Source organism: Lytechinus variegatus, chromosome 11 (assembly GCF_018143015.1).
Source record: "Lytechinus variegatus isolate NC3 chromosome 11, Lvar_3.0, whole genome shotgun sequence".
Taxonomy (NCBI): Eukaryota; Metazoa; Echinodermata; class Echinoidea; order Temnopleuroida; family Toxopneustidae; genus Lytechinus; species Lytechinus variegatus.
Window position 1 is genome coordinate 9,643,073 of NC_054750.1, and position 130,953 is coordinate 9,774,025.

The 130,953-nt window shown below is 37.2% G+C and overlaps 3 protein-coding genes across 6 annotated transcripts; 1 reads left to right on the forward strand and 2 right to left on the reverse strand.

Moving 5' to 3' along the window:
• Nucleotides 1-21,382: 21,382 nt before the first annotated feature.
• On the reverse strand, nucleotides 21,383-31,975 carry LOC121424473. 2 transcript variants are annotated; one of them, XM_041620168.1, is made up of 8 exons: nucleotides 31,786-31,975; nucleotides 29,365-29,501; nucleotides 28,164-28,737; nucleotides 27,580-27,655; nucleotides 26,464-27,126; nucleotides 25,698-25,790; nucleotides 24,637-24,800; nucleotides 21,383-22,533 (listed from the first exon to the last, which is right to left on the reverse strand). In XM_041620168.1, the coding sequence occupies exons 1-8, from the start codon at nucleotides 31,942-31,944 to the stop codon at nucleotides 22,456-22,458; spliced, it is 1,944 nt and encodes a 647-aa protein (XP_041476102.1). In that variant the 5' UTR covers nucleotides 31,945-31,975; the 3' UTR covers nucleotides 21,383-22,455. The 2 variants fall into 2 exon arrangements, with proteins under 2 accessions (XP_041476102.1, XP_041476101.1); XM_041620167.1 differs by having other exon boundaries at nucleotides 28,164-28,740.
• Nucleotides 31,976-38,548: 6,573 nt separating this feature from the next.
• LOC121424358 (GTP:AMP phosphotransferase AK3, mitochondrial-like) lies at nucleotides 38,549-46,768 on the forward strand. The gene is made up of 5 exons (XM_041620016.1): nucleotides 38,549-38,745; nucleotides 41,083-41,199; nucleotides 41,953-42,125; nucleotides 42,586-42,704; nucleotides 46,614-46,768. Exons 1-5 carry the CDS (start codon nucleotides 38,604-38,606, stop codon nucleotides 46,726-46,728), a joined length of 666 nt encoding a protein of 221 aa, XP_041475950.1. The 5' UTR covers nucleotides 38,549-38,603; the 3' UTR covers nucleotides 46,729-46,768.
• Nucleotides 46,769-56,073: 9,305 nt separating this feature from the next.
• On the reverse strand, nucleotides 56,074-121,250 carry LOC121423468 (dedicator of cytokinesis protein 7-like). 3 transcript variants are annotated; one of them, XM_041618815.1, is made up of 42 exons: nucleotides 121,164-121,250; nucleotides 111,639-111,732; nucleotides 111,026-111,201; nucleotides 109,523-109,718; nucleotides 108,500-108,718; nucleotides 107,690-107,775; nucleotides 105,082-105,148; nucleotides 103,691-103,915; nucleotides 98,475-98,619; nucleotides 97,708-97,922; nucleotides 96,851-96,944; nucleotides 96,465-96,627; nucleotides 95,820-95,937; nucleotides 94,666-94,878; nucleotides 93,755-93,856; nucleotides 89,815-89,838; nucleotides 79,340-79,426; nucleotides 78,481-78,697; nucleotides 77,440-77,622; nucleotides 76,304-76,578; nucleotides 75,711-75,806; nucleotides 75,068-75,208; nucleotides 74,326-74,439; nucleotides 73,344-73,669; nucleotides 72,214-72,538; nucleotides 71,421-71,606; nucleotides 70,732-70,873; nucleotides 69,295-69,391; nucleotides 68,771-68,867; nucleotides 67,698-67,832; nucleotides 66,628-66,780; nucleotides 65,769-65,927; nucleotides 64,744-64,856; nucleotides 63,863-64,043; nucleotides 62,514-62,657; nucleotides 61,745-61,876; nucleotides 60,415-60,549; nucleotides 59,695-59,875; nucleotides 58,880-59,025; nucleotides 57,700-57,843; nucleotides 56,842-56,939; nucleotides 56,074-56,398 (listed from the first exon to the last, which is right to left on the reverse strand). In XM_041618815.1, the coding sequence occupies exons 1-42, from the start codon at nucleotides 121,199-121,201 to the stop codon at nucleotides 56,167-56,169; spliced, it is 6,414 nt and encodes a 2,137-aa protein (XP_041474749.1). In that variant the 5' UTR covers nucleotides 121,202-121,250; the 3' UTR covers nucleotides 56,074-56,166. The 3 variants fall into 3 exon arrangements, with proteins under 3 accessions (XP_041474749.1, XP_041474750.1, XP_041474751.1); XM_041618816.1 differs by lacking the exon at nucleotides 89,815-89,838; XM_041618817.1 differs by lacking the exons at nucleotides 111,026-111,201; nucleotides 111,639-111,732; nucleotides 121,164-121,250 and adding an exon at nucleotides 109,791-109,826 and having other exon boundaries at nucleotides 109,523-109,676.
• Between the last annotated feature and the right edge of the window lie 9,703 nt (nucleotides 121,251-130,953).

Consider the following 130,953-nt stretch of genomic DNA (forward strand, 5'->3'; position numbering starts at 1 on the left):
CAGTTAAAAAAAGAGCTGATATGTTTCATTATTATTACTTTGAGTTTTGACATAGGACCGGGACATTCTATAAAGACATTATGTCATAATATGAAAATGATGACAATCTTCCTATTTCGCTTCCAAAGCATGAGAGCGCGAAACTATACCTGAAAACTGGACATTTAAAGCAATTTGTAATTATGAATATGATGCATGAGTTAATATCTTTCAAAAATCAATGCGAGCAGAAATTTTTGATAAACTGTCATCAAATGGGGATTTTAAGTAGTTTGTTTTAGAATTGATATTGAGATATACATAACTCACCAATGAAACATGAAAATGCGAACGTGCAGCGCTAGCTGATACGTTTTGGCAATCAGACCTGAAAAGGGACATATTTTGATAACTATGGAATACACGAAAATAAAAGGTTCCTGACAAACAAATATTGCGAGCGTGCAGCGCAAGCAGAAATTGTTAAAGGGGAAGTTCACCCTGACAAAAAGTTTATTGTAAAAATAGCAGAAAAAATAATAAAAAATATTGCCGAAGGTTTGAGAAAAATTCATCAAATAATTAAAAAGTTATTAGAATTTCAATTATTTGATTTGTGACGTCATATGCGAGCAGCATTTCTACATAGCGAATGGTAAAAAATCAATGAAATGTCATTTTCTCAGAAAATTGAAAATGGTTTTCACTGTACCTTTTGTATATCAATAGACAAATCATCTTACACCCGATTATGAATAGAAAACAAAATTAAGTCATCAGGAACCATACAAAATTTGAAACTCATGCATTTTATATTACATAACACATGGGGCAGCTGCTCGTTTATGACGTCACATATCCAAAACTTTGAACTCTAATAACTTTTTTACTCTTTAACGGATTTTGCTCAAACCTTCACCAAATTTTTTACTATTTTTTCTGTTATTTTTGCAACAAAGTTTTCTTCAGGGTGAACTTCCCCTTTAATATTCAGACCACAGTAAAACATACATTTTTCCCGGGGGGGCCACTTCCATTCACGAGTGGATACCATGCGCGACCATGGGGTCTCGAAAAGCACCCTAAAAACGTAATTTCCATATTCTGAAAATGCACCCCTTAACAAGTATTGGCGTGTCAAACCCTACCCTTAACAAGTATTGGAAACAAATCGATACTCTTGGCAAATATTCCCTGAAATGAACCCCTAAACAAGTACAGGAATGTTTTATTGTTACGGGTCCTTTGGTTGTCGGCTTTACCTTATTTGGTTTAGTACGACCCCACCTTCTACACCTAGCGCAAATAGGACTCTAAACACGTAGTGTTGGGGCAAAAAGGACATCCTTCATAAAACATTTTAATTTTGTTTTATCATCCCCGCAAATTCGATCCTAAACACGTAATTTTCCTAGCGAAATAGATACCCTTTTTTCATTATTTTTGTGTTTTTGACACCCTTTTCACGTTACGTACGTAACGTGCCCTATCGTGAAAAGGACATCCTTTTTACGTGTTTTTTTGGTCGCGCATGGTATCCACTCGTCAATGTAAGTGGCCCCCCCGGGACATTTTTACAGAGCACTTTCGATCTTAAATTCAATTTGTAAATCAAAAAAAATAATGAATTTGTGTATATTGACTTAAAAATTTGATTTTCTAAGCTCAATATTTAGCTAAAAGGCAATGCGAGCGCGTAGCGCGAGCGAAAATTTTACATCCCATCATGAAGGATTTTTAAAAATTATTTTCCAAGTCTTCCCCCATCTTATTTTATTCACTCGTCTTCCTCCTCTTACGTTTCCCCTTCTTTTTTTCCTCTCTTTTCCTTTTTTTTTCTTTCCCCTTTTTTCTTTCTTTTTGCTCCGCTAATGGCCCCCCCCCCTGGATCCGCCTATGCCATCTTTTGGTAGCCATTATGCTTTTCTCCAATCCAAACTCACGTTTATGTTCATTGTACCAATTGTGATTGTACTGTATACTGTGCCCACAGGACATGCCCTCGCCCTGCGAGGTCAATGCGCTAGCTTGCGTTCAAACAACTTGAATATTCATGTGCTCCTTGCGCAATATCTGCGAGGGGCGGTCGTAACCTCTGGGTCAGACAAAGGTCACAACTTCATTATCTTCCCTCTCTCTGCCGAGATGGCCTGGACGATTTTTTTTTCGGGGAAAGTGAATCAGTGGGTAAGGTGAATCACTGGGGGTAAGTGAATCAGTGGAGGGCGCGGGCCCGGGCGTGTGTGTGTTGGTTATGGTTTGCCCAATCAGTAAAAATCGTCCAGGACGTGGACTAGGAGAGGGGGCGGTATTGATGTTTTACCTGCAGTTGCCAAGTCAATGTGCGACCCAGGGTGGCGCCGAATTGACGTTTGACCTAGGGGGGCCGAATTGATGTTTGACATAGGGGGAGGTGCTGAATTGATGTTTGCCATAGGGAGGTGGCGAATTGATGTTAGAAAAAGGGGGACTGAAATGGTGTTCTACCTGGGGGGGAGAGGGGGCGGTATTGATGTTTTACCTGCGGTTGCTAAGTCAATTTTCGACCCAGGGTGGCGCCGAATTGACGTTTGACCTAGGGGCGCCAAATAGCTGTTCGACATAGGGAGGTGCTGAATTGATGTTTGACAAAGGGTGGCGCCGAATTGACGTTTGACCTAGGGGCGCCGAATTGATCTTCGACATAGGGGCGCCTAATTGTTATTTAACCTAGTAGGTGCCGAATTAATGTTCGACCTAGGGTGGGGCTGAATTGATTGTAGACCTAGGGGACGCCGAATTGATGTTTTACCTATGGGCGCCGGATTGATGGTCGACGTTTGGAGGGGCACCAATTTGATATTCAACCTGAATAGGCGAACGCCAAATTGAAGTTCTACGAAGGGGCGCCGAATTGATGTTTAACCTTGGGGGTGCCGAATCATTTTTTAACCTTGGGGGTGCCGAATCAATGTTCGACCCAGGATGGTGGCGAATTGATGTTTGACCTAGGGGCGCCGAATTGCTGTTCGACATAAGTGGCACCAAATTGATGTTTTAGCTAGGGTTGCCGAATTGATCTTAACATAGGGGCGCCTAATTGATGCTTTACCTAAGGGCGCCGATTGATGTTCAACGTTTGGAGGGGCACCAATTTGATGTTCAACCTGTATAGGGGAACTCCGAATTGATGTTCTACGAAGGGGCGCCGAATTGATGTTTGACATGGGGAGGTGCCGAATTGATGTTCGACCTAGGGAGGGGTGCAAATTAAAATTCAACCTAGGGGAGCGCTGGATTGATGTTCTCCTGAGGGGCAACAAATTGATGTTTGCCCTAAGGAGGGGGTGCTGTATTGATGTTTAACCTTGGGGGCACCAAATCAATGTTCGACCCAGGGTGGCGCTGAATTAATGTTTGACCTAGGGAGGTGCCGAATCGATGTTCGACAAAGGGGGGCTGAAATGATGTTCTACCTGGGGGGAGAGGGGGCGGTATTGATGTTTTACCTGCGGTTGCCAAGTCAATGTTCAACCAAGGGTGGCGCCGAATCGACGCTTGACCTAGGGGCGCCAAATAGCTGTTTGACATTGGGAGGTGCTGAATTGCTGTTCAACATAGGGAGGTGATGAATTGATGTTCAACGCACATAGGGCCGCAGAATTTGCGTTCAACCTATATAGGGGGCACTGAATTGATGTTCTACCAAGGGGCACTGAATTGATGTTTGACATAGGGAGGGGGACGTATTTATTTTTTACCTGCGGTTGCCAAGTCGATGTTCAACCTAGGGGACGCCAAATTAATATTAGACCTAGGGTGGCACTGAACTGATGTTTGACCTAGGAGCACCGAATTGCTGTTCGACATAGGAGGCACCAAATTGATGTTTGAGCTAGGGTTGCCGAATCGATCTTCAACATAGGGGCGCCTAATTGATGTTTTACCTAGGGGCGCTGAATCGATGTTCGACAGATGGAGGGGCACCAATTTAATGTGCAACCTCTATAGGGGAACTCCGAATTGATGTTTGACAAGGGGAGCGCCGGACTGATGTTCTCCTGAGGGGCAACAAATTGGTGTTTGCCCTAAGGAGGAGGCGCTGAATTAATGTTTAACCTTGGGGGCGCCAAATCAATGTTCGACCCAGGGTGGCGCCGAATTGACGTTTGACCTAGGGGGCCGAATTGATGTTTGACATAGGGGGAGGTGCTGAATTGATGTTTGACATAGAGAGGTGGCGCATTGATGTTCGAAAAAGGGGGACTGAAATGATGTTCTACCATGGGGGGAGAGGGGCCGTATTGATGTTTTACCTGCGGTTGCCAAATCAATGTTCAACCAAGGGTGGCGCCGAATCGACGCTTGACCTAGGGGCGCCAAATAGCTGTTTGACATTGGGAGGTGCTGAATTGCTGTTCAACATAGAGAGGTGATGAATTGATGTTCAACGCACATAGGGCCGCAGAATTTGCATTCAGTATAGGGGGCACTGAATTGATGTTCTACCAAGGGGAACTGAATTGATGTTTGACATAGGGAGGGGGATGTATTTATTTTTTACCTGCGGTTGCCAAGTCGATGTTCAACCTAGGGGACGCCAAATTAATATTAGACCTAGGGTGGCACTGAACTGATGTTTGACCTAGGAGCACCGAATTGCTGTTCGACATAGGAGGCACCATATTGGTGTTTGAGCTAGGGTTGCCGAATCGATCTTCAACATAGGGGCGCCTAATTGATGTTTTACCTAGGGGGGCTGAATCGATGTTCGACAGATGGAGGGGCACCAATTTAATGTGCAACCTCTATAGGGGAACTCCGTATTGATGTTTGACATGGGGAGCGCCGGACTGATGTTCTCCTGAGGGGCAACAAATTGGTGTTTGCGCTGAGGAGGCGCTGAATTAATGTTTAACCTTGGGGGCGCCAAATCAATGTTCGACCCAGGGTGGCGCCAAATAGATGTTTGACCTAGGGGAGCCAAATTGACATAGGGAGGTGCTGAATTGCTGTTCGACATAGGGAGGTGCTGAATGAAAGTTCAACCTTGGGAGCGCCAGATTGATGTTCTCCCGAGGGGCAACAAATTGATGTTTGCCCTAGGGAGGGGGCAGAGAATTGATGGTCAAACTATAAAGGGGGCGAAAAGTGATGAGTGACATAGGGGGCGCTGAATTAATGTTTAACCTTGGGGGTGCCGAATCAATGTTCGACCCAGGGTGGTGCCGAATTGATGTTTGACCTAGGGGCGCCGAATTGCTGTTCGACATAGGAGGCACCATATTGATGTTTTAGCTAGGGTTGGCGATTTGATCTTCAACATAGGGGCGCCGATTTGATGTTCAACGTTTGGAGAGGCACCAATTTGATGTTTAACCTGTATGGGGGAACTCTGAATCGATGTTCTACGAAGGGGCACCGAATTGATGTTCGACATGGGGAGGTGCCGAACTGATGTTCGACATAGAGAGGTGCTGAACTGATGTTCGACCTAGGGAGGGGTGCCAAATTAAAGTTCAACCTCACGAGCGCCAGAATGATGTTCTCCCGAGGGGCAACAAATTGATGTTTGCCCTAGGGAGGGGGCAGAGAATTGATGTTCAAACTATAAAGGGAGCGAAAAGTGATGAGTGACATAGGGGGCGCTGAATTGATGTTTAACCTTGGGGGTGCCGAATCAATGTTCGACCCAGGATGGTGGCGAATTGATGTTTGACCTATGGGCGCCGAATTGCTGTTCAACATAGGAGGCACCAAATTGATGTTTTAGCTAGGGTTGCCGAATTGATCTTCAACATAGTTGCGCCTAATTGATGTTTACCTAAGGGTGCCAAATTGATGTTCACCGTTTGGAGGGGCACCAATTTGATGTTCAACCTGTATAGGGGATTGCCGGATTGATGTTCTACGAAGGGGCGCCGAATTGATGTTTGACATGGGGAGGTGCCGAATTGATGTTCGACCTAGGGAGGGGTGCAAATTAAAATTCAAAATAGGGGAGTGCCGGACTGATGTTCTCCCGAGGGGCAACAAAATGATGTTTGCCCTAGGGAGGGGGCAGAGAATTGATGTTCAATCTATAAAGGGGGTGAAAAGTGATGAGTGACAGAGGGGGCGCTGAATTGATGTTTAACCTTGCGGGTGCCAAATCAATGTTCGACCCAGGGTGGTGCCGAATTGATGTTTGACCTACATGTAGTGGCTCCGAATTACTGTTTGACATAGGAGGCACCATATTGATGTTTTAGCTAGGGTTGCTGAATTGATCTTCAACATAGGGGCACCTAATTGATGTTTTACCTAGGGGAGCTAAATCGATTTTTGACATATGGAGGGGCACCAATTCGATGTTCAACCTGTATAGGGGAACGCCGGATTGATGTTCTACCAAGGGCCGCCAAATTGATGTTTGACACAGGGATGTGCCGAGTTGCTGTTTTACATAAGAGGCACCATATTGATGTTTTACCTAGGGTTGTTGAATTGATCTTCGACATATGGGCGCCTAATTGACATTTAAACTAGGGGGCGCCGAATTAATGTTCGACCTAGGGTGGCGCTGTATTGATGTTTTACCTAGGGGCGCCGGATTAATGTTCAACATTTTGAGGGGCACCAATTTGATGTTCAACCTGTTTTCCTCATTTTAAGACTGCCCATACGAAAGGCTGTCTACTTGAAAAATTTTAATACCCAATTTAGTATCAGAGAAATTTAACTTAGAACATTTTGCCTGATCACAAATTTGTGATAGCGTTATCCGGACTGTCCTATCTAAATTCCCATTGACATGTGTATCAAAACATGAGATATACAATGTCTGTGACTGTGTACACTAAACTCACAGTCATTCGAACCGTTCTATAGCATTGATTCATGTGTGTGACATCTACACATTTGTCAATGTAACTTTGATTTTGCCCATTGAATTGAAAACAAGTGAATGTTTATGGCAAATTATCGCTTTCTTGGCATATTAAACAATTAAGAATAGTAATAATAATAATAATGAATGCTGACGATTTTACTGGTTATTTATTTCTCTTTAATCAAACTAATGATGTAGTTCTATACAATATTTCTTCACCATAAAATTGACCACATATTTGCATTTCAATATTGGTAACCAGCTTTTATCATGGTAACTGACATTACATGTCAGTAACTGACATTAAATTTTCCACTTGGTAACTGACATTACATATATTTAATGGTACCCTATGGCTTCATTGCTAATTGGTAATCTTTAATTTTGGTGCAGAAGGGAGGGGGGTTACCTAGAGAGGAAATCTACCAAGTTTCATATAATATATCCTCTTTTCCAGCAAATGAGAAAAAAAAGTTCATGTTTTCGGTAACTGACATTACATACCATATCACAAATTTCATTAATGTTTTTTTATCAGATGAATAAATTACTGGTGTTTCTTTCTGTGGGATTTTAAATTTAAAAAGTGTTATAATAGCAAGCTAAATCACAGGCGAAAACATCATGATCAAACCTGCTCTTTAAAAATCTGTCAAAACAAAATATGTATCAATCTACTATTTTCAACACTAATTTGTATCCATACTTTGGCAGCCATTTTGAAATAAAAAATGTCTGCCAGAGTCAGAAAAATAGCATGTGTCACTGTTTATTGACAGTTGTGGGGGGGGGGGCAAAACCGCAACAGATTTGTCGCAGCAGCATTACTGCATGCTGTAAGAACAACAGAGATAGAGACAATCAAACACAAGTTTTTTTGGAACCAGGTCACACCCAGATGGAGGTGGACTCCACAGCAAAATTGAGACTGCAAAAAAAATATCCCTGTGTACCATCCAGATCAGTGGGCAACTGTGGTTGCCTTTGCTCGCAGAAAGAAACCGTATCATGTCACACAAATCCAGCACCATGAGTTCTTTGACCTTAAGAAACTCGCTGGAGAAATGCTGCACAATTCACAGAAGGATGTCGCAGGGAACCCGATTTACTGGTCAAAGATGCGACATGTGAAATTTGAGAAGAAATATGCTCACAAAATGCAATTTCGATACTCATTTGATGAAGAAATGAGTGAACTGAGGGTAGCTGCATCGCGCAAGATGCAAAACATCAATCTAGAACCCGTCTACAATGATCTGCTCAAGATCAGTGCCGTGAAGAAGGCCAACCTCCTTGCCCTGTGTGTCCAGAACGTCATTCCTCTGGCACATCAGTCATATTATAGGGCCTTACCTGCAGAGGAGTGCAATGCTGTTGACGCAGAAGACTTTGAGACTGTAACAGAAGAATAATGTGTCAGTCTTGTGAGACTTCAACATGACGTACAGCCTGCGTTAGGAGGGTAATTCTCATGATTTTCTCAACATGCGAGGTCATTATGCCTGGGAATGATGTTTCCCACCAGCTTGATTTGGCCTTGATTTAGGTCACTGTAAAGGATCAAACGATCTAAGAGAGAGAGAGAGAGAGAAAAATTCCCATACAAATAGTTCCAGACCTGCAGTGTGGGTTTTGCTTGTGTGTGTGTGTGTAACTTATGGTCAGAAATGAGGCCCTGCAAAAGTATATAGCCTCAATTTTTTTTTCCTTTCATAAGCTTTCTCACTTTCCTAACATGTTTTTAAAGATCTCATTCTAAATAGTATTTTCATGAAGACAATCCAGTTTGAACAAGCCTCTGGCGGTCTCACCTGCATCACGCGATTCAATACAGCAGCAGTGCCGACTTTGGAAACTAATAGAGCTCGCACAAGATGTTCAATGATCATGATACTTGGTTTATTCTTATTTCCACGTTTTATGAACTAGACCAATACACTTACAGAAATACGATGGTAATTCAACAAATACCCCAAACGTGGCCAAAGTTCATTGACCTTACATGACTTTTGACCTTGATCATGTGACCTGAAATATGCAGGATGTTCAGTGATACTTGATTACTCTTATGTCCAAGTTTCATGAGTCATCTCCATAAACTTTCAAAGTAATGATGGTAATTAAACATATACCTTCATCATAGCCAAAGTTCATTGACCTTTGACCTTGGTCATGTGACCTGAAATGCAAACAGGATGTTCAGTGATACTTGATTACTCTTATGTCCAAGTTTCATAAACTAGGTCCATATATTTATGATGATATTTCAAAAACTTAACCTTAGGTTAAGATTTTGATATCGATTCCCCCAACATGGTCTAAGTTCATTGACCCTAAATGACCTTTGACCTTGGTCATGTGACCTGAAATATGCAGGATGTTCAGTGATACTTGATTACTCTTATGTCCAAGTTTCATGAGTCATCTCCATAAACTTTCAAAGTAATGATGGTAATTAAACATATACCTTCATCATAGCCAAAGTTCATTGACCTTTGACCTTGGTCATGTGACCTGAAATGCAAACAGGATGTTCAGTGATACTTGATTACTCTTATGTCCAAGTTTCATAAACTAGGTCCATATATTTATGATGATATTTCAAAAACTTAACCTTAGGTTAAGATTTTGATATCGATTCCCCCAACATGGTCTAAGTTCATTGACCCTAAATGACCTTTGACCTTGGTCATGTGACATGAAACTGAAGCAGTAGGTTCAGTAATATTTTGATTAACCTTATGGCCACGCTTCATGAACTAGGTCCATATACTTTCTAAGTTATGCTGTCATTTCAAAAACTTAACCATCAGTTAAGATTTGGTGTTGACGCTGCCGCAGTCGGAAAAGCGGCGCCTATAGTCTCACTCTGCTATGCAGGTGACACAGAATTAATAAAACTTCTCGGGCATCGTGCATTATTTATTAAGATACTCTTAAATTAGATACTAATAGACTGAAACACAAGCCAGCAAATTTTCAGGAAGAACCAGTACTTTACCTACAGCTGCCAAATCGATGTTTGACCTAGGGGCGCCAAATTGCTGTTCGAAATAGAGACGCACCTAATTGATATTTAACCTAGGGGGCGCCGAATTAATGTTCAACCTAGGGTGGTGCCGAATTGATGTTTTACCTATGGGCGCCAAATTGATGTTCGACACTTGGAGGGGCACCAATTTGATGTTCAACCAGTATAGGGGAATGCCAAATCGATGTTCAACCTAGGGGGCGCAAAAATTAATGTAAGACCTAGGGTGGCATCGATTTGATGTTTTACCTAGGGGCGCCGGATTGATATTCGACATTTGGAGGGGCACCAATTTGATGTTCAACCTGCATAGGGGAACGCCGAATTGATGTTCTACCAAGGGGCGCCGAATTGATGTTCGACATAGGGAGGTGCCGAATTGATGTTCGACATAGGGAGGTGCCGAATTGATGTTCGACCTAGGGAGGCACCAAATTAATTTTTTACTTAGGGGCGCCGAATTGATGTTCGACGTTTGGAGGGGCACCAATTTGATGTTCAACCTGTATAGGGGAACTCATCTCAATTGATGTTCTACGAAGGGATGCCGAATACAGTAGATGTTCGACAAAGGGAGGTGCCAAATTGATGTTTGACAAAGGGAGGCTGAAATGATGTTCTACCTGTGGGGGAAGGGGAGGGGGCCATATTGATGTTTTACCTGCGGTTGCCAAATCGATGTTCAACCTAGGGGGCGCCAAATTAACTTTAGACCTAGGGCAGCGCATTGGAGCGCGGAACTGATGTTTGAAATTTAAAGGGGTACCAATTCGATGTTCAAGCTGTACAGGGAACGCCGAATTAACGTTCTACCAAGGGGAGCTGAATTGATGTTGGACATAGGGACGTGCCGAATCGATGTTCGACAAAGGGGGGCTGATTTGATGTTCGACCTGGGGGGACGAATAGATACTGTTTGACATAGGGGGTGTCAAATTGATGTTCAACGTACATAGGGGTGCAGAATTTGTGTTCAAGCTACATAGGGGCACTGAATTGATGTTCTACCAAGGGGCAGTGAATTGATGTTTGACATAGGGAGGTGGCGAATGGATGTTTTACCTCGGGTTGCCGAATTGATCTTCGACATAGGGGCGCCTAATTGATGTTTTACCTAGAGGGTGCCAAATTAATTTTAGACCTAGGGTAGCGCCAAATTAATGTTCGAAAATAGGAGCGCAGAATTGATGTTCAACATTTAAAGGGGTACCAATTTGATGTTCAACCTGTAAAGTGGAACGCCGAATTGATGTTCCACCAAGGGGCGCCAAATTTTTGGTAGAAAGAGGGAGGTGCCGAATTGATGTTCGACATTTGGAGGCGCACCGATTTGATGTTCAACCTGTATAGAGGAACTCCGAACTGATGTTGTACGAAGGGGTGCCGAATTGATGTTCGACAAAGGGGGCCGTATTGATGTTTTACTTGCGGTTGCCAAATCTAAGTTCGACCCAGGGTGGCGCTGAATTAATGATTGACCTGGGGCACCGAATTGCTGTTTGACATAGGGAGGTGCTGAATTGATGTTTGACATAGGAGGCACAATATTGATGATTTACCTTGGGTTGCCGAATTGGTCTTCGACATAGGGGGGCCTAATTGATGTTTTACCTAGGGGGCGCCAAATTAATTTCAGACCTAGGGTAGCACCAAATTAATGTTAAAAAATAGGAGCGTGGAATGTTCGACATTTGAAGGGTACCAATTTGATCTTCAGCCTGTAAAGGGGAACGCCGAATTGATGTTCCACCAAGGGGAGCCGAAATGATGTTCGACATAAGGGAGATGCCGATTGATGGTCGACATAGGAGGCACCATATTGATGCTTAATCTAGGGTTGCCGAATTGATACTGTTCGAAATAGGGCGGCCAATTTGACGTTAAACACGGTGGGCCGAATCAATCTTCGACTTAGGGGGTGTCAAATTGATGTTCAACGAAAATAGGGGCACAGAATTTGTGTTCAATCACATGGGGGCACTGAATTGATGTTCTACCAAGGAGCAGTGAATTGATGTTTGACATTGGGAGGTGGCGTATTGATGTTTTACTTTGAGTTGTAGAATTGATCTTTGACATAGGGGCGCCTAATTGATATTTAACCTAGTAGGTGCCTCAACCTAGGGTGGCGCCAAATTGATTGTAGACCTAGGGAGGCGCCGAACTGATGTTTTACCTAGGGGCGCCGAATTGATGTTTGACATTTGGAGGGGCACCAATTTGATGTTCAGCCTGTATAGGGGAACTCCAAATTGATGTTCTACGAAGGGGAGCCGAATTGATGTTCGACATAGGTAGGTGCCGAATTGGTGTTTGACAAAGGGGGGCTGAAATGATGTTCTACCTGGGGGGAGAGGGGGCAGTACTGATGTTTTACCTGCGGTTGCCAAATCAAAGTTCAACCCAGGGTGGCGCTGAATTGATGTTTGACCTAGGGGCGCCGAATCGCTGTTCGACATAGGAAGGTGCTGAATTGATGTTCGACATAGGGAGGTGCCGAATTGCTGTTCGACATAGGAGGCACCATATTTAACCTAGGGGCGCGAAATTAATGTTCGACCTAGGGTGGCACAGAATTGATGTTTGGCATTCGGAGGGGCACCAGTTTTATGTTCAACCTGTATAGGGGAACGAAGAATTGATGTTCTACTAAGGGGGCGACGAATTGATGTTCGTCATAGGGAGGTGCCGAATCGATGTTCGACCTAGGGAGGTGCCAAATTAACGTTTTACCTAGAGGCGCCAAATTGATGTTCGACCTAGGGAGGTGTCCAAATTAATGTTCAACCTAGGGGAGTGCCGGATTGATGTTCTCCCGGTGGGCAGGCAACAAATTGATGTTTGCCCTAAGGAGGGGGCAGAGAATTGATGTTCAAACTATAAAGGGGGAGCCAAGTGATGTGTGACATTGGGGGCGCTGAATAGATGTTTTACCTTGGGGGCGCCAAATCAATTTTCGACCCAGGGTGGCACAAACTGATGTTCAACGTAAATAGGGGCAAAGAATTTGTGTTCAACCTACAAAGGGGGCACTGAATTGATATTCTACCAAAGGGGCAGTGAATTGATGTTCGACATAGGGGGGGCGCCAAAATGATGTTCTACCTCGGGGGGGGGGGTACAGTATTGATGTTTTACCTACGGTTGCCAAATCGATGTTCAACCTAGGGGGTGCCAAATCAATTTTAGACCTAGGGTGGCACCGAATCGATGTTTTAACTACGGGCGCCGGATTGATATTCAACATTTGGAGGGGCACCAATTTGATGTTCAACCTGTATAGGGGAACGCCAAAGTGATGTTCTACCAAGGGGTGCCGAATTGATGTTCGACATAGGGAGGTGCCGAATTGATGATCGATCTATGGAGGGATGCCAAATTAAAGTTCAACCTAGGAGAGCACCAGATTGATGTTCTCCCGAGGGGGACAAATTGAAGTTTGCCCTAGAGAAGGGGTAAAAAATCGATGTTCAACCTAAAAAAGGGGCGCTGAATTGATGTTTAACCTTGGGGGTGCCGAATCTATGTTCGACCTATATGGTGGGGATGCCAAATTGATGTTCGACCAAGGGGCAACAAATAAATATACAAAATGGGGGGATGGTGCTATCTTGATGTTCGACATAAGATGGGCCGTATTGATGTTCAATTTTGGGGGGGTGCCAAATTTATGTTCGCCCTAAGGGGGCTGATTTTAATGTTCTACCTACGAGCGCCGAAGTAGTGTTTGACATCATTTACATGAGTCACCAGACCAGTTTTGAATCCAATTTAAGATTTTGTTATGTAAGGCACAATAGATTTAATATCACGTTCATTCGTGCGCGTTCGGAATCCTCTATTGTCTTGCTATGAATGCGTTTGTAGCGCCCTATGCATACACCCGAACGCAAGGATTACTATAAACAAAGGAGTCACTAGAAGAGCACTCCAAGTACTGCGTTCAGAACTCTGGTAATCCTGTAAGCATGCTAAGAAGAGCTAAAGCCTGGTCTATAGGATTTTACCCAAGCGATGAAGGTGACGAAAATTGCAATATGCCGCGCCGTTGTATGAAAGGCCTTCGATGAGTGCCAATGTGCGAGTGTCTTGGGGGTATGACGGCAATTTCATCCGCGCACTTGCGGTGTGCGTCGTGCCCATGAATTTAGAAATAGATTGCGAACATAATTAAAGGGATTTTGTGAGGGTGTAGAATTATGGAGTACTGCTCTAAAAAGGTTAAACATTATTATACAGGGTGCGACATATTAAAGCGCTTGCCCGATTGCCCGGGGCATGCAAATAAAAGTTAGAGTCAGGCAAGTGTTTTGAAACAAAGACAAAAACTAAATGCCCGAATCGGGCAAGCAAAATTCTCATATAGAAATTATATTTTAGAAAGATTCCCCATATTTCACCATCAAAATTATAGAAAAGAAAAAGAGAAAACAAGTGGAATGCCTCTGGCCGTCTCACCTGCATCACGCAATTCAACATAGCAGCAGTGCTGACTTTGAAAACTACTATAACTCGCACAAGATATTCAGTGATACTTGGTTACTCTTATTTTCATGTTTTATGAACTAGAGCAATACACTTTACAGATATAGGATGGTAATTCAACAAATACCCCCAATGTGGCCAAAGTTCATTGACCTCACATGACCTTTGACCTTGATCATGAGACCTGAAACTTGCACAGGATATTCAGTGATACTTGATTACTCTTATGTCCAAGTTTCAAAAGTCAGATCAATAAACTTGCAAAGTTATAATTTTAATTTAACAGATACCCCCATTATGGCCAAAGTTTGTTGACCTTTGACCTTGGTCATGTGACCTAAAATGAGCACAGGATGTTCAGTGATACTTGATTACTCTTATGTCCAATTTTTATGAACTAGACCAACATACTTTTAAAGTTATGATGGTAATTCAACAAATACCCCCAATTCAGCCAAAATTCATTGACCCTAAATGACCTTCGACCTTGATCATGTGACCTGGAACTTGCACAGGATGTTCAGTGATACTTGATTACTATTATGTCCAAGTTTCATAAATCAGATCCAAAATTTGTTAAAGTTTTGATTGTAATTCAACAGATACCCCCAAATTGGCCAAAGTTCATTGACCCTAAATGACCTTTGACCTTGGTCATGTGACATGAAACTCATGCAGGATGTTTGGTGATACTTGATTAAACTTATGTCCAAGTTTAATGAACTAGGTTCATATATTTTTTAAGTTATGATGACATTTCAAGAAATTAACCTCAGGTTAAGATTTTGATGTTGATTCCCCCAAAATGGTCAAAGTTCATTGACATAAATGACCTTTGACCTTGGTCATGTGACATGAAACTCTAATAGGAATTCAGTAATACTTGATTAACCTTATGGCCAAGTTTCATGAACTAAATCCATATACTTTCTAAGTTATGATGTCATTTAAAAAACTTAACCTCAGGTTAAGATTTGATGTTGACGCCGCTGCCACCGTCGCTGTCGCCGCCACCGTCGGAAAAGCGGCGCCTATAGTCTCACTCTATGCAGGTGAGACAAAAAAATCATATCATTAATTTCTTCTTTAAAAAGGTTTATAAGTCATGATTTGAATTGCAAAATTTGCGCCATTTTCTGCAATTAACACACAGCTCAGACAGCACACACACAGAGAGAAGCAGTCTAGCTATAGCTAGCGCCTAGTCCACGCAGCCCATGGTTTCTACGGTTCTGCACAAACGAAGTTTGCTCTGGAAGAAATCTCCCAAGAATTGTCAAAATTCACATTTCTTACCAATGAAAACTTTTGTAATATCCATATTTTCTTTAAAAAAAAATGGGTAGCTATGTCATTTGTAAGAGGTAAAAGGAGAAATTTTCAATTCTTTTATGCTTCAAAAAGATCGCGTTTCGAATGATTGTCTGTATCACACACGGTTCCACTTGTCATGTTGGTAAACGTGGTTTCTTTCCTATTTTTTTAGCCAAGGAAAATGATAATTTTTTTCTTTATGACTGGATATGAGTTTGGGTTTTCTTCCTCACTGTTTTCTTTCTTTCTGTCTATCTTTCCTTCTTTTCTTTGCAACCTTTTCTTCTTTTGAATCTCTCTTTATTTCTTTAAATTTCCTTCCTTCTTTCATTCATTTTTTCTGTTGATAGCTGTCTTTTTCTGTCATTCTTTTCTTTCTATCATTCTGTCATTCTCTTCTTTCTATCTTTTTCCTTCCTTCATTCTTTCCTTCTTTCTTTCTCTTAATTCCCTTGAGGTTTTATTTCTCTCAATTTTTTTCTTTGTTTATTCTATCCTTCCTTACTTCTTTCCCTTCTTTCTTTCTCTCTTTCTTTTCATCTTTCTCTTCCCTGCAGCCATTCTCTCCCTCTTTTTCTCGTAACTTCGGATGAGGTTTGAGGCGGAGGGAACCAAATCTACCTTCCAACAACGAACGAATATCAACTTTTTTATCCGACCCAATTTAGCCTTTAATACTGTTTCAAATTCTGGAATATTGACCTCAAAAAGGTAGAAACATACTTCGAGCTCCGACCCGCAAAGAAAACCTTGCGTAATTATTATCTATAGGGTCTATGCAACAAACGAGTATCGCTCGATTGTTTTTTCCGACCATTATGGTACATGAATTATGGAATATTACTTGAGAAATGTCCTTGATTGTTTAAGACATAATACTTCGAAAGTGTGCCGAGTCGGAAAGAATCTGGATATTATTTACCTTGCGTAATTAATACATGTATATCTTTCAACAACTTCCGAGTATTGCCTTTGTATCTGACCCTACATAAGATTACCTCATGAAATGATGGAATATTGACCTCTAAAAGGTCCTAGATTGTTAAAAACATATACTTCGTTTAGGGTTTATCCGCACAGAATCATATTATAGCTACCTTGCGTAAATATTATCTTTATTTTCGAAAAACATACGGGTATCACTTTTGTCCGACCAAAAACATTACGGTACAGAATACCTAAAAATGTCCTTGATTCTTCAAAATATAATACTTCAGAAAAGTTTCAAATTGGAAGGAATCTTTATATTATTTACCTTGCATAATTAATATATCTTTCAACAACTTCGAGTATTGCTCTTTTATCTGACCCGACATTAAATAACCTCATGAAATTATTGACCTCTAAAAGGTCCTAGATTGTTAAAAAGCATACTTTGAAAGAGTTCCGAGGCGCAATATTACCTGAAAATACTATTATATCACCTTAAAAAAATCCTACATTGTTAAAAACGTAATACTTCAGAAGAGTTTGGAAAAATATTGCATTGATTCCTTACGTTATTATCTATACGAGTATCGCTTTTTTTATCCTACCCGTCATGACATCACTCCATAATATGAACCTCAAAAAGGTTCTGGATTGTTAAGCATATACTTCGGAAGATAATGTTATCTATATATCTTCCAAATACGAACGAGTTGGCCTATATATCACATTTCTTCTTTTTTTTGGTCTGGCCCAATAAAATTACGGTATGAAAAAAATATCCTACAGATTGTTCAAAACTGTGTGCTTTTTAATTTTTAAACAAAAACGTTATTTTATGATGCCTAATTGTAAATACGTTTAATTGTTGTTATTATTTATATCCCTTTCTTTTCTCAGTTTAACGGTCATCAATAATATACATTGCAGAGAGTTCTATACCGGCTTTTCTGTGGATTTAATACTCGGACCTTTGTTTGGCGCTAACCGCAGGTGAATCTGTTCACCCGTCGGGAGCGGCTGCCTATTTCTATGGTGGTGTGTGGATCGCACGTGTGACTGTTGCTACGTCGGGTGTCTTATGCTTGACGTGCTAGCGGCTTTTGCGTGCAATCTGCATTCTGCCTGGTATGTGCATTGGCTCCCGGCGGGTGGATGGAGACACTATGTCCGGGCGTTGTCCATTGCAAAGCCTGTATACATGTAATAATGATTGTTGTGCGTTTTGGTGCATCCAATTCATCAAGCCTCATTGGCTTTTACGGATGCACCCTTTCCATTATTTTTTATTATACCTTGTACTTTATTATTTGTATGCTATGTATATTACATTTCCTATTTTGTATCGTTTTAATCGATTTGATATTTCCATTTTTACTTGTATATACATATGTATTTTAATGGAAATAAATAATGAATGAATGAACTGAATCTATATCAACTTATGAGTATAGCTTTTTTTATCCGACCCGAAATGAAATTTCTTTATGAAATGATGGAACATGAACCTCAAAAAGCTCCTAGATTGTTAAAGACATACTTCGGAAAAGACACATTGCGTTATTATCTATATCAACTTACGAGTATCGCTTTTTTTTATCCGACCCCAAATAAAATTACTTTATGAAATGATGGAACATGAACCTCAAAAAGGTCCTAGATTGTTAAAGACATACTTTGGAAAAGTTCAGAGTTGCAAAGAATCATAGTGATTGATACTAGCTCCCTATGTTATCTATCAAATACGAACGAGTAGTCCTAGATATCGCATTTATTTCTGGTCCGGCACAATAAAATTACGGTATGAAATGGTGGAATATAGATTGTTGAAAACATACTTCAGAAGATGTTTTCTTTATCTTCCAAATACAAACGGGTAGGCCTATAGTGGCTCGTTGCGAAGTGGAGGGGGATAAGGGAGCCCGTTGTACGGAGCCGAGTGAGGAAAGGGGGATAACTAGCGGAGGGAATGGAGGTGTCTGTTACCTACAAGAGGTGTCATCACAAGGCCCAAGTAAGTATAGGCATATACTTATATCACGTATCGCCCTTTATAGGACTTAAACTTTCTTGAAATTTAAGTACAATTCATTTTTTTATTATTTTTTTTGCAATACATTTCTCATGAGCATGATTAGCCAACTAATTTTCTGTTCTTTCTGCTTTGTTTCATTTTTACAGAGAGACTTCGGCAAGAACGACCTAACGGAAGAGGAACCACAAAGGGGGCGAGGACTACCAGGGTCGCCTCCAAGCCCATACCACTACCAGTACCAAGAGCTGCGTCGCCTCCAACTGCCACGCCTCCAGCTGCCCCGACACCAGCTGCCACGACACCAACGCCTCCGGTAGCCCCATCACCAGCAGCTTCACCACCAACTCCGAGGGCACCAACCCCCTTCAGCGACTTTGAAGATTCTCCTTCAGCGGAGGAATCGTCTTCTGCGCCGGAACAAGTACCAACACCCCCAGACGCGATTCTACCACCAACTTGGCCACCCAGTCATCCACCAGCTCTGCCAGCCCATCCGACCTCACTCCATCCAGTGTACCAGCAGCATCGGCCGTTCGTCCACCAGCCCCAGCCTGTCCACGCCCCCCAGGCCTTCTGTACAACTGAGACACCGGACGTCCTTCAGATGTTTACCTACCTGCAGGCCCAGAATAAACGTCTGGAGAGGGAAATTGCAAGGATGAGGCGAAACTTCGATGAGGCACATGGGACTGCAGATGCTGTAAAGCCGCCGGCTAAGTATGTCGCTCTTGTGGACGGAATTTAGGTGTTGATTGGTTCTTCAAGCGATTCTTGGAGGATTGACAGGACTGTGTACGAAAGATGCTATGCCGCCTGCTCCGAACCTAAGGACTTGATTGTTAAGCTTTTGGATAAAGTGTTTGCTCCAGAGGAACTAGCAAGGAGCAACTTCTACAGAGGAGAAGTATATAATGGTAGACTTGCTACGAAGGAGGCATTGTGTTGTAAGTCTGCATTTCGTGCCTTGATCGCCTAAGCTGAGATACAGTTTCCCGGCACCACTACGAGCTCCAGATTTCAGAGGGAAGTAAGGATTGCGACCAACAACAGATGTCGACGTATTGCACATAGACTGAGCACGGGACGATAAATTGGAACTCTTTAAAATATATTTGTAAGAATATTTATATATTGTTGTAATCCTGTTATAGTCTACAGTATTAAAACTGACACTAGGGGTCTATAAAACTGTTTTTAAAATGTATTTGTTTTTTCATCCCGTTTTAATCCTCACATTAATATCAGTTGTTTGGATTTAATTTAATTAAATGCAAAGTGAAGCCAATTGTTTCCTATAATCTATTAATGCACACACGACATCGCATTTACAAAGTTTGGCGAACCATGATGATCAAGAGTTGAACCCTTACCTACTAGTACTAGTACTTTACACTCGCCGGAGTGTGCACAGTTTGGCGAACCAGTATGATCACATAATGAACCTTACCTAGTTTACTCTCGCCCATACAAGTTCGACAACTACTACTACTATGATCACGTATTGACCCGAACCTATTTTGCGCTCAATTGACATTCAGCCAATGAGCATGAAGTAACCCAGCGCAACTGAGCGTTTATTTACCATGTTACTTTACTACTGTCTAATTTGTGCACATTGTGTGTGTGTATGTGATAAAGCGCATCGGACCTACTACTACCTAGTAATTTCTATTTATATGCAAATTTTCAATCACTATATTCGTACCTGTACTTCATTCATTAGTTTTAAAACTTGGGAATTATTTATGGATAATACAAGTTTCTTCTAGTAATTTAACCCTAAACTTGCCGGGAGGAGGGGGTTGAATCATCCCCCCCTCAACATTTTCTGCGATCATTCCGCCGCGCGAAATTTTTTGACCGCACCACTCACATAGTTTATACTTTCAAGTCTCGCGCATCTTTGGAGACCAAATTTACGACGACGGGTACATGGTTCCGAAATTACGCAACATTTCATAAGTGCATGTCAGACCAAAAATTGTTCCAAAACGTGATTTTGTGTACATAGTCCATGCAAATTGAGTTTTCTCATCTTATTCATAAAGATATAATTATTTTTACTTTAAACAGCTGAAATCAATAGATGTTAGCATAATTATGCTTCAAAAGGTTGTGCAATAAATCTAAAAAACAATGAAAAAACAAAAGGTTGAAAAACAAAGAAATACATAAGAAATTAATAAAACAATAAAATACATAAGAAATTGATTTCCAAACCGAAGTCTTTGTCAATTGCAATTGTTAGGAATGCTACAAAGAACATTTTTACCAAAAATTAGCATTTTAGGAGCTTTATTTAGTGAATTACAGCAAAAAGTATGATTTATGCATAAATAAGCATAATTAATTCATATAAAATAAAATCTCATTATTTTGGAAAAGTTTACCATACAGCCTTGTAGATTACATCGCACACTTCCAGCGTGCACATTTTTGCGGCGGTCGCGCTATCGGCGGTCGAGATCTCAGGGGGGGGTAATTCAACCCCCCCCTGCCACGGAACAGCCAAAAAAGCCCGGCCTGGTTAGGGTTAAGGAATCTTTGCCAGCCAACCTGGATACTATTATTTGGAATAATTATCAGAACTCATACTTCAAGACATGTAAGATGTTTGGTTTTATTTGTTTGTGTATGGTTAATTATTTCCTGTAATAAAAAAAAGGAAATCAAATTTAAAACTATTTCACTGTTTTTTGTTGCAGTATCGTAACACTCGATTCACGAGTGGTACATCATCATCATCTCTATTAAACCCAAAGTCCTGTAGAATCCGTAATTTTATGTTCTGTCATATTTCTTTTCATGAGGGGAAGGTATGATTTTTAAGTTTAACGGTATTTTCCTTTGGAAACATTTTCAGCAAGTTATTTTAGTCTTAGACTTGCGCATAGATATGGGTAACTAAGTTGCAGTACGTGAGAATAATCGTTAATGCTCTGAATGGGTGAGTTACGAGCGTGAAAGTAACAACACGCGAAAAATGATGGGCAGCGATTCGCAAAATATCTGTACGCAAAAATTTCAGCTCGTACAGTCTCCCAAAGTATGTCGACCAAACAAGACGACGGAAACATCCTCCTTTGTCAGAGAAAATGCCTCATAGTTCGAAGATTATCTGTAAGATACCCATCCTTCTACCTTCCCTGGAGTTAAGGGTAATGACGAAATGAACTCTCTGATGCAGAATTGTAGTGCTAAAACAATTACATGTGTACTATGAGAGGGGTCGGGACAACTCGGACCGTGGGCCGAGTTGATAAGAATATGACATCCATGTAAAGCAAATTTGAATTTCGAATGAATAAAACATGAATAAGAGTGGATGTGTGATGTCAGGGGCTCTTTCATTTGCATACACAGACTTCCATATTTGCATTTCATTTTAAGGTAAAACTGGAAAAAAAAGCAACAAATTTCTTCATGAAATGCATATCATATATGATTCTTTGAAGTTTGGCGAAATTTTCAATATAACGCCTGCTTGATTTTTGTGACCTTTGACCTTCTGCTATTATGACCCAACATAAAATTAGATTAATATTAAATGTACTTCATCATGCATAGAAGAGCCAATGAAAAGACTATCCTTTTCCATTGTCTCAAAATCTAATTAGATCATCATAATAATAATTATAATGGTGGGTTCGTCGGGTCTGTTAGGCATGGCGACATGTAAAATAATACAAATTCATGAAATAAAAAAAGTTATGCTAAGTTGAACTTGTAGAAACCAGCAAAATAGTCAAGTTATTGCAAAGAGAATATCTGGAAAACCTGAACATAGTGTCACCGGCATCAACAAGCAGTTCACAGAGGTATATCCAGTAGTTATTAAGTAAGGGTTTCCTCTCCATCAAAAGATGTCTTTCTTTTAACTTTCCTCCTTCTCTTCTTCTGCTTCTTGATGTACTGAGAGATAGAACGAAAAAGACATTACAGGAATGATGAAATAAGAATTTGAAATGATTTGTCTTAACTTTGCACTTCATATGGACAGGTGTAATGCCCCTAAAAATTGGATGGCATGAGTAGGTCATGAAATCAAGTAAAAGTAGAACAAAATGAGTGTCAGACATACAGTAAGGTTGATCATTTTATACAATTGCCCAGGCTTAATTTTCACATCTTGTCCTTTTTAATAATACTTTGCTAATAAAACTGCCTGAAAGCATATGATTGTAAAGACCATAGATACTTGCCAACAACAGAAATGTGAAAAGAGGGACAAATACAGACAGAGGACACTAAATACCCCCAGCTCCAGGGGATTCTTATTTGTCACTCATTTTCCTCAATATCTCAACCGATAGGGGTATCAAGGTGGCCACACCTACATTTAAGCTGAATGCAAAATAGTACTCTGGAAGGCTGTTTCAGCCTTTATAAAATGATACGAAAGCCATCATACTTGCTACAAGCAGAATGAAACACTAAAATGGACTAAACTCTCCAGCTTTTCCAGTCAATTTTCAAATACATTAATGTAAGGAAAAAATCATGATCATGTCCCTCTAAACCTAAACAAAGTTCAGAAAATGCTTTTTATATTCTTTATTAAAATATTGCACTCATTTGCCACTAAATTTCCTTGAAAGAGTTACAGGTCAAAAAAGCAAAGACTATACATACCTGGTCCTTGTATCATAAAGCTTTATGATTGATCATAAGGCTAATTTCTATGTTTGATTGTGTATGATCAATTACAACAAGTGGAATGCCTCTGGCCGTCTCACCTGCACCACACGATTCAACATAGCAGCAGTGCTGATGTTGAAAACTACTATAACTCGCACAAGATGTTCAGTGATACTTGGTTACTCTTATTTCCACGTTTTATGACCTAGACCAATACACTTACAGAGATAGGATGGTAATTCAACAAATACCCCCAATGTGGCCAAAATTCATTGACCTCACTTGACCTTTGAACTTGATCATGTGACCTGAAACTTGCACAGGATATTCAGTGATACTAGATTACTCTTATGTCCAAGTTTCAAAAGTCAGATCAATAAACTTGCAAAAGTCAGATCAATAAACTTGCAAAGTTACGATGATAATTATACAGATACCCAAATTATGGCCAAAGTTCATTGACCTTTGGCCTTGGTCATGTTACCTAAAATGCGTACAGGATGTTCAGTGATACTAGATTACTCTTATGTCCAAGTTCAAGTTTCAAAAGTCAGATCAATAAACTTGCAAAGTTACGATGATAATTATACAGATACCCAAATTATGGCCAAAGTTCATTGACCTTTGGCCTTGGTCATGTGACCTAAAATGCGCACAGGATGTTCAGTGATAATTGATTACTCTTATGTCCAAGTTTTATGAACTAGACCAACATACTTTCAAAGTTATGATGGTAATTCAACAAATACCTCCAATTCGGCCAAAGTTCATTGACCCTAAATGACCTTTGACCTTGATCATGTGACCTGAAACTCATGCAGGATGTTTGGTGATACTTCATGAACCTTATGTCCAAGTTTAATGAACTAGGTCCATATATTTTCTAAGTTATGAGGACATTTAAAAAACTTAACCTCAAGTTAAGATTTTGATGTTGATTTCCCCAACATGGTCTAAGTTCATTGACCCTGGCCTAAATGACCTTTGACCTTGGTCATGTGACATGAAACTCTAATACGATGTTCAGTAATACTTGATTAAACTTATGGCCAAGTTTCATGAACTAGGTCCATATACTTTCTAATTTATGATGTTATTTCAAAAACTTAACCTTAGGTTAAGATTTGATGTTGACGCCGCCGCCGCCCTCAGAAAAGCGACGCCTATAGTCTCACTGTCTCACTCTGCTATGCAGGTGAGACAAAAATCAGTCCACGATCAATCTCTAGCTTAATGATATGGGGACCTGGCCCGGAAATTCAAGACATGTACATAATTCTAGGAAAACCAGGTCTGTGCCTGATCTGGAAGGAATATTGAAGACTTGATGGAATAAACAATTCGTTTCCAAAGCAGATGTATCAATCCACAACTTACTGATTTAGTGTTTTCCAATGTAGTGTAGGAGTAATCTTCTTGTAATGAATCAAGGAAGGCTTGGTGTTGTCTCATGGTATTGGTGATGGCTAGCTGTGTTTGTCTGACTTGAGCTAACAGGTTTGTATGCAGCAACAGTGAAGTTGAGTCAAAGGTGCTCAGCGCTGTGTAACAAAATAATACAGGAAGAAAAAAAAATGATGTGACATAACATACATTGTACTAGTTGTGGTAACGATCTCAAAATTAGTTCGAAGAGAATCCAATAAAACTACCACCCAAGTGTTTGTATAATAAATAAAGAAATATGTGCAAAATGGCTCCGGATGAAAATGCATAATGGCTGAGAAATGAGCAAAATAAGCAAAGAATATCATCCAATGTCTGGTATTTTTTCCAAGCAATATTAATAAACTGTCCCACATATGCTTTTCTGTGTTCATCTGATCATCAGGATAATCAGTTTTGAGCTAAGATTTCATGATAACACTAAGATAAAATGATATTAATGTACCAGTATATATCCGTCGTGTGTGTGATATGGTGACAATCAACCTTGATTGAAAAGATTTTCTCATGAAATAATAGTTTGCAGCATCTACTTTCTTTTACCTTTAACATAGAAATTACAAGAGACTTTCTTCCTCCTGTTACTGCGATTGCATATTGTTAAATAATTCAAATAATGCACAGAGATGTAAGGGCATTCACAACTATAAATGCACTACTGCAAATACACTTGCGTGCAATACATTGTCAAGTTATACCTTGGTCACATTTGCTCTACAGCGGCCGTACCACAAGATGAAAACAGCCGTTTTAACATTATTTGTACCAGCTGCATATAGGTTTTTTAATTAAAATTAATAAAACGGCTGTTTTTGACTCGCCGTACGGCCGCCGTATAGCAAATGTGACCAAGCTATAACTATACTCACTTGTGCATTATTTGTGTGATAATCTCCTGTAGAGTACAAAGTGAATTTTGCAGCATGGTCTATTCTATTAAAAGTGGGGGCAACTTTGCAGTTGTTGAAAAAGTTGATAATCAAAAGACTTACTTTGCAAAACTGATGGATCAACATGATGAGAAACTGTGTCCTTATTGTTGGCACTGAGAAGATTAAAGTAACTTGGTGTCTGGAAATTATAATCTAAAGGGGTGTCAAATCACAAAATAAGACAATAATGAAAAGAGATTAAAAAATGTTCAGAGTACAGTACCTTATAAAATCAGCCCCAAATGAATACATGGATCAAGTTTACATGTAAATTTGTTACTGGATCTATTATTGAGCCATTATTATAGTTGACCTTTGAACCTGCATGAAAATGTCATCAATTCAATGATTCATACTACTACTACTACTACTACTAACGATGGCCTACCACTACCACCACCACCACCACCACCACCACCACCACCACCACCACCACCACCACCACTACTACTACTACTACTACTACTACTACTTCTACTACTACTACTACTAATAATAACAACAATACTAATTACTGCAACAATAATGCAGAGTGTGCAAGGGGTTGTTGTCATTATTACACTGGCATTTGCCCAGCTGCCCCTTTCTTGGTGCACAGGCATTTTAACGAATAAATAATCCTGCAACAGATTGAAAGGAGTTGACACTGGCCTGTCTTCTCGGTTTTGGAATGACATAGGAAGGAGCAGCTGCAGAACGAAGAGAGCATGTAGATCTTTGTTGCTGAAATAATGAAAAAATGTAAGAAGGTAGTGTGGTTGACAGAGATTTATGAAAGAGATTCATACTGTATGAAACTGATATACACTATAAAGAAATTTCATACCATTGAGCCAATGATGGTTGATGGAATGCAAAGAACCTGAAGTTTGAACTCCTACATCCTGTCCACTGATTGGTCGAATCCTTTTGGAATGACTTCTCATAGTGGAAGCACTGGAAAAATCACTAGAAATTGTTTCATCATCAGTTAGAGTTTTATCATCAGATGTAGTTTTATCCTCAGTATTAGATAGGGTGTCAAAGTCATGTGAGTAAGAATCAGACCTGGCCGATGTGATGGTTCTGACGCTGGAATCTGATTTCTTGGATCTTGTGCTGGTACTCCTGCTGCTACTCCTGCTGTAACTATGGCTACTCCTGGAATGAAAAGAATGCGACTTTGTTTCCGAGAGGAAGCTTGCTGAGCTGTACGATGCAACCGAACTGTAAGAATTATCAGCAGTCCTGGAGCGATATGACGCATCATCATGATTCGAAGCTACAGAATCCTCAACCGGTGAAGGACTCCTACTTCTAATGCTCTCAGTGTCTGTGTGATGAGATGGTATATCATGATGACTGGATGAGACTGGGGAATGTATGGCACTTGGTGGTAGTAGGTCATCGATGGTCTGTAGTCCGTCCAGTGTAAGACCTATATCCTCTCCTATCGACTCAACGATAGATTCATCTGCAGAGACAACATCCATATCTCCTTCTAGGTAACCTGTTTGGGCATTGTACGAGTACACAGAATGGATTCAAATTATGAAAAATACTGGGAACAGATCAATTATTAAAGTGGAGGAAAACCCCTGTTAACCTAGCATGCATTAGGCCTTTTGGTACAGCAGAAGTGTTGACTTTGATCAAACATTCCCCCTAAATATACAATGTAATATTCCAAGACCACAGAGAACCAAGCTGTGTATGCCCTGATGCCTGGCCTCAATGCTCCTCTTGTTTGCCTTGGAAATGTTGGTGCCCCTTTAAATTTTCCCAATTTGTACAGGAATAAATATGTTCTGTACTTGGTTCACTTGCTTCTGGTTGTATATAAAATCTGCAGTGGTTTTTTTTCTCAATTGTATATGATTTGCTGTCCATTTTTATTGAGTTTGGGAAATAATTTAAATCAAAATTGAAAAGAAAAAAATATACATATAGTATTTGTACATACCATTATCTGAGATCTTCTGTGCAGATACATCATTGTCTGATACTTGATCAGAAATTCTATCAGAATGCTCCACTTCCTGTACAAGGAAATACAACAGATTTGTCAAATTTTCATCTCACAACATTGCAATAACATAATTAAAGATACAAGTCAAGATGAGAAAAGGTGTAAGAAACTATAGGATACGCATATCTGATTGTGACAATCGCAGTATAATGTCCCAGGCACATGTTTGTATTCCGTCTGACTATTAATTTCTCTAAGGCATTAATATTTTCCAGAAATCATATTGAAAAACCGTTTCAAATTCCCCCCTTTCTACGACGCTTGTTTTTATATGATTTACAAGTAGGCCTAAGTATATGAATCCTTTTTATCTCAGTTTTGGTCTGACAAAAAAAATAATAGAGACAATAGAGACATAATAATAATAATCAAGTAAAAAATAATAATAATATATAATAATGATAATAATGTCAAATAATGATGATAATAATAATTGTAATAATAATGATAATGATACATAGCATAAATCATAAGGTGCTGATAATATATTTTTTCTTTCAAATGATGCTCTATATTACCTTGATCAAAGAAGGGGATAGGTTGGTGTCTCCTAGCAAATAGTCAATACTCTCTTCATCTGTATCAAGCTCAGCCATTATCTTACTGTAAACATTCCGACTACTTGTATTGCTCTTTCGTTGTGTCTTTGTAGCTGGAGTAGATGTCAAGGGCACGGTGGAATTCATCCTAGTATCTCTTGCATTATTAGGAGCATAAAGTTCATCAGAGTCATAGTCAGGAGGATTTGCTTGTTTAGACTCTTTATCCTGTACAGGCTCTTGGGCTTTACTTGGTGGCTTTTTCAAGAATCTAAACTTGTCAGGTTTCGGCTCAGACACAGGAGGGCTTGGGCTATCGCAAGTAAAGTCAAGCTCTTGGTGGTATTTGTCAGATCGGTCTTCCGATGAATCATCGCTGTCTAGATTCATATGCCTAGAGGTTATCTTGGCACTTAGTTTTGAAGCTCGTTGAAGGGCACTAGATGTAAAGCTCTTGGTCTTCTTCCCTGAGATGGTTCCCGACTCCTTCCTCACTGATGGTTGAATACTCTGTGCTCTTTGAGAGGAACCAAATAGTGCTGTGCTCGACGAGCTGCTGCAAGGAAAACAGAATAAATGTGGTTAAATAACAAATCTTTGGAGATTACAAGAAAAAGCCGCATCTTTCAGAACCAAGAGGTTGGATCTTAGAGAGACACTCTGGATTCCCCATGTTTATGTCAATGATGAAATGTAAAGGATTAGAAAGGTAAATAAAAAAGGCTGAACAACTTCCTGCTTGAGAATACAGCCATAAGTGGATCTGACTTCTGGAAGACATTTGAACAAGTAAAGGAGTAAAAAAAACATAACTTCATATCATATCCATTACAGTCACAAGTGTGATGCTATGAAATAAAAGTTTCTCTCTGAATGCCACACCTGTTACACACTGAATTCACCCCTTTTCTATATTTTTGATACAGTTTCAAGGGTAATTGTGCTTAGGAGAATATCTTCATTTAAGTACAAAATGGCTGAGAGAGTTGTCCCTATCACTTGTCACAATCTTCACTCCAGATTTCCAAATTGTGATTAGCGTGTCTTCATTATCTAATTTTTTAACGGCACAATCTTTCTTATTCCTAGACCCATTTCCCCCCCCCACGTTTTTTTTATTTTTCTCCTTTTACAAAATTATTCTGCATTCCAATTCAAGAATGGTCGGATATGTACTTACCTTGACTTTTTCATGAATTTCATTGTATTAGATGTCTTCACTTCATCAGAAAGACTCAAATCACTCAACCCAGAGCTGATGTCATCTACATTTTTCTTTTTCCCTGATGTCTTCTTTGAAAGCTGGGACAAGTAGGCCTATTATATAAACAAAAGGAATGAAAAAATCATAACCTCTATAAAAAAAGCAAATGAAAAATATAAATATCGCAGAAGGTTATGACTGCATGTAAGCATCATTACTCCTCAGAAGGTTATTACTACATAGAAGACATAACAGTACCTTACATAACAGTAGCTTACATCTTCACACCCAAACCCATGAGAATTGGGCAAAAATGAAGTAGTTTGCTCATTGAGGTTTGCTTTAGATTCATTGCCATAATATGTTGTTACCATCGTGAAGGGTAGATAAGAAATAATATTAATTCCAATTATCAGTAACAACACAAATTACGAAGAGGTCTAGAGTGTGTCTGTGTAAGAATGAAATCTCACTAAATGTTTTATTAAAAACATCAGTCTTTTCTTATACACTTGGCTTCCTAGCTCACATCAAAATTGTATCCACAGTAAAATAACAATATGTAAATAACCTAGGAGATTATGCAATGAAGAATGTTCAACAAAAAAGCCAGGTTTGAGGATGGAATGAATGAGCACATCTGAATGAGAAAGTAATGAAGATCTAAGACCAGAGGATTAGGGTTAGGGTTAGGGTTAGAGACTTAGAGTTAGGGTTATAGTAGGACAATGACTGATGTGATGAATAAGAATACAAATATCTATTAAAAGTGTAGGACTGTTATTTTTACATTTGGTTTCCTTTAATAGTTTAGTTATTTATAGTTCAAGCTTTGGTATTTAGTTCAGCTTTGTTTAAATTCTCCATGCTTCTGTTGTCATCCATTTACATTTGACTTTCAACCTGCTTCTCCTGTCATTCCTTTCCTATTCAGATGTGTTCATTCATTACATTCCCACATCTGATTCTTTTGTTCAACATTCTTATTATGTAATCATTCCAACATCTATTCATCTCCATCCTCTATCTCTTATTGGTTATTTTTATGAATTAGACTTTTCCACTTTCAGTTGGCTTCTCCATTCTCTTTATTTTCATTGGTTGATTTTGTGTAATTTAAATATATGCTAATTTTGTATGAGTTTTACTGAGGCAAGGAAGCCCAGCAAATATAGCAGTGTACAACCAGACTCCTTCGGTTTAAGTTCTCTTTATTTGCGTCTCAGTTTTACGATTTAGAACTTCATTTATTTTCTACCTCCAACCAAATAATTTGTCTTCAACCCTACAAAAGTAAACTAAAATGCCAACCAGAACTGAATTGAATATGTCGCTGAACTAAACAGACATAAGAAAGCACACTCAATTGACCTTCCCAAAATAGCATTTCAGTACCCAACATCTTTAACAAAAGTGATTGTGTAGTATTGTGATGCCTGCCTTTGCTCCAACACAAATGTACATGTATCAACCAAACCTCACAAGCATTGAGGAACTTAGGAATTGTGTAAATGCTGCAAGATTTGCAACGGATCGACCACTATAAAACAGAATGCCCAACGATTCGCCAATTCCTACGTGCACCTCCAGACTTTGTTTGGTAGAATTACATGTACATCATTACAAATATAGTAATATTGGTAAATACAAAGAAATGAACATTGTTGGGTATTACAAAATATAGTGTACGTTCAAAGTAGAGCATGTCTGTTGGGCATGATCTAACCAATGTGCTGGTGTGTTTCTACACCATACAACTGCAGACCTTCATTTTTGAGGAGCCCGATTGCGCCGGCGCTCCTACCGCGCTCCTTAAAAAAAACAATCAGAAAAATGAAGAATATTCATCTCTTTCCCGACTCTGATTTTAAGTTAAACTCGGTAAATATTGCAGTCCCAAGTAGTCCCATACGTAGATTTTCATGGCAACACCATGGAAGTCTACATGTGGGACTACAATATTTACTGAGGTAAGTTAAAATCAGAGTCGGGAAAGAGGTGAATATTTTTTTTTTTTAGCAGGAGCATGTACAACATCTTGCAAATGTATTGACGTGACCCAGGCCTAGTTTCACCACAGATTAATTAATAGCTAACACAGCTAATGCATATATACAATGTTAAGAAAAATCTACAATTTATTATACATGTATTGTAATGAATTGATTTGAGCTCCTCACGGAGACCGATTCTGAAGAGCTCAATTGAGCTCCTCAAAAAAATAAGGAGAGCGATCTATTGAGCTCCACGAAATTATAAACGTGAAGGACTGCAACTGTAATTCTTTTAGTGCAATTGTGCACTAAAAAGTGCAATCTTTGCAAAAGTGTAATTTTAAGTCTAAAATAAATCATGTGAAACATCTCCACCCTCCTTCCCGGTTCACACATTACTTACAGCAATGTCTTCATCTTCAGGGTTTCTGCTTGGTTGTTTTTGTTCCTGTTGGGCTTTCTTCAAGTTTCCTCTGCCATCTGATGTAAAATTCTGTCCCCTTGTATAACTCCTTGACTTCTCCAGGAGAGATGCAGCTCCACCCTTAATTGAGTGCTTCATTCTTTATCTTCTATGTTTCATCAACAAACATAGTGTACTGAAATATACAGGAATAAAACAATGTCAGGCATGAACAAAGTGTTTTGTAGCATATGCGCTGCATGGGGTGGGGAAATTCCTTTCTATTGAGCTCTGCACACATGCAAACGCATTTCATGTGCATCTCTACCTGTTTGGCAATTTTGAACGTTTCATTGCACAAAACAGAAAATCTGAGGGACTGTCTGTTTCAGTTTTCAAAGATTTCTCCAAATAAGAAATCAAGGAAAGTTCATTCACCTGTAAAGTGCCAACACCAATCAAGTGCACTAGTCAATGTAAACAAATCAGGTTTCATAACAAGATTACTGAAAGACCACAAGTCATAAAAATTAGACAGAAAACGGGGGGGGGGGAGAATAGAGGTCAAAGTCCACTGAAATGTATCTTTAGCACTCTCAATACCCATAATTGCTGTCTAAGATGGTCGATGTGCTGAGGGGGAGTGTAAAACAATGTCCTCATAAACAATGACAACTTCAATAACTCAAGATACAAGTTGTCTCAGTTTATTGGAATTTCATACATGTAAGTTAGAAGATCCAGTCCAAAATTTGGGATTGTCCGTTTTCTGGGACAATCCCAAATTTTGGACTGGCTCCTCTAACTTACATGTATGAAGAGGGGCACCATGTCTGCGCATCCAAAAATTTGACTTGTGATTAAACATGACCTTTTTTTCACAAAGCTTTCAGCTGAATCTTGGAAGTGTGCTAAAAGTCTCATAAATATTTAAGAGAAATAGATCTAGACTCTATATGACTTTCTTGGAAACAACCTCGGCCAGTCATTTTCAGATTGAACAAAAATATGGTGCCCGATGTCTGCACACCCTTTCAATTTACGCATGATTCAGGGATTTTGATGAGAAAAGGCTGCATTTTTTAGGCCATGCCATCACATGAAATGCCCGAAATTCATTATTTTTCCACCATATTTTTTTTCAAAGAACATCTACGTATTGCATGTGCAAAGTTTGTGGTTGTTGCATATCTTCTTACTTGAATCATGAAAATAAGTGTGTGCGCAGACAAGGGGGACTGCGCAGACTTGAGGGAACTCATTTTTAAAGGTCAAGTCCACCTCAGAAAAATGTTGATTTGAATCAATAGAGAAAAATCAGACAAGTACAATGCTGAAGATTTCATCAAAATCGGATGTAAAATAAGAAAGTTATGACATTTCAAAGTTTTGCTTATTTTTAACAAAATAGTTATATGAATGAGCCAGTTACATCCAAATGAGAGAGTTGATGATGTCAGTCACTATTTCTTTTGTTTTTTATTGTTTGAATTATACAATATTTCAATTTTTACGAATTTGACGATTGGGACCTCCTTGCCTGAAGCACAAAATGCTAAAATAATGGAATTCCACGTGTTCAGGGAGTAATGAAACTTCATTTCACATGACAATGACGAGAAAATCAAAATATTTCATATAATAAAATACAAAAGAAATAGTGAGTGAGTGATGTCATCAACTCTCTCATTTGGATGTAACTGGCTCGTTCATACAACTATTTTGTTGAAAATAAGCGAAACTTTAAAATGCCATAACTTTCTTATTTTACATCCGATTTTGATGAAATTTTCAGTGTTATGCTTGTTGAATTTTTCTCTTTTTATTCAAATCTAGTTTTTTGGGGTGGACTTGTCCTTTAACATTTACTGGAGGAGAAATAAGAAAATTAAAACACCAAGAACAAACATTGATCTATTATTCTATTTCTTGATTTCTTTTCCAAGACCAAGACAAGACTTTCTAAGACTAAATTCTTGTTGTCCTATCCTTGTTAATATTATCTGTATTAACCCAGCTCGGTGATGTAGCTTGCTTTAGCAGTCATTTTCAATGTTCACAACATCAACCGGCACCCACTCAAGGGTTCATTACATGCCGCCGGCGCCAAGCACAGAAAAATCAAGCCATTTAAGTAGGGTAGGAAATGGCACTAGATTTGTGCTGTAGACATGTGTCCAAAAAGTCAATAGGTGAATTGACCTCAAATTTTCCTTCGATATTTTGAGTGAACATTGTAGTTAAAATAGCGACATCTTCACATTTTCTGGCAGCCAAGTTGATTATCAACGTGACATGTTTCCACAGCTCCTCACATAGGCCTAGGCTCAAACAGTCTAGGTCAGCATAAAGACTGTAAAATGCCTATTTTTAGCCACTAGCCCACACAGTATCACATTTGGGGATGGGCCAATATGCTACATGCATTTCCAGGCACATTTTATGGAGTAGACTATTTAAGCCTTTAAATATTTTTCACTATTTAGGAAATTCTGAGGCAAGTTTTGAGCAATGTCTGTGATAATACATTGTAATGCTAATAAAGAATATATTAAAGTAATGATTTTTAGTAGAAATGGTGTTTGGTTTATTTTATTTTTTTTTTGTCCTAACTAAAAATTTTAAGATTTAGTTATTTGGAACTCGTGTGTTGTGGATGCCAGAAGCTTAACTGTTAAAGGGGAATAAACCTTTGGAACACGTAGGCTGTGTCAAAGCAGAAAAATCAAAGAATAAGAACAAAGAAAGTTTGAGAAAAATTGTACAAATAATTAGAAAGTAATGAGCATTTGAATATTGCAATCACTAATGCCATGGAGATCCTTCCATTGGCAATGCGACAAGGATGTGTGATGTAACATGTGAACAACTTTTGCTTTGATGGACTAAATTGTATAAAAAAACCCACCCATGGTTTCAAATCATCTCGTGTGTGAAGGATTCATATGCACCAGGTACACGCAAATCTTTCACACTTTTTTACTAAAATAACTATGACTTTACATCATAGCTAAGAATTCTAATTGTGCTATGACACTTACCGAACCATATTGATCATTTGTTGACTTCTCTTTGCTGTTTTTTTAATAAAATAAGAGCATTTTTCGTGATCTTCACGTTGATACCTCCTGCTCAGCGTGGATATCAATTTTTGCCTAAAGAGGGAGCACGATATCATTCACAAGCCAGTACGTAGGCACTTAAGAACCAAGTTTGAAAGGATACTCGTAAACTTACGTCACTCTCGCCGATGAATATTCATTAGATCGTGGTCGTGCGTGTTCAATACACACTGAGTGCATGCATGCAGAGAGTTTGTATTGAACACGCACGACCAAGATCTAATGAATATTCATCGGCGAGAGTGACGTAAGTTTACGAGTATCCTTTCAAACTTGGTTCTTAAGTGCCTACCGTTTGTTTACGGTTTTGCAACTTGTACTGCTAGCTGCATTCTAGGCGATCAGCATTATTTTCTTGCTCGTTCAATCCACTTTAGTTTTTAGTGTCATTTGATGTCACTAGTTTATTCATAAATATTCCTTTAGATGAGACTATTGAACTAGCTGCTGATACTATTCTGAAGTACAACAATGATGTATGTTTTAGTAAAGATGAACTGATTGAATTGTTCAAATATGCTACCAAACAGACCCATTTCCTATTCAATGGTGCAATGTATGACCAGGTTGATGGAGTTGCTATGTTCCATTCTATCGCAGATATGTAGACGATGTGTTTTGTATTTTAACAATGAAGATGAGGTTCAAACCTTTCATGACTATTTGAACTCCAGGCATCCCAATATAAATTTCACTGTTGAAAAGGAAGAACTGGACAGTTGCCCTTTTTAGATATTTTAATCAACAATAGCACAGATGTTTATACCTTTATACCTTTATACCGCATCTACTGGAAAAATACAGTTGTGTCTGCAGTCAAGTTTCCAGGTCTATCTTGTACTGTACATTGTCTTCCTAGCTTGGATAAATCGCTATCTGTGCTATTTGTCCTTTGCTGTGCCAATGCAGTGACTAGTACTAATCCCATGCATGAGCATAATGCCATGCAGACCAAAACTTGTCTAGTTTTGTTTTGAAGTGATTGACTGTTGATGCTGTGACTACTTCAGCAGGCAAAGAATTCCAGTCGCTCACCGCTCTACTTCAGTCTTTCATTATACTACTTATACTACTTCAGTCTTTCATTAGAAGAATTACACTGGGTTGTATACAAATTTTCTTAGCTTCACTTGTTACAAATACAAAACTGGATTGATTAGAACATTGATAGATAGGGCTTACAAAATTTGCAGTCACTCTCATCTCTTTGATACTTGTATCGAGAATTTGAAAGAAGTGTTGAACAGAAACATGTACCCAGGTTGGTTAATCGAAAGGTCATTGAACCAATACATTCAAAACATCCAAAACCCAAACGATGGTCAGGTGAAAAAGACTACAAGATTTTTTAAGTTTCCATATATTGGTAAAGCATCAAAGGAACTTGAAAAGAGAATCAACATTATGGTTAAACAATATTGCCAAGATCTTCATATTACTCTTTCTTTCTCATCTTTCAAGCTCAGTTCTTTACTTTCTGTGAAAGACTCCATTCCCCAGGAGCTCCGTGCTCGTGTCATATATCAATTTACATGTGCGAGATGTAAAGCTCGCTATATTGGTCAAACCAAGCATCATTATAAGACACGAGTACAGGAGCACCTGGGGAAGGACAAAAACTCCCATGTCTGGAGACACTTCCAATCGTCACCCCAATGCTTGTTAGAATGCAATACCCACTGTTTCAAAATTCTCGATACTGCTCAAACAGATTTTCAACTAAAAATAAAAGGGCTTTTCATCAAATGGAAACAACCTCAACTAAACCAACAGGTGTACAATTACCAAATAATGTTATCCATTTAATTTAAACCCACCCCTATCTGATAAATCCATACACTTTGTATCTTTATACTTCATTTCATTCAACAATTGCATTCCTTGTAATCCTGTGTAACTACATTCTTGAAATTTTTACTTGACATCCCAACTGTATAAATACCAATGACTCTGTTAATAATTTTCAGGCTGAGGATGAGGTGCGACACCTCGAAACATGTTCCGTTTATTAAAATGTAATGTTCTATTCTTTATTTTTGTCTTCAATCCACTTTCATCATCATCTTGTCAAAAGATGGCGTACTTTACCAATAAGTATATACATGAGATGCAATCTGTTGATTTTTGGTACAATTTCCTATTATGCGCTGACGACTTGAATCGAGAATGTTCGATAGGAAAAATTGCTTTTCGATTGTTGTTTGCATACTTTCCACCGCAGTATCAAGGATAATTAAGGACGGATCGAACGGTTGAGACTTGGAGGTAAGCGATAAAAACACTTTTATAAATAATTTCCAATTCCTTTTTAAAACAAACTTAAATCATTCAATAAAAAATACCATAGCAGAGAAATACTGAAAGGTTTGGTGTGCTTCATTCCCTCACATTCGTGTGATGAATGAAAACGTCAAAGTACACTATGAAATCACATGCGTTGTGCGAGGTAGGTATTACTAATCTCGCATGTTGTGTGAGTGAAAAAAACCCCAAAATATCTCTTTTTGCTTTTTCTTATCATGCTTGGTGATACAAACTCTTTATCCATGATGTATTCTTTAAAAATCTGTATTGCATGCCCTCCAATAGAAAGAACACATGATCTACTGGTAGATGTGATAAAAGCTAGAGGCAATTTAAGTGAAATATATACTGAAGTAATGGGGAGAGTTGTTCACAAGTGACATCATACATCTTTGTCACATTGCCAATGACATGTACAAGCGCGACCCAAAAGTTAGTTAGAAATCCACTGCCACATGTGGTTCTGTGTGCGAGGTTATACTAATGATACTAACATCTCACCACTCATTCTATGAACAAGGTTATGCCTCTCACCAGGGTTGGCACGTTTTAAACGGTGTGTTTTAAAACACCTGTTTTTTTAACAAAAAAAAAGTGTAAACACCGCCATAGCAATAAGCTGTGTGCAATAAATTTGCTTGGATGTAATTTTAGATGAATTTTTTTTTCATATTTTATTTCAGATTTTTGTTTTTCTTTTATACAATATCTCATAGATCTTCGATCAACAACCTTATCATTTTCGGGAAGTAATTCCCCTATTGTTTGATATATTATTCCTCAGTTTTTTGTTTCAATTTTTTTTTTAATTAAAATTTAATAAAACAAATGAATATAAAAGAAAATAAATGATAAAAATAATACTACAGAAAATTGTTACCTTACTTTTCATAGTGTGTGCAAAATAGTCAATCATGAATTATTGCCAAATAAAAAAAAAGAAAAGGAATGGATAATCATAAATATAAAATCTGCCCTTTTCATTTTTCCCCCTTTTTGCATACATGACAATCGATAGGTGGGACTGCACACAACATTCTGTAATTCATGAATCCTACTGAGCTGAATCGGACTCCAAAAATTTCCCGGACTAAAAAAGGTCTGCCTTGAAATAGACATGAATAGTATACAGAAATACACTGCCTATACCCTTAACTTACTTCGGTTAAACTGATACTCGTAAAAAAAACTGATAAATTGCTTCTAAAACTTCTGTTCCTCGGGGTTCCTCTTCACGAACAAGACGCAGAAGTTTTTTGAAAATGGCGCCACCACCTGTTGTACCGTATAGTAGGCAATGGTACATGGTGGAAGGTTAATTAAGGGCCTAGGGGCCGGGGGACAAATCGATAACAGTCAAAAACAGTTTAGTATAGATAACCGATCAACAATATGTCTCGTTTAATTAGAGCTCTCATCATGGGTCCACCGGGATCAGGAAAGGGCACGATGTCATCCCGAATAGTCAAAGAATTTAAACTAAATCATCTATCAAGTGGAGACCTTCTTCGAAGTCAGATTCAACGACAGACAGGTGGTTAAGTTTATCCAATTTACGCGGCGGTCGCGATCACGGCTGGGCGCGGGCCCGCGGCGCGGCAGGGCCAGGGCAGGGCCAGCATGGCCAGGGAGCGGTATAGGGTGCGGTGTGATGGTTGCAGTGGATAGAGTGGCTAAGCTTGAGTGGGGTCAATGTACCCGCTAGCCTAACCCAGGGAGCGCCGGCCCGCGTAGCGGTCTGGCGCCCAGGAGCTCATGTATTGACCCATACTCACGGGACAAGGCAGGGCTGCCAACCTTTGAGAAGAGTTTGGAGTGAGACATTGAGAGGGAGCGAAACGACCAAGCCCGAGGGCGCGGAGCGCCCGAGGGGGGGGATGGTGTGGAAGGGGGGTGTCGCCCCTTCCACGGTAGGGAGCTTTTACAATTTTGCAATTTAAATGGTGCAATCTGGCACATTTAACTCTGATTCCATAAATACATAAGGCAGGATTCAAATAGGTTAATTGATTATTTTTAATGAAGTTCACTTACCTTGAAAAAATTTTGTTTGATAACCTTTTTTTTTTGCTTGTAATTTTTTTTGCTGCATCCCTCCCTAAATTTCAAGACCCTCTAAACATTTTGTTAGATGACACAAATATATGGAACAATCGGTACAATGACCTTTTAATTGTTTCCTGCACCCCCCCCCCTAAATTTTGTTGCTTCCGCTGCCACTACTATTCATCATCTGGTCATTATTATTGTCAATTATTCACTAGAATTGAGTTTCAGATACAAATTTACGAAAATATAGGTTCTTGAATTAGAATACACCCAACATGCACAGTCACACAGACTAAATAAAAATCAAAATACTTTAACATCTAACGCAGATCGTCAGCCACACCGTCGATCTAAGTTAGGTCGGCGCTCGTATAGTGGTACAGAGACAGAGAGTGTCACCCTCAATCACACTCGTTTTAGAGAAAAATTTAATCAAAATTTCGTTCTCAATAGAATACACACAACATAGTTCATAGCACTATATCAATTTATACAAGCATCCTTCCAAAGTCATTCTTACTATCATAATAATGGCATATAAAGGATCTGATCAAAACATATTTTCAAGACAAGAGACAACTTACCTACCGGCTGAAATCTGAAGTAGAAGTATACTGAGTTGCGCGGGCGCCGGCGCGGCGCGGCATCTCAGCGCCGTGCCGGGCCGGCGGGCTATCGCATGGCATGGCTGCTGGCATTGCATTGACACTCGATCGCTCGTTGTGCCTCGTGCGCACAAACCCCCGCTTCATAGTAAAATTTCGACGCCACCCGCACTCACACGCGGAATACAGTAAGCCAATCGCAACTCAATATCTTGTCTTTGCGCGGCAAACCGAAACCAATTTGCATTGATGGTATATTAGCTTTGCGCTTGTGTGGTTAAAAACTTTGAAACTTCGCCTGGCCGGGTTGCGTCGCAGCCGGGTTATAGTGTTATTGAATATCCGATATAGGCTAATAAACTTTTTTTCTCTCTATTTTCGGGGTTCAGCGTGAGAATTCCTATGATCAGCGTGAGAGTGTGAGAATCGGGTGAAATGCGTGAGGCTCACGCAGATTGCGTGAGAGTTGGCAGCCCTGGACAAGGGTAGATTATGGTAAAATATCTAGCAAGTGCAAGATAAATTATGAAAACAGAAATTATGCACTTACCACGATTATATGGATGAAGGTCTAATAACGAGTGGCAGTTTTCCTGACATCTGGCCTGGGCACAGACTGGAACCTCAAAAAACGAAAAGTTCTCTCCTACCCCCATTTCGATGGGCCATTTTGTTACAATTCATAACAAAAATGGCCGATCGAGACAGGGGTAGAAGGAGAAAACTTTTCCCTGGGTTACCACTAGCCTAACCCGGGGGAGGAAGGAGTTGCCAGGAGGCTTCTAAAGAGTAAAATCATTTACTAACGTCGGGTTACTCATACGAAGGCAGGTCTTCCTTTTAAATTTAAGTTTCAGTATACATTTGTCATGTTTGTGTGTACTACCACCAAAACCTGAAAATTTCGCCCCCGAGATTTCTACTTTCTCTCTAAAACTAGATCTAGCCCTAAATCATGTACATGGGATACAACATCATTTCCGACATTTCTACGCTATGGATATTATTTTTAGACAAGAATTCATCAAAATATGATAAAAATATGATGAAAAGAAGGAAGAGACTTGCCCGATGTTTACGCCGCCATCTTGTTTTCTATTTTTCTTCACCCATGTTACGCGACGCAAGCGTCCGTATTGTAATAATTCCTATAATTATTCTTGATTGATGTAAACTTTTGATTTGTATACTATTATATTGGATTTGTTCTATTATAGCTGTTGGAGTCCTTGCCAAGCAGTACATTGATAAAGGGAGCCTTGTTCCTGATGATGTCATGGTTAAACTCATCACACATGAACTCAATGGACTACCACCCAACTGGTTATTAGATGGTAATGATAATCATAAAGGCTGTCTCACATATGTACTGTTGTCTAATGATTCTGTATGGGAAAGAAGAGAAGGCCTATATTGTATAACCTTTAAAATCTGCTCAAGGACTTCTTTGGGTCATGTAATGAAAGTTGTCACCACTGGCAAGTTGTCATTCTTTAACAGTTAATAGAGAAACATGTGCTTCTCAGCCAAGCAACGTCACAAATTTTTACTGATGTATTTTCAGATTCGACATCTTGTCATTCATGAAACACTCTCCAGAACCTGAATAGACAGCGCCGGCCACTCTAAACTTCAGACATGTTCAAATTGAATTTTTCGGCCATCTATGACGACTGACAAAAATTGAGTCCAGACGCAGATGGTGGTATCATGAGATAGCAGTTAGGTGAAAGCATTTGTTATCAAGGGAGCTGGGGTGCAGGGCAGTTGCCCCCTTGCAAAGAAGGGAGGCTGGGGTACGACAACATTTTTACCCCTTACCCCCCCACCCCACCCCGTGAAAATAAGAAGTAATGAATAGATAGATGGATGGATGGATCAATAGATAGATAAGATTAGATTAAAAAAATTAAAAAGTGATAAAAGAAAGTAAAAAAAGAATAGATGAGAAAGGAATTGTCTGCTTCCTATCTAGACCTATCAACTATGAAGTACACCTCAAAATGTTACATAGCCAAATTTAGATTTAAACCTGATAGTAAATGGTGTAACACTCCTATTATCTTTTCTTTGCCTGTTCTGATAAGGTTTTCCACGGACTGTCTCGCAGGCGGATTCTCTCTCTAAGAATCAAACACTTGATGCTGTGTTGAACTTGGATGTGCCCTTTGATGTCATAGTACAAAGGTTAGAATGGCGATGGATACACCCCGGAAGTGATCGGGTGTATAACTTAGATTGGAATCCACCCAAAGTACCGGTAAGTTTATATTTTTCTAAACAGCCTTAAAGGAGGTAGTATAGGGATTTGCTCAAAAAAGCTGCTCTTGTGACAAGGTGAATTTCTTGGCTAATACTTAATTCTTGAATTATTCAAAACTTTGCATTGAATTACTTTTTAACAACAAGACTTCTGTCCGTCTAGGTTCGATTGGGGAGTGTTCTATGCAGCGTATTGTCAGTGATTTTCACTGACAGTTTTACTCTAAGCCAATCAGATGCAAGGATTTCAGTAGTTTGTAACAGTTATCAATGAAAATTATTATTTTCATGGATTTCCTTAGGCTTTGTGGGCAGGGCCACAATGGGTGGTTCTTGAATTGATTAAATCGGTTGGTGGGGGAGCAAAGATGAGTTTTAATTTTTAGCATGTCAATATTATTTGAAATCAAAATACATTACAAAAATTAAAATTGATATTTTTTGTATTCCCCTTATAGTTCAAAGACGATGTAACAGGAGAGGATTTAATTCAGAGAGATGATGACAAACCAGAAACAGTTCGAGCAAGGCTTGAAGCATATGAGCAGCTAACTAAACCAGTCTTAGAATTCTATAGGTATGACAAGTGATCTTTTGTTTTTATTTTCATATTATATATCCTCACTGTGCTGTTCTAAAGAATCTTGTATCTCAAAATGATTTTAAAAAAAGAAATATTTTCTTGTATTCAAATTTTGATTCTAGAGTGACATAAGTAGCAACCTTCTTTTGCCATGGTAGAGTTGTCTACAGGAATCAGAAAAAAGTGTTAATCAAAATTCTTTTGAACTTAATTGTATGGAATGAATGTATGATCCTTTATATTCCAGTTGTCTTGATTGATAATTGCTGTTTCTGTGTTAAGGCTGGTGCTCTAAACCCTAAATTATGCCTGCAATTATTGTTTTTATTAAAAGGTGGGAAAATAACATGTATACTGATAGAATGTGAATATACGTTTCTTTGAAAATATTTAAGCCTTTTATACTAACTTTAGGTCTTTTGTTTGACTTAAAACTCATTCCTTGTAACATGGAGCACGAAGAAGCTGCTATGCCTAAGTCTGTATCAATGCTTTATTTTTCTGATACTTCTGTGAAATGAACTGCTATATTCTCTTTTGAACTATAATGACTATAGGTCATTTTCAAACAAAAGTGGACATGGGGGTGAAAATTAAAACTTGCTAGAAATCATTAGGCCTCAATGTTTTTTTAAACTAGACATCTTAAAGTATATTTTTCCATTTCATTTACATAAAATTATTAATTATGTCTTGAGATACAGTGAATTTTATGCAAGGGAAATTAAATGTTACAAAATGTTGATTTTTGCATTAAAATTCACATATTGCCTATCACAATATAAAATTTGTATTAGAAGCACATTTGTTGGCAAGATACAAGCTGTGTATTGTATCTAACTCCTAAAAAGCAAAAAAAAATTCTGTGAAGTGTTTTTCTGAAAAAAATTGGGTTTCGAAGTTTTCAAAACTGGTTGTCGTGTCACTCACGTTTTAAATGCAAAAAGTTTTCTAGAGCTGTGTATTCTGAAAATTAATTTATCCCAGTACTGGAGCAAATACAGTTTATCTGTACCTTATTGTATATAAAGTAACTTGGTCCAATGTGTTAAGGTAAAGCTAAAATTAACTGTCAAAGTTGTGTCATGTCACTCACAATGTCGTGTCACTCACGAAATGTCGTGTCACTCACGGTATCAGATTGTGTATAAAAAAGGACATCCAGTAATTTTTGAAGCGTTTTACCAGGGATACAGTCAAAATGTTGTTCCTGACATCATTTAGGCCTATTTTAGGCTAATAATTTCCTCCATCTTCCTAATTTTACTCCTTTTATGGAAATATTGAATTTGACATTGAGCTCATCTATTTTCTCTCCTCTCTGTGGTTGCTTTGGTTTAAAAAATCCTGACAATTTTCCATTGGTGTGAAGACTCGGATCCTAATTCATATTTTGGTGAATGTACTGTGATTAAGAATATAACAACATAATCAATCAACACAAAATTATGAATGTATCAAGAGAAAAACCACTATACTTAAGCAATGGACATATTTACAATGCATAAAGGGTTGGTGATGGTGATGGTTCAAGTCATACCTAGGTATTACTCGAACATTCTCTGTCTCCATTTACAGAAATAAGCAGAAAGTTCACCTTTCTTTTGAGTAATGTTATTTCTTTGTTATACTCAGCTAGAAAAGTCACGGATCCTTTTTTGAATTTTGCAGAAATTTTAGTGGTAAAATAGTGTACATGAGATATAAGAGATCACCATGAACACCAAACATTTTTTCAAATTCGGAAAAGAAAATATTTTTCTTTTCCTTCTGATTGATTAAATCAACCTTTTCATTTGCCATAAAGCTTGTATTCCAGGACATGAAATAAACAAATTTGCAAGAAAACAAACATTTCAGGTGAGAATGTACTGAGATTTGACAGAACATTTTGGATATTGCTTGAAGCAGCTACATGCCAAGTTCAAAATCATTATTTGTTCGGCCACCATTCATACCGCTAGTGATTAACTACATGTAGGGTCTGAACAGCAAACTACCGTAAGTGGGCCGATGTGTGTTCAGAGCAGATTTGCATTTACACATATTCATTACAACAAAATGATGCATGTTCATGTAGGTCCCAACAAGTCCCAACCGAGACCGCATTTTGATTTGAGCAACTTTCGATGGTTAGATCAATTTTTTTTTTTGGGGGGGGTACCCTGATAAGAACAGAGCTGGACCTCGAGGGGAAAAAGCTATTGAGGTGTAAAGGGAGCCTGGTTGGGATGTTGAATTGGATTTTAGTGTGACATCCAAGGGCTTAGAAAAGGAAAGGCTAATGACTTGTAGTTGTTATGTAATAGTAGCAGACTGCAAGAATCAGGTACTGACTGCTTCTTTCACCTTGTGGCTTTCCCTGGATTCCCGTGGTATGGTATATGATCAAATTAGCAATGAAAAGGCGCTTACAAATTCCAGCAAAAAGCATAGCACCGAATTTTGGTACAGTGCCTACATGTACTGCCTTGGGAAGGTCCACATACAAGCAGTGTTCAGGAGAAAACCAATGCTTGATGAGTTGAACTTGATCCCTATTTAAGTTTCTCAAAAATTTGCTAATGGTCCATCTGAAGTGTGCAGCCAAGTAACCGTGGTTTGATACAGTGTACAAAAAAAGACATTGAAGCTGCCAAGTCCTATTTGGACAATGTCTAAAATATTAAAGGAGGATAATATCCTAATCCAATATTTCAATAAAAGGGAGTCATACATGACATCATTGGCTTCCAGACCATGCCAGAGGATGTGAGTGACTATTGAGAATATCTTTCTTACAAGGAAAAATTATTCCATTTGTTGTGGATGCTGAATTGTATAAACCTGTAAACTTTCATATACAGATAGGGAGAAAGAGTTAAAGTTTTGAATGATATCAGGCCACAAAAATAATGTTTGAGTTGATGTCAATGCCAAGACCTCATAACACCTCCTTCAAGTGCCCCCTCCTCCTCTAAAGAGGAGAGTGGTAGAAGCCCTAGTGTGACAATGTGGTATGGTATAGGGAATGTGAGTTGATGGGCAAATATGACCATAAACCAAGAATAAACATCAGGATGATATATTATGAACTTGAAAGAAAGCAGTTATTATGTAATTAAGCTTGTTTTCTGGTTAATGGTATTTTACTCTTCTACATCATGCAAAAAATACTTTCAATGTTGAGATAAATGATGTATTTTTGCACTTGTCGTGTCACTCACGTTTTGGATGTCGTGTCGTGTCACTCACGGTATATAGGAGGGTACCATTTTCCATAGAGAAGGTTTGATTGATTTTGACTATATGTGTTAGATAGGTACACTATTTATGTCCATTTACTGGTACTCACAGTACTCCATGACAACTACTTGGGCACGAATCCAACCATATGTGATAGTGGTCAGAAACCCATGTCCAAAATTTGTCGTGTCACTCACGCACCGTTTTTTAATCCTATCTACTAAACGAATTGTTGAATTCAAATCAAACTCGTAGTGGCCCATGCCAGTCCTACATTGTATATGATATAGTAGTCATGATTGATTCATAACCTTTAAGTTTAAAGATATGAGCCCTTAAACCTCTCCGATTGTCGTGTCACTCACGTTTGAAAATGACCTATAGAGTACCGAAGCGATGCCATCAGTTGCCATTGTGTCATGGCAGCCTGGTTCGCTCATATCGCTCTATAGCACGTGTTTCTATTGCACATGTTTCTATTGCACATCACCATTTTTGCAAATACAAATGAATATAGACGATCGTCAGCTGCGATTTTGTTTGAAACCTGCCGGTTCATTGTCATGACATCGTGACGTCACACTTTTGTACTCTATAAAACAATAGTTCTCTCTCTTTCTGTCTGTCTCTCTCCATTTCTGACTTTCTCCCTCCCTCTCTCTTTCTTTCTCCCCACAGATCCAAAGGAATATTGACAGAGTTCCATGGAACGGAGACAAACCAGATTTGGCCTCATGTCAATGATTTCTTATCAGATCTCCTTCAGCATCCATCAAAACAAAGTATAGAGTAAAGGTAGCCATTGGAGGTATTTCCTAATATTCAAGTTTAAAGCCTGTCAAAAGTTTTTAGCAATAATGTGAATCATGCTCCGATATTTAATACAAAGACCTGGCTGGGTTTTTTTTCAGCCATCAATTTTTTGTGAAATTTTGATTTCATTTCCAATGTAGAATCTGAAGCAGTTGAGCTTGGGAACTCTTGATGAGTTCCTCAGGGAGTGGAGAAAGTGCATACATTGTGTGCAGTTAAGCCAGAATCAGATGTTTGGTAATAATCAATAAAAATGTAAAGAAAGGGGTGTTTAGAGGGTGTCCCAATTAAGCAATAAGATTGGGGTTATGTTATGTGATGAGCATTACTCTTGAATTGTCCCAACATTTTGCATGTAATCATGACAATGCCAGTAGGCCTAAAGTATTTTGTCATGCCATGTACTGCCAAATATTTGCTATAATAGTCGTGCTGCAAGTCAGGCGGCATGTTCGGGTTCGGTTCGGCAGGGTTCAGCAATTTTTTTCAGAACTTTGGTTCGGTTCGGGGTTCGGCAATAAATGCCAAATTAAATTTCACATATAAAAATTAAAGATCGCGACCCACAAACAAGTAATCTCCAGGATGATCTGTCATATATTTATAATTAAAAAATAGTTATGAAAATTGTTGAACTTTCTTTTGTTTTAATCTTTAAACAAAAAATAACAGTCATTTCTACTTTCATTTTTAAAATGAAAATAAAAAAAATCAGAAGAAAAAAATATTGATAACGAGAGAATCAGGACAGAAACAGAATTATGAAGATCAGAATATTTTTTTTTTCATGATTATTTCATGTAGCTATGATCATGATCGATTACGATGTCATTGCCAACGCAGCTTCTCAAATTGGAAAGTGTTGATCGGGAATGTCGAAATAGTAGACAAACAACCTCCACTCAACTGTTATTATACCGGTAAAATTCACATTCCAAAGAATATGAGTGTTTTAGAAAGTCCCTATTTTCTGAAAAGCGGTAAAATCTAGTCAATGAATTACTTTAAAAAGATACAATATCAGTTCATTCTTGGTCCAGAAAGATCGACGCTACGTGACTTCAAACATATTTCCAACACGAAAATGAGTACATGGGACTGTACTGTGTATTTTAGTGTTGCGAAATCACTCGGCGTTGATCGTCAGAACTAAGACGGAACTGATAATTTATCATTTCATTATCAGTAATTGACCAGATTAAACCAATTTTAAGAAAATATTGACAATGGAAAAACGTTTCAAGTTCGGAATACGAATTCTACCTGTATAATAGCAACCGAGAGCAGGTTGTTTGGACTTCCTGTTTCAACTTTCCTTACCAACCATTTCCGGAACATTGATCAGGGAACATGCGTTGATTTGGTTTGAATTTTTATCTTTTCTGTTTTTTTCACCCTCATTCCTTCATCTCTTATTTATCTTTTATATTAATATGGAAATTTCAGAAGGTGGAATATATATACTTTACCATTACTTTGTCAGTCACAAGGAATTAATTTATGTCTTTTCTTTTTCTTTTTTTAAATACAAAACAATTAAATGTACGTCCGATTACAGCAATACGTAATTAAACTACACTTTTTAACTGAATTAAGCTTAAAATGTCCCCACATTTTATAAGGAAAAAAATATATTCATGTTTATAAAAAAAATGAAAATGATAATCAAACACGAGACTGAAACTGTCATACTTTGTCATTTACGAGGAATGAATTTATGTCTGGTATTTTTTCTTTATTAAATACAAAATGATTAGGTCGATTACGATCACGATCGATTACGGCAATACGTAATTACACCACACTTTTATACCGAGTTTAGCTTCAAAATGTCCCCTCATTTTATCAAGAAAAAATATATTTATGTTAATAAAATATTCTTAAGTTGATAACAGTTCAATCAAAGACGAGATGGGAGCTATCATAGTGGATTTTAGAAATATATTGAGTGGAATTCTCTTTGTACACGATCACTAACCAATTTTTTTTTTTTAATTTTATACTTAAATCTATGTAGTCATCGCACTTACGCATGCATTGCATATTAACAAACTTTTTTTTTTTTACCGAACTTCCGAACCAGGCCTTTGCGTTTGGTTCGGTCCGGTTCAGAAGTGCCAAGTTCAGCGAATTTCGGTTCGGCTGCAGCACTATACAGTGCGTATCAAAAAAAAGTTTACACTTTGAAAAAATCCTGTAAAATTATACATTTGTAATATCCTGAAGATTTTTCCACTTTTTAACATTGGTACAGATCCATTTAAGCAAATGACGATATAAATATCGAAAAATATTTCCGCTTGAGTGAGCACCGCTTACTTTTGAAAAGTTAGTGAAAAATGATTTGCGCAGAACTTTGAAATAGCTATGCGAATAAAACTAAACCATTATCATGAAGAACACGTAGAATTTAGCAAGTAAAATTGATTTGAAGATATCTTTGACCTCTTTTAATTTGTTTCCTTGCCCAATACACTTCGAAGAGTGCATTACGCCTCGCCCCACTCCCCCACACACCAAGGCCATCAAGACGATATTTGATTTTACACTGAGCTGTTATTTACATAAAATGAATTAGGATTGATTTTCAATTCGTTAATGATTGTTAAGCTTTAATTGGGAAAAGTGTGGAGAAACAAGTATTGAATAAAAAAATTAAATGTCAACCCACTTAAAATAATAAAAACTTAGTGAAAAAGTGCTGGAGATGTCTGATGTAAACTTGTGTTCAGATTCAATTATGTCCTCAGATCCAGCTGGCACAAAAAGGGTAAAAGTTGTTCTTACTAAGTGTTGAAATTTCAATTTGGGTGGCAAATTTGTTTTAAAATGCTTGAATGTATCTGTTTTATCTGAATTGACTAAAAGTGCATGGGAAATGTAGGGAAAATTTATCGCAGGGTAAGTTTGATTTCGCCCTTTCCCCTTGACACTGCGTGAAAACGAGCATTTCTGCGCAAACAGATTTCTGCGAGCTTTACAAAAATGGACAGTGCTCACTCAAGTGTAACATTCTGTCAAAAACCTTTACTTTCATTGGATAGATGAGAACCAAACCCAAGATTATATGTGAAAAAATTACTCACATAATGTATATTTTTTAATTCCCAGAGCTTTTTCAAAGTGTAAACTTTTTTTTGATACGCACTGTATAATAGTCCTAATTACTATTTTTATGAGGTAAGATATATCAGTTTAAGACTAAATGAAAGTATATTTTTAGAGACGATTGTGTATTTTATTGAAAGTATAAGTTGTATATATGTTAGAAGATACTTGATGATTAGTGTTGTTTTTAAGACCTTTTTTTTCTTCAAATAATTGAGAACATGCTTTTTTCCATTATTCTCTGATTTTGTTAATTATGCTGTTAATATGGAGATTGTTATATATAGTTTTTTTCACAGGTGCTAATATTCCAATTATTAATTGTGTTCCATTTTGAATTTGATTACTAGTATATTCATTTTAAATAGCAAAATGCTTCATTAAGCAGTAAAGCATGTTACAAGGATTTGCATAATCCATTAGATTTTGATGATTCCAAGATACATTACATGTAGCAATAATATATGCTTGATTCTGATGTTCCTAAGTGCACAATTTATAATATTTTTCTTTTTCCTTGAAATATTTAAACCTTTTTGATTCGTTTATCTTTTTATGAGCCACTGTGTCCTTCAGTTATATTTTATTACAAGAAAGTTTTTTTGTTTGTTTTTTTAAAATCAATTCAGTAAAATGTATTTGTGATGTATGATTGGTTTCCATAATAATGTGTGTTGCAATAATGGAATTCACAAATTTTAGAATAACTTTATGATTTTGACTCTATTGAAATTGTAGGTACATTGTGATCGAATACCATACTACTTTAAAAAAATATAATAAAAAAAGAATTAAAAAAAATCATGAAGTGTGGTAAAAAGGGATACTGATATTCCCTTATGATGTTATGACTAATAGATAGAATATTTAATAATTCCAATGTGCAGCTGACTCTAATAAGTAATATAAGTATTGTGTACTAATCATTGTAAGTATAAAAATACACTGTGCCTTTCCAAACAGTATTGATTAATTTGTGGTGGGTTTTATTTTGTGGAAAATTTATGGAATGTCTAACGTAACAGAACATTGGAGTTATGTTAAGTAAATAATGGTAATTTCTCTAGAAAACAAGAAGAAAAATGTGACATTCCATGATAAGAAACATAATATCCATTACTTTTGAAGTTAAAATAATATTTTGATTGAATTTTTATGAATGAAACATTTATATGCAAAATGCATTATCACAACAACAAAAAATATTGGGTTACTTATTTTCATCTGGTTAAACCATGTGAATGATTTCAAACAATTCCTCAATTCCAACATTTCTGGAAAATACCCATCAGATTAAATATTTTCCATTTGCAAATAAATTGAAAAATAAATATGTTGATGCATGTAACAAATCATTCTTTTAGCATTGCTCAGTTAATTGTCCTTCCCAATTATGTACATGAAAGAGTTCATTCCACATGGGCAGTTCCATGAATAAGTGACACGTGCGAACATGTATGTAGATTTAATAAACAAAGTTTGCAAGATAATCATGGAACTTCATCTCATTTTTGTTCTCTCTTGAAATAAGAGTTCTTTCTTTAAGAAATAAGTTTTGCAGTTGTAAACCATGTATTGATGATATAATTAAAACACTTTTTAGTATTGATGATATTATGTTTATGATGACTGAAATCTGCCAGTCATTGCATGGCCTTTGCTAAGGTTGTATCAAAAGACATTTTATATGGATATATGATAGTAAGTATTAATGCAAGATAACATAGATGACTCTCAATGTGTCCTTATTTCTCTTTGCTGTGAGATATGTTGAGACAATTTATAATTGTGACAGAATCACTTCCCCAAATACATCGGAGTGGCAATAGACCTTATGCATAATAATAATGTAGGGTATTTATATTGCGCAAATATCCACCTTGTTAGGTGCTCAAGGCGCTCCTATATTACCAGCTAAGCTAGGCGTTCATAGCGCACACAGCTTTTTAAGGAATTACTTCCTACCGGTACCCATTTACCTCACCTGGGTTGAGTGCAGCTCATTGTGGATCAGTTTCTTGCTGAAGGAAATTAAACCATGGCTGGGATTCGAACCCACGACCCTCTGTTTCAAAGTCCGAAGACTAATCCACTGGGCCACAATGCTCCAACGCATAGGACATCATTATCTCATAGCGTCCTCCCTTCGAGGATATACCGGTAGATAGGATAAACCGAGTGGTCAGAGGTGCAGAGCTGCCAAGAAGCAGGATTTTGTCATATTTGGTGGGATTATTATGGGGAAAGTTTCACCAAATTGAATGTCCCGGAGAAATAGGATTTTCAAGACTTGTGAGAATTATGATTTTTGGTATGTTTTTCAGTTTTTTGAAGAAAAACAGGATTTTGGCTTGAAAATTGGATAAAACAATCTGAAGAATAATATTCTTTCCCAAATGAGGTCGGCAGCTCTGGAGATGCAGATGGCCAACGCCTGCAAGGCAATTGCTTCAGCCTCAGAGATTGCAGCACGATTACATCAATGCATAAGATTTATAGATATGAGGGTGGGGGAGAGGAGGATGAGGGAACATGGAGGAGGGGAGAGGCAGAGAAAGAGATGTGATTTCTTATGAAGAGAAAGAGCACTTTAGTTTTACAAGTACCGGTAACAAACATTCCTAAAGTCGTATTTAATAGAACCACAGAAATCTAAGCCAAAGTATAACAGGTGTATATTGAAGACGTGTATAAGGCCTGGGCCGACGGACAGGAAACGTATTCATAACGGATACAGCAAACGGGAAAAATTTTGGGGTTGCTCCATCCAATGGGTGAACAATGAAATCACAGTGGACAGATGCTCAATGGATAATACAGCGTATGAAACACGTCTGCAAAGAGTACACAATGGATACATAACTTTTTCCACTGGATGGCACGATTCTTATACGTTTTACATCCTCTCTGCATCCGTAAAGTGCAGTGGGACCAAGCCTTTAACCTGACGGGAGGTGTTTCACAGAGAACTAAGTGTGACTTAGAGCCATGCTTGGTGCAGATACGCTATTTAACATGCAATCTTACGAATACGCAGTAGCATGCATCTTCCTAGCATGATTTGACCAATGCATGGATGCCTTTTCTTTGTCACGCAACTTAACATTTAAGTGCGACAAGAAACTTGCAATTGATCACAAATCAATTTTAGGTTCCAAAGTCAATTGAAAGTCATGCATTCCATTGTAAATTTGGAATTTAAGTGATGGTCTGCTGAAATTTCATGTGATTGCAAATATTTTCTTACTTAACTCTATGTGAAACAACCCCCTAGTCTAAATATTATTTTAACTTATGTGAATATCTGGGCTCCATCTTACAAAGAGTTATGGTTGATCCAATCAATCGTAACTCTATGGAAATACATCTGTGTCATAATTTTTTCAACCTAAAATATTCAAAATGTCCTTTGTAAAACAAAGGCAAACACACCAAATTGTAAGGAAGCAATGAATTTATGTAATTTACGTCATATCTAGAAAACATTTTGAACATTCATGCATTTAAGATGTTGACGTTGCTGGCTGTCCATAATTGTGATTGATCGGATCAATCGCAACTCTCTGTAAGACGGGCCCCTGGTGTATGAAAGGTCAACTTATGCAAGTTGACCTCTATATCAGACATGGAGAGAAGCAAAGAGAAATAAACAATACAAAAGGCAGATGGATAGACTAATGGAATTAAACCAATAAAGTACGTACAGAAGCAAAGTTTTGAGGAAAAAAATGAGCATCAGAATACAACATAGGAGATTTATCTCTTTTATTACTAAGGTGCTGTACATACATTACATGTATATAAATTTTGCATACAATTGCACTTTGTGAAACTCTACATACATGCATTAATACTCAAACGGGACTTTGTTAGTTATTAGCAGACATTTACACAATACAATATTTCCACAGTTTTACTACTCTTAATTCTACTTGAATAGATGATATCAAAATAAATGACATGGATTCCATATAATATTCTTTAGATCTCTAGAATTACGATAGGACTATGGTTCCATAATGAATTCAAATTGGTCGCATTCATTAAACTTTCATAAACAGAACAATAATAACGCCACAAGCTCTGGAAGTTTTACCAGTGCGCTAGATAAGTAGCCACTATTATTATTACTATAAAAATACATCGTTCTGACAATTAGAACAATACATTCTTTCATTTAGTGTCTCAATTCTTTGCATGTGCAAATAGAGATAACGCTTAATACAGATTATGGTGCAGCAATAAATCACCCAAACTGCAAGTTTGAGGCAATGATAAAATGGCAAGTACAGATGGTATCAGATCAAAATTGTGACCATCATATGTAAAACGACAGCATATGTATTATGTATATGGTACACTATCAAATCATATAATACAAAATGTCAACACAGTTATGATGGCTGAACTGTAAAAATGATAGGCTTATTGAGAAGCACACTGGAAGTACTATTTATTCTACCAAAGATGAGTATAGTCGAAATGATATCAATAAATAAACAAAACAGAAATATATACACTATCTATACATCAAATTATATCACTAAGGGTGCACATTAAATCAGTAATAAGTAAAACAATATAACTGGCAATATACAAGGAAAAAACAAGGAGCATTTCAGTATTGATATTGTATTGAACTGAAACTCCAGCTATTAACTTGGCAGCTTTCAACTGATAAATATTAAGTAAAATGTGCTTCTGTAGTGAAATAACAATCAAGAAGGAATAATTTCATTGGAATATCATATTAAGTTTATATGGAATCTTGATGAAATATAGCAAATCACAAAATATTTGCTTTCAAATTTGCTTCAATTTCAATTCATGCTTACAATTTCAATTCGTGCTTAACTTTCTTACATCATACATAGACCAACATTGCAAGGTATTTAAAAAACTAAAATAATATATCAATTATTATTATAACAATTCACATCTAAAACAGATCTTTACAAATGCATAATTAGCGTGGTTACTTTCAGCGGATTATGACCTACGGCAAAATGATCTAAACAAGCAGCCATAATATTGATTACCCTTTCCATATGCATGTGTTTATAATTTACACACTTCTCTAATATTCTGGTCTCTTTAAAAATATTCAGAATATTTAACATAAAATGCATAATTTCACATGCTTTCCTTGCTTTACTTGTACTAAAATATCTTTTGCTATATGAACATGTATATTTCCAATAACACCTATGGCATTCAAGAATTTTCATTTTTTATAAAAACATATTGTTGACCATACTATAATAGTATAATCACAAAATCCTTTCTTGCATAATCGCTAATTTCTTCCATACATAAAAGTCAATACAGAGAGTGAAAATTTAATTTTCTTTTCAACAATAACTTGAGCTTTATTCCTAATGTCAAAGTTAATTTCCATTTTAACAAAGCTTCATTTTTATTTATCAATCAATATATTATAAGCTATCATAAATATAATATAAGCCAAGCTCATGCAGAAAATATTATAATCTCTGTCTGGTCCTAATGGGGAATAATCAATATGATTTTACGTGCACAAGTGTAGATGGCAGAGTAGATTTTTTAAGTAGATAACTGACTCCAGCAAATATGAAAAATTGAATTTACACTGTTGGAAGAGATTAACATTTCAACTTTCTCTGTAATTTATACTTTCTTTTGCATAGATAAAGAATTCTGTAAATTATCAGGACAAACGGGTATACCAACTAAAGTTTCCATATCTATTCTCTACTTCCTAAACAGTCCATGATGGTTTTTTCTAACCTCAGAATGCTCTCATAATATATATAAAAATTACAATTCATTATCATAACAAAATATGCTTTCAGAGTAGTAAACTGAACATGATGATTGATTGAGATATACAGTAAATAATGGGCGATTTCAAGCATGCTATGGTTGATGTTATTGCAACACAGACACCAGGGGCGGATAAAAAAGGTCTTCACTATCAAATCAAGTTCATTTGTTCCATGAAACATTTACAAGCCCCCGCCCCCCACCCAAAAAAAAAAAAATCCTCACTTGCCTTTGCATAACATATTTCCAATAAAAAATATTTTGGTGCCTACGCCACTGACCGACACCAATACTACCTGAAATAACCAAACTATTGACCTTAATTATTGAACTGAATTTAAGACAGACCGAAACAAGGAATTAAAGAAGAGACAGACAGATAGACAGAGAGAAGACAGACATACAAAGAAGTAAAGAGAATTAAGACAGACAGATAGACAAAGAAATCAAGAAAAGATGGACAGAGAAGGAAAACAGACAGAGAGCAATAGTATTAGACTTATTGAATCTACAAGGTCTCACTATTTCTAATGCTATTGCTTGATGCGCTCTTTGGAACCCTAATTCCTTCCCGTCGTCCTCCACTCCTCCTAATAGTCCCAGTCAGATGGTGGTTTCTCTTTGAGATGAGAGGCATAAGACGATCAGTGAAGCGGTGATAGTTACGTTCCAGCTCTCGTTGGTATTCTCTCTGGTCGTGAACAATCAGGCCCTTGTTCTTGCGTAATGCATCCCCACACCTGTACATATACATGGATTGATGAAAATTGAATGTTAACATTAAATAATAACATTCATTGGTTTCTTCCATTCTTTTTTAAAAAATAACAATAGTTATTCATTAAAAATGGTATTTATATAACTACTAGTTGTACTGAGTAAAGATATAAAACACAGCCACAATTTCTCCATTTAACAACATTTTTAATTCCTGTAATTTTCTGTGTTACATGCATGTACATCTGACCACCATCCTAGATCCAGTTAGTAATGAACCAGGAAAATTCACACCAATTTTGGTACTCAATGGATTTTATCTCTCATGCTATTCAACCAACTGAGCTCAGATATGTTTCATATGACGTCAATATCGATGTGTACTCTGTTATATGAAAGTGATTAACTTGTTATGGTTCGGAGAAAAAGAACGGAAATTGTGTCTTTGGCTAGATTTCAAACCTACTTCTTCTGTAGATCTTTGAGGCAGAGACGTAGAGTATTGTGATGCTTGTCCAAGGGTTTGTCACCATCCAGGAAGATCTGAGCGACCTCCATTGGACCCTAGATAATTCACCAATAAAATAAATAAACATTAAAGATATTGTCAACAATCAACTACAGTCATTTGACTATAAGGTCAATGTGCATTATTTTACTTTCACATAAATGATGGAACATCAGGCTATTCATTGTTTGTGTTTATCAAAGATCATCTTGCCATTGCATTTCAAATGTGTTTAGCTCAAGCATGCATTCGGCAAACACATCTGCAATGACTAAACCTAGATTTTGAGATTTGATCCCTCCATTTAGGTGATGATCAGGGGAGCATTTCACAGAAAAAAAATAATCGGTGAATTTCACTATCATTATGAGCTACTGCAAATCCTTGCGCCTGATTGGCTGAGGGCATATTCGTCCATGGAAGTCAAATCACAAATCTCTTCATGAAGCAATGCCTGATGATAATACTGATAGTATCAATCAGGGTCTCGTAACACAAAGCTTAGCAATTGATCGTGAGGCTGACTTTTACCATTGATCATACATGTACATGATACTCAATGCAATCAATCGTAGAAATCAGTCCTACAATCAATCAATAACTGAAGGTTTGTGTCACAGGGTCCAGAGGCATGCTTCATAAAGAGTTGCAACTGTTGTAACTTTACCATTATGGCAATTACCATGGCAACAGGGCTCAGCAGCCAATCAAATTCAAGGTTACCATGGTAGTTGCCATCATGGCAAATTTACAACAGTTGTAACTCTTCATGAAACGGGCCCCGGATCTGGTGAAGCAGTTAAAGCTGACTCTGACCTGGTTAACGGTGGTACCGATGCATCCCTGTAGGACCATCTGAAGCATCTTAGGATCAGGGGGTTCCTGGAGGGTAGCTACTTCTAGCTCCTTGGTCTTCTTCTGGATATCCTCAATGGCTACCTCTACAGGTGAGAGGACAATCTGTAGGGAACACAAAATATTGTATTCACTTTAAATGCGGTGCTGCACCATCCCAAGTTTGCTCAATCTCGAGATTTTAGCCCGATCGGCCCTCTTCGTGATTAATCTCGAGATTCAAGAAACCCCGTCTCCACTATCGCTAGAAGAGCGATTCCTGCTAGAGCAGGGCATATATGCATTATGGTCTGACGCCATGAATAAATAATCCCGAGTGCATCTGCACCTACGAATTAGCGCGATAATTTGTGAAATAGCGAGCTATTTTGCAAATAAACCCAAGTTGACTTGGGATTGCAATCTCGAAATCAATCCTACGAACTAGCGCGATAATTGCGTCTCCATTGCAAATAATCATGAGATTGTTCAGATCGGGATAATTTGCCGGATCAGAAATAGCGCGCTAATTTGAAAACTCAGGATAGCGCAGAACCCTTAACATCACAAGGATGTTTACAATACCAGGTGCTGTGAATCACTCAAAGTAGAATTTAGTTTTATGACCAAAACCATTGTGTAATATTAATGTATATATGCTTTCTTCTGGCTATCCTAAATGGTACTAAGCCTTCATTGTTTACCTTGACAGCCAATCACGGCTTGCCGTATAGCATCCATTGTCTCTTTTTGTTCTATCATAGATTATTTTGCTCTAGCGTTCTAGTCATTCATGTGATTTTACTCCGAAGAGTGAATGTCGAAAAGCTTCAGTATGTCCGTTTATAATGCTGTTTTACGAAACAGTCAAGTCTGAATTAAAAGGTGATATTCAATGCACGATGCAATTGATTAAACACACATTGCACATATCCTTAACATGATATAATCAAAGCAGGGAGGATGTTATACAAGTACCACACTCAATTGGGAATATACTTGCGAGTTTTAACTCGTAACAGAAAAATTTCGTCTGTATTTTCTATTTTTTTAAAACATCAATGTATTTAGTCATTTTCATACAACCTGGCACAGTATTCAAATACTCATATCACCAACTCTCTCAATACTGAATGTAACATTCTGAAGATATTAAACTTACCTCCTCTTTCTGTATAATCCCCACTCTTGTTTTGATGTACGGGAATGTATGTTTAGTGGTTAAGATTGTCTTTCTCTTGCACTGATCCTTCAGCTCTCCATGAGCACGACCTTCCTTGGTGAAGGGAGTCGCAAACATGAAACGTTCTGAAAAAAAAGGATGAGAATATTCATCTTTCCTGGGGAGGTGTGTCACAAACCAGAGAATCTAATATCAAACTCAAGAACACTGGGGTGTGAGTGGTCACAAGTAAAAGGATCTGAAAAGCGCTGAAGAGTGTTGAAAAAGTCTGAAATAGATAGAGCTCCCATACTTTTTGTACAGAGGAAAGTAAAAATAAGCTGAAATTAGATGAAAATTTAAAAAAAAAATCTGAAATCAGCTAAAAATCTCACACCCCTGAGAACAGGGGCAGTTTCCTAAAACTTATTTATAATTACAAACTCACAATAACAGTTACAATCTACTGAAATCCTTCAATCTGATTGGCTAATGGTAATTTTGTTGTAGAAATTGTGCATTTGTTATTGTAATACGTCTTTATGAAATGGGACCCAGGTCATTTGCCATGCTGGTAAAGTTATGACACACAGCGTTGTTCATCTAATCATTCTTGGGTGTTGCAAGAATCTTATTTTCAAATGCAGTCCCAAGATTAAACAAGGGATAAATTTGCAATCGAATGCAAATCACCAACAAATATGTCTTAAATTCAAGGAATTATGCTCGATTTGGCATTGAACATGCATTTCTTGCAGCAAAATGACAATGATGACGATAAAACCAATTACTTAAAGATAAGTACGTAAACTTACTCAGATTATAATTTCTACTGAAGAGAGTAGGCCTCTGAAGGATCTCATAGTAATCAAAGTATGGTTCTACATAGGTAACCTGTATATACGCTTGTAGAGGATCTAATTTAGACTGGTCCACTGTATTAGAATCCTTGATAGTGTGTACCTTACCCTCGCCAAAACGATCAGAGTAGAATTTCTGAAGTGACAAGAAAGATCAATTTTAGATTAAAAGACAGTGATCTTTTCATTTACATCTATACAAGATAAATTTCTAGAATGATGAGAAAGATCAATGCAAGATTGAAATATAGTTCTATCTTAATTTTCTTTTACACATTAGAATTTATTTATTTATTCATTCATTCATTTACTTTTATTTAAGGTGTACATGACATTTAAACATGATGCTTGTAGGCAAGAATTCACTTGTTCTTTTCATGCAACAACTTACTGGCCAGACAGTGAGTTTTACTGGTCTGGAACTGTTGGACCAGTGCTCGTGTCACGCGCTGCGTATAATACATACTCCAAGATCAGAAATTAACAAAAAAAGTAATAAATCATATAAAAAAGTATTGGTGTATTTACTGTAAAAAAGAGGAACAAATACTCTAAAAAGGGAACAGTTGGCATGTCTGAATCAATGATAGTTGCCAATTTGAGGAGGAAAATAAGATTAATCTTGATATTATGAACGATGTGTATCTCTACTCTGATGGTCTATGTAATACCCACCTCTAGTCTCTGTGCTATCTCAGGAAGCTTAGTGATAGCCGGTTCTTTGTAGACAAATTCTTCTCCATTCAAATCGCCAAACTTTGGTCCGTAGAATCCAACTCGGAAGTAGGTCCCAAACAGCCTCTTAGGACCCTGTGGATAGGATGCAAACCATGAATCCATGTTATGATATTTGTAGAAAAATATATGACTTTACATATGACAGTCAATCGGTTGCTGTGCTAAAAGAGATTCTCTCTGTTTTAACATTGTGGTAGAGAATTCCTTATGACCCTTTTACAAATCTGACATAATAAACTAATCCAGATGCTTGTTAAAGGAGAAGTCCACCCCAACAAATACTTGATTTGAATAGAGAAAAATTTAACTAGCATAACACTGAAAATTTCATCAAAATAGGATGTAAAATAAGAAAGTTATAGCATTTTAAAGTTTCGCTTTATTTCACAAAACAGTTATATACACATCTTGGTCAGTATGCAAATGAGGAACTGATGACATCACTCACTCACTATTTCTTTTGCATTTTATTATATGAAATATGAAATATTCTTATTTTCTCGTCATTGTCATGTGAAATGAAGTTTCATTCCTCCCTGAACACGTAGAATTCCATTATTTTAACATTTTGTGCTTCAGGCAAGGAGGTCCTAATCATCAAATTCATAAAAATTGAAATATTGTATAATTCAAACAATAAAAAACAAAAGAAATAGTGAGTGACATCATTGACTCTCTCATTTGGATGTAACTGGCTCGTTCATATAACTATTTTGTTAATAATAAGCAAAACTTTGAAATGTTATAACTTTCTTATTTTACATCCAATTTTAATGAAATTTCAGTATTGTGCTGGTCTGATTTTTCCCTATAGATTCAAATCAAAATTTTTCTGAGGTGGACTTGACCTTTAACAACAAGAATCTATCATTCTGCCTTTGACTTTTGTCAAACCTTTATTAATACGTTTCGTTGATTGGTTGATTTCATTTCTCATGATAAAACAATATATAAAATAAATACATCCTAACAATTAACAATTAAAACTTAAGAATTGAATTAATGAAATAAAAACAAGTATGTGAATGTTAAATTTTAATTATTATAAAGAGAAATTTCGGGGAAAAACAAGGTGCTTTCCCAGGTGGGAAATACAATTGCAGAGCACATCTTTTTGTTCCATCAATTCCAACTTGACAAGGGGGGGGGGCATTCCCTTTTAAAAGAAACTCAATTTGATATTTGAAAAGGAATAAAGATATTAAATTCACCTGATAACCTTGTTCTGACTGGCATGTTTATATTGGAAAATAAATGAAATACTTACCAAAACTGAAATCTTGTTGAATGCCTCCTGTAGTTTGCCATGGACGATGGAGAGTCTCTTATGTTCTCTGTTTGCTTCGTGGATTGGTATGAGAATCTTATAGACTTCATTAACCACCTCAAATAATCCAGCCTTAAAGGTTTAAATCATGTTAAAGTAAAATTAATACAATATAAGTTATTGAGAGTATTATGATACAAATTCTAAACTAGATTGATTCTCGACTGCACGTAGTCAACTTTTTTTTTTGCCTCCACCATTGCCAGACTGTGCATATATTGTACACCAAACTACTAAAATGTTAAAGTAATGAGCTCTGTACCTTGTGACCCCCAAATCTAATCTGATCATCTTCACTCACATATGCAACATGAGCCACACTTATATTGATCCCTTACATGGATCAATTACTGCAGAAAAGAGACCTTACTTATGAAGTTGGGTGTTTGAAAACTTTTACTCTGATCAAATAATTTTCTTTGAGGTAGTTCCCTACAGACAATTCCATACAATATTCAATATCTGATCATTATTTTTCTCCATTCTCTCTTCCCTTCATGAAATGCTCAAGGTATGGTAATTAAAACATTTCCATTTGAATAAGAAAACAGACACAAGCCATATCAGGAAAATCCCACACATGAGGGGTCGGACTTCATACTTTATATATATCTATATTTTTACACCTATATATATATTTCTTTCTTAGCAAATGTCAACTCAGAAATCAGAGTATTACAAGTTTCGATAACAATTTACATAAACATACCTCATTGAAGAGTGTAGCTGCATGTTCTAATAGTCCCACCAAGCCACTTTCAGTGAAGTATTTACCAGTACAGATACCTTCCTCATCAGGGGAGACAACATCGTCAGACACTGCACTCTCTTCAAGGACATTAGGAGAGATTTTCTAAAAGATACACAAGAAAAATTAGGGCATGGACCTATTAAAGAAATTGAGGGACTACGGACTTGAGGGAATATTAACTTCAGAGCATTATAAATTTGACACTATATAAATTTAGATAGATAGAACTGGTTCAATTTGACAACACATCAAACATGCAGCTAGCAGGCCGAAAATGTTCAATTCACAATAAAAAACACATGTAGGGGAAGGCGGGGTAAGTTGTGACACTTTTTGCATTTTGCATGTTAGAATTGATATGACTAGTACTATTGTAGAAATAAGTACCTTGCCTTTAAATTTGATTCTTGGGAAATGTTTTTCACCTACATATAACTTTCTACCCCCACACTGAAAGTCATCGTGACCTTTGAAAAAACCGATGTCAAATGGCTCAACTTGCCCCATATATGGGGTAAGTTGTGCCACCATCTGGGGTAAGTTGAGCCACAAAAACTACGTACAAAATGTATGGGGGGAGAACCAGCATGTCAATTTTTTGTTTGAAGTCTTTTCACTTGCTAATTCTCTATAAATACTAACATCCTTTAAAAGGAAAAGAGCAGTCATGTAAATTTGCTCCTTTCAGCCTGCATTTCAATCGATTTTTATGGTTTGTTTGTTTTTTAAGATACATTACCATAAGAATTACCATGGCTCAACTTGCCCCATGCTGTTTGGCTCAACTTACCCCAGTCCGAACTTAGTGCGATAATTTTGTATCCACACATTTATTATGCATCCATCATATAAAAGACTATGACAAGAATGAAGATCCATACCTGGACTAACAATGTTGTTATCATGTCTTTACTATATTTAAAGACGTGTGTGTGAATAAAGTACTTATCTATTTCACACTCTTTTTTACTTTTTTGGCTGAAATTCATACTTTTCCCTCTAAAAAACTACTTTTTGTTTCAAAGTGGAAAACAATGTGGTGGGGTTAGGGGTTATGCTATGGGTCATCAATACATGACACCACCACAATGTCTGACTCATTCATTATTGGCTTGGGGCTGGTGGCTCAACTTGCCCCTATGCTCAACTTGCCCCTATGCTCAACTTACCCCGCCTTCCCCTACTCTTCCAACCTGCCTAATTTGAGCCATTCCACTGAATTTTAGTAGCTTATAACAATATTCAATGAAAATCACTGAATAGTATTCCATGAAACACTCCCCGGTTCTATCTCATCAATTTCTTACCTCAAATTTGACACATCCAACCGGAAGATGAGGGCGGTCTTCAAGCATGTGAAGATACTCAGCAACGAGGGCGGCAGAATGAATCAGGCACTCAGCAGCCTCAGTCAATTTACCTTGTTCGTGGAGCTTGCCAGCCATGTTCTGAAGCCAAGTCAGTCGAAGGTCGGGAGAGTTCTGGTACCTGTTAATATCAAGATATTCTCAATTGATCTGTGGTTACACTATCTAAAAAATAATTATGCAGCCTAGAGATTCATAAAGAATGGAGATATCAGTTCATCAAATCCTTTGTAAATAATCATGGCCTACAATATGTGATCAGATTATACGCTAGGTTTGGGGTTTATTTTAGTTGCGATTCTATGGTTTGCTTTGTGATATTGGTGACCATCCATCCAAATACCATAAATAAGTCACCAATGAAGAATCTTGTTATATACGGCTATAATAGTAATTTGGCCTTCACAAAAAACCTCAGAAAATAAGCTTGTCTTGTATGTTAATCCAATTCAGAATGCTTTAATGGAATTTAAAAAAGAAACCAATCATTTTGACAAGTGTACAGGATCAATCTCACAACCTTTGAATTTCTTGTCAAGAGCTCAACAATGACACCTGTATTTGAAAGTACCATGTTCTACTGATGCTGACCTTGCAATCAGAAGGTCATTGCTTCAAATCCCAACCTCGGCGTTAGTTTCCTTCAGCAATAAATTCATCCATTTAGTGCTGCACTCGACCCAGGAGAGCAGGGAGCAATTCCTCAAAAACAGCACTGAAATTGGTAGATGAGATTAACCAAGGTAATATAAGATAACCTTGAGTGCCTAGCAAGATGGATATGTGCAGAATAAGTCTTTATTATCAGAATGTAAACTTACCCCTTGGCGATGCGGTTCATCAAATCTACAAGCATCTCATTATCCTGCTTGAATTCTTTCATCTTGACAGTGTCTGATAAGATCATGTGAAGATTGAACACCAACTCACGAACCTGCAGAAAATGTCACGAAACAAAAACAATAATGATAGATATTTATATAACGCCATCTACCTATCTATTCCAAGTGTACATCATAACAATGGAACCTTTGAGCCAAGAGTAAGGACAGTCATATCCAGTATAAAGAGACCACATATTTGCTTTCCCTTAAAAAGTTTTCCCCATCGGAAACATGTATTACAGGAACCTGTCAATAAAAAAACACCTGCTCATAAAAAAACTTTTCTTGCCACCCTTATGTGTATTTGGTATACAGGTTTCAGTGTAGTGAATCTTTAGTCTTAAACCGAGTAATGTCACAGCCGATGTGGTCGGATTTGGTCCGATTGACCTCATACTTACAAGAGTCGCCCTAACTCCTCTCTCCTACTAGTCTGATTCAGTGCATCCTCAACCCATCCACCCCCCTTCCCTCCCTCATCTCCTTCACTCTCTTCTTTCAAGTCTTCCCTGATCATTCCCTCCTCAAACCACCCATCTCCAATCACCTTCAAATATCCACTACTTTTCAAAAACAGGAACTCTGTCAGTTAGAAAGTAGTGCCAAGTTTTGAACCGGTTTTGTCCTCATTTAACGCAAGCAAGATTCATACTCCTCCATTACTTTGTAGTACAATTCACTCTATGCTCAAACCCAAATATCTCTTTAATAACGTTGATATTTAAGGAAATAGGAATACAATTGTAATTTCAAAATGCCCTTTCCTTTTTCTTTTCTGAAAAAAAAAATTCTAAGTAATACCTCGGTCACATTTACTCTACGGCGGCCGTACGTCGAGTCAAAAACCAGTCTTTTTATCAATTTTTATTCAGATCACAATGTATATTAGCTATTAACTCGCCATACGGCCGCCGTAGAACAAATGTGACCAAGGTATAACAGATTTGAGAAAGCTGTTATACCTGTTCAGGGAATGTTGTTTGTTGCAGCTCAGTATCATCCCCAGCATAGGTCATGATGGTCTTCAAGGAGCGTCTCAGGTATTCTTCATTGAAGTTGGTTTCCGTGCCGACCAGTGATGAGAGTGACATGGTCACCTGCATCTTAACCCTGGCAAAGTTCTATCAAGACAGCATAAGGGTCAATATAATAGATTAGATTTCATATACTCTGTGCAAAGTTATACCAAGAAAGCATACAGGGTGAACATAATAGACTAGATTTCATATACTCTTTGCAAAGTTCTACCAAGAGAGCATAGAAAGTGAATATAATGGAAAAGAGTTCATATACAGTGTGTCCCACAAAAAACGAAACCGAGATTTAATGATGATTATCATAACTTAATCACAAATGTAATAGACAAATGACCTACCATTGTAAAGCTTAGAATCTCCTCTTTCATCTGAAATTACTAAGATTATTTCTCATGCACACATGAGTAAGCAAAACACAATTTGAAGAGGGGATACCAAAAAGTCATTTGGCGAGCTGTATGTTCTTAACTGTAGCAAAAGTCTTGTAAATGGTAGGTTACGTACACTAGATCTTTAGAACAATGTGCAGCAGGAACAAGAGGGCCAAGTAATCTACAAAAAGAAGCCCTTTTCTTCCTAATTCAGCAGATAATAATATATTCACATATCTAAGGACAGGCTAAAGAGAACCATCAAAAGGGGGTCGTCAAAGCAGCTTATCCTCGTACAACAAAATAAATGAGTATCTTCCTCCCTCCCCGCCATCATCTTCCATGGTTACCACAGGAATGTTTACGGTATAAAAAAAACTACAAACTTCAATTTTAAATCTGGCATCACTTACATTTCCAATCTCAAAGTTCTGTCTCATAAGCAGATAAAGCGAAGCACTAGCATGAGATCGTACGCTGCCGATGCACGAGCTACAGTGATGTAGAAGACGAAGACATAGGTCAGCACACTGCTCAGTCTGTTCTTCAAATAATAGCTCAGGATACTAATGAAGTGAACATTGATGAAACAGAGAGTAATTAAAACTGTAGGTTAGTGATAACCAACTGTAAATTCATTATAAACACCGATATCATATAGATCCTTATAAAATAATTGGCCGTAATGTTATATGCAATGTTTCCAATGTTAAACTGACTGTGCATTTTTTTTCGGAAAATTGCCAATCCGTCCATTGCCAACTCGTCCAATCACCACATGGTCTACCTTTATTAAGTCTTATGCCATTCCCTCCATCAACATTTTGTCTAACAACCATTTGGTCTAATCATCACTTTGTCTAATTACCAGTCCGTCTATTACCATTTCGTCTAATAACCAGTTGGTCTAATACCCATTTTCTTTTCGTTCATTTTGCACAATTAACACTTTAGTTTGATTAGACCAAATGGTATATGGACTATATGGCTATTGGACCAACTGGTTATTAGACGGAATAGCATTAGACTAAATGAAATTAGACCATGTGGTGAGTGGACGAACTGATGGTAGACCAAACGATAGTAGACGAGTTGGCAATTGACAGATTGGCATTAGATGAATTGTAAATAAACCTTTTTTCCATAAAATCAAGCATGCATTAGAAAAGTAAACTTGCAGACATACTTGAGAGTGTTTCAATTTGATTGCTTACGACAAACTGAACTGTATATGCTGAAAGAAGCAGTGTAGGTATGTGTTTTTCCTGTGCCTGTATTCAAGGGGCATGATAAATAAATGGGAATACACATACATGTACCTACTAATATTTGGCTCACACATTTCAGCTGCTTCTTTTGACATATGTTATACCATCTGAAGAAGAATCATTTCTTTTTATTGAAATCAAAATTAAATGTATTAAATTAAAACATGGGTTACTAGACAGTCTACCAAGAATCAATATGATTGAAATATATTTACCTTGAAGACAAGGGATCGTTGAGTGGCGAGAATACTCTCCATGACGATGGTACTCTGATTACAAGCCAAGGCATGTAGGAGGACAGTCATGACACCGGTCAAACACCCCTGGAGATGGTCAGTCTGAGATACAGTCTGAAAATATACAATGAACATGTAAAGTTAGTTGTAGGAGTGATACAGTGAAACCTGCTTCCCCTTATAGGAGGGCCACCTGTCTGTCATGACCACCAGTTTGGTTTCCCTTGAATAGTTTTCCATATTATGTGGGGGCGTTGTGGTCTAGTGGTTACGACTCTTGTCTTTCAATCTGAGGGACGTGGGTTCGATTCCCAGCCATGGCGTGTTTTTTTTCTTCAGCAAAGGAAATTTGCCCACATTGTGCTGCACTCAACCCAGGTGAGGTGAATGGGTACCCTGTATGAAGAAACTCCTTGAATGCTTCAGCATCTATATGGCAGCACAGTTATTAAAAGCCGGGGAAACAATAGCAGCACTTTGTATCCTTAGGCAAAAAGCACTTTATAAATCCAGCTTTTCTATTGAATCATGTAATACAGGCAAATATCCATAAAGATCACCTGCTCATTTATTTATTTATTTAAAAATCTTTATACGGGATAAGCATGTTCAGATAATATATACACTGTTTTTCAACATGGTCCTGTAGACATAGTAAATATCTAACAATGTACAGAAAAGATGCATTAAACAATTCAAATTCAGGCAGAGTAAATTATAGTAAAACAAAATTGAGTAGCATAGGTATTAACAAACATAGATATATAAAAATAACAAAAGATATCATACATGTGCACTGGGTAATGAATACCAAACTCATGAAGACCACTACTCTTGTATCCATTGCAGTGTTTATAAACCCTGAGGAAGTAAATCTCATAGGGTTGACCCAACATGAGAGAATGCCTATTCCTTCCACGATTTCTTTGAAAACCAGAAAGTGAAATTACAACTGCCATTTTGCATTTTTGACATACCAGAAGCTAGAACACCCTCAGTTTCCTTGCTTGTTTCCCCGCTTAATGCATACAAATTGGGAATAATTAACATACCTGTACTAGAAGTTCCATTGCATCGAGGACAACAAAAGATACCTCATTGGCCAGGAGAGCTTCTAAACGAGCTTCGACTTCCAACTCAGCCTTTGGTCTGGTAAGAAAATAAACATAAAAAGAAGTGAGTAGTTAATATAGATAGACCTTTAATATCAAATAGGGGGAATGAAGGGGTGAACGAAGATCACGACCACAAAAAAATTGATGGAACTGTCCAAAAACACAAAAATCCTTTGGAAAAACATCGAAATAGTAGTCAGTCTCAAGACTAAAAATATTCTATGACCTCGCTAAAATGGCGCTACTAACGAATTGAAGTCAAGACCTCACTGGCGGGTTCTCTCATTGTGACGTAATTCTCAATGTCATTACGTCATAAAATGACAATTAAATCTTTATAATTTCTATTACTATTTAAATTGCCTTCAGAATTAATGTGACAATTGCCTTATCATGTTTTATAAATGTCGCTAGAGATCTTAGAATGTGCAAAAAAAGAGACAACTGGGGACTTCATGTACCTCTCAGGTATCTCAGCATTCTGTCTGAAATGTGTAAGGTCCTTTCTCCATCTTAGTCTCTCTGCTTGACCTAAGGCTGGGCTGAATCCACGATCACCTGCAAGTCAAGGTCAAGAATACTTCATTTATTCAAAATTACATACAGAGCGTCCCCAGAAAGAGACATACTGGAGGAAAAACAATAAAAACATGCGCATCAAACCATGATAAATCATTGCCTCATGCACAGGTTTCCCATTGTTATGCCATCCACTGTGGTATTATCTAATATTACTCTGAACAAATAAAAAACTGATGTAATAAATAATATAGGACTTGTATAGCGCACGTATCCACCTTGCTAGGTGCTCAAGGCGCTCCTATATTACCCTGGCTAAGCTAGTCTACCGATTCTGGTGCGCACAGCTTTTTGAGGAATTACTTCCTGCCGGTACCTGTTTACCTCACCGGGGTCGAGTGCAGCACAGTGTGGATAAATTTCTTGCTGAAGGAAAACACGCCTTGGCTAGGATTCGAACCCACGACCCTCTGTTTGAAAGGCGAGAGTCAGAACCACTAGACCACGATGCACCCACCATGTACATGGTGTGTTAATCCAATTTCAAAATGCTTTAATGGAATTTTAAAAAAGAAACCAACCATTTTGACAAGTGCAAATTCCAAAAAAACAAGAGGAACGCTTCGGGTAGTCTCACATATATTACACAATTCTATACAACAGCAGCATTGACTTGTGACCCTGAAATATCAAACATTTTCTATTTCTTTTTTTAATTCACCCTCTGACTATATAATTGAATAATCCAAGATCCCCAAGGGAAGATGCCCTTTTTATTTCTTTGAATATAACTTGATGTCCTTTTGGAGATGGAGTACATGAAAAATCATGGATTCATGTATCCCACTGAACATAAACAGAGACTTTAAGTCGCAGAGATGTATCCATCATTGTTCTCTCACAAATAATAGTGTAGAGCGCGCACACCGTCAGTAGACGCTCATGGCACTAGCCGAGCTACAGTTCTCTTTTACAATGGAAAAATTAGATTTTATAGAAATTTATATAAATACTACACAAGAACCATGAACAAGTACAAAGAATAATAATTTCACATCTGCTTCATTCACCCCAACCCATCCATCAGCCCATCATCATTCCGAACCCAGTGCCCTCTAGCTGCCCCATTCACTGACAATTGGGGTAAGGGGTAAACCCAGTCGTACGTAACTCAAAGGAGCTCTAGCAATCTGAGGACACCGGGTCCCACATGAACAGCCAGTGAACGGGAAGGGATGAATCATCTTTCTTATAATCATAAATGGAATGCAACAAAGTACATTTAAAATCAGTTACAATTTAAATAGGTATGTCTTAGGCAAAGCTAAATGAAAGCTATCAAGACAACAACAAAAAAGAAGTTTGAATCAGTCACTGACCAGATGATCCTTGTCTTGTATGTCTCTGCATCATGTCACTCCTTGCACTGGCAGTTCCCAAGATGGCTTCCTCTAGACGCTGCTTCACGTCTGACTTCTTGAAGGACATCCTGTTCATACGACGGATGATGGCATTCCTACCCTGGAGACAAAATGAAAAAAGAATGGTGAGGAGAATGGTAAGGAAAATGAGGGCAGTGGCAGCAAAAAAAGAACAAAGAGAAGGAGAAGGAGAGGAATGTGGAGAGTAGAATAAGTGGGAGAGCGAGATAAAGCATACATTTTGACAAAAATATCAATTGGTATTGATCATATTTTATTGTAGCGAGTCACCTGAACAGCACATTTTAAACACTTTTGTACCTAGCACATTTTTTTTTCTTCTTCATGATTGCTCTAAATAGCAAAGCAGACGAAACAGAAATCATTCTACTGACTACTCGTTACATGACTGCATCATATGATTATAACATTGCATTCTGAGTAAGGAAACAGGGCCTGTTGCATGATGGCTGACATAACGTTATGGAACGTCTATGTAGGAAAAACACACCCCATGCCAAAAACCCACTGCATAACAGAACAATTTGGTAACTTTGATAACAAATGGTTAGTCCCGTGGAATCCTTTATTTTGATTGCATGGCAAAATTTCCATGATAGTGACTTTGAGGCCTAGTCACACTTTACCTTGTACTCAAAGCAGTAGATGCAGTAGTACATGATATCCAGCATCTTGTTAACCCTAGTGACTCTTTGCGATGCCCAGATCTGCTGTAAGGTCATCGGGTCAACGTTCTTAATCACCCAGATGAAACACATCAAGAGATCACGGGTAGACTCCTCAGACAGGCTGGTCTTTCCTTGGGGTGGTCGCTGGAACAGACAAATAGACATCAATCACATTCTTATCATTCAAACAACTTCCTACACATATTCTTCTGTTCTTGGTTACATATAGTAGTGTGATGCGTTGCCCGAAGTCTGCATATGCTTATCTTTATATTTTAATCCCAAAAGACATAATATCACAATTGCAATATTCACACATGTCATACATATACACATATTCATTTTAAAAAATCTGAGTCATAGTGGTGCAATAACATTATTTTGAATTTCATATAAAGGACTCAAAATCGATCTCCTGATTCATGTATAAAATGAACGGGTGCATAGACATGAGGTATCATCATTTATTCAAGTGACATGCTGTAGTTATTTTGTACAGAACCATTATTCTCAAGTTTTGATAAGATTTGGGGCACAATAACTCTTGAGAATGTAAGGAAAAACACCATCTAGAATTTTTGAAGAATTTGATCATGTTGATCTTCTGTTCAATTTTAGGGATGCAAACCTGGGTCCCCCTTCTTATGTTGGTAATATTCATGTTTCAGAAGCAGGTTAATGTATTTTTCACCATGCTTTAAACTAAGAAGAATACAATATACCACTTCTAGCAAAATACTCATAGACTCACCTGTTGATTCTGGGCGGAGTCAACTCGCTCTGCTCCTGCTCCACCTCCCGTAAAGATGCTTGTACCAGCTATTGCCATGGCAACTGACTGGTTTAGAGGGACATCAACATCATCCATGTCTCCGAAAGAGGCGGAAGGTCTGGTCTTCGGGTCCACGGCAGCACAGTTGAGCTGAGGCAAGGCATCGATGATGATGCCCAAGAGGGGTAGATAGAGGGCAGCAACACGCATCCGGCATTCACGCATAGAGAAGCGTTGGTCAGCATCATGACATGCTAGGAGGTTGCTCACAGTGTCGATTGCTTGCCGGTGTAAGTTGCTATTGCTATAAGAATGAGGTAGAAATGCATGGAATTCATCATTTACTATCATGAATCATTGTTGAGTTTTATTATTTGATGATCTTCTCTCACCCTTACCATTACCAATGGTGCACTGTCATTAATGCTCTTGATTTCAGCCACTGCTGTGCCCAGCTACCCTTGATAATTTCTGGGTGGGCATCCATCTGTAATGTATTAATCTGTAATGAAATCATGACAGGCTAGAGCTATGCTTCATTCAGAATAGTCTATGCAGTTTTACCATTCTCCCGATCCTGAAAAGGATAGGCCTTATATATCTGAGTCACTTTTATTCATCAGAAGCTCTCCCCCCCCAAAAAAAAAAAGAGTGCAAAGGCAATAATAATAATACGGTTTTATATAGCGCTTAATACATGTACATCAGAACGACGTGTCCCACTACACAGTAGTGGGCAAGCTACAATGACTTTCACATCCTACCGGGTACCCATTTAGCACCTGGGTCGAGAGTGGCAAAGTGTGGATTAACGTCTTGCCAAAGGATGCCAGACCGTGGTGGGATTCGAACACACGACCCTCTGTACACAGTGAATACACACCCCACCATGAAGCAGAGTACATGATGCATTTAAACATGGTAGAAATATAATTTTTCATTGAACGATTCTCAAGGGACTGCTCATACTATACATGCACCATGTCATGGTAGTAAAAAAAAAATTGATTACATGATTGCTCTTTGAGCGAAATGATATTATTTGAGCCACAGTTACACACTTCAAATCTAACATGAGAAGGGCTGTAAGACAGGTAGAAGATGCTTACTGTGTTGTGAGGACATTTGCCAGATCGAGAAGAAGCAAGGCTGCAAGGTAATGCTGCTGCCTGTAATCATAGGACAACTCCGCCATCTTGTTAGGGTCACCGAGCTGTGTCAGAGTCGTCTGTATGGAGATGAAGGATCCAATGGAGTTGGTGCTGGTGATGGAAGGGGTTGGCGATGGGGGTCGGGAGAGGGACAAGGAGCTGGACTGCTGGAAGGGAAGGTTGAGGGTGACGTAGTGCTCATGGCTGCAGATGATGCGCAGGAAGTCAAGCTTGAGTAAGGCCAGAGTGGTGGGGTCGCTGAGGGCAGTGATCTTACCAGATACCTTGATGAGTGAAGAAAGAAAATATAAATAATATACAAGTCATTTAAAATAAATATTCTTACTTTTATATCTATTTGTTGAGGTGTTGTGGCTCAGTGGATGAGTCTCTGGATTTTGAACCACAAGGTCAGGGGTTCAAATCCCATCGCAGCACTCTTATCATTTGGCAAGGCATTTATTTACAAGTGCCTCTCTCCACCCGGGTGTAGTAAATGGGTACCCTGGTAGGAATTTCTTGAATGCTCAATCGCCCGATCAGGGTAACTGTGCTGCAACCATTGTAATAGTATGCAGAGCTTAGGATCATTTGTATTAAGCGATAAATAAGTGTTGTTGCATATTATCATTATTTAAGAGCTTATTAACTGCGAAACACAACTGAAGAAGTGGTATGACCTCTGCGGTCTCGCCTGCAGTATGCAATTTAGTATAGGAGCAGTATTCACTCAATGTAATAAGTCAATGGGATAGAGACATATTTCCAGCCCGATTGACCGGGAAATATGCCAACTCTGATAAAATTCAATCTAATTTTCATGTGATTATTTACTTGTAACCTGTACTTGGCACCTGATGCTCTCTATATACAAGTAACACAGCCTCACCCAGGAATAATTTTCAGATACTGTAGTCTTTGACACCCAGCACCCTCTTACCTGCTTGACGTAGTTGTGAATGAGACCAAGGGCAAAACCCCTATCCATTAGTGTGAGAAGCTCCTGGAGGAAGAAGGCTAGACTGGCATTCAACAGCTGCATTGGTCTTACATCCTGGTTTCAAGAATAAAAGTTTATTTTCATTGAATTATTCAAGGCTCATAGAGTTGGCATTGGTAATTCCTATGCACTCAAATAACTATATTTCCAACGATTCCTAAATTAGTTTATATAGAATACAAAAAAAGTGTTTTTTTTCATATGACAGTTATGTGCCAAATGTATCTCGGTAGAATCTAAACAATTCTTAAGTATTTAGCAAAAAAGAAACAAGCAGGTTATTGTCAATATTCTGGTCTTTTTGCAAACAATAATACAAATGCCTGAACGTGCTTACAAGTACCGATTTTGACATTTTCAACATACTCAATATTGTTTGGTGTTTGATAATGTTTAGTTTCTGTAAACTAATTCAGAACCTACTAAATCTAGATCTATGACACATTACTTTTAAAGAGCTTCTCTATAAACAATTACTCATTGCAACTGCTTGAGTTTAGGTCTAAAAGTAGAAGTATTATAATCATTATGGCTAAAGAATTTAACTCAACTGTACTTTACTATTTAATACGTAATAGTACAAGTAGATTATATACTAACTGTTCTTTGTAATTTTACAAAAATCAGCTACAGCGAGCTGCATGTTTAAATTGTTTCTACAAAATAACAGTCTTAAACCCACCTTATTAAACCTGGCAATGATTTCTGATGTAACCATGGTAACCACAGAGTTGATGTCATTGCAGAAGCTTTCTGTAAACCTCATCCTTCGGTAGGAGTCGAGGCGTTCACAGTCAGCAAGGTGTTGGGCCATACTCTTTACCTGTGTGAGGGAGAGATGGGGGATTTCACGTTTAGTGTTGGTGTTCATGTTGGTTTTTAAAGCACAATCTAGATTGTCACCAACAGCATAAGGGGTAATTTCAAGTTTGGTTTGGTGCTTGAAGCAGAAATTAGATCATCACCAACGCCTACAGCGAAAGGGTGATTTCAAGTTTGGTTTTGGTGTTGGAAGCTCAAATTTAAATTCTAAACAACACCAACACCGAAAGGGGTGATTTCAGTATTAATTTTGGTGTTAAAAGTGCAATTTACATCTTTGTCAATGCAAAAGGGGTGATTTCAAGTTTGGTTATGGTGTTGGAAGTGCAATTTAGAGTGCCTTCCCTGGCTCCAACACTTGAGTTTACAACATGCAATGAATCACATCATAGCTTAACAACTGGTGAGATTCCTCTAAGAAGTAAAATAAAAAAAACTTGTAAATACATTTCAAAATTACTTCATTCAAATGATAAAATTTAGAGGCAAAGGTTTATACTTACAATAAGTTCAAAGAAGAACCATGCATGACTGAATGCTTTCTCCTTAGCCTTGCCGTTAGATACCACAAACTGGAGTGTGAGTTCTTCATGTACCAGCTATAAGATAACAACAAAAAAGACAATTCTTGAAAATCTAGAAGGGCAATGTTTCACCGGGTATTACAAGGGGAATGTCTGATTGATCACTTGGCTTAAGAAAGTCCAAAGGAGTGGGCAAAATCTAAATAGGTTGGTAAAAGCTTGGAAATTTTATTATTTGATCATTTCAAATTGATGAGTTTTGTGTATTACAGATATTGTAGCCCTGTGGATAAGTCTCCAGACTTTAGATTAATTTTCACCAGGTCCTGTACGATGGTGCAGTTTTATTTCCTCTCATCTTTTAATCAATTAAAATTAACTTCACTGTTCAATACAAATACATGACAGGCAGTCGATTATTAAAATAGTGAAGATTAAAAAGTATTACTACAACACTAAAGGGATGACATTACAAAACAGAATATGTTCACAAAATAATTTCCATCATGAGGTGAAGTCCATAAAATTTTATATTTTGAATTCTCTTTGAATAATTCTGCTAAGACCCTCACCTTTCTTGGCGGTACTCGTCCACCGAGTCCAATCACCGGAACATTTCCCATCCCCGTCCCGGACCGGTTCGGTGACCTTGCTGACCCTTGGCGCTCGCTGCCGAAGCGATTGTGAAGGATAGAATCCATGTCATCATCCGGGGAGGCGGGGATACTTAGACTGGTGCTGGAGTTGCGCAAGGTGGTGCGGTGCTTGAAGTTAAGACTGTTGGAGCGGGCCACTGTACCGTAGTTGCTGAAGTTCATGGATTGAGTGGGCGTAGGTGGGGAGAACCCTTGATGTTTATAAAAGAGTGTGGAAATGCTTAAAATGTTGCAGAAAATGCTTCAGTGATTGCCATGAATAAAATGGATTTAAAGACCATTCAAGTGTAACATTTTGTGGGGAATTTGACCCTATCAGGGTATGTGAGAACCTGAGGGTTTGACAAGACACTTGTCACACCCTCAATTCAAGTTCTAAAGCATTACATCAGGAACATTATTATTACAGGCATGACAGTGCAATAGGTTATCTGGGGCCCAACGTTCAGTCTCCTGATGATCAAGATCAACTGTAATTTAATGATAAATGGAGGCACATTCCTGCCAGAATAGTAGCAGCCCTTGAAATACCTGACATAGCTGTGAATAATATCAGGAAGAGTATTAACTCTAAGTGAGGCCACGCTCCCTTTCAAACCAAATATCAAAATAGCTAAGAAAAGAAAAACAAAAATCAATGTATCTCCTGTATCAGATATTGAAGATAAGGATCTCACATGTTCACTATATAATGTAAGGCTAAGAGGTCTAGGACTAGGTCTGGCAATGTTAGCATTTGTCTAGATTGGTGAATAAGGACTAGGTCTACAAGTTAAAGAGGGATATAAAACAAATATATCAGATGTTTCCTTTGAAAGCATAGTGGGAATTATAAATCTTCGGTTGGACTGGCAATATTCAGGGAAAATAGCAATTACCAGTCCCAACTCAGATAAATAATTTCCACTATACTTTCTCATAGCCTGATATATCTGTATACTATTATTATTCATATCATCAATCATTAATATTAACATCCTTACATCATTATTCATTATTTTCATCATCATCATCATCATCATTATCATCACCACCACCACCATCATCATTACCTTTGCCACCGGTACCAGCTACCATATTGGTGGCGCCCTCAGCATCAGGAGGCCTGAAGACATAGTGAACAAAGGAAGCTAGGAGTGTGTTACGACCATGGTTGTCCAGTCGGTTATCAAGAAGGACGTGAAGACGGTCAACAATCTCAGCGATCGTCTCAAAACATACTTGTCCCATGTTTACTATGCAGATGGAAGTAGAAATAAGAAATTATTTTCAGATGCATGTTAAGTGATTAAAATTCATGCAGAAGTCAGGGTCAGCCCTATAACTAAGATATGTCAAATTACACATAGGTTTTATGGAAAATGTATAGCATGTACGGAAATTAAAGTACCGGTACCAAAGTGTGACGTCATCAATTTTCTTTTTGATCTTCAGCATTACCATGACCATGTTTCAGTATTAAATAAAGCTTTTTGAGCTGTTATAACAAAATTTGAATTTTGAGATTCAAAGGTTCAATTCCCAGCAATGATAACCAAATAGCAAATAGGCATGAGTGCGATGGTACGAGATTTTGCATGAGGTGAAAGAAAGATGCTCTATTCAACAAGGCGTTAGCTGAGTTGAATAGAGTGTTTCTTTCACCGAATGCGAAATCTCGCACCATTGCACGAATAAGAATATTCGCTATTTGTGTTGTACAACGCCTCGGACTTGAGCGAAAATATCGGGGAAAAGGGAGTTTTTTCTTGCAGTATCTATGAAAAGGGAGTAAAAAAAATGAAAGCAAAAAGCAAATCCCACAAGCACACATGACCTCGGGCAGCATTGCGCATGTAGCCAGCAAGCTATGCGCATATTTAACCTTCATTTACTGAGCGCAATGAATTGAATTGTATTGTGACGTCACCTCCCAAAGCCGTGCAACGGTACATTTTGGATGGTACGTCTTTTGTGCAACGGTACGAATGTTTGACATTCAGCCTCCCATTTGCTCGCTTACAACAAGCTAAGTAGGCGTTGTACAATATCGACTATGCAATTTGTGACAGTACCTGTATAAGGCAAAGTTATCATTTTTGGCCCATACTGACCTATATGACCGTTGATGATAGGAGCATTGACCATCATGAGAATGAGTTTATCCAGAAGGATATGAAGGAACTTGACCAGGGGTTCGGCCACAGATTGACCAAGGTTGACCGTACTATTGATCAGCTCAGACTCCATGTTTTGATCCCCAATGGATCTAGGGATACTACCTTGCTCTACGGCATGACACAGGTGAAGGAACCTATCCACGTACTCATCCTGTAGTGGGGTAAAAGTGGGAAAGAATATATTTGGCCTCATTAAGAAAGTAACATTGTACATGTAAAGCATAAGGTCAAAGGCTGGATGGATTGGGAATTCACAATTTGTCACATTTGAGAGCAAGGAATAAAAAAACACAATGGCCTAATCAAGAATCTATTAAGATAAATGTAGGGGCAGTGGTTGAATTTGTTTGGTTTCATTAGAACTGACTCGAAATACACAAGTGGATATAGTTTCTGTTAAACAATATATCAAGGAGGTTATACAACATGTGTGAATTGTTGATTATTTGATGGTTGGGGGAAAGTGGGGGGGTTAAAACTTCATGTTCTATCCCATGGCCGAACTATGTCCTAATTCATCCTGGAAACAATGCAAGTTTTTAATCAGTTTAAACATTATCTGAAACCAGTTGACTACAAGCAGTACCTAAAATTCAAATTGTTTTCACCGTTCTTTGTAGTTTTCCATTATCACAAGAATTTCAGAACCACAATGGTTAAAATATCCCACTGATATAGTGAGTATACTACACTGTTCTGTAAGCTTCTAGGATGTCCTAAAAATTCCTCCAAGGTAAAATATTAGCAAATAAGCACTTTCTCTATGTACAATACAAAAAATGCTTAACCTTACCTGAGGGTGTACAGATGACACAGCCTTCAGGGTCACACTGAACAACTGCTTGTGACCATCCACCCACTTCATCCCTGGTAGCTGCACCTGATAGGGTCAATGAGAACACACAACACCATTTATAATAGGTGGGACAGTGAGATAGGAGGCCCAATAATGTTAGTTTCTTCAAAGGGGGCATGGTTTAATATGATGAAATACATCTCAATCAAATGATTGGTTGTGTGCTCACATGTGACCAGGTGGGTGTTTCATAAAGCTGTTCGTAAAGTTACAAAAGACTTTACTCACAACTGGAACATGTTCTTAGGTCATAACTCAATTACATAGGGATATCACATAGCACAAGAAAGGATCACCAGTCGTGCGTAAAGTCATTCGTATCTTACAAACAGCTTTATGAAACACCTATAGGGATCTAGACTGACGAACAAGTAAATGTAATGATGACTAGTGAAAAGCAAGCCTAAGTGAAGTGTTTGAAGTATTATAACAAAAATAATGGTTTTGAAATTTCGATATTGGGGAATTAATCAAACATCAAGAATCATATCACAAACACAGTGTTCATTCATGCATGTTCCATGGTAGATACTCCTTGTACCATTCCTTCCCCAAATTTCAGCCAAATTTATACATTTTTTACAATCCTGTCATTCACATCTAAAAAATAACTGGGCCCTGTAACATAATTTAGAATTCAATTGTGGGACTTATTTTCATGATTGATCAAACACGATAATCAATTCAACCAATTATAGAAATTAGTCCAATCTATGAAGTCAAATTCACGACTTTCCATCCCTCCAAAAGCACCAAAATGTCTCTATCTCAAAATTTGTTTCTCCTCTTGGGAGAGTATTCATCAAAACAATGAGAAAATATAGTGTCAGGGCTGACGAGAGTGGTGGTATTATTCCTACTTATCGGGTTTGGAGTTCTGGGAGGGCCTTGTAATTTGACGTTGAAGATTTCAGAGCTTTTTCAATTAACAATTCCCCTTGTGAGTTTGTTCCAGTGGGATATTGTGTCAGGGAAAAACGAGTATGCCAGCTGCGTAGTAAATATGAAGGTAGAGTTACATGTATATGGATTCCCATATAGATGCAGGCTATGTTACAATGGAAAACACTCTGTCCCTCGGATGGGACGTTAAATGGAGGCCCCGTGTAGAGGGGGGTCACCACCTTTGCACGTTAAGAACCCACTGCACTATTTGTATAAGAGTAGGGGGGAAACCCAGGTGTAGTGGTCCACCTACATTCCCCCCAATCAGTTATATCGGGAGAGCCCTGCGGGTCATAGTGATTCAGTTCGCTTTTCGCCTCCCAGGAACAGGTGACGCCAAACAAATAATAACAATATATTGGTGACTCCTGAACTCTTTCCTCCTTCCTCTTTCTGAATGAAACTAGGGGAAGGCGGGGTAAGTTGTTGAACACTTTTTGCATTTTTGCATTGATATGACTAATAATATTGTAGTATTAAGTACCTTGCCTTTAAATTTGATTCTAAGGAAATATTTTTCACCTATATATATATAACTTTCTACCCCCTCACTGAAAGTCATTGTGACCTTTGAAAAAAAAAGTGTCAAATGGCTCAACTTGCCCCATATGTGGGGTAAGTTGAGCCAAAAAAACTATGTACAAAATGTATGCAGGAAGAACCAACATGTCAATTTTTTATTTATCAAGTGTTTTCACTTGCTAATTCTCTATCCTGCTTCTTATGCTAGGTTCACACCAACGGCGCTTTGATGGCGCTTTAAAGCGGCGTGCAAAGCGTAACAAAGCTTAATTAAAGCGTAAAGACCGTAATAGAGCATGAGAAAGCTTTGAGCAATTTGGTACATTCGGCAAGAGCGCCAAAATTTTTTAAACTGTTTAAAAATTTTAGGCGATCTGTCACGGATTGCTTAAAGCAGGGAGAGCGTTTTAAAGCTTATCAAAGCGTCACAAAGCTTAACAAAGTCGTAGGAAAGCTTAACAGAGTTTAAGAGAGCTTGGTTCAAAGCGGTGACCCCATTTTGGACGCTCTTTCACCACTTGACACGCTTTGTTAAGATGTCTTAAGATTTGATAAGATCTGGCATCAAGACTTGACACGCTTTCCCACGCTTTCACCAAGGATTGACACGATTTTCCACGCTTTCATCAAGGATTGACACGCTTTGTCAGGCTCTGTCACGCTTTGTTACGAATGGCAAGCTCTCTCACGCTCTCACACGACACACACGCTCTGTCACCATCCCTATTAATACCGACGGGACTCGAGTTCTTATAATTTCAATTGTCCGAGTGAAAGAAGTTCTAAATCTGGTGAACTTTAAATCTACTATAAAGTAAAAATATGGGACCCAAAAGAGAGGTCGAGACACAACCAAGAAGAACCAGAGAAGAGGACGCAGAGACCATGTCGTTGAGATTCAGAGGGCTAGATCTCCAACTCCACCGCAGCCAGAAGAAGACATACTGGTGCCAGAGCAGCCACAGCCTGTCATAGAGTCTGGGGAAGATCAGTCTGTCATAGAGTCAGGGGAAGATCAGTCTGTCATAGAGTCAGGGGAAGATCTCCCAGAAATCCCATGGTTTCAGCAGCCCGCAAAAGGCGTAAGAATAAGCCTTATTATTATGCCCAGCTGAAAGAGGCTCAGAAAGAAGTGTTGATTGATTGGTTAAAACAGAACCCGTGCATCTACTCCAAGAGGCTGTTTGAGTACAAAGACGCACCCCAAAAGGAGAAGCTGTGGGAAGACAAAGCAAAAGCGATGGGTTTGGAGGTGGCAGCCCTAAAAACCTTCTACAAATCAAACAGAACCCAAATGAGCCGCCTGAAGAAGAGTGTTGGGAAGTCTGGTGATGGTACAGATGTTTTAGAGGACCTGTCTGCTACTGATCGATGGATCTGGGAAAACTTCTCATTTCTAAAGGATCACATCGAGACAGTTGAGCGCAGAAACGTCGTCAGCATCCATGGCACAACTGAGAGGGAAGCAGGCAGGACAGCACCAACATCCACGTCTACTGGGTCAGCAGCCGCAGTACCACCTACAGCAGCCTCCAACATCCAGTCAAACTTTGGGTCAGAGTCACAGTCTACAGACCCCTCCTCTCGAAGACATTACAAAGAGAGTGCTGACCTCAAACAAACTCTGATGGAGTACATTTCTGGTTCCAAGAAAGTGGGTTCCTCCCCCTTTGCCAGACATATAGACTAGGGACTCGCTGAGCTTCCCAGCGACATCAGACGCACAACACAGATAAAGTTGATGACTGTTCTTCATGAGGGGCAGAAACAGGCTGAAGAGCGCCAGGAGATGCAGCAGCAGGTGCCTAGTACACTGCAGCATACCTTCCGACAGCAGCAGCAACAGGTTGCCCCCTTCCAGCCAAACCCTCCGCCGTACCTTCCCAGCTCCACCAGTAGGCATGACCCCTCCAGATTGATGTCACAGAATCACCAATGGCAGCCTCCACCATCCCAGTAGCCAACCCAGATGACAGGACAACAGACCAGTCTCTGGCGCTCCCAAGACCCTCAGTTCATGAGTTCACAGTTCCCTGCCATGTACTCACAACGGTCGTTGAGATCCCCGTCCTCATGGACCTGGACACGGGAACAACACGCCCCGTCTCACCCATACCAAGATCATCCATTCCCTTCACTGATACCAGCTCCCAAGGGCATGGTGCTGCTGCTACTGCCGCTGCTGACAAGACTACCGACTCCCTGAATCTGACTGACATTGTAAACAGTGCCATAACCGCTGCAGGTATCTCCACCAGGCCACCATCTCCTCTGAGAACTCCTCCAGGACCGGAAGATGACACCACCAAGAAGTGAATTCAGTAGCATTTTTGAATTGACACAGGAGATTTTTCAATTTTATATGCTGTATTAACTTTTGATAGTTTGATGTTATAATATTTGTCTGTACATTGTATTATGTATGATAAGACAAAGAAGGGTTTTTGCTTGTTACAACGTTTTGGAAAAATTAATAATGTTTGCTTTGAAAGTTGTAAATGTGTTATATCAAGTTGGATATATCATTATAATGATTTGGAAACAGTGATGATAATGTTTGCTTTGAAACGTTTAAATGTATCATATTAAAGGTTTGAAACGACTAAATATGTACAATTCAGTGAAATACTTGTTGCAATAGTTTTACCAAAGAAAAAACAAAGCAATGACCGATTATCGAAAGTTGCAGGTAAAAGTTTTCTTTATTATATTGTTAACTTGTACTGCCGAAAATTTGAACATGAAATTATCATTATTTCGGAAGTTACCCATTCATCAGACCCGACAAAAACAGAATGTCGCAATTCAATAAGTTTGCCGATATGTTTATGTAATGCAAATTAAAGCACGATCTTTTCTTATTAAAACTTTTCTAAAACAAATTAAGCTATATGCCTACATGTTAAAATAAAAATACATATCATTGAAAACTATTCAATTTAATTATTTTCAAATCAAATTTGCTGCAAAAGCCTGTGAAACATACGTAACCAGGATTTCAAGTCTTCCTTTAAATAATAAAAATAAAACAAAACAAATAAAAACAGTGTCCTACAAAAAAAACACCTTCACACTTCCGGTCCGGAATGCACAACAATAACGATATCATTGGAAAGAGTAGCATTTTAAAAGTAAATGACCAAAACATCACGAAATATGATTTTGTAGTTTTTATTTTATTACACTTTTTGCAAAGGGATGCAAGCAATGAAATCATGTACTTTTGAGAATTTTCCCATAGGCCCTACAGCTAAGGATTCGTTCAGACTGATTTTTACCGCTTACAGACCTTTGCAAGAAGTATTATAACACAAAAACCACTAAACGTGATTTTGGTATTATTGGATCATTTACTAAATGAAGAGTTGGTCTCTTCAATGAATAAAAAATAATAATTAAAAAAAAACGACCGGAAGTGTACCGGAAATTTTTTATGGGACACCCTGTATAAAACACAATAAGGTAGAAAAGGCAATAGAGTAAAACAATAAAAAGAAAAACTCTGTTGAAAACATTGAGTTTTCCACCAAGCTCTTCCCTTTTATTTTTTTTAATTTTTTTATTATATTTATGTTTTTAATTTTGTAATGTCTTATGCTCTATTTCCTTAGTTTTATTTTCTCTGTTAAAATAAGGGTTATTCATCTCACATATAAAATTGATTTTCTTACTATTTTTTTGATTTGTAGGAAAATCAATTTGTAATAATTTGTAATAATCAATTAAAAAAAGCGTATTTTCAAGATATCTTATCGCACATATATTAATTTCAAATTCTGCAACTTGATTCCTTTAAATTTTCACTCCTGATTCACAATAGTAGTATTATCTAATTTTTCTGTATTTTTATTTTTACAAGCAGATGAAATACATAACACCAATAACATCTTCACAAGAACACATGATACAAAACTTATTTCAAACTTATATTAAAAATAAACAAAGTGTGCATATGGGAAAATGTTCTTATTTCCATAAACAAAAGTCTTTATCTTCATCATCTGCTTCTGACGATATCTGAGCCATTCCTTTCTTAACTCAATCAGGAAGTACCACCCCAGCCATTCTTTGTTGCCAGTCAACAGCACCCACTGGAGAGACGAAGTATTCTCTGAGATGATCTCTCTGATGTCTTGCATCTACAGTGGCGAGGTTACCCCTTGCAGGTGGTTGCGGAACATCTTCCCAGTGAGGTCCATCTCTCCAGCCCCCTGGTGCGAAGTTGTGCTCTTCATCTTCGTGGTCCACCGCATTGGCTGCCAGCGCCACCCTCTTCCTCAGCAGGTTGTGGAGCACCACAGCAGTCTCTACCAAATCTCTGACGTTATCTACCTTCTGTTCCAGTGTTCCCAATAGGCACCGGAACCTGTTGGTCATGATGCCAAAGGCATTCTCCACCACTCTTCTTCCCCTTGAGATCCTGTAGTTGCAGATCCTCTGTTCATCTGTCATTCCTCTTCGACTGTATGGCTTCATCATGTAGCTCTTCAGGGCAAAAGCATCGTCACCCAGGATGAAGTAGGGAATATCAGGCTGATTTTCTCCAGGAAGAGGGCATGGTGGTGGGAGTCCTATGGACCCATCTTCTAGGCATTCGAAGAGCTCAGAGTCTGCGAATATCTGGGAGTCAGACATGTGTCCTTTACCTCCCAGCTCAATCCAGATGAACTTGTACTCTGCATCTACCAATGCCAGTAGTGGTATAGAGAAGAACCCCTTGTAGTTGTGGTAGAGACTGCCTGTGTTTGCTGGCTTCTTAATGGCTATGTGCTTTCCATCCAAGGCACCAATTGCATGGGGGATATTCCATCTCTGTTCAAACTGCTGGGCAAGGGTGCTCCATGCTTCAGGGGTGGTAGGTATGTTGAAGACCTCATCTTTATACGCCTCTACAATGGCCCTGCACACTCCTGGAATCAGCTCTGATATGGTTGAGATGCCACATCTAAAACCATATGCCAGTGATCTGTAGTTGTCCCCAGTGGCCAGATGTCTCAAGGTGATTGCCAGTTTGAGACCAGCTGACAAAGGGTGCCTGTAGTTAGTCTTTTGCTTCTGGATGACTGGTGCCACTCTCGCTAGGATCTCATCGAACACTTCAGGGGTCACTCTAGTGAAGTTTGTGAAGGCAACAGGGTCCTCTAACCTCAGCAGCTGTGTCCAAGAGGATAGGTGTACTGGCCATACTGCTGTCTTCGTTCTTCAGTGAGCCATGGCCTGGTCCAGCAGCACCTGATGAATTGTCTTCTCCCTCCTGCTGGTAGTTCATTCTTCTCTTGTCTTTGCTGTTCTTCCTCTCTCTCCTCTGCCTCGAGGGCTAGGATGTAGTTGTATAGCAGGGAGACAAAGGTCATGTCTACATCATAAGATGGTTCATACTCTGATACATATTGAACTTCCATATCTTGTTCTTCTCGAAAAATTTTTTGCAATGATTTCGTGTATCTGCTGCATCTTTATATATACTCTGGATCAGAGGCGGGTTGCAATCAGATCTCAAATTTTGTCATTGCGTAACAGTGCTTAAAAGAGCCTATCAATGCACAAGTGAGCTTGATAATCGTATCAGAGCATTATTTAAAGCGTGAAAGGCGCATCAAAGCTTATCAAAGAGTAATAAAGCATATCAAAGCGTGATTTAAAGCGTAATAAATCTTGATCAATCGGCATCAAAGCGTGAGAAGCCGTAGCGATTCGGGAAATAATTTGTCGACCAAAGCAGGAACGAACTTCGTTTCAGAGCGTATCAAAGCTTATCAGAGCATATTATATCTGATGAGATCGTGAGATTTTTTTTAAATTAAAAAAAAATGACGCTGAATTGATCGCCGATTTAAAGCGCGGCATTCGCCATTGGTGTGAACTTAGCATAAGCTATAATAGACAATTAAATTATGATAAAGGTGTTACTCCATATTATTAGTCAGTTAAAAATCATGTACTGAAAATGACTGAAAGTAGACATTTTCAATCATTTCCAGTACATGATTTATAAATGAATAATACTTTCGATTTTACTGGATAAATCGTAATATTCACGGATTTGTGTTACCTCCATAATAACTCCCAGAAGGCAATACTCGGGAGTTTCATGCTGCATCAAATAATTCAAAATACAAATTCTACATCAAACATTTCTTTTTCCTGTTAAGGACATGACACAAACTACCAATTTGAATTACATATTTTTTATCCCATTTTCAAAATTTTTACATTATACTAAGGTAAGTCTTCACCGGAATGTAGGGACAGTTAATTTCTGGTTACCAGTAAATAAGAAACAAAAAATATATTTTGGTTATTTAATTCAACAAATTTATCTTTGCTAAACACAATGTCATGTTAATGTTGTGTACATTTTCTATGACAAAAATGGAATTTCCATTTGAGATTAAGAATGAAATGGAATTACAGGTTTTCAGAAACAGAATTAAGACCATTTTTTAAAACCGAAAATCATTGTTCCTAGAAGTGTAATATTCTCTGATCTGGCTAATTCATCACATCAGCAATAGCAGGCTATAGAGCAAACTACATTCTGGTGGAGACACCCTTATTGAATATAATGGTTATAAAGCATGCCACAACACTTAATGTTTATTTAAGGAGGTACACTTAGGCACCTAACTAACTAAAAAAAAAGGTGTTGCCTCTTTTCCGCATGAATCACGCAAGCATCTCTTCATCAGCTATCTTCACATTTCATCATGGAAAAACCAAACAAGGCTGTGGGAAAGACACAGTAAGATTGCAAGAACCCTGATATAAACAACAGTCCCCATTGTTTTGGCTAAAGATGTAATGTGAGGATAAGCGATGAAAAGGCACTTGTGCAGGAAAGATGCAGCTCTGACTTTTTGTAAGGTGCATTATCCTGTATATATTTCAGTATAAAGAGTGAACAATAAAGTCTCATTCACTCAAGCATTAAATGTACAAATATGTATTTTACATTGATGATGAAGGAAGAGTATATTTAAGCAAGTGTATAATATGGGGTCACAAAGACTATAGATTATACTACACTTTATATCATGGGCTGATTGGTGATATACATATATCCACATGGCTGGCTAGGGTACAGTATGGTGTATAGATATATATATGTCTTGACATTGCTTTATATTATAAAGCAATGTCAAGATACGCTGTAAGTACTTACATCGTATGCCTGAGAAGCATTATATATTACATAATGATCCAATGGTTAAAGCATATGAAGGAATTCAAGGGAATATAAATGATGCATATTGATTAAAGTGGTAACACATTTTGTGCTATTGATCATTTTCCACCAATATGTAGATATAATACAAAACAATGATGTTTTATAGCAGAAAATATAAGTTCCCTCTCAGTCTCAAGGAAAATGGCGTAAAAAAAAATTCAACAAGAACGTATTGAGCAAAATAAATTGACAGCAGTGTTTTAACACTTATTGACTAATTTTGGGGTAAATGAAATTGATCATTTAAGTCACGCATAAACGAGCACATATCAGAACAAATATTGGAACTTATCAAAGTTCACAGAAAACATTTTTGATATCCCATGTCATGAATAGATTTAGCATTCCTTGCCACATACTTTAAAATGAGGTAACTTAAGCAGGACATTAGAATAATTCTAACATAAGATAACCGACAACATATCATGATAGCAAATTCTCTTGTTTGTCAATCTGGAAAGATTAAGTAATTCCAAAGTCAACAGGGCTGGATATTGCACATTTCCCCTGAAATTGTATTTATCAACCCAAATAATTGTCAGGAAAAATGCAACTGGGTCTAATGATAAACAAGTAAAGCACCTAACATTGAACCGAAAATAAAAGGATTAGAAAAAAAATTAAATTGTGAAAATAACTCTCGTGACTTCTGAAAAATGACTAATTTGCCATTATTAAATGCTCACTCATGTACCCAGCAGATTAATGTCAATTTTTTTTTTTGGGTCAATACAAAATATGAAAAAACTCTGACCAAGTTGCTTTTGCTCGTCTTTATAAAAAAAAGTTAATACCAATATAATTTTGGGGTAATTTACTTTTTGCATGTCTAGTTTCAATGATCTCTAGAGAAACATTTGACTGATAATATGAGAGTATAATGTTTTTTCCTCTGATTTTACATATACTGCAATACATGCATTACATTATTAGGAAATAGTAGACATTTTTTCGAGCAGATACGTCCACCATGCAATTTTAAACCCTTTGCTATCCAAGTCCTACTAGTGTGCCTTCCTTGAACAACTAAATTCATAGTTCAATACATTGATTTAATACATGTAAATTCATTCCATAATATGGGTCGAGAGTGGCAAATGTAGAATAATGCATAGGTAAAGAACAAAGCAACCATGCACCATTTTGAGCAAAAATGCTTGCTGAATCAAAGCTAAACTGTTATTATGTACAGCACACTGTATCATGTATTTTGTAAATTCCATAGTATTTAAAACTATAATGATCACAGCTGACGTGAATGCTAAATGGGATATGAATTGAGGATATTCTGTAAATAGACCTTAACATACCCAAAACAATTCAATATGATTTCACAGACATGAAGTAGTTTGTGTTCTCATTATCATGGGTTGATACAGATTGATGAAGAATGTCAATTTGTCTATATTTTCACAGATGAAATTATCCACTGAATTATGATATTCTTATGCTATATGTATTAATATGGTATCTCTTGACAAGAAGTGAAACAAATGCGTTTGTCTAGTGTACTGAGTATCTATGTGTGTCTGCTCACAGTGAATGGTTCCTATATCAATGAAACACTCCAATCGCAAAACAAGGTCTAAACTGGAACTGAGCACCAAATAAATGATGGAAAATGCATGTTATATGTCCCACTCTAAATGTGCATGGATTATGCTATACATATGAACCACTCAAAACAGTGTCTGTCACAATAAGACATCTTACTAACTTGGTCATTGGACGAAGCCTTTTTCTAGAGAACGAAAGAAACGCATAAATAACAAAAATCAAATTATACAAAATAATCAACAGAAAATTGAAGGACACTAACAGTAACAATGATGGGGAAATGTTATTTCCCTTTAAGCCATAAATCATAAGAAAGGAAAGAAACAAAACAAACAAAATAAAACTCAGTCAAAAGTACAAGCTGCACCGTGCCCTGTGAAATTTTTGCTCAGCGACTGACGTACAGAGGATTCAAGAACAGGGCTCCGTAACACAAAGGTTTGCGATGAATTGCAAATATGAAAGAACCGCACTGATTGGTCCCTGGTCAGTATTTCAAACCTAATGCGTGTGTAACATTGATACTGATTGGTCAGTTCATTTAGCAATTGATCGATAATCTTTGTGTTATGGAGCCCAGGAGTAGTGTATTGTCAAATGACAAAGAACATCTAAGATATCTTTGTTGGAAATAGGTTAACTGCAACAGCTGCAGTTTTCTTCTAAATTCAGAGCTAACAAAAATTTGCAAGTGTAATGTTTACCCTGAATCAAGGACTGAACTGCTGTCTTGGTTTAATCATTTAAAAAAAAAGACTTGCTCCACCTCTTATTGATTCCTCCTTACATCATTGAGCAAAAACTCCACATTATCATGGTCCTGTAATACAAAGCTTAGTGCCAGATCATAAGTTCAATTTTTATTCTTGATTACATTCATAGTCAGTGTAATCAATCATTCAATGGATCAATAAGTTTCATGTTAAGTACTACTGGAATAATTTACCATAGAAGTCGTATTAGAAAGTTTATGCGCTAAATCAAGGCTCCACATTAACTTTTTTTGGTGGTGGCCCGTTCGGGCCACCAAAACCTTCAAATAATTTTTTTTGGTGGCCCATTAGTAAAGTTTGGTGGCCCGAAAAATATAAAGAAAAACATTAATTAAAAATGAATAAAACAAATTGAATTCTGCAGTCACTAAAACGTACCACTATTCTTTGTACATCTTGTATGTAAATCATGCTTGCTGTTATTTTACTTTGCTTATTTTGTGGTAATATATAAATTGTTCTATCATTGTAAATATGAAATGATTGAAAGAGAATAAAAGAATTGTATTGTTCCCAAGGTTGTGTGGACTTTTAATCTCCGTATCGACACACACTCATAATGGTAAAGTAAATAAATAGGGCATATAGCAAACTCAGATAGATTTACAAAACAATGATTTTTCCTTTCTTCCTTTTTGATCATAAAACCTAGATTATGCAGGCCCCAAATCCAGTTATTTTCTCTTTTCCAGCATATTATAGCAGGAGAAAATCACAGAAAAATATGCTGGAGAATTAGAACAATGTGTAAAAGGGGGAAATAAACAAAAATCATTTTTAGAATAGTATACTGAAAAAAGAAATCAAAAATTGTAAAAAATGAATAAGTGAAATAAAACAAAAGAGAACAGAAAAAAACATTTGAGAAAAAAACAAAAGAAAATGTAAGAAAAATGAATAAGACAAAATTATCAAAAAATGGGGAAAATTATTATTATTATTCAGTAGAAACAAGTTCTTTAATCAGGAATATTCAATGGGAAGGGGTATAAATGGTTTACTGTAAAAAAAATGAAAGAAAAAAAATGAGAACAGCAAAAATTATCTGGAAAAAACAGTGAGAAAATTCCTTCCCTATATTTGACAAAATGATGGAAAATTCACATTTCATATCAATGAAATGCCTTCCCAAAGTATTTACTTCCTTAAGAGTGGTTTAAGAAGTCATTTGTAAACAAGAAAGAAAGAAGCTGCCTATTTATTTTTGGCTAGAAGAGACACAGCTTCGAAATAAACCAAATATCAACATACATACAAATGCACATATGGGACTGTGATGTACTCACCTATGTGTTTTATGTGTATTAATGCATTTGGAAATCGGTCTTTTTGAGTCAAAAGAGAGGTCATAATTCCTCCTTTTAATGCTTGCAGATAATCAGGTTTCAGTAATATGGACTGTAGAAGGGCATTTCATTGGTGTAAAATGTGACTTTGACGAAGATTTTCAAAGTTCTGGGGAAGATTTCTTAGCAGTAACATTTCGTATCGCAGCTCCCTGAGTCTGAATGGTCTGCTCGCGCACAGCTAGCTAGCTGCAGTGGTTTCACGCACGGCCGGCTGAATAATAGTTACTACTGTATGCTAGCGGTAGGCCTACATACTGTCATGATTATGCAATCTTTGTGTGTGTGTATTTGTGTGTAGATTAACAAAAAAGGCGCATGACGAATTGGCTTGCAATTTGAACTGTAGAAAGTTGATAAATACATGCAAAATCGGGAGAAAAATTGCACTACTTTGAAAATTATTGGTTGCCCGATTCGGGCCACCAAAACTTAACATTTTTTCAATAATGGTTGCCCGAGATGACTTTTTGGTGGCCCCGGGCCACCGCTAATGTCGAGCCTTGTCTAAATCATCATGGAACAACCCTTAAAAGATGTGAAATAAAGAAGTAAAAAAATAAAGAAAAAAATAATAATCTATCAAGTTTATAATCCTCAGTCTATTTCCTTATCAACATATAGACTAGGAATTTTTTTCAGGTACATGTTTCAACAAGAAAATTCATATTGGGTATTGATCCCTTTGTAATCTGATTTTTTTTGTAATAATGCTATATTACATGTATTTAATATGATCATTTCAACCTTTAAAGCCTTAATAATCAAAGGTCTGAATAGTGATATGAACACTGAAATTGAAATTCCACTTGGGGATAACTCAAGTCCAAATCATAATGTCATCATCATCTGCTGCAATTTGACTTACAAAGGCAGGCAGTACAATGGCTTGCATTAAAACAAAGCTTGCATCACAAAACTTGAATTTTATTATTCCTAGCATTGTTGCAATCTCTAAAATAGTTCATTTGACTTCTTTGAAATATCATGATGTAATTTAATAAAAAATTGAATATCATATCATGTAGGAAAATGGCCTATAAAACTTGTAATTCCCATAGACTTTGTACAGGAACCACCATTACTTCCAGAAGACAAAGAGTTGACATGATATGTATGCAAAAAGAAAAGGAAGGTGTCACAGATAGTGCCATTAGATTTAAAGTAAATATTCAGAGGTTTCCTTCACATTACAACAATATCTACTGGTACTAGCTACATCACATCAGGGGTGCAATTCAAATACTACTACAGTCTTTTCACATTCCCAGCAGTAGACGATTAGTGAAAACCATATCTTTTATAAAACATTAAAGGGGAATCCAACCCAAATAAAAACTTGTTTTTATAAGGAAAAGAAAAATCAGACACGTTGATAGGTGAAAGTTTGAACAATATTGGACAAACAAAAAGAAAGATATGAATTTTTAAAAGTTGTAAATATTGGTAATCACTATACCCATGGAGATTTCAAATTGGCCGCATATGGGATGTCATAGTGATGTAAGGCAAGGACTACTCTTCCATGTACTCTTTATTTCAAATTATATTTTTCTTTCATGAGGACATAAAACAATATACTACATGGGTTATATTTAGATTACTGCCCCAGAGGAATGGGTACTTAGGAGAAAACCACAAATCCATGATAATAAAGTACATGGCCTATGGGAAAGTTGTCCTTGCCCCTTGTCATAATTTACTTACCCAGTTGCCAATTTGAAATCTACATAGTATTAGTGATCTCAATTTTAAAGCAGCTATAACTTTCTTATTGCTTGTCCAATTTCTTTCAAACTTTCACCATTCTGTTTAATTTATTTTTCTCCTTCCCAACACAACATTTTATGGCCAAGGCTGGATTCCCCTTTAACATATTTGGGGGGAGGAACAGACTAAATACTGGGAAAGGGGCAACATTTGGCGATTGTGAGTATCAAAGACGATTTTCAAAAAGAATGAGAAGACTAAGTGTACTTACATCAGGGGAGAGCATGAAGTAGTTTGATGGCGGTTTCTCTAATGACACTGGAAGGTTGTAATCACCAGTTTGGAGTCGACCATCTCGCAACAAAGGAAGCCACTATACATGGTTCAAAAGAAAATCAGTTTACAATTACATGGCTATTGTGGCCAAATAGTGATAGACTTCTACTACTACTCCTACATGTACTACTGCTACTGCTTCTGCTGCTACTACTACTACTACTACTACTACTACTACTACTACTACTACTACTACTACTAATAATAATAATAATAATAATAATGATAATAATAATAATAATAATAATAATAATAATAACAACAATAATAATATATCATATTTTACCCGGGGTAGCCACTTCACTTCTGAAAAGTGTTCTCCCAGCGGGCCTTGCTTTAATAACATGATTGTGTTATTATTACCCCAGCTTAGCATTTAAGCACCACTAGCTGACTTTACAGACCAATGCCACATTATTGTATCAAAAAACAGTCCCTCTAAAACTGGTCATATATTATCAAACAAACTTCAAGTTTTCTATCCAAAAGTTTAATGACCGACTAGTTCAAATAATAAATTAAAAATTGTATGCCATGCAATACCATACAAATTGTATTAATATGCGCATTTGAATGGAGCCAGCCTTCGTTCACACTGCATTTGTACACAGAATGTTATGAAAAATAATAGGGATGTCAAATAAAATCAAATCAATAATTCTCATTATTGCTCCAATCACATTTCCTCCCCAATGTCTGCAAGGAGAGCATAAAATACATTTTATAGATTTGTAAACAATACAAACAGAAAGAAAGCTAGTATAAAAATGATAATAATGGCTGTTTACGACTCGCCGTACAGCCATCGTAGGGGAAATGTGACTGCGCCATAAGATATAAACTCACCGAATAACCAATAGGAGTCTCGACAGGGGCAATGTCCTGTTTCCGTTGGCAAGAGATATGGTAGAACGTGAAGAGAATATGATGCTGATCTCTGAGGTCTGCTGGCAAACGGATCTTGATCTCTTCATAGAAGTCAGGTGACTTGTTGTGGTAGCACACAGAGGTGTAGGCCTGACGACCGTACTCTGGGCTGCTGGACTTGCCATAGATACACTGCCATGATTGAATCGAAAACTAGGTTTTATTGTTTGATCAGATAATGCAGCCCCGGATTCTCTGGATTTAATTTGAAAATATTCAAGTGATTTAAAATAAATTGTCATATGGAACACAAACTGAAAACATGTTTAAAAGAAAATAAATCACAGAAGATACCTTACATACATGTAACTTACCAACAACAAAAAAATTTATGACAGGAATCATAAAAAAGTTTTTCACAACATTGTTGACTAGAAATCGGAACACTAATAACTTCATATCAGCATCACAGCATCATAATGATTAACATGGAAGACAAATGAGCTGGGAACCAGGTAAATATACATCATCATCCTTCTCAATATCATCACAAACATAATTATCATTAACATCATGATCATCATCCACACCAACATCACCATCATCCTCTACCTCCTTATCATCACCATCAACATCACCGTAACCATGACTGTCATCACTACTACATCAACATCATCACCATCACCACCATCACTGTCACCACCACCATTACAACACCAATGATGATCATCCTCACATATCATCATCATCACCAGGGGTGTGAGTGGTCACAAATGAAAAGATCTGAAAAAAGCTGAAGAGTGTTAAAAAGTCTGAAATAGAAAGAGTTCCCATACTTTTTGAACAGAAAATAAGTTGAAATTAAGCTGAAAATAAGCTGAAAAATGAGCTGAAATATGCTAAAAAAATAAGCTGGAAAAAAAAATCTGAAATCAACGAAAAATCAGAACTCTCACACCCGTGCATCACCACCACCACCACCGACACGACCATCACCACCACTACCACCATCACCTTCATTATCATCATTACTACCATTACCATCAGCAACATCATCATCATAATCAAAGTGTTTGTTTTGTAAATCACCATCAAATACACAATTATTTAGACAAAAAGACCTCATTACATACCTCAATTCCACTTCCAAAGTCATCTCCTGCTAGGAACTGAATCTTGACAGTAATATTCCTTGCTGAACCACCACGGTTAGAGAAGTTCAAAGAGCGAGGGTACAGGTACAAGATGTTCCTGGTAAGACAATACAGGAACATAGGTATTAGGGCTGCACAACATGACGATAACATTGTGACATTGGAACTTAATTAATAGATGATACATGATATACATATTCCTCTCATGTTATCAAAAACAATTGTTGTTTAGTGTTTTAGACTAGGAATCTACCTTCAAGTGCTATAAAACCCGGATATTTCCAAAATCCTCCAATTCCAACTGAACAGGGTTCAAAGGCAAGGGACATTAAAATGCCATCCCTAAACAACATTTTCCCTCAACAAAACATTGGATAGGACTGTGAAGTATTACAGACTTCAAAACTGATTCGCAAATTACTCATGCATCCAATCAAAGCTTGTTACATGATTAGGACCTGTGTTGTAGATTATACTGAAACAACAAAGGCCAAAATGATGGGTTTATATTTCATTCTCATTATGAATTTCTACATCAATCGCTGTCTTTTTTTTACATTCTCTAATCCAATCCTGTTAGATTGTTTTTTTTTCCCTTAAAAAAAAAGATTGATAAAAACTGACCTATAAACACTGTGTGGCACGTACACCTCTCTGGCAGGAAACTCTTGAATCTCTTTAGTGGGCCTCGTCCTGTTGTCTGGGAATGGTTTGACCTGGTAAAGGTCAGGGGTCAAACAGTAGGCAGGGTGGTCTACTACTGGAGATATATCAAGCTTGAGAGAACCTGAAAAGAAAAGTAAGACACATTCACTAAGGTCAAAGGTCAAATTATTTTCAGGTCAGGGGTCAAACAGTAGGCAGGGTGGGGATATATCAAGCTTGAAGGGACCTGAAGCACAAAGTGGTGCTACTTGTCTCACCAAACCTGAACACTTACATTTCTCACATCATTCCTGAACAAGGCTTTATACAAGGGGCTAATAGAACTTATTTGATCAATTACTTACCTCTGATACACTTAAGTCTCTTCAGGACAGTAGTGGGTCTCTTGAGATCTGCTAGAAACTTGTACAGATCTACATCACTCAGCTTATCCCCTTCCTGCAAAAGATAAATAGAAGGATCTTTCTTTTCAAATATTTTATATTCTAAATACCATTCAATCTAATACCTGAGTTAAGCCAACCCATTACTATATTACTTGGCTAAGAATTTTTTTTTACTCGCATTACTGAAAGTTAATAAACGAAAATTTGAGGTAGAAATGGAAATGAACATTACGAACATTTAAATTCTATCCATGTAAAAATAGTCCACTGCAAAGGATTGCTCACCATAAGACATCACATTAAAAATGTTACATAACAGCAGAAACTGTCAGGTCGACAATTTAGGTGTAGTCCCATACATGCTGATCTGTGTGCTGGAAAGGTGACCATCCGAAACAAGAAGTTAATTTGTTATCATTTTGTTAATTCTAATGCTTTGCACTTGCAAAGCTATGATGATGGCATCGGGACAAATTCATCCCCATAAAGATAAATAGATCGCCCCTTAACTTCTCCAAATGGAATGCTTTGGAGTGACCATCATTTCCAGTCATCCCAAAGATCTGCTACAAACTCACCATTCAAGAGAATATTCAACATCTCTTTCATCAACATTTTACAAATGGCAAAATGATTATATTTGAATTTACTACATAATTTCAAATTTTTCCCTGAAAATGAAAGAGGTAGCCCTAAATATTCAGTAATCACCCCGTTGTGGACAGAGAATATCCCCCAAGAATTAAACCTCCCATCCTGCTACCATTTCAAACACAAATCAAGTGAAAAAGAAATGAAATCAAATGGGATCTAACCTGTTTGAAGAAGCTTGATACAGTGATGGTAACAGGATGAAATGTCTCTAGGTTGCTGATATCATCTTCCACCTTGTAGAAGCTTCTTCTCTCAGATCCATTGCGCTTCAAAGAAGAAGAGCTCGTCTCGCCTCGTCGGGGAAGGGAGCCGTATTGACCCGGTTCGCCCACAGTGCTCTTTTTACGTCCCATCTCCAAACTATTCGACTTTTTATCTATGATGAAATTAATATTAAAGTTGTAGAGAAAAATCATGATTATTTTACAATTTACCCTCTCTTTTTTTACATTATACTGTATATACAGGGGTATCATAGCAAAATTGTTTGCATCAGAAGCTTACAAGAAAAGAACCCATATTACAGATTGAAAAAAAAAAACATCTGAAACATATCTGTTCCATATCTGTTCCACTGAGGCAAAAAATTGACTTAGAAGAGGTATATAACACATGTTTTGGATTACCTCGTCTTTGACTTTGGCAATTATTTGACTTATGGAAGGCTGACTAGGCAGAGTCACCTGTATATCAGGCTTGGAGAGTGGGAATAATCTCATACAAAGATGGACTGGCAAGTAAATGTTCATGAACCATTTTTTTCTATAGGGCAAAGCCTTAGGAAAAAATATTTTATTGACTATAGACAGTTCAGCCTTGCAAAAAATAAGAATTATCTTTATGTCCTGGGCACCAACGGACCAATCATTTGTTTAGAATACTGTACTCCTGAATATTCCTAAGAGGGGTATGATAAAAAATACAATACCCAGTTCAGCATCTGAGTTCCTGTCAAGACTACTGGCACCATTGATGATATTCATGAGATGAATGGCTGTCCAAGCCAAGGGCATTCGGTACACTCCAAGCTTCTCACAGAAATATGCAGCAGTTGATTTGATCTTCTCCATGTGCTGTGCATTGAACATAAGTAGATATTATTAATGTTGTAACCCGCAAGTGAAAACCCGAACCGTACCGTCCCGTATAATCCAATAATTTGCAAGCGGGACCCGCTGACCCGTCGGGTTTTAACCCGCAAGTCAATTTATCTTTGAAAAATGAAAAACATTATTTCTGCAATCCCCACACTATACAGGCTCAAATCAGGAAAATATATGTCTACTACTACCTAGCTTAGAGTGAATTTACTTACAATTTGCAAATTCGCCTTTTATTCCGGAGAGAAAATGTTTTTTGGGTGACTTTGTACCACGAAATGGGTCCGCTCTGATCTCGAAATTGAAAGCATTACGCAATTAACGCCTCGGATCGGAGCTAGCGAGCCGCAGCTCAGCGCGCTAGCTAGCCCAGGCTGCCCAGCAAGGATCGGCAGACGGCAATGTTGTTTTTCAGACCAGGGGTGGTATTCTGAAAACGTTCTTATCTTTGTTCTTATCTTTTATCTTATCTCACTGAGATAAGAAGACGCTAAAATCATTGCAAATCGGTATTCTGAAAATCTTCTTAACGCGTTCTTATCTTTGTAAGGACTGCCTTCTTCTTATCTTCAACACGCCCATTTATAGGATATTACCAATCAAAATGCGCGTTATATTGGCAGTTTAACCAATAGAAGCGTACCTTATGTGAAGAGAATATCATGGGCGCTGCGCGTACACTGTTTCTGGCGCATTGCGCGAAATAGGCATTTTATACGCAATGACTGATTTTATTATTTCGAGACGTCCACGTGCACAAAATAAAGAAAGAAAAAAGTAAATAAAGCAGGTACAAATAAAGAATAAAAAATGAAGAAAGAAAGTAAGTAGGTATTAAAGTAAGTAGACAGAAAAGGGTCAGAATGAAGCAGAAAATGAAAGGAACAAAGCAGAAAATAATGAAAAATAAAAAGTAAACGAAAGAAAGCAAGCAAAAAGGACTTAAAAATAAAAAAGAAAGAAAAATAGAATAAATAAAAGAAGGAAAAGGATGAAAGAAATAAAACAATTATCAATGATAAAGTGAAGGAACAAAAAGAAAAAGAAAAGAAAGAAACTAAAAGGAACACACACACAAAAAAAGAAAAAGGTCAAACTAAAAAGATTAAAAAAAGTAACATGGAACCGAAAAAGAAAATAGTCTAAAAACGAATAAAAGAAAGTTAGAAAGAAAAAAAGGAGAAAAGGGGAATAAAATGTAAAAAGTGAAGGAAGAGAAAAAAAGGGAAATGAAACAAAGAAATGAAATTGAGAGAGAAAAAATGAAAGGAAAATTAACGCAAACATGAAGACTACAAAAAGATAAAGGAAAGAAAGGTAAATTCAAAGAAAGAAAGAAAGAAAAAAAAAACGAAAAGGGAAAATAAAGAGTTAAGAGAAGAAAGACAGAGAGAAGAAACAAAGTAAAGAAAAAGGGTAAATAAAGAATGAACGAAAAAAGAATGAGCGACGAAATAAAGAAAAAAAAAGAAAGTAAAAAAGACACAAAAATTTCAGAAAGCAGAAATAAAATAAATTTAGAAAGAAAAATTAAGAATTATTAAAGGGAAGGAAGCAAAAGGGGGAAAAATAAAATGAATGATTAAAAAAAGGAAAAGCATATATAAAAACGAAAGAATTGAAAAAAAATAAGGAAGAAAAATAAAAAGATTACAAAAAAGTGAAGGAAGAAAGAAACAAAAAGGAAAAGCATATATAAAAACGAAAGAATGGACGAAAAAATAAGGAAGAAAAATAGAAAGATGACAAAAAAAGTGAAGGAAGAAAGAAAGAAAAGGAAGAGAAAAGAGGGAAAATAAGAAATAAAGACTCAGTAGCTATAAAGAAATAAGAAAGGGATGAAACGAAAAGGGAAAATAAAAATGGAAGAAAGATGAAGTATAAATGAAACAAAGCAAAAGAAAAAAAATTAAAAGATTTAAACAGAACAAAAGAAAAGATATACATGGAGAATGAAATAAAAGAAGAAAGACATGCAGATAGAAAGGAAGAAAGACAGACAAATAGAAAGGAAGAAAAAAGAAAAAGGGATAGAAAAAATAGACGGGCAAAATAAAGGGTGAATGAAAGAAATGGTGGGAGTAATACTTGTGGGTACTTATTACTACTAGTGGCCATCGATTTTGAGCAAGAAAAAACGCAGACATCGTGAGATGTGATAACCCTCTAGCTATCTTAAATATTATCTTAAATACCGTGAAAGATAAGAAAGAAAAAAGATAAGAACGTTTTCAGAATACCACTTATCTTGATTTTGTTCTTATCTTTTTAGCGCACTTTTGTATTATATGCGCGAGTGGTAAATTTACGCGCTCAGCATTGGGGGTGGAGAGCAAGATAAGAACAAAGATAAGAACAAAAGATAAGAAAAAGATAAGAACGTTTTCAGAATACCAATTTAAGAAAGTGACGTAGATAAGAACAAAATTAAGATAAGAACGTTTTCAGAATACCGCCCCAGGTCGGTCGACACTGCGACTAACAATCATAATTACAATATTCAATTCTATAGGACCTCGTCTATAAAGTAATCAAAATTGCAATAAATATCTGGATAATGATACAGTCAATTTTTTCTTCTCGTTTATCTCTATATTATTTCCTTCTGTTTTTGTATTTCATTCGATAATATAGCCGCTAAAACTCGATGTTCAGTTTCCCGTCGCCCGCGTCATGAAATTTGGCCCGCATTTGAAAATCAAATTCTGAAAATAAACTATTTGGATATCTAGATTCAAAACTGATTTAAAACATTAATATAAGCTTTTCAGTAAGACAATCACTTGTATATCTTTTAAATACCTGCAAATCTTTTCTTTCTTTTTTGTGAATGGAATGACGCTGCATGCTCAACCATACCTCGAGGGATGTTCGTGCAGGCTCCACAGACTTAACAACCGTAGAAGTGGTGGAGCCTGCACGAACATCGCTCAAGGTATGGTTGAGCTACCTCAATAAATCCCAAAGTCTAGTAACCTCGCGTTGGTGAGTTATCATACGGCCTAGTACTCATCCAAAATAACTTATCTTATTTGCTAATTATAACTTAAAAATCTTTTTTTTTTTCCAGTGGATGAGTTAAATATCAGACAAAAAAATCATCAAAGCTCAATCTGTTACAAGGCCGACGGGAGACTCACCCACGTACGCATTGGCGCTTGTGCTAGCTAGTCTGAGCTCTGTCTGTCTGCCAGAGCTCTGGGGGACAATTCGCTCTGTAAAGGCCTCAATGATGGTGATTTTCTGCTTCAGACAGAGTTTATATTTCGGGTATATTTTTCAAAACTGCCAATGAAGTTTGATGAATTCTTCATTGTCATGTATATTTAAGTTATTAATGAGTTCATTCTCACCAAATTTAGACTCCCCCACAGAGAAATACAATTTTCGTGGAGATCTGCGTTTTCAAAGAACTTCAGGAAAAGTAAGGGTATGTGGGCCTTTATTACATGGCCAAGTACTGGAATTAGATGGAGTAAAAATTAGATATTAAATTCTTTTATATCAAGTTCAACTCACAGTCTCACCCACACAAACACACCCACATCCAAGATTCTAGGCATGAAAAAAACTTTGAAAATCATACAATATTAAACAACAAGTAATAATTAATTTAATAAGTGAACAGGTATTCCTCAAAATACAAAAACGTAGCATTTGAAAAGAGCCCCTGAAATATTGCAAAAAAAATGAAAATGGAGCCCCCCCCCCCAAAAAAAAAAAATGATGAATTTTTCCCTGGCTTCAAGTTCCACAGAATAAAGTGCATTAAAAGGTTACAAAAGGTCAAACTTTCATCTTCTGAAAAATAATGAATATTGAAATCGGTTCCTCATTATGAGCTGGAAAAAATGGGACGGGAAACTCAACATCGAGTTTCATTGGCCCATGCGGTTGCTTTTGACTGCGCTGCATGCACGCACTGCACTGGCCTTTGAAAGAGAGCAACTCGATGTATTTATCATGTTGAACTGTCTCAAACTCAGTCCTGTTCACTATTCACAAGACAAAAATACGCCGGCATTTTTAAAAGGAAATATCTACGTCTCTAAAAGAATCTGCCACGTAAGAAGCACATGATCTTAACTCAATTTTCACTGTGAATGTTTTTATTATGCGTCGTTTATTCTCCCTTTTTTTCGCATGACGGTCTGCGGGTTTGAGAATGAACTCGGCCCGGCCCGCAACCCGCGATCGGAGGCATACCGGCAGGTTAACCCGTACCGCAACGGGTGCGGGTTACAACATTAGATATTATCAATTCATTTCTCAATGCTACTATTCAAATAGGTTCAAGGCGGGTATTTCATGAATTGTTTAGAAGTTACGCATGACTTTACGCACGATTTTACGTTTGACCGATGACCCTTTCTTGTGGTACATGTAAATGATATATCGCCAAGTCTTTTATGTATGGCTCAGAGCACTGGAAATGCCCCCTAAGTTTTAACAGTGTAAAAGTGTATATAATTTTACGCAGTGTTTTACAAAACAACTATCTATTCCATTTATACCCTCTACCATTGGGCTATCTCGGTCGTTAATGTATGGCTCAGCACACTCTGAAATCTTACACAAGTTCTTACTGTCTAAAAGAGTATATGGTGGAACATAATAGTTCCATTCACACCCAATTACCTTTGGGCTATCTCAGTCTTTGATGTATGGCTCAGCACACTCTGAAATGTAACATAAGTTTTAATTGTCTAACAGGGTACAAGGTATTATATAGGGTATTACCTGTCTGTGGTCGGAGTCTTTGATGTACATCTTGGCACAATTTGAAATCTTACATTGAAGTATGGCTCGGCACACTAAAATTTCACAAAAGTTTTAATTGTCTGAAAGGGTCCAAGGTCATAAAAAGATACCTGTAAAGTAATCATCTATTCTATTCACACCCCATAACCGTTGGGTTGTCTTAGTCTTGATGTATGGCTCGGCACACTCTGAAATGTCACGTAAGTTCTTAGTGTCTAAAAGGATATATGATTGTAAACAGAGTTTTATGAAGAAACCACCTATTCCATTCACACCCAATTACCTTTGGGTTGTCCGAGTCTTTGATGTATGGCTCGGCGCACTCTGAAATGTCACCTTGCTGAAGAATCTTCTCAAGTTTGATGACGATGTAGACATCGTTGGAAGGGTAGGTAAGGGAGAATATTGCACCTCTAGCTTGGCTTGATACATCAGGGAATCCTAGCTTACCCTTCACCATCGCCTTGATGTGATCAGGCATCATGTCAAAGTAGAAGTTCTCAGAGATCTGCGGGTGTTTCAAAATTAAAAATGAAATCAATCAAGTGATACAGAGAAAATTGCCCCTCCAGTGAAATCTTATGATTTTCTGTACGATGGGTTTCATGCAGTTTTACTATGTTTGTTTGTTCCAACATTTTTTAATTCATTTTACGTGTTGTATGCAATACTTTGTGTATATTTTGGCATTGTCTCGGTTTTATTTGTTTTGTAATGTCACAGACTCGCTGAAAAGCAGTCTGTTCTGACTGAATGTGAGTTAGCATACCATGGTTAAACAAATAAAATACAATACATGAAGTTTTAAATAATAATAATAATACTAATAATATGAAAATAGACTAGTCTTGTAGAGTGCATATGATGTTATCATCTACATAGAGTGCTTTAGCGATGCATTAAAAATACATATTTTAGTCTGCATCAATTGCCTGTGCAGTATCAGAGCATATCCCTAAAAAGGACCGAAATCCGACGAATATCCCATAGGCTCCTGTACAAAATTTGCCATTGAATACAAGACCATATTCAACAGTCTCGTGCGCATGCACGAATGCGTGAAATATAAAATGCGTACAACAATGAAAGCAATGTGATGCGCAGCATACAGCACAATTACGCTCGATGACGTCATAATGGTCGCACAACAACGACCAAATTTGATCCTATGAAAGTGATGATGCCATAATGTGATAAGTGATATGACTTGTTCAATCAAATTTCTCCCACTTTTTTGGGGGGGGGGGTGGGATAGATTATAATTATATTGGATGGCTTTATTTCATGGAATACCAGAAATATTCCACTCGTTAGGGCAAATATTCCACTCATCTGTAATTCGTAGAATATTTGCCCAAACTCTTGGAAGTATTTCTTGTATTCCATTCTCAGCCATCCACAGAGATGCCAAGTTCAAAGACCAGCTATGTGTGAGATTTTCTGTGAATCTGAGTGAGATCACAGACATTGTGTACAATGTATATGGGGATAGGGTGTGATAGTTGCGTGAGACAGAGATTTGAGGGGATGAACAAGAGTCCAAAATGCTTGAGTCTCACGCATAATGCGTGAGAATTGGTAGCTCTGCATCCAATATAATATAACTATCGCCTGGTACATCTAATGGACTATGGATATTGCATGTCAAAGAGTAGCAATACAATGATGAGTTACCTTCTTCTTTTCTCTTGCGTCATACAGGGCCATGGAGGCAAAGATTGGTTCAAAATCTGGTTCCAATCTGAAATGAAGGTCAAATCATACTAATGAAATGCATTATATTCATTGAACTGCACTGACATCCATTTATATCACAAAGGTAAACTAAGGATGTATAGAGACTCTGACTCTTAGGCCCGAATTCACAAAGGTGGTTTTGAAAACCCACGGTTGAGTCCGTGGTTTATGCTGATTTCCTGTATGAATTACGCTTAATTTAGCGAGTATTGGGCGCGTGTCTAAAAAATGTCCAATGCTGATGTGCGTTTTTGTCACAGGGCACTAAATCGATTCCTGTTACCATGGTTAGATACGCTATTTTATTCATGAGTCCACTGTTTGAAGAGTGGACTTATTAATTAAAACAGTAGACTCATGAATAAATTAGCGTGGATATCCAAGGCAACAGGCATCGATTTGGCGCACTGTGACAAAAGCGCCCATCAACATTGGACATTTTTTATACACGCCTCCAAAACGCGCTAAATTAAGTGTTATTTATACAGGAAATCTGCATAAACCATGGACTCAACCGTGGGTTTTCAAAACCACCTTTGTGAATTGGGCCTTAAGGTTCTTTATTATCATCAACATTGTTTTACACCAGATGATAGTGTAGATAGAAAAATGCTCCACATACATATATTGCAGTAAACATTCTGAAAAGTATATGGATAACACAATTAAACACACAAGAATACTTTTAATTACATTTCACAGTTCAATATCTAAACATTTAAAAGAAACAATCAATAGAAAACAGAAGCTGGGTGTTTTTTACCCATAGAGCTTTATGCCTGACATATATCTTCTACCTCAAGTCCTTTGGAAAACATGTGTTATTATACAAATAATGCATGCAGCCGAGTGCGTTAGTGGAAATGCAGAGCACGCGAGGTTTCTTTAGATAGATGCCGCACTGTGCACGAGCCGCTTGCGGCGAGTGCCCAGTGTGCATCATCTGAAGAAACTGAGCTTTCTCTGCATTAACTTTAATGCACGACAGAGCGAATGCATTATTTGTTTTATAAAATAGCAACACAAAAACAAATTTTTAAAAAGTTACAGTACAGTTTAGTTAGACTTCTCCCGGGACTTCTACCGCACTGGTTTGCTCGAGCAATTTTTCGTTGCGCACTTTTTGCACTGCCATGCAGTGCACCAAAAAAGTTGGATGTCATGTGACGCGTATTGGCCACTCACGATGCTTAAAAATACAGAGCTATTTTATAAACTGAAATAACACTATGGGTTCAGTGGATAAATAGTACATAAAGTGCAGTATCAAACAGGTTGAAAGATGTAGCCAATGACATATATTATAAAAATAATGCACGTAAGCATGTGCATGCAGGGCCAAATAATAAACGATGTGCGAGAAGAGCCAATGGATATACCGCACCCAGGTCCACAGGACCGAGTGCGGTATATCCATTTGGCGAGACGAGCACAGAGTTCATTATTTCGGTCCTCTATACACTAGAATGCGTGCACTGTTTGTTTTATACAACCCTTCTCCTCCCCCGTGTTACTGAGTTGCCCCGAGTGCTATATTTGATCTAAATTCCAGATAATTCCAGACTATCCTGCACTCTGACGTCAGAGTGCAGGATAGTGCGTTTTGAATGCAATAGTGCAATTCGCTGAATGTCATGTGATCCGATTTGGACCAATCAGATTACAGAACATTCTTGGGAGTTGTATAGACAAGTATGTGTATGCCACTCACATGCTTCCATTTTAATGCACCCTACAAGTACTGCATTTTGGATGCATCACTGTGCTTAATAGACATGGAGACGCCATCTGAAATATGATCGTTCAATGAGAAGGGGATGGTAAGGATTGTCGTGTGCATACTAATACATACACATTGGATATGCTTGTGATGCAGTAATTTGGGAGCATATGTAGCCACTTTGCCTTTGCCATCCCAGGATAATTTACAAGAATTTAAGAAGCTTTCCACTACAAATTCATACTGATGCCCAATTTTTTAAAACAGAAAATGCACAATTTTTTTTATGGTAGTGGTATTGCAGACATATCAAGTATTCACAATATACGCAAAAGCACATTGTAAATGTGGATAATTTCATGGAATAGCCTCACATTTTTGAGGTCACAGGTATTAAATGTCTGGGCCAGTATTCAATTTGATACTTAAGTCTGAATTTTAAATACTTTACTCAGTATTTTGCTTAAGTAAAATACTTATCCATCTTTAGTATTCAATGCAAAGTATTTTGCTTACCGTAAATCTAGGTCAGCCACCTACCAGATTCAAGTCTGGCTTGTGTGCAGTTTCCAAATGTGAGAGGCGCAGTCATACATTCTGCGCACAGATGGATTTATACATTGCGAATTATTTGGCTCAAACTTTATGACGTCACAATGGTTCTTAGTATACTTTAAGCACTTTGCTTCGCCAAGTAAAATGCGAAGTAAAATCAATACTTTCCATTGAATATCGGCCCTGGTTACCATCACCTACAGCCTGTTGACTACACTAAAAACAAATCATCACTGTGTTCTTATCGAGTCTTCAGATTTGTGATCTTACTTGAGCTGCAAGCATTTGATGAGAAGCCTGTATCCAAAGTGTTCCGACGGGATAGGTGGAAGTGTTTTTCTCTCTATTGCATCATTCTAAAGACATGAAAGAAAATCATGAAACATTATCATCACACTTGTTATCATCATCAGCATCCTCTTTCTCGTCATCATCATCAATATAAATATAGTGACTCACTTTGCTTTTCTCCTCCCAGGCACAGGTGAAGCCGAAAATATAATAAAAACCATCATTATCATTATCATCATCATCACCATCATCATCACCAAGATTATCATCATCATCATCACCATCATCATCATCATCACCAAGATAATCATCATCATCACCATCATCACCAAGACAATCATCATCATCATCATCATCACCATCACCATCATCACCACCATCATCACCAAGACAATCATCATCATCATCACCATCATCATCATCATCACCAAGACAATCATCATCATCACCAAGACAATCATCATCATCATCACCATCATCACCAAGATAATCATCATCATCATCACCATCATCATCACCAAGATTATCATCATCATCATAACTTTCATCATCATCATAATCAAGATCACCATCATCTTCATCACCATCACCATCATCATCTTCATCATCATCTTCATCACCATCATCATCATCATCTTCATCATCATCATCATCATCATCATCATCATCAGCATCATCTTCATCAACATCATAATCACTGTTACCATCATCATCATCAAGATCAATATCACAATTCTATTCCAACATGTGTTAGCATTCTCACTGTATAGTACTAATAATATGACAAACCTCATCTGGTGGAGGGTAGAAGCTGAAGATGTCATTCTCTCGGTTTCTATTCCGAACCTCTTCATTCATAGCATCCTGCTGCTCAATAGGGATGTGATCAAGGAGATGAGGAAGGAGGGCGTCACACTCACTCTGATCCAAGTCAAAGATACTAGAAGCCCATGATCCCCTTGGAGTGGTATCCAGATGGATGGATGTACGTTTCCTCTCGTTTGTGGGCTATATCACAGAGGGGATATCATCAAATACTATTATCATCATTATCATTATTGTTGTTATTATTATTATTATTATTATTATTATCATTATTATTATATAATCAAAGAAATAATGAGGAAGCTTTTCATCATTTCAATCTATTATTTTTATTATTATTAGATAATTAAAGAAGTAATGATTTCAAATTCATTCAAATTCAAATTCAATTCGGTTTTATTAAAAAATACTCATCAAATAGTCCGAGCACTAACAATGTGAGTTTACATTTTAAAAAATACATAACAAAAAAATAGATACATAACATGCAGTGACTATTAAAGAAGATGAGGAAGCTTTTCATCATTTCAATCTAACATTGATTCTTAGACTGCAACTAAACCTTCTATTGACTGCTAACTGCAGAGAACACATACAATAAAGATTAAAAAGGCAGCAGGAAGAGCAAGAAGGTATATGCAATGTGCCATTACTATAGCAACTCAATAGCCAATACATTTTGTCAGCCGAACCTTTTCAAACTTTGTGTGGCGAGGGGATAACTGAATTACAAATATAATGCTGCCAACACCAAATCATAAAGGGGTTAAGAAGATTTCCACAAAGCTGCACCAGCAAATATCAAATTCTCCCCCACCCACTTCAAAAATTGTCCTTAAACATTCTATGAGATTTGTAATGTCTGTTAAATATTCATTTTCAGTCAATGATTTTACAATGTTTCCCACTATTCCTCACATATACATATTGTTACGGGAAAAGAACGATAATATTATTATTACCCCGGGTATTATTATAAATGCCTACCGTTGTACATTCTTCATTCTCTTCTTCATCGACCTCATAGACCTTGTCACTGCTGATAGCCAGACTCCTCTGTCTCAGTTTCATGATATTGCCTTGGTGAGACATAGCATTCTCCTTGTACTTGCGATCTACCACTGACCAGTCACATGTGTACCATTTCAGGCAGTCACGCACCTGCAGACTCACATTCTCAGCCCTACGGTCAATCAAAAAAATTACCATTTTAGCGATATGTGGTCAGGTGACCACTGACCAGTCACATGTTTACCATTTCAGGCAGTCACGCACCTGCAGACTCACATTCTCAGCCCTACGGTCAATCGAAAAATTACCATTTTAGCGATATGTGGTCAGGTGACCACTGACCAGTCACATGTGTACCATTTCAGGCAGTCACGCACCTGCAGACTCACGTTCTCAGCCCTACGGTCAATCAAAAATTACCATTTTAGCGATATGTGGTCAGGTGACCACTGACCAGTCACATGTATACCATTTCAGGCAGTCACGCACCTGCAGACTCACATTCTCAGCCCTACGGTCAATCGAAAAATTACCATTTTAGCGATATGTGGTCAGGTGGGTGTTTCATAAAGCTGTTCATTGGTAGAGAGCGACTTTACGGATGACTGGTGATCCTTCCTTGTGGTAAATGAGATACACCATATTTTCATAGGTGTTGATTCAGTTCCTCAGAAAGGGTACCAGTCGTTTGGAATGTAAAGTCTCTCTTAAGTTATAAATGGCTTGATGAAAAACCCACCTGAAATAATTGACATTGTGCTGCTCTCAACCCAGGCTTTGCTGGTAAAATTATCAATGATACAATGTTCTTGTATAAATATACAAGAACATAATTATAAATTTTTTATGTGTTAAACTATATTCATGATCATATCATCTTCATGTACGGTATATTTAGTGTTTTCAGCTTTAATATGTTCTTGTATATTAGCTATAGGCATATTCATGATCATATTTATAGGTTCTCGCATATTTTGTGCTTTCATCTATATTCATGATCATATAATGTTCTTGTATAAATATACAAGAACATAATTATAAACATTTTGTGTGTTAAACTATATTCATGATCATATCATCTTCATGTACGGTATATTTATTGTTTTCAGCTTTAATATGTTCTTGTTTATTTTGTGTTTTCATCTATATTCTCGATCAAATAATGTTCTTGTATAAATATACAAGTACATAATTATAGATATTTTGTGTTTTAAGCTATATTCATGATCATATCTTCATGCATATTTTGTGATTTCAGCTTTAATATGTTCTTGTACATTTTGTGTTTTCAGCTTTATTCATGATCATATTAGGTTCTTGCATATTTTGTGCTTTCAGCTTTATATCCATGATCATACTATGTTCCTTTATATTTTGTGCTTTCATTATCACATGTTCTTTTATATTTGTCTAACTTCCCAGTATAAAACTAATATCTTTGTAATCTATAGACCAAACAAAGAATCTTGAACGACTTACTCTGGGCCTGGGTGAGGTTGTCTGGTTGTTCTCATCTCTCTGGATATAGCCATAACCCTGACATCATCTTCAGGATACTCCAGGAGCTGCTTGAGGGGATCCAGCTCCATGGCTCCTTTACTCTGCTGTATGTACTCTTCATAGTCTAATGGATCCAGGATCTCTGACAGAGGTATCTGGAACAAACCAATCACACAGTTTCTACTGACCCACTCTAACCAATGCATCATTTGTATACTGACCCATGGCTAGCCATGCATCTGGTAAATTCGCCATGAATGAGTTCATGTAATTACGGGACGCACGGCAAATTTACCGGATGCATGGCCAGCCATACATCAGTCATTACTTATGCATGATACCCATCCTGTAATAAACAACTTATTGTCTGTTCTGTCAAATTTCAAGAAGACAGTGTGATGACACCGGAGCCTGGAGAGAGTTTCAAAAAGCCTTTATTTATTCAGTGTTTTTCATTGATTTTTGTGCATCTAATTGGCTAAAAACATATCTGACAGTGATGAAGAAGAAGTTTATGAAACACCCCCCCCCCTTTGTGTTAAGTGCACCTTAATTTGAATTTAAATGAACCTGAACAAGTGATCAAACTTACTCCACCAGGTCCTAGACCACCTGCAAAACGTGCTACATCTTTACTGGAATAATGTGACGAAACCTGACGTCGTATATCCGCTGCATGCTGAGACCTAAAAAGAAAGAATTGCATTCACTACGTATCAATCGACATAAATCAATGTCAAAGGGAAAGTAGTTGGGGAGAGTGAGTGCTTCCGTAACACACATTGCCAATGAACCTGTTCTTACCAGACCGATGTCGCGTACATGTAGATCCCTCGATCTACATGTTTAACCCATGTAAACAACGCAAATAAAATGGCGTCGACCCTTGAACCGCTTATGTATTACGTACTTCCGGTTAGCAATGCCGTTCTGAAGATTAATTTATAGATAAAAATTATTATTTTACAAATAATAAAATATAATACGTGATTATAAATAATTAGCAGTATTATGTCAATTATTTATTGCGTAAGAAATTTTAATATTTGTGAAATATTTTTTATCTATAAATTGTTCTTCAAAAAGGCATTGCGTATCGGAAGTACGTAATACATAAGAGCATGATCGGTTCATCACGGACGGACATTTGATAGATTTTGAAAGTTTTGAAGGCTTGTAACAAATTAGGAATAAGATGAACAAGGTTCCTTTGTGTTTTATAGTGAAGGGTAGGACATAGTATGCTGAATGATTAAAAAAGTTTGTTGCCATGGTTACCTACAAACACAGGTATCCACTAAATGTGCCATATCACGGACGGACAAGATAGAAATGTGGTTTTTAGAATTTTTGTACATTTTTATTGTTTCTATCTAAACAGCTTTACATGGACCAATTATTGTTAATGTACCTAACACTCGGGTATGTTAGCTTCTATGTTCAGCATATTGAATTCTTAACCAATATCAAACTTCCGAGAGAATTGCAAATATTTTCCATCACGGACGGACATCACAGACGGACATCACGGACGGACACAATTAAAATACAATGGAAGTAATCTGTAAAAAGTTCTTAGTACTTTTTTGGTAAACAAATGCAATTGTTTTGATGATTTGTACATATTTTAATAATATTAAACAGTATTAGTTGCACAATCAAGTTGCTACAACTTCAATCAAGTTGCTGCAACTTGATTTAAGATGTAGCAACTTGATTTCTATGCTAGACGCACAGTATAATCTAGACATACGATTGCTCTTAACACATTTCTTGTCAAAATCGAACATAAAGAATAGGTGATGTATAATAAAAAAAATAAAAAACGTAAAAAGCCATTGATATGCAGGCAGAAAGGAGCAAATTCACATGACAGTCCTTTTACTTTCAGAAGATGTTAGTATTCATAGAGAATTAGCAAGTGAAAAGACTTTAAATGAAAAATTGACATCCTGGTTCTTCCCGCATATATTTTTTACATAGTTTTTGTGGCTCAACTTACCCCAGACGATGGCACAACTTACTCCACAGATGGGGCAAGTTGAGCAATTTGACATCCTTTTTTTCAAAGGTCACAATGACATTCAGCATGGGGGTAGAAAGTTATATATAGGTGAAAAATATTTCCCAAGAATCAAATTTAAAGGTAAGGTACTTATTTCTACAATATTACTAGTCATATCAATTCTAACGTGCAAAATGCAAAAAGTGTCACAACTTACCCCGCCTTCCCCTATTGTCTTTTTAAAGTGTAGAATACAAGTAGGTTCAAAATCAACAGCTAGTTGATTATTGATCATGTTGATACAAGTATTTTTATGATCATGATGATTTTAGGCATTAATTTTCCAAAAGCAAAGATGTTTTTTTAAGGTCCAAAAACTAAATCTAAAAGATTAACAGGTCACTGATCCTTATGCTTGTTTGTTGGATCAACACTTGTCAGGGGCTCTCTTTAAATCCATCTTTTGCATATATCAAAGCGGAGACACCCCATAACATCAACAGCCCTCATGTATTTAGGCCCTGACCGAATCCAAAATTGAAATTGATATTCCAATCCAAAGCTTAACTTCTAAACACTGCAGTGCAAGCTTTATGCATTTTCACAGTTTACCAGATAAGCGATTTGCTTAAAATTAGCTCCAAAATGGACTTCGAAAAAAGGTATTCATGTAATTTTCACAAACCTATGTTCTGTTAGAAGCATTGTGAATCCATAAGTTTGTACATGGAAAAATTGATTTTTCTGCTTATCAGATTATGCATTGCATTCTACTTCTTCTCCATCACTTTCTGCAAGCTTGAATTGATGAAATCTACAGCTTTGGACTTGTTCTTGCCATACTTTGTTTCCTGCTTTTTTGGCATATACATGTACATGTAGCTTTTCAACTCTACCTGCATTCCAATAATGCTTAACAATTTTCCTGACAACAATATAGCCCCAATAACGGCCAAACAAAGATATCACAAAAAATTGTGAAGAGTTGTAGGCTTATTCCATTTGAGTTCTGAATAATTCTCAGAGCCATTTTTCACTGCAATTAGAAGCTAAAATTAAACTCATAATCTGCTCAGCAAAGTTTCTCATTTGCATATATGAATCTTTCCACAAGTATTTCACTCGTCCGTCCGTGATGAAATTAATGTCCGTCCGTGATCATTTTTCATTGATTTATTAAATGCATAAAATGTATGGATTTTAGCTATGTTCAAATAAAATGATGAACAGTGTCCAGTGAAATACTTCTACACACTTTTATTTCTGTTTCTATTCTGATAAAGAATAAAAAGCTGAATCCATAGACATTATCCTAATAAAAATGATCACGGATGGACATTAATTTCATCACGGACGGACGGAAATGTTAACATCTACAAGGAAAGTTTACTTCCCATATTTTTTTCCTACTAATTTATGTTTCATGATAGATTAATGTTCAGAGTGCAAGACCATTAAAAAAAAATGGAGTAACTTTGAAAACAATAAAACTAGAGTGAAATGAATTTGAGTGAATTAACTTTGTCCGTCCGTGATCAAATTAATGTCCGTCCGTGATCATTTTTGACTGAGTTTATGATATGGATAAAATGTATGGATTTTAGCCATGTTCAAATAAAATAATGTACAGTGTTTAGAGAGATACCTCTCAACCTTTTTATTTTTTATTTCTACTCTGATAAAGAATAAAAAAACTTTTCATCTTTTTTTCCATCACGGACGGAAATTTCAAAATGGAAATGTTAACACCTACCAAAAATAATTAGTTCCCAATATTTTTTTTCTACTATATTATGTCTGATAATAGAGAAATGTTCTGAGTGCAAGAACATCCAAACCAAATAAGAGTAACTTTAAAAACAATAAAACTAGAGTGAATTTAATTTGAGTAGAAATGTCCGTCCGTGATGAGAGGTAGCAGCACCCCCATGAATAAAATGGACTATTCCGGTACTTTCGGAATCATCAATCTTCATGAAACTTAGTTTTTTGAAACCTGAGATATCAAAGATTATTTTAAAAGCAAATTTGATAAAAGTACCTTAAAAATTTTTTTTCACCTCAATGCGAACCCTTAACCGATCATGCTCATTAGTGGACTATATGAACTTCAAGGGTCGACGCCATTGTATTTGCGTTGTTTACATGGGTATTAGTACATGTGGATCGAGGGGTCTACGCAACATCGGTCTGGTAAGAAACCTTTATTTTTCTTTTTTTTCCTGTTTTTTTAAACCTTCCTACGCATTAGGTGTAGGAAGGTGTGGAGATAAATTAAATCACGACCAATTACGTGATTTTTAATAAAAAAGATGGATTTCCATCATCATGGAGTCCTCAAGACAAGGCTAATGCAAGAACCGGTATTTTACAATTCACAATATTCATCGGCCAATTGAAGCTTTTTTTTTTAATCGGCACTCCTCATGATATCGTCGCCCTCTCTTATACACATTGTTTTTAAAGATCGTGATGTTGCATGAATTTTATAGTCCCCCCCCCCATAAAATCCCACCTTTGTCCAGGGTGACCAGATTTCACAAAATGAAATACGGGACAATCGAAAAAGCACGCTGTACGAGCAAATCGACCGTGAGCCAGGTCTTAATAAAAAAAAATCAACAAAGAATGCTACACATATTAATAGACTCGTAAGAAAATATAAAGAATAAGAAGGGAGAATGAACGAAAGAATAAAGGAAAGAAAGAAAAGAGGAAAGAAAGCAGATGAATTGAGAAAAAAAGAAAGTAAAAATGAAGGGGAAAATGAAGGAAAAAATAAAAGAAAGTTAGAATAAAAGAAAGATGAAAGAAAGAATAAAAGAGAGAAAAATGTTTCCGTCATTCTTTGAAATGAATAAAGAAAGAAAAAGAAAGGAAGGGGAAATGAAGAAATGTCTGAAAAAAATGGAGAAAGGAAAAAAGAAAGTAACAAGGAGGAAGAAAGAAAGGGAAAATAGGGAGGAAGGAATGAAGGGAAAGAAATAAGAATAAGGGAAAGGGGGAAAAAGATAAAAGAAAGAATGAAAGAAAGGATAAAAGGGGAGGAAAGAATGAAGGGAGGAGAAAATAAAGAAAATAATGTAAGAAGAGAAAGAATGAAAAGAAAAAGGAGAGGAAGGGACACGGAAGCAAAGAAAAGTTCAAGGAGAGAAAGAATGAAGGAAATAAAAAAAATTAAAAGAAAAAAGAACAGAGAATGGAAAGAAAGACAAGAAATAGAGATAGATGGAACAAAAAAGGGCAAGCAGGAAGGATGAAGAAAGAAGGTTACAGAAATACGGGACAAATATAATAGGCGTCCTAGGAAGGGTTCGTCGGGACGCCGGGACAAAGGAGCAAAATACGGGACGATCCTGGGAAATACGGGACGTCTTGGGCCGATTGCACAAAAGGGTCTTTCCAAGGACTGTCTTTTGTGTCGCCCATCTTTTATGATACGCTATAAGCGGGGGTGTTTCTGAAATTTATGATAAAGAACAAGATTCGTTAGCTTGCTTTTTAATCAAATTTTATACAATTTCATGATATGTCACATCAATTTATAAACAAATATTTTGTTTATTTTAACGGACGAATGTCGAATGAAATATGTTTGCAGGTGATTTATTTAAAATGCGTTTCACATGGCGCATCATAAAAGATGGGCGACACAAAAGACGGTCCTTGCAAAAACCCTTTCGTGCAATCGGCCCCTGGTCACCCTGCCTTGGTCACTCGGAATAGTCTGGTCAGTTAGCGGAATTATGTGGACACGGTGGACAAAAGCGTGATTTTTTCTCCAGACCTTTGTTTATGTATGAGAATTAAGAATGGGGTATGCTCCAAAAAATCTGGCTGCAGGAACAGTGAAAAAATGGGTGAAAATGTCAGAATTTATGAGTTCAGATTTGTCTGATATATAGACTAGCACTAGTGCAAAACTCAATAGCAGTGCATTATTTTGCATTGGATTAGTTCTTGAATTCAGACCCTTTTTGAACAGATCTTCTGTTTGTCCTTGCATCTCAATGCACCAAATATCTGAATGAAGATGCTAACCAAGCCGAAGGGTGACGGTGGAGGGGGTTGAATGTTGGTGTGTGTGTACATATTTTGGTCTTGGGGTAAAGGTGTGCAAGACACATTTTTTGCATGTGTTGGAAATTGTGTTGCCATGGTAACAGTGTATTATTGCAAAAATAAGGTAAAAATCTTGCAGTTAGAACCACTTCCTCTGTTTTTAACCAATTCTCATGAAATTTGGCACACACATTGGTCTTGAGGTGAAGATGTCTAAGACACACTTTTGTGTGTCTTTCAGAAATCTTGTTGCCATGGTAACAACATATTATCTGGTGAAAATTGGGAAAAAATCTTACAATTCAAACTGCTTCATCAGTTTTCAATCAATTCTAATGAAATTTGGCACACACATTGGTATTGAAGTAAAGATGTACTAGACACTTTTTGTGTGTGTTTCAGAAACTGTGTTGTCATGGTAACAAGATATCATATGGCAAAATTTAGGTATAAAAAAAACTTCATCAGTTTTGAACCAATTCTCGTGAAATTTGGCTCACACATTGGCCTTGGGGTAAAGATGTGCAAGAACCTTTTTTTTTTGCATTTGTCAGAGAGTGCATTACCAGGGTAGCCACATATGATAGCCAGAAATGAAGGAAAACTTGTGGATCAAACTTCTTCCCCTGTTTTTAGTCAGTGCTCATAAAAATTGGAAGAAATATTCATCATATGGTAAAGATTCATATTAAATTCTAAATGTCTTCTCTGCATTAAAATGTGGGGGTATTAATCACCTTCATTAATATTTCTTGGTTTGAGGGGAAGGGGCAGGATTAGTCCTTTAAATCTGACATCAAAGAAGGTTAAAGGCAGTGGCCATTAGAAACATAAAAATGATAAACATTCTTAAAAAACGCATCCCCTTAAGGGCATATAGGCTGGAGGTACACTGGGTGAATATGAAACCTTCTGCTGAAGCAGAGGAGTTCCAACACTGGCAAGCAAAACAAAATTTGTACCCATTCTACTTTCAACAGCTGATTTTCCAAACCTTAGTTCCACCTCCCCAAGATGTGCACCCCTCCCCATACCACTTTTAGTTCTACTTCCCCATGCTCAAACCAGTCTACACCTTTGTCCCTCAGGGGTCAATGCATTTTTAAAGCTAGACATTACTCTTTTTTTTGGGGGGGGGTGGGTCTTTAGAAAATGACCTCATTAAAATTACAGTTAAAGGATTATGACTAGGAACTTACCCCCCCCCCGAAAAAATAGGGGGCTGATAATACTTTTTAGCAGAAAATGCCCCCCCCCCCCCCCTCTTCAAAGGTAAGAAGAGTCCTTTGCACTTCAGACCATTCATTTGAAGCTTAATGCATTCTGATTTGATAAAAAATTGTTTACAGTACCCAATTAACCATTGTTTATTTATATTCTCCTACTCAGTCTTTTATTCATATTCATATTTCGTTCCTACTCTTTCTTTTTAACTTTCACATCACTCTTGATTTTGAGCTTCACCATGCCATCTCCTTCTGTTTCCTGTCTCTCTCTCTAAGTATATTTTTTCTGACATATTTTAAAGTGTACCTTTAATCATGCAACTAATTATTATAGAAATATAAATATATACAAAAATATCTGCACTTGTTTTAGAAATTCACTTGCAAATCCATGACTCAGTAACATACCATATCAAAAATATACCTATGTGCACAATAGATTTTAGCCTTATATTTTCTTTCATTTAATTTTTTCAGTATATTTCTGTGACAGCCCCTGCTTCATGCTTCAAATAAAACATTGATTAATTGGACACCGGAAACTTTTTTTTTCAAAGCAGAATGGTTAAGGCTTTAAATTAATATGCTGAAGTGTAAAGGATTCCCCCCTTTTTTGGGGGGGGGGTTAAGTTCCTAGTCGTTATAATTTCATTTTAATCTTTATGTGGCAATTTTCTAAAGCCCACCCCCCAAAAAAAATAAAAAATGTAAGGGGTGTTTTTTAAGAGTGTTTAAGTTCCTCATGGTCATGGCCTTTAACCTTCTATATTTTATGTTGTCAGTTTTTAAGGACCTTCTCCGCCCCCCCCCCCCCAAAAAAAGCCTATAAATATTATTGAAGGTGATTAATACCCTGCGCTATTATATGAAGTTATAAAGGGGAATCAAACCCAAATAAACACTTGTTTTTAGAGGAAAATGAAAAATCAGACAAGTTTATAGGTCAAAGTTTGAACAATATCGGACAAACCATAACAAAGTTGTGAACATATTAAAGTTATAAACATTGGTAATCACTACACCCATGAAGACTTCAAATTGACCGCATATGTGATGTCACAGTGATTTAAGAAGGCAAGGACCACTCTTCCATGTACTGGAATAATTAATTAGCTAAAAAAAATTTTTTAAAAGTTTTACTTCAAATTATATCTTTCTTTCATGAGGACATAAAACATACTACCGGGTTTATATTACGGCCCCAATGGAATAGGGATTTAGGAGAAAACCAAAAATCCTGAAAACTACTAGTCTTATGGGAAAGTTGTCCTTGCGGCCCCACCCCTTGTCATAATTTACTTACCCAGTTGCCAATTTGAATTCTACATACTAGTAGCCTTAAGGAGCTTAATTTTAAAGCAGCCATAACTATATTTTGCTTGTCCGATTTCTTTAAAACTTTCACCATTCTTATTTTTCTCCTTTTCCATGCACACAACATTATGACCAAGGCTTGATTCCCTTTTAATACTGAATATGAATCTTTACCCAAAATTAATATTTGTGTCAACTTTTATGAGCACAGGCTGAAAACTGAGAAGTAGACTGATCCACGAGTTTTCCCCATATTTCTGGCTAAATGTGGTTACCAAGGCAATGCACTCTCTGGCAAAAGGTTCTTGCACATCTTTACCTCAAGGCCAATGTGTGAGCCATAATCATTTCATGAGAATTGGTTAAAAAAAAAAATGATGAAGTAGTTCAAATTCCAAGGTTTTTACCTAAATTTTGCCATATTATATGTTGTTCCCATGGCAACACAATTTTGGAAACACACACAAAAAGTGCCTTGTACATCTTTACTTCAATACCAATGTGTGTGCCAAATTTCATGAAAATTGATTGATAACTGATGAAACAGTTTGAATTGTAAGATTTTTCCCAATTTTCACCAGATAATATGTTGTTACCATGGCAACAAGATTTCTGAAAGACACACAAAGTGTGTCTTAGACATCTGCACCTCAAGACCAATGTGTGTGCCAAATTTCATGAGAATCGGTTAAAAACAGAGGAAGTGGTTCTAACTGCAAGATTTTTACCTTATTTTTGCAATAATAAACTGTTACCATGGCAACATAATTTCCAACACATGCAAAAAATGTGTCTTGCACACCTTTACCCCAAGACCAAAATATGTACACACACACCAACATTCAACCCCCTCCACCGTCACCCTTCGGCTTGGTTAGCATCTTCATTCAGATATTTGGTGCATTAAGATGCGAGGACAAACAGAAGATCTGTTCAAAAAGGGTCTGAATTCAAGAACTAATCCAATGCAAAATAATGCACTGCTATTGAGTTTTGCACTAGCGCTAGTCTATATATCAGACAAATCTGAACTCATAAATTCTGACATTTTCACCCATTTTTTCACTGTTCCTGCAGCCAGATTTTTTGGAGCATACCCCATTCTTAATTCTCATAGTCATACATAAACAAAGGTCTGGAGAAAAAATCATGCTTTTGTCCACCGTGTCCACAAGTAGGGCATTTTTGACGCTAACAGACCAGACTAGAATATCAGATCGAGTTCACGGTCCGAAGTTAATTCGGGTAAGTGGAGCGTACTAACGTACTATCATGACTATAGCGGTACGGTACGGTAATGAAGCAGTGTACCGTCCCGGTAGTGGAGCCTGCACTGCCCGCTGCATGCAGCTGCACGAACTTCCCTCGATGTGCTGCAAGTCTCGAATTGGGAGCTAACTTTCGAACTATTCGCTTCCCTTCATGACTTGCCGGCATGCTAACTCGCCATACAATCCACTGTTTAAATTGTCAATTTTTTAGATAATAAACGTTTAACTATTTGACTTACTTGTTAAGTTTCTGGGCGAAAGCCCGTTGGGAGGCCATTTCCGCTATTCAACTGAAGCTAGCTAGCGCGCGCTCTATGCGCGCCGCGCCCGCGCGTTTCCGTTTTACACCCTGACGAAGGCATTTTCCGGAAAAGTAGCCAAAAAGCGACTAGTGAAGAGTCTACGTCTACGTTTGTTTACATTATCAGCTGGGCACGCGATCCAAAGTCCGCACCGAAGTTATCCGCAAAACATACCGTACTTTCAAATGCAGCTGAGCTTATACTTTCTTTGCCTTGATCATTTGCCTTGCCGATTTGCTGATGTCTGTCTTTCTCTCTATCTGTCTATATATCTATCTCTCAAATTCTATCTCTATCTATCTATGTAACTGCAGTATGTATCTATCTAATAATCTTCTCTGTCTCTCTCATTCTTTATCTAACATCTATCTATCTCAAATTCTCTATCTCTCTCTATCTATCCATCCATCTGTCTGTCTTTCTCTATTTCTCTCTCTCTACCTACCTATGTAACTACAGTATCTATCTGTTAATTTGTCGCTCTTCTCTCTCATTCTTGATCTATCTGACATCTATCTATCTCTCTATCCATCTATCTATCCATCTGTCTGTCTTTCTCTATTTCTCTCTATCTATTTATCTATTTTTTAACTTATCTATCTATCTGTTAATTTGTTAATAAATCTTTGTCTCTCTCCCTCTTTATCTATCTAACATCTATCTATCTCTCATCTATCTATCTCTATCTATCCATCTGTCTGTCTTTCTCTATTTCTCTCTATCTCTATCTATGTATCTATCTGTTAATTTGTCTATCTTCTCTGTCTCTCTCATTCTTTATCTTTCTATCTATCTAACATCTATCTATCTGTCTCTCAAATTCTCTATCTCTCTCCCTCTCTAGCATCTGTCTGTCTTTTTTCTCTCTGTCTTTGTCCGTCGATCATATTTCTATCTACAACATCTCTCTCCCTCTCTATCTATCCTTCTCTCTCTCTTTCTCTCTCTCCCCCTCTCCCTCTATATATCGACCTCTCTGTCTCTCCCCCTCTCTCTATTTATCTATCTATCCATCCATCTCTCCCTCTTTCTCTCTCTTTCTATCTATCTATCCACCTCTCTCTCTCTCTTTCTATCTATCTATCTATCTATCTGTCTATCTTGTCTCTATCTATATCAGTCTTCTATATCTATCTTTCGGCAGCTTCTAAGTGTATCAATCCATCAAACTTCAGTTTGTCTTTCCATTATAAGTATCTGTTTATTTTGATTTTGCCTGTCATTCTATTCATTTAGTTAATAATTTTTTATAATCATAAACAACGCGACTGCAAAAGCATGTTCGGATTTCACTCCTGACTGCCGCTCTCTCTGTACATGAAGTGCCGAGGAACTCTGTGCTCTGATCAGTAACTGTGCAAATTGCATGCGGTGGTGGACTCGCCTGTGTCGCACGCTGCATGCAACCAGCGACGTGTGTAGACTCTTCACTAGTCGCTTTTTGGCTACTTTTCCGGAAAATGCCTTCGCCAGGGTGTAAAACGGAAACGCGCGCCGCGCCCACTGCCGCGCCTCATCTTTTACGGTGTACCGTATCTTCGAAAATAGACGTTCTTCTCATAGAGATGTATGCGGTTCTTCTTCTCCAAGGTGAAGGTAGACCCATCGGCGGATCCAGGGGCCCGGGTCCCCCCTATTGGCAGAGCAAAAAAAGGGGGAGAAAAAAAAGAAGGGGAAAGAAAAGAGGAAAAAAGAAGAGGAAAATTAAGAGAAGGGAGACGAGAGAATAAAATAAGTAGATATTTCATGTCACTTAATTAAATTCATGGTCGCGCTTCGCGCTCCTTTTTGCCAGTTCATACAATGAGATACATATCTTGCTCAAGAGGCTGATATGTATATAGCTCAACATATCAAGTTTTGAAGTCATTAAACAAAACATATTTCAGCTCGGACATCGAGCTTTCATTATTTTGTTTGATTTACAAATTGATTTTTTAAAGTGCTCTGTAAAATGTCCGTTTTGTGTTGGTGAATATCATTTGCAATTTTTTTGCGCTTTGCACTCGCATTATTTGATTTGCCAAGTAGGCCTACATATTGTTCTTGTTTATTCCGTAAGACTGTTTTTATATTTATTCTGTAACAAACTACTTAAAATTCCCCTTATATGACAGTCTATCAAGAATTTCGTCCCGTCATTTGCGCTCGCATTAATAGTTAAAAATATATCAACTCATAAATCCTATTCATGATTACAAAAGTGCTTAAATGTCCAGTTTGCACGCCTCAAATGTCAACAAATTTCACTCACTCACTCATATAGGCTTATTACATTGATAAATATGATAAAAAAAATTCATCAATTCCTATATAATAACTAAATTGTTCCTTTTCAGAAAGGAATATCAACAGTTTTATACCGCGCTTAGGAAAATAGTCATCATTTTCATATGATGACAAAATGTACGTCCTTAAGCCTAAGAAATAATCAGAGACGTCGATCCTAGGGGCACCAATGAAAATAATGGGGGGGCAAACATATCGTTTTGCCCCCCCCCCAATAATTCCGGATGTGCAAAAATGAATTGTAATGTTACACAGAAATTGGCAAGCGAGATACACTACTCGTTCTTTATTTAAAATCGTGCTCAAAATGTCCACTTTTCAGATTGAAATTTAAAAATTTTCAGCCCACGCTTCGCGCTCGCATCATTTCTTTAGCAAATACCCATACCTTTAAAGATTAAATAGGTGAATAGAATGTCCCGTTTTCAATTCTAAAACTCAAAAGAGCCCTCGGTTCTATTTGCAATTATTATTTGTCGGATATTTAAAAGCGTCCATTTAAATGTCATTTTTTCAGACCGAGATATCAAAATTTCCAGCTCTCACGCTTCCACGCTCCCATGTTGTTCTTTTAGATACCCATCTTAATCATTGGTAACAAAAATGCTTAGAATATCAAGCTTTTAGACATTTCAGCTCGCTCTCAGCACTCGCATTATCTGTGTAGTGATATTATGTATCCTTTTCATAAGTTATTATGAACAGGTACCTTTTTCCTGTTTTCAGGTCAGTATACTAAAAAAATTAAGCTCGCGCTTCGCACTCGCATTAATTTGTTGGTGAGATATGTGTCTCTTTCTCAGGATTCATATATATATATATATATATATAAAATAAATAAAGTTACACAGATAACGTGCGGTTCATCAGTACTTTATTGATTAAGATCACGAACTTTCTTGACGTCACATTCAACCTGAACAATGGGAGGTACTACCCATACCGGAAACCAAATGACCAGCCCATGTACATCCACAGTCAATCTAACCATCCGCCATCGATCATCAAGAACCTTCCAGCTTCAATAAGCAGACGATTGTCTGACATCTCTTGCGACGAAGAGTCTTTCAGGAAAGCCACCCCAATCTACGATGATGCCCTGAAATCCAACGGGTACCCGGAAGGTTTGTCCTACATGAATGATCGTCCTAGGCGGAAAAGGAAAAACAGGCAAAGGAATATTATTTGGTTCAACCCGCCATTCAGCAAGAACGTCTCTACAAACATCGGTGGTACCTCAGTCTTGAAGCTTGTGGACAAGCACTTCCCCAAGAAATCAAAACTGAATCGCATATTCAACAGGAATACCCTCAAGGTCAGTTACAGCTGCATGCCGAACGTTGCCAGCATCATCAAGGCCCATAACAAGCTATACATGGGAGAAGGCAAGAAAACCAGTAGCAGCAAAACATGCAACTGCCGGAACAAGAACCTCTGCCCCCTTCAAGGGAACTGCTTGGTTACTAACATCATCTACAACGCCGAAGTTACTAGCCCAAGCAAAACGATGGTCTACATCGGCCTTACGGAACCCCCCTTCAAGTTAACCATCTCCTATCCTTCCGACATGAGAGATATCAACACAGCACGGAGCTATCAAAATTCATCTGGGATCTAAAACGGCATGATACACCCTACACCATCAAGTGGTCGATTGCCCGACGTGCGCATCCTTACACCAACGAGTCTAAGAGGTGTGACCTGTGCTTATCTGAGAAGCTGCTCATGATGAACGCTGACAAGCAATCACTCCTAAATAAGAGACCGGGGGGCGTTTCATGAACATTTTTGTCGACAAGTTGTCAGATCTGACATCTTTCCTTGATTCTGATTGGCTGAGAGGCACTGTTACTATAGTAACTGTCGGATAAAATGGGACTTGTCGGATAAAACGTCCGACAAGTCTTTTCATGAAACGCTCCCCTGAACTCATTTCTAAATGCCGTCATCAGAATAAGTTTTACTTTGACCTGGTGAGTTCTGTGTTTATGCACGACTTTACCCGCAAAACGACTTGTTATGAAAAAATTAACTTCAGAATGATATGTCCCAATTTGTACTTTTATTATTTTCAAAACAAATGGATCCCTTCCATAGAATTAATGAATATGGAAGTGACCAAAATCTTTGTTTTCCTTCTCTTATTATTGTCGGGTGATATTGAATCAAACCCAGGCCCAAAATTTAAGTTTCCATGTGGAAACTGTGAAAAACCAGTAAAATCAAATCAGTGCGGCCTTCTTTGTTCCACTTGTAAAAGATGGTATCATATTCACTGTCAAGAAATAAGCTTGGAAATATATTCAAATCTATATTTGAGCCCAGATGAAGAATGGTTTTGTTCAACCTGTTTTTTACCATCTTTCTGTGAATCTTTATTTGATGACTACAATAATACTATTGTAAACTGTGAGAAAGAAATTCGGGTACCCGAAAACATTCCAGAGCCAAATTTACAACAAAAAAACTCGAAGGATTCAAGTTTACTTTATCAAGATTTTGAAAACATATTTGCTGTAAAAGGTCTTCACTTTGTACATCTAAATGTTAGATCTATTCTACCAAAAATTTCAGAACTTCGAATTCTTTTTAAGAGAAAGAATCTTGCAGTCATTGCTTTCACAGAAACATGGCTAAATGACTCGGTGAACGATGAAGAAATCAATATAGATGGATACAAAGTAATACGCAATGATAGATTATTAGGCTCTGGGGGTGGTGTATGTTTTTATGTCAGAAATGATATTGCATTCAATATCATAGATGTTTTAAGTACAAGTGATTCTGAATCACTGTGGATTAATTTGCTTCTACCAAGATCAAAACCAATTATTGCTGGCGTCATTTATAGGCCTCCGAAAAGCAATCAATTTATTGAGAAGATGTCAAATATTCTCGATACATTAAAGAAAGATGATGAAATTATACTTTTAGGCGATATGAATGTTTGTCTATTTCAGAAATCTCCACTGGCAAAAAAATATACTGACTTATTGAGTCTTCATGGATTTAGCCAACTCATCAAAGATGCAACCCGTGTCACACACACATGTTCTTCTTTATTGGACCATGTGATTTGTAATAACGAACAAAAAATAAGTCAAAGTGGTGTTATTGATCTTGGTATAAGTGACCATTCTTTTACTTTCTGTACACGAAAGAAAATTAGGCTGGCTATAGGTGTTCACAGAACCACTGATATTAGATCGTTGAAAAAATATAGCGAAGAATCTTTCAATCTTAAATTGTCTGCCGTTGATTGGTCAGATTTAACCCAATGCACTGACGTAAATAAGGCTTGGTCAATTTTTCAAAATACTTTTATTTCAACGTTGAATATGATAGCGCCTCAAAAACGGATTAGAATTAAACAGAGATCAGAAAACTGGATGACTAAAGATATTATTTCTCTTATTCGAGAAAGAAATGTGGCTTATAGAAAAATGAAAAATCTAAGCGATCAGGATTATGACACGCTTTCCAAAAGATACAAGAAATTAAGAAATATGGTTCAAAGAGAGGTGAAAAAGGCCAAATTAGAGTACCTACAAAATAAAATAGAAGAAAATAAAAATGATTCTAAAAGACTTTGGCAGAATCTAAAAAGTTTGGGATTAAAAAAGAAAAATGGAAAGGACCAAGAATTAGTCGTTTCAATTGATGGAGAATTATGTCATGATAAGATAACTATTTCCAATGAATTCAATTCCTATTTTACAAATGTCGCAGCTACGTTGGTAGATAAACTTCCATCTTGCAAAGACATTTTTAGTGCAGACAGTGAAAAGATTCGTGAATTTTATGAAAAAAAAAATATAAGCCAAGATAAATTTGAATTATTACCTGTTAGTGATCAATTCATTTTTAATGAGTTGCGTAAATTAAATGTATCAAAAAGCACTGGTTTAGATTTGATACCTGCTAAATTTCTAAAAGAAGGAGCAAAGAGTTTGTACAAACCATTAAATTTCTTGATAAATCTATCTATCTTTACTAGCACTTTCCCAGAGGATATGAAAATTGCAAAAGTAACTCCTATTCATAAGAAGAAAGATAAAACTGCTGTTGAAAACTATAGACCTATCAGTGTTTTAAGCATAGTATCCAAAATTCTTGAAAAGGCGGTATGTGTTCAGATCGAAAAATATTTTAAAGAAACTGATATGATTTACGAATATCAGTCAGGTTTTCGACATGACTATTCGACCGAGACATGCCTTATTCACTTGACTGATTATCTGAGAACAAATATTTCTAAGGGACAATTCGTTGGGATGGTACTTCTAGATCTTCAAAAAGCATTTGATACAGTTAATCACGGCATCTTATTGAAAAAATTACAAATATTGGGTTTTAACCAGGCTACTGTAGCATGGTTCAAATCCTACTTGTCGAATCGACATCAAGTAGTGGCTATTCGCGATATTCGTTCCAAAATTATGCCTTTAACGTGTGGAGTTCCACAGGGAAGTATTTTAGGCCCAATCCTATTTTCAACTTATATCAATGACATGTCTATTTGTATAAAAGCTGGCTGTAAATTATTATTGTATGCAGATGATAGCGTACTACTTTGTTCAAATTCCAACCCAAAATTTGTTGAGGAAAAACTTAGCGAACAGCTGTCTACATGTGTCGATTGGATGACTGATAATAGATTATCGTTACACTTAGGCAAAACCGAAAGCATTCTGTTTTGTTCTAAAAGTAATCATAAAACTTCATTTGAATTTGAAGTATCATACAATAATAAGATAATTCAGAGGAAAGAATCTGTTAAGTATTTAGGCATTGAGTTGACTAGCTCCCTTTCATTTTCATCTTTAGTAGAATCAATCGTAAAAAAAGCGAATGCCCGTTTGAAATTTTTGTACAGGTATCAAAGTTGTATGGATCAAAAAGCAAGGCGTATTCTCTGTTTTGCACTTATTCAGAGTTTATTTGACTATGCTAACCCTGCTTGGTATAGTGGCATAAGCGAACTCGATAAAAAGAAGTTGAAAATTATACAGAATAAAATTGTTAGATTCATTAACTGTTCTGGTCCCAGAACCCATGTTGGCTATACCGAACTCACTGGAGCAGGTTTTCTTGAAGTCAACAAAAGATCAAAGCAGCTTATTTTGCACCACGTGCATAAAATCTATCACAATAGATCAAACCATTACATTGGATCAAACTTTAATCTCGTTACCGAAATACATAACTATAATACAAGAAACAGCCATTTCAACTTTTGCTTACCAGAAAGGATAGGGAGTATTGGTAACTCCTTTTATTACAATGCTATAAAACATTGGAATTCCCTTCCCAATTATATAAAGGAAATAGGAAACTTTTTGCATTTTAAGAGGAAATTGAAAGAATATCTTTCACTTGAGAGTCAAAAAGAAGATGCAAATGATATGTTATACGGTTGATTAAGCCTGAATACTGACCTAGGTCTTTTCTCTTCTCTACCAGGTATTATTATGTATTTTACATAGTGTGATTGAAGCTTCGATATGTTCTTTCTTCTATTTCTATTTCTTTTATCTCTTCCTATTCTCCTCTTCGTGTTGTTATTGTCGTCAGCGTTTTTGCTGTTGTTCTTCTCCTTATTTATTTTCCTTCGTTATCAGTTTCTTCCGTCTCCTTCTACTCCTCGTCCCCATTATTCTTCTGTTGCTCCTCTTCCTTCTCCTTCTTTTCTTCTTCTTCTTCGTTATATTCTTGTATATATCTAATTTATTGTCTATATATATTATTTATTGGTAATACTAAATTCTGATTTTTTTCCTTCATTTTTAATATGTAAATAGTATAATTGAACCATTTTATTATCTTAATTCAGGACCCCACTGGAAATAAGCTTTCGAGCTTTCGTGGGTCATCCTGTGCAAGCCTGTTGTTTTAATGCTAATGTATATATGTTATGGTGACTTGCCAAATAAAATCAATCAATCAATCAAACTTCAAGAAAGAATTTTCGTAATCGCTTTGCATCTTCTTGCCTAACCCAGTTTCACTGGTGCATTGTCGCTTCATGCCCCCCCCCCCCCCGCGGGAGTCTCTCTTCCTCTCTTCTCTCCCCCTCTCTCTCTTTCTTTTTCTTTCTCTTTCTTTCTCTCTCTAATGCTCTTTCTTTATCTCTCTCTTTCTTCTCAGTGGAACCATCCCAGCGCGCTAAATTACCATGGTACCTTGCGCTCCATATGCGTGAAATGGGGTCGCGCGCTCTGCGCGCTTTTTCAGTGAATTGTTAATGTTCAAATGGTATTGCCACTAGCCTTTATTGTTGCCTGAAGATCGCATCTGCGTGAAACTCCGAGTAGCAAATCAATAAAGTACTGATGAACCGCACGTTATCTGTGTAACTTTATTTATTTTATTTCATGCTCTGCCTCATCACAGACATCTAGCACTCTTCTTTACAAGGATAGCATTCACCAAGTGTATATATATATATATATATATATATATATATATATATATATATATATATATATATATATATATATATATATATATATATATATATATATATATATATAGCTAGGCCTGTGTGGGTATATAGGTTTCTTTGTTTTGTGTGATCGCGAGCGTCTTTGGAACGTTGATTCATGATTTTGCCCCCCAATCTGAAAAATGGATCGACGCCCCTGCTAAGAATGTCCAGATTTTACACAGTGCTTTAGATAGTACTTAAATTCACCGTTTTCATACCGGAATATCAAAAATCTTCCGCTCGCGCTTCGCGCTCGCATTATTGATTTTCATGATAAAAGAAACGCAGCTTGATCTTTGTTAAGATTATCCAGTTGCGCTCGCATTATTAATGTAGGAAGATACCAAATTACCCATCCGTTTTTCATGATTTACAAAACATGAATAGAGTATACCATTTTTTAGGTCAGAAATCTCTTTTTTTTCTGCTTGCGCTTCGTGCTCGCATAAATTGTTTAGTTTTATACCTATACCGTTTATTTCAAAAAGTGCTTAGAATGTCATTTTTTAGGTCGGAATGTAAAAAAAATCAGCTCGCGCTTCGAGCTCGCATTATCTGAAAGTTGAAATATGTGTATAGTCTTAATGGCTAACTGCAAATCGTCATTAACAAGTCCCTTTCGATCAAGCCAGAACCAATATAAAAAATGTCTTCTTGCTCTTCGTAATTATCTAGTTATATACACATCTTGTTCATGTTCACAAACATTGCCCAGAATATTCAATTTGCAGGACAAAATACACGAAATTACAAAAATTTTCAGCTCGCGCTCGCACCTTTTATATAGAGCTTATGAGATTATTGCATTTTGAAAATGTCGTTTTATAAGAATAAAGCTGAGAAATGACTGTTAGGAAATTGGCATTTTGCCCCCCCCCCCCCCAATTTTTCACGACCAAGAAAATGGGAGGAAAGGAAATGGATAAGTGTAAAATATAGGACTATATCATT

What these genes read in the sequence shown, in the direction of transcription:
- LOC121423468 (XM_041618815.1), bottom strand. Translation starts at nt 121,201, where the DNA reads ATGGCCTCCCAACGGGCTTTCGCCCAGAAACTTAACAA. An exon ending in AGATAGCACAGAGACTAGAG is followed by an intron (nt 59,876 to 60,414) that starts GTGGGTATTACA and finishes TTGTCACTTCAG; the next exon opens with AAATTCTACTCTGATCGTTT. An exon ending in CTCAAAGATCTACAGAAGAA is followed by an intron (nt 56,399 to 56,841) that starts GTAGGTTTGAAA and finishes GTATATGTACAG; the next exon opens with GTGTGGGGATGCATTACGCA.
- LOC121424358 (XM_041620016.1), top strand. Translation starts at nt 38,604, where the DNA reads ATGTCTCGTTTAATTAGAGCTCTCATCATGGGTCCACCGGGATCAGGA. An exon ending in GGAATCCACCCAAAGTACCG is followed by an intron (nt 42,126 to 42,585) that starts GTAAGTTTATAT and finishes TTCCCCTTATAG; the next exon opens with TTCAAAGACGATGTAACAGG. An exon ending in CCAGTCTTAGAATTCTATAG is followed by an intron (nt 42,705 to 46,613) that starts GTATGACAAGTG and finishes TTCTCCCCACAG; the next exon opens with ATCCAAAGGAATATTGACAG.
- LOC121424473 (XM_041620167.1), bottom strand. Translation starts at nt 31,944, where the DNA reads ATGAAGCACTCAATTAAGGGTGGAGCTGCATCTCTCCTGGAGAAGTCA. An exon ending in TATCCCCTTCTTTGATCAAG is followed by an intron (nt 27,656 to 28,163) that starts GTAATATAGAGC and finishes TTCCTTGTACAG; the next exon opens with GAAGTGGAGCATTCTGATAG. An exon ending in CAACCATCATTGGCTCAATG is followed by an intron (nt 25,791 to 26,463) that starts GTATGAAATTTC and finishes ACACCCCTTTAG; the next exon opens with ATTATAATTTCCAGACACCA.